At 33.1% G+C, this 130,061-nt stretch overlaps 9 protein-coding genes, 1 long non-coding RNA gene and 1 other non-coding gene across 15 annotated transcripts in view; 7 read left to right on the top strand and 4 right to left on the bottom strand.

The window, feature by feature from the left end:
- The window catches only part of LOC110731697 (CDPK-related kinase 3-like), a 9,074-nt gene extending 4,994 nt beyond the window's left edge, over positions 1–4,080 (top strand). Inside the window, exons 4-12 of the mRNA XM_021911579.1 lie at positions 171–212; positions 294–402; positions 492–570; positions 1,306–1,602; positions 1,739–1,848; positions 2,968–3,075; positions 3,183–3,245; positions 3,325–3,492; positions 3,580–4,080. Of these exons, the coding sequence (XP_021767271.1) occupies positions 171–212; positions 294–402; positions 492–570; positions 1,306–1,602; positions 1,739–1,848; positions 2,968–3,075; positions 3,183–3,245; positions 3,325–3,492; positions 3,580–3,720 (1,117 nt within the window). The 3' untranslated portion in view covers positions 3,721–4,080. The remainder of the gene's footprint in view (positions 1–170; positions 213–293; positions 403–491; positions 571–1,305; positions 1,603–1,738; positions 1,849–2,967; positions 3,076–3,182; positions 3,246–3,324; positions 3,493–3,579) is intronic.
- Positions 4,081–10,621: 6,541 nt separating this feature from the next.
- Positions 10,622–11,974, bottom strand: LOC110731698 (auxin-responsive protein SAUR32-like). Its single transcript, XM_021911580.1, has one exon. It carries the CDS (start codon positions 11,192–11,194, stop codon positions 10,853–10,855), a length of 342 nt encoding a protein of 113 aa, XP_021767272.1. The 5' UTR covers positions 11,195–11,974; the 3' UTR covers positions 10,622–10,852.
- A 10,827-nt stretch (positions 11,975–22,801) lies between these two features.
- Positions 22,802–24,911, top strand: LOC110731700. Of its 3 annotated transcripts, XR_002513344.1 has the most exons (3): positions 23,035–23,444; positions 24,011–24,243; positions 24,570–24,906. XR_002513344.1 is itself a non-coding variant. In XM_021911581.1 (2 exons), the coding sequence occupies exons 1-2, from the start codon at positions 23,198–23,200 to the stop codon at positions 24,051–24,053; spliced, it is 303 nt and encodes a 100-aa protein (XP_021767273.1). In that variant the 5' UTR covers positions 23,039–23,197; the 3' UTR covers positions 24,054–24,904. The 3 variants fall into 3 exon arrangements, 1 of the variants encoding a protein (XP_021767273.1); XR_002513343.1 differs by having other exon boundaries at positions 22,802–23,444; positions 24,011–24,911; XM_021911581.1 differs by having other exon boundaries at positions 23,039–23,457; positions 24,011–24,904.
- A 22,720-nt stretch (positions 24,912–47,631) lies between these two features.
- On the top strand, positions 47,632–49,286 carry LOC110731701 (homeobox-leucine zipper protein ATHB-12-like). The gene is made up of 2 exons (XM_021911582.1): positions 47,632–48,215; positions 48,451–49,286. Exons 1-2 carry the CDS (start codon positions 47,859–47,861, stop codon positions 48,850–48,852), a joined length of 759 nt encoding a protein of 252 aa, XP_021767274.1. The 5' UTR covers positions 47,632–47,858; the 3' UTR covers positions 48,853–49,286.
- A 2,205-nt stretch (positions 49,287–51,491) lies between these two features.
- On the top strand, positions 51,492–51,571 carry TRNAL-UAG. The gene has a single exon. It is a non-coding gene; the product is annotated as a tRNA-Leu (tRNA).
- A 1,329-nt stretch (positions 51,572–52,900) lies between these two features.
- On the top strand, positions 52,901–55,594 carry LOC110731702. Of its 3 annotated transcripts, none has more exons than XR_002513346.1 (4): positions 52,901–53,379; positions 53,520–53,673; positions 54,701–54,907; positions 54,999–55,594. It is a non-coding gene; the product is annotated as an uncharacterized LOC110731702 (long non-coding RNA). The 3 variants fall into 3 exon arrangements; XR_002513347.1 differs by having other exon boundaries at positions 53,524–53,673; XR_002513345.1 differs by having other exon boundaries at positions 52,901–53,673.
- An 8,102-nt stretch (positions 55,595–63,696) lies between these two features.
- Positions 63,697–66,054, top strand: LOC110731703 (cytochrome P450 78A9-like). The gene is made up of 2 exons (XM_021911584.1): positions 63,697–64,715; positions 65,239–66,054. The coding sequence occupies exons 1-2, from the start codon at positions 63,768–63,770 to the stop codon at positions 65,875–65,877; spliced, it is 1,587 nt and encodes a 528-aa protein (XP_021767276.1). The 5' UTR covers positions 63,697–63,767; the 3' UTR covers positions 65,878–66,054.
- A 20,268-nt stretch (positions 66,055–86,322) lies between these two features.
- LOC110731704 (cytochrome P450 78A3-like) lies at positions 86,323–89,283 on the top strand. Its single transcript, XM_021911585.1, has 2 exons — positions 86,323–87,381; positions 88,361–89,283. Exons 1-2 carry the CDS (start codon positions 86,404–86,406, stop codon positions 88,979–88,981), a joined length of 1,599 nt encoding a protein of 532 aa, XP_021767277.1. The 5' UTR covers positions 86,323–86,403; the 3' UTR covers positions 88,982–89,283.
- Positions 89,284–95,501: 6,218 nt separating this feature from the next.
- LOC110731705 (cytochrome b5-like) lies at positions 95,502–98,295 on the bottom strand. Its single transcript, XM_021911586.1, has 4 exons — positions 98,142–98,295; positions 97,938–98,035; positions 96,192–96,258; positions 95,502–96,042 (listed from the first exon to the last, which is right to left on the bottom strand). The coding sequence occupies exons 2-4, from the start codon at positions 98,022–98,024 to the stop codon at positions 95,780–95,782; spliced, it is 417 nt and encodes a 138-aa protein (XP_021767278.1). The 5' UTR covers positions 98,025–98,035; positions 98,142–98,295; the 3' UTR covers positions 95,502–95,779.
- A 7,061-nt stretch (positions 98,296–105,356) lies between these two features.
- Positions 105,357–108,956, bottom strand: LOC110731706 (vegetative cell wall protein gp1-like). Its single transcript, XM_021911587.1, has one exon. It carries the CDS (start codon positions 107,187–107,189, stop codon positions 105,660–105,662), a length of 1,530 nt encoding a protein of 509 aa, XP_021767279.1. The 5' UTR covers positions 107,190–108,956; the 3' UTR covers positions 105,357–105,659.
- Positions 108,957–109,067: 111 nt separating this feature from the next.
- LOC110731707 lies at positions 109,068–112,009 on the bottom strand. Its single transcript, XM_021911588.1, has 4 exons — positions 111,614–112,009; positions 111,251–111,520; positions 109,669–109,828; positions 109,068–109,505 (listed from the first exon to the last, which is right to left on the bottom strand). Exons 1-4 carry the CDS (start codon positions 111,992–111,994, stop codon positions 109,327–109,329), a joined length of 990 nt encoding a protein of 329 aa, XP_021767280.1. The 5' UTR covers positions 111,995–112,009; the 3' UTR covers positions 109,068–109,326.
- Positions 112,010–130,061: the final 18,052 nt, after the last annotated feature.

Consider the following 130,061-nt stretch of genomic DNA (forward strand, 5'->3'; position numbering starts at 1 on the left):
TTTGAAATTTCAATTTCTATATTTGTTATTGTGAAACTTTCTAACTGTATAAATGGGGCTGGATGCGTTGGGCTATAGTGAATTTAAGAACCACTGTCATTAAGCTACATCAACATTTTAATAGTGATATTACATTGGGTCTGAAGTGTTGGATTTTACTTTTATGTCAGATTATGTGAAGGTGGTGAATTACTGGACCGAATATTGTCCAGGTAACATTAACTCTTATCAATACTTGATTCTATCGAGGAGATCTGAGATTTCTTGGGAGTAAAGGGATATTCTTTTTGCAGAGGTGGAAGGTACCCTGAGGTAGATGCGAAGGTCATTATCAAACAGATTCTGAATGTTGTATCATTCTGTCATCTTCAGGGTGTTGTGCACCGTGATCTGAAGCCTGAGGTTGCCTTTGTGAGCTTGCCTATTTGTTTGATACTTGATGCATTTTTTTGTCTATAACTTTTCAACTAATCAATTTGCTTCCTATACAGAATTTCCTATTTACATCTAAAAGTGAAGATGCTGACATGAAGCTAATTGATTTTGGCCTCTCTGATTTTATTAGGCCAGGTAACAATTATGAATTTCTTTTAGGGTTGAAGATCTCCGCGTTTTTCATGGGTTCTATTTCTGTTGACAAAACAAGTCTTGCTTTTTTTAAATATTAAAACCAGCTATCTATATGTACTAGAATAATTAGACTAATATGGTAGTAGTCCTCGAAGATATTTACCATCACTGTTCTGATATATGCAAAATTGGCATCATGATTATTTATGCTATGAGGGGATTAAGGATTCTTATAAATTAGCTGCCAATGAAAAATGGGTTACCAAGGATTACTGAATCTCTCAGTGGATTATCTACTTGTGGTGATTGCTTTATTTTGATTTTCATTAATCATTTTAGTTACTGATTTTGGCTATAAGATAACTGTGCTCTTTGCCAAAGATACTAACGATGTTTACTGGAGCTTTTTGACTGGGGTTACTCCGTTACTTATTAGGCTAGGAGAATTTTCGGTCTGTTTTATTTTATTTTTCTTTTCTAGATGCTATATCCAGCTTTGTATGGTTTAGAGTTAGTGTTGTATTTATAGGACAACACACTCAGTCACACATATATGCATGTGTTTGTGATTTATGATGTTTATGGAATTAAAGAGTGGGTATGCTACTCATAAGTCAAATTAGAACTCTTAGAGTTTTTCTTGTTCTCCTTTTTCATGCACTTGAAGAGCTCTCAGGGCCTTTGAGATTACTTTCTTTCCTTTTTCCACTCAGAGCATGTTTGTTATAAATGCAGATGAAAGACTAAATGATATTGTGGGAAGTGCTTACTATGTTGCACCTGAAGTCCTTCATAGATCGTATAGCCTAGAAGGAGATATGTGGAGCATTGGTGTTATCACATATATATTATTATGTGGAAGCAGGCCTTTCTGGGCACGCACAGAATCAGGAATCTTCCGTGCGGTGCTTAGAGCGGAGCCCAATTTTGATGATTTGCCTTGGCCTTCTGTGTCTCCTGAAGCTAAGGATTTTGTAAAAAGAGTGCTTAACAAGGACTACAGGAAGAGGATGACTGCTGCACAAGCTTTGAGTAAGTCTTTTACTATGTCAATCTGCTTTATAAGGACTTCTATCTTGGTAAACTTATGGTCTGAATATAATAATGAAGCTTATCCTAAAGGCTTTGTGAAACATTTTTTCTGAAGGAATGCTTTTGTGTTCTGCAGCTCATCCCTGGTTGCGTGACGAAAACCAGCCTATTCCTTTAGATATATTGATCTATAAATTGGTCAAGTCATATCTCCATGCAACTCCTTTTAAACGGGCTGCATTGAAGGTATTGTTTTGTTCATAAGATTGCTCTGTCACTTATGCTTCTTTGAATTTAGGTCTGATTGTGGACTGTGGCTTGTGGTCTTTCCAATGTCTCGTATGATTACTGAATGAATTGGATTGCCTAATATATATTCTGAATTTTTACTGTAGATATGTTTCCATACTTATTTTAAAAAAATATTCTTCTCTAATTTGCACCTCAAACATTTCTATTATTGTTGATCAAGTGTTTCCCAACCATAATACTACTTGCTGATTGTTTTGCTCGCCAGCTAAAAATTGCTTAGCTTACTTGTAAAGGAAGTTCGCTCACTTCATTGGCTTGATGGTTTGTCTGACTTAGTTTCACAGCTTTGTGTCTGCATTTATGTCTTTTGTTTTATAGTTCCATTGAGGGTTGGGGCCTGGGGGGGTTTTGTTGGGAGTGAAGAGCTCTTATTTCATGTCTTCAAGTGCTCATTATCCAAGGTTTTATGGCTTGTGTTGATATAGAAACTCTTCAACGTTACGGACCAAATTAATTTTTTTTGTTTGTCCTTTAGTGTGTCAATGTACTTTTTAAACATAAAACTGTTGATGCGAACTACCTAGGTATTTTTTTGCAACCATTCTACTTGTTGCATTGTTTTTTGTGTGACTTTTGCAAACATGTAGCAATTTGATGATCCTTTTTTGAGTTCTGTTATATGTCGGGCCTGTAAAACCTTGTTCTTTAGGAGTATCTTTTTATCCCCTAGACTAGCCTAGGTATGGTCATCCCATACGGCAGCTGTCCATCAGAATAGGATAACCATCTCTCATGCATGAATATCTAGATGCTCTATTTGGTTAAATTTGACAGCATGCATGAACTTGTACATGCTCTGTCAATTTGACCTGGTGATGTTTGACTTGATTTTCTCATCGTACTCTTGTTGATTTGTTACTATAGCATCAAATTGTCCTGGAATATTGTTAGTCAAACTCATGAATAATAGATGTCTAACTAGGGCTTAAGTAAGCCTGAAAATTCTTTGATACTAGTAATTCTGTGGATCTCTTCAAAATTTTAAGCCTCTTTATAACTGATTTCATCTGATGAATAACTAGTTTTCTCTTTTCTATCTCCTTGGAACTGCAGGCTCTCTCCAAAGCTCTTACTGAGGATGAGTTGTATTACTTAAGAGCAGAGTTTGAGCTTTTAGAGCCTACCGGAGATGGCCGTGTTACATTTGAGAACTTCAGAATGGTTATTTTTTGTTGCTTTGCTTTTGTCTTTTTATTACTTTCATTTGTTCATGCCACAAACATCCTGTTCTTACTACAATATCCATTTTTTTTTTCTAATCATTCCAGGCACTTTTGAATAATGCTACTGAGGCAATGAAGGAATCTAGAGTCCCTGATATCCTAAATACGGTACTTTATCCTCTTTGGAGCTACATAAACTTGAGACTGCATATGAGAATGTCTAATGTTCTGATTTGATTTGGCACAGATGACAACTCTTTCGTACAGAAAAATGGATTTTGACGAGTTCTGTGCTGCTGCGATCAGCACACATCAATTGGAAGGTCGGGAAGGTTGGGATCAGATTGCATCTATTGCTTTCGAGCATTTTGAGCAGGAAGGCAATCGGATTATTACTGTTGAGGAGCTTGCCAGGGTACGTATTGCTTTCCCAACATCTTTCATGTCAAGTTTCCATACTTGTGTGATTCTCAGCTTCTGTGTTAATATCTGATAAATGCAGGAATTGAATCTTGGACCTACTGCTTATTCAATTTTAAGAGATTGGATTCGGAGCTCCGATGGGAAGTTAAGTTTTCTTGGATATACAAAATTTTTGCATGGAGTGACTATTCGTAGCTCAAATACAAGACATCATCAATAGGATAATCATTTACATAAAAAGGCCGTCGTCATAAATGATTAAATTAGATTTATGCCTAATTACAGGTTATTCAGGAAAGTTTTATTTTTTCCCTATTTGGGAAGCATAGGAAGATGTGTATAAATGAATAACATTAGTCAAATTTAGCTCTGAGGTTGAGGCAAAATTGTACTATAAGTGGGTTTCTGTAGCTCATTCCCAACGTTTGATTTTGGTAAAAGAATATAAATGGGGGTTTGAGCACAAATTTTCTTCTTTGCTCTCCTTTCTCAACACCTCTGTGCTACCCCGTTTGCCCCTCTCCCGCTTTCACTATACTTCTGGGTTTTGTACACGGTTTAAAAAAAAAAAAAAAAAAAAGCATCGGCTTTAAGTCTTAATGCATGATTATAGATCGACGCCTTTCCAATTAAGGAGTAATGAAGTATGAAATCACTAATTACACCAACTGAAATCCTGCCCACCTTTTTGAGTGGATGTGCAAGATACCGAAATACTGAATTGATTATTATTATTATTATTGCAATAGGTTGGTTATACAGTACTTCCTCTACTAGGGATGGGGAGTATAAGTTGAAGTGAAATTTTCAAGATTTTTGTGGAATGAATAGTATTTAGTCTTTTTTTACTTGAATTGAAAGTAATCTCCAAGCTTTGCTTGTGTTCCGTAATTCGTAAGGACTCACATGTTTATGGTATCGAACTATCGATATCAGACCAGCTCGAGTCAATGAGAGAAAACTAAACAAAAATCACTTAAGTTTGCTTGATTTGATACATTTCTTGTATTATGTAATTATATTGTGGAGTATCGAGTATGATTTAAATGATTTTTGATTGATTTTGAGTGTAGCCCAAAATGGATTAAATTCATACCCAGAACTCAGCTAAAGCTTTATTTACATGTTGGCTTTAGGGATTGCTTACGACACCGCAAGATGATAGCAGTCATGCATATTAAAGTGTCATGCCATTTCCATTATTTTTATTTTTATTTATTTTTTTAAGGGTTTTTCAATTTCGTTGGGGGAAAAATATTTAAATAAGTGAAGTCAAGTATTCCTAACTGATGCGGCATGGACGACTTATATGGGTTTTCTAAGGTAATCGGTAGACGGCACCTTCCTTGAATGCCCTAGACTACCCTTTGGAGGTTGTATCTTACTTCTAAAAGACCTTAACAAAGATTGGCAAAATGGTGACAAATTTGAGGTGTATCTGGCTCATTTATGGCCTAAGGATTCATATTGATACTAGAGAGAGAGATTCTAGCTTCTACCAAAGGACGACCAAGGTTATAATTTAATCAATTCAGTTGGGCAAAACCTACGAAATAGGTAATATAACCAAACAAAATACATGAAACATAGTCTATTTTCTCACTACATAAAGTTAATCTTGTATTTGTAGAATAGTGAGAGATCTCTTTGGGTCTTATGGTACACTAAAATAGCCAATAAAAACTCTTCCTAAGTGGCTAAGTCCCTCAAAGAGACCAAGAGGCTGAGTAGAGCTATAAATTCGTGATGTATTAAATTCTTTAACCTAAGATAACTTTAATAGTGACATTAATTAAGTGATGACATGATTCTAGCCTTCAAATAAAAAAATAAAAATAAAAATATTGGAATCAAATAAAGTCATAATTAAATTGGAATATAACCTTCTTAGTTTACAAGCAAACTTTTCAAGTTAAATACTTAAATCTATAGAGAATTTTGACTTTTTAGACCATACAAGATACTAAAGTATAATTACCCCTAAGAAGCCTTCTCCAAAGGTCTTAGTCGGATTTATGAGTCCCCTTATTGGGTCACAAGCTAGAAAATTTTAGAATTTATATTGATTGCTTAAAGTAGTATGTATATGAAATCAAATCTAAAAAAAAAGTTTCATAATAAATCGTTTTCAAAAATTATTAGAGACTTTTGGTTATAATTTCTCGAGTAATATAGTTATTTAGACTCGATTTACAAATAAAACTCTTTGTTACATTACTAGTTTAAGGGTTACTTGAATATATGGATGATGATTGATGAATGATGTGTGATGTCATTGCAGTTTATATATGGATAGAGAGAAACTTTATAAGAGAAACTTTAGATGATGTTATGCAATTTCATTGCATAATTAGATGGCATGGGAATGCCTAAAAGGAGATTAAACCATGTTATACACGGGAGGCGAGTACACAATTAGGACATACAAGGACATCCTTTACGCATAATTTGGAAAGAAAAGATTTGATTAAAAGCAAATCTTTAATTTGTTCTTTTTACTATTTGGACTATATTAGGCCCTACCATAAAGAAATCTCATTTCATTATCAATCAAATTTACCTCCAATAAAATTAATGAAACGTAAAAAATCAAAATAGAATCGTAATCTTCAATGAAAAAGAGATCTTCAATGGGGCCTTTAAGCAAAGTGGAATAAGACTGCTATGTTAATATTCCAAATTCTTTAGCCTATTGTTTATGAAGCAATTTTTTTTTTTTTTACTTTTTTTGGGCAAAGGTGGTAGTTGTGCTTCTAGCAACATTATAGTATCAAATGTATAGTATATTAATATTAGTCTTGTTTTTGCTCATCTTACTTTCTTATATTTCCAATTAAAAAAAAAAAAAAAAAAAGTAAAGTTCGGATAAAACATGCGTAATATATACAAATACTAAAAAAATGAGTTCAAATAAGGGCTATTCAAATTAAATATAAAGTAGCAATAAGTTCAAATAAATGATTTCAACTTTCAAGTATACAAAAAGCACCCATTACATTTCTTTTTCAAATTTCAAGTCAATATATGAAATTGCACAAGGAATAATAATGTTGTACGAGTAGATAAGATTAAGTCTTTTTACTCGATATCTAATAAAGAGTACTCTGAAGTAAGCTAATACCAATACTCGAAAGACAAAACTAAATGCTCCGTATTAGTAATTTTTTATCACAGGAAAGTAGAGGAGTCAAGTTCAATATTTCAGCGCCATCATCTTTGATATACTTGTATGATATTGTCCATACGGAGTATAAAAGAATTAAATCATCGAATAAACTTGGACTTGACAATCTCCATTATCCACAACTTGGTATTCACTTCACAAAATGTTGTCGAATTTCTGGTAAACGGAAATTTGGGACAATAAGACTGTAATCCTCATATATGCAGCTATTTCACATGCTTAGGGACCATGTTTTCGTTGACCTTAAGAGTTTTAAACTTTTAAGATTGTGGACTTGGTTTATTAAGAGTAGGGCACTAGATAGCTTATGAGTAGTGAACGTGGAGGACATTCACACCTGACTTTTGTAATTTAGACCCCAGAAACTCTTGGCTCCATGCACTTTATTTTCCTATTGTCTTACACTCACCAACTCACTATATTTATTATGCCATTTAATTTCCAAAGTCTCTTAATTCTAAACTGATTTTAGACTTTCTACAAATATTTCTATTGGGTGCATGGCATATTTACAAGTGTCTGGATGTCCCTATTTTACATTTGAAACTACAAATACATTTTTTATAAAAAAAAGAATGTTAATACTAATTCGACACCTCGATCTCATATGTTAATTCAATACTCGTATAATTTTGCAGGCCAGACTCATTAATAATAAAAGGGTAGTTTAAGAGTGAATGCTCGTCCTTAACGAACCCCTCAAAGATTTAAAGATAATAGATTAATAGTATATGTCAGATGAATGCATAATGTACTACTGTAGTATACATCAGATGATTCCTTAATTAGAAAATCAGCTTTGTTGGTTAATTAGTCAAAAACTAGCAAAATAATACACTTGTATACGTATTGTTGCCATGTCGGTCAACTTTTTCTTGTATACATATATTTGTATCTAACAATTATGATGAAATAATCGGTTCAGTGGTTCAACAATTGTATCTATTTCAGCCAATAAATTATGTTCGGCAAAAGCAAACAAGCAAACGGCAGTTATATTGAAGTCTTCTTGAAGCTATATAGCATGTAGGCCATGTAATACGTATATACACATTTATTTATGCTTAAAAGAATATCTTAAATTGCTACTTGTACTTCTCTCATGCCAATTTACAATCATTAATAATTTAATATACATTATTTTTTTTTTATTATTATTATTATTATTATTATTATTATTATTATTATTATTATTATTATTATTATTTATAAAAAAAAACCTACAAAGTCAAATGATTTACAAGAAATTAGTGGGAAGCCGAGATACAATCTGGGCCCCCACCCCTCTAGCTATGGCGAACCCAATCCTGTTGAAAATGTGAGCAGCCGCACGAGCACCAATATCCTGAGTCCTAGCAAACGCCTGAACCCTCTTCAGCAATGCAACAACATCCTTCTCTAGTTCCCCCAATGAAGAAAAGGAGAAAGGAAGAAAACCATAGCCAATAGCCCTGCAACGCGCCCCATACTTGTCTCGCTTCCGCTGAGCCACATCCGACACAACACGACCAGGAACAAAGTCAGACAACCCAGATTGTGTCAATGGAGAAGACCCCGTCAAGTCAACACATACATCTAGGCCTCTATCCCAGGAGTAAAGCAACACATCTGCTGGTTGAAGAGCCCCGTCGTTCCCTCCACTTAACCCAACGTTAACCTCCTTCCTTGCAGAAATCCCAGAGCGGAAACAAATATCAACAAGGGTATCACGAACAACATTGTGCCGATGTTTAATACCCACCATCCCAGCACAAGACACTGCATGATCCCCAAAAATATCCCCGTCAAAAACCCTTGAGCAAGCAGAGCAAGGTGTCAAAACGGAGAACAAGGGAACACCCAACCGGTAGCAAAGAACACATCGATAAGTCCTACCATTCATAGTCTGACCCAAACCTGATATCGGGACCGCTCGCAACCAGGCCGAATTGTGATCCCCCTGCTGGGACTTCCATAGGGCAACTTGATGCGGAGATTAGGAGAAAGTGGATTCAACAGATGCAGTGACCTTCGTGAAATATATATCTGCCAATTTCTTCATGAGTTTAGGGGCAGCGATCTCACTCGAGTTACGCAAAAGGTCAATCTCCACAATCCTATTAAAAAGACTAAGAGCGCCATCGAAGGCCGGTCCTGGACCAACAATACCAAAACTGCGAAGAAGCGTAGTCTGAAGGCCAGAAGACTGCAAAAGCGACGCAAGGAAAGCATAGTGCCGAACATCACCTGCTGAATAGACACCCAGTCCACATAAGCAAAAGGTAAGGTGGCAAGTCGCCATTGCCAATCACCAAAACCCGGCCCCGAAGCAGTTACAATACGCTAAAAAAAGCCCAATTATATTATTATTATTATTATTATTATTATTATTATTATTATTATTATTATTATTATTATTATTATTATTATTATTATTATTATTACTTGGGATTTTGATAATAGTGTTATAGAATAAGCATTGATAAACGTGAAAACTCCTGTGTTAGTATTTTTTTTTATTTCAATTCTTCTTAATCCCTGTGTTAGTAATTAAAAAAGAATGATTTCTCAAAAAAAAAAAAAAAAAAAAAAAAGATGAAAAAAGTATTTGTAGTAAAAATCATGAGGTTTACATTAAGGTTGATCGAACAAAAATTTATATAATTACATTTGTAATTTATGTACCAGTGAATTGAAAGTTATGATCAAATCGAGTATATGCCTAGCATAAGAATCAAAGAATGCCTAACAAAATCTCATCTTGATTGATGTTATTAATGTTAATTTATGCTTAATACATATCTTTTATTTCCTTATATTTTCCAATGTTATGTCACCACTAAAGAAGTAGCTAGTAGGTTTATTAAAATAAGGTTGACAAAATACGATAAATAAAGAATAAATCAGAGTTGAAGTTAGTGACAAGTAAGAAGAATAATTATTTAAGTATCCACTACTACAGTCATTGATGATCATCTATGTTAAACAAGAATGACAGTATTAGAAATTGTTCACGAATCAATCCTTTAAGTGGGATTTTTTTTATTTTTTTTATTTTTTTTTTATTTTTTTTTTGTTTTTGGAAAGTATCCTTTAAGTGGTATAATATGACAGAAATCTTATCATTTATATAACTGGATCTTTCAAGGAATTATACCAAGTAAGCTTCTCAATAATTAACAGTTACCAATAAATACTCATAAAAGTCATAATCAAATCTTAAAAATCAACAAATTGCCAAAAATCTAGGAGAATAAACAACCATGGCCAAGAATTAAACATAGTAACGTGTGGCTCACACACGCTTCCTTTTACTCAAAGTTAATGCTCGGTTAATTCGTTTTTTTCAGGGTGAGGTATAGCTCAACTGATTAGAGCTTTCTTCTCGATTCTAGGAAATCCTGGGTTTGATTTTTATCAACCGACACCTGTCTTTGTGACTCTCTAAACATCAAAAATTATGCTTTCACTCTTTATTTGTTCACTCTATTTTATTTTATTTTTTTTAATTTTTTTTTCTAACCACCTTTATATTTTTGCAAATTTCCAAAGTGAATAATAATAATACTAATAATAAAAACCAATGAATTGAATAGCACAATAGTGTAACAATACGAAAATACCCTCCTAAAAGTGGGGCGTCCAAAAGAAACCCTAGAAAAAGACTCGTAAAACAACCATGACATAAATAAACTCATTATGATTTACACAAATTGAATAGTGTTATTTAGCAAAATTAGTCAAAAAAATTCTAGTAGTTGCGCGCTTTTTCCTCCTTTTTTTTTGTTTTCTCTCTCCTTCGCACCCACTAGATGATGATTCTAATTTTATCACATAATTTGTTACAACTAACGACTATTTGTTCGCATGTCACATAATTCTTTCGTCATCATCTCGTCATCCTTTAATTTATACCACAATATTATTATTAAAATTAAAATTAACAATAAAATAAAAATAAAAGAAAAAGAAATCCTTTATTAAAAAATTGTCGTCATCATATTTGATAGATATCACAATAATGTCGCAACATAATCATGATTTCAAGAACAAACCTAAAACAAAAGAAGTAATTAACTCCTAATAACCCTCCAAAATTAAACGACTAATCCATCGATCCAGGTTGACGGAATTTACAAGAAAAGATTACAACCGTTGGATCAAATCAAACTAAAACTAAAACTAAAAATCAAGCCCTAAAACAACCAACAATAGGATTATGATGATGGTGATGATGATCATGATGATGATGATGGTGTTGATGAAGATGAAGGGATTTCTCTTGATCAATCAATGCTTGAACGTAACGAAACTCCTCCACGTGGCAAGGAATAGTGATAGTACCTTTGTGATGAAAACCGTACTCATCTTCAGCTTCTTTAAGAAGCTTCATAAAAAGAGGGTGATTGAAATGTGATATTGGTACCACGAATCTTTGCTGTTCTTCTTCTGTGAGCCCCACTTTTATCGCCAAACAACCCTTCGGAATATGGTGTTGCTGCTTCTTGTGGGGTAGATGCAGGTGAACCATTTTTATTTTCTTTCTTTAATTGGGAAATTAAAATTGAGAAAAAAATTATTATTGAGGGTGAAAAAAGGGGGAAATTAGATGTTGTATTAGAGGAACACGAAACAAATTGGGGGGGTTGTTTTGGAGAAAAGATGGAGGGTTTGAGAGATTGCCATGTTTACGAGTTTAACCTAGAAATTATTGTGAAGGAATTGAATTACCAAGAGAGAGAAATTTATAGAAAGAGGGTTTTTGGTTGGAATGAATTTGGGTTTAAATCGAAGAGTTGAGTTTAATTACATAACAACCCATTAATTGTGGGGCCCAATTCTATGTTTTGTGCGATGACGGCTTTAGCCGTTGGGAGTTTTCTAAGGGTAGGGTTGTTTTTGTTTTGTTTTGTTTTTTTTATCTTGTTTTTTGGTTCATGTTTTTGATCATGCGTATTGTAATTTGTAAGTGGCTAGAAGGATTCGTAATGAGAGTGATGAATGACACGAGGGTTAGTGACTTTGGGTGAGGCATTAAAGGGGTTGCGGAGGACTAGTAGGATAACTGTTGGTCTGTATGCGGATGATATTGTTTTTTAAAAGATAAAAATAAATATTGTTCTATTTTGATTGGAAAACTTAGATGATTAAAATTTCAAAATTATAAAATTTGATGTACATACATTTTTTATTTTTTTTTGAACGGACGTACTTACATAATATCAAGAGTTAATGTAAAAACAATTAAAATAGTGAAAGATTATTTTTAATTTTTTTGACAAGGGTAAAGGAAATAATATAAAACCGATATGTTTAATATAAAAGTACAATAAAGTACGTGCATGGTGGATGTGAGACCTGTAAGTTAATTAATTACAAATAGGTAGAGATATAAATACTCCTCAATCTATTAATATTACGTTTAACCTTCCTAATATTTGCCAAAATACCATGATTTTTACTTTCAAATGCCTAAAAGTGGGGCTTTACGTACAATCATATATTTTTAAGAGTATAAAGGGTGTCCAGTTTAGAATTAAATTCAATATTACTCCGTGAAAATAAATAAATAAATAAATTAATGATATACTTTTTTCGAATACAAATACGTTATATAACAATTAGAAAAGACTATTTATGTGCCTGTGGAATACATAAAAAAAAAAATCAAAAATACTAGTAAAATGTACAGAGTATTTTTTTTCTCAATCAATATACCTGGATGTGCATTTCATCTTTTATCTTTTAATAATCTTAAACAGTTCTTTATTTTAATGTTAGTATATTTTCACTTTAAGAGTATAATCATAAACAAGCTGCCAATTGATAAAATAATGCCGAAAGTCAAAAAGAAAATGAGTACAAGTGGTCCTTTGGATAGAAAGGTACATTAGAAGAACAATATTTGTACTCCCAAACTTTGTGGGCACCCGCAATTTCTGGATATTTTCTAATACAGCATAATAATTAATGTTCCTTCTTTTCTTGTTCAACCAATATTTTTAGGATCCACTTATTCCTAATCCGCAATTGATGGTTAATTGCTTGGATAAATTTTAATCAGGCGTTCAAAGTGCAACATCAAATAAAAACTTATTGTCAAACTATTATATTTCATATACATTCTCAAATATCAAGAATACGAAACAGTTTTTTTATTTGTATAAACAAAAATAAATTAGTTTTTGACCACAAACATAAAATTTTACTCCGTAATTTAAATTAAAAAACAAGATTGCACTGATCATAATTTTTTTAAAATAGTTTCTAAAGTTCAGTTTAATGATCATGCAACATAGACTAAGAGTACAATGTCATCAAACCTTGATATTTTTAAAAATTACATTAACAAATAAGATTACAATGTTTTTTACTTTTTAATAGTTTAGTTAAATGAATAATGATTAATTCAACGTAAAGCTTTCAAAGAACCTATCATCAAAACTTAATTGAAATAATTGTACCTTAATAAAAGTGTTTATTTATCAGTAATTAAATCAAAGTTAGTGTGTTATATTAGATATCAATTAATAAAATTGATTATGTACTCTGTATCATTAATCAGATAAAAATTACATTGTAGTTTTCAAAACCCGGTTCTCAATATAACAAAAAAGGTACTCTCTACCTGTCTCCATGGAAACAACTCTAATACTAATGATAATAGTTTCCAGTGCTGGTATAATAAAATGAAGTTATTTCAAAAACAAAATAAATAAAATAAAATGACGTGAGTATTCTTCGCATAATCACACTGGATTCATAAAAGTAAATATTCTTTAGTCTTTACAAATTACAATGAGTTATGACTCGGTGGAGTGTGTAATTCATGTTTTTGTTGTGGGCCGGGCTGCGTTGCAAAGAGAAAATTAATACGGGCCAATCTCGTTGGATAATATGAGTGGGTTAGATAAGTGAGAAAACTGGGCCCATGAATCTGAACATGGTGGCTCATCTTTGCAGCAAGTTTGGGTTCAAAAGGCTTCGTTTGCTGGACATCCACTGAGTGGCTGCAAAAATAAAGCAACGTGGGCTAGCGCAAAGGTTGTGTCCACTGGACTATAAACTAAAATTATAATTTAGAATAGTTGGTTAGTAAATTATTAGACAGCATTGTTGTCTTAATTAAGTTGTACAACCTATTTGGCTAGGATTACAAGTTGTGGTGAGCGATTAATTATTATGTAATTTATGTAAAAAACATTAATGAGAGTTTTCATCAACGACGCAAGTGCTTGAACACTAGGCCATAGTCGATTTAAATAAAAATCCCTGTTGGATTTATTGGTTCTTGATTGTCTTTAATTTCATTGGAAAACAATGCACTTATTTTGTGATAGTGAGATCCTTATCTTTAATCAAGTTTGTCCTCCTTGAAAGCTCAAAACACCACTAATGTTGATTGCCTGTGTGCGAGGGAACAGTTGATCGCAATCAATATCGTCATTTCTCTTGTTACCTTTCCTCATTAATTAACTTGTATTCCCACCGCGGGCTCTTTCATGAAACATTTTAATGCATTACTTGTATCTTTGCCGTTCACGGGTCATCACTGTATTATACAACAAGTATAATTATTTGTATGGCTTATGCATATTATTTGATACGTCGTAATAGATAGTAATCATTACAATTAGTTTAATTTGTACTTATATCTTTTCAACACGGGTCACCACTGTATTATACAGCAAGTAAAATTACTTTTATGGCTTATGCATATTATTTGATACGTCGAAATAGATTGTAATCATTACAGTTAGTTTAATTTGTACTTATATCTTTTCAACAATAAGTACAATTTATAGCGTCAATTATAATGCAATGTCATCTCCATCATGAATTTTCAAATGTTATCTCTGTGTACAAAAATTTTCTGCACTTTTTTTATTCTTTGGATTATCGAGAAGTTTAGAAAACACAGCCAGTGATTAAGTGATTGTGTCATACTAAATTACTAAAACTACTACTCTACTCTTATCATATAACTATATATAAGTCCTAATCTTTTATGATCTACTGCATTATTAGTCCTTTATGGTATTGATGTGTATGGACAAAAGCAAAAAGATGATTATAAACATTATTTTGTACGGCTTCTTTCAGATATAAAACAGCCATAAACATAATTTTTTGTAATACTTTGAATTTCCCTCAACTAAAAGTTTTGATAAGATATAATCTTTTGACTTCGTTATGAAAGTGATGTTAGTAATAGTTAAAAGTTTGTAATTCAATAATTAATCACGTCGTCTTACATCATATTTGGATAACATAATTGCTCTTTTTCTTTCTTCTTTTTTCTGTGTTGTGTTACGTACCAACTCCAACTACTTCTCAAGTTGTAAAACAACGTTGACTAAATGTACTAATCTGCTTTGAAAATCTTTGAACTAACAACTTCACAAAATTCATTTCACATGAACAATAACTGAAGTTTGTTTCCAGAACTTGTTAAATATATTTTGTTCAATTGTTCAATCGATGCTAGGTTTGTTATGATAGTAATGATAATATTTAGGTTGAATAGTGAATCGTAGTACAGTGATGCAATTAAGATAACAAACTATTAATCACTTCATGTACTTCGCTATCTAAAACTAATCTTCAGACATATTAAGAATCAACTTTGATTCAACTTAATTTGCATAGGTATTGCATCAAACATTATTATAAATTTATATTAATTTGGTTTTAAAATGAAATGGTATACTTTCGTGACTATAATATAATTAGTCTGTAATGAATGCCATTTTCTGTTATATTAGCATAGTTAAAAATTTATTACTCCTATGTTTAGAGGTGATTGGGTATATTAACGAATTATCCAAAAAGATTGTCAAAAAGAAAATGATTTCTTGGTTGAAGAGCATTTACATAGATCACATGCATATGGAAAGTAGAATGAAAGAATTTGACTAATAATATTCACTCAATTTGGACATTAATACAAAATCAACGACACAGAAAATAGCTGGAGTAAGTAAGACCGTCACTAATCATGTTTTGCTTTATAAACTATATTAGCCATCAATCTAATCAAAGTTGAAACACTGCGTAAAAGACAAACCTATTATCCACCCTTGAACACAACACTTGGCCCTCTCTAAGGTATCCAACGTCATTAGTGTAGTATCAAGAGACTTATTTTGTGATCACTCATCATTTGTTCAACAGCATATATAATTAATACTTCAAATTTTGTTTTGTAATCCAAACAACAGTAACATTCCAAACAAAGATTGTGGCATTGCACCAACATATTACATGTACGTACACACCATCAAACTAGTGATTGATCACTAATTAAACTGTTGCTGTTTCGCTACTCATATATACTCGATCCCTGGCCTTCTAAATAAGTCCCTTGACACAATTAAACCAATAATGAAGCAAATCATATGAACTTAACATTTTAAGGATGAAATCCTGCCTTAGTGTAATTGTATGTAATGCCCAGCATTCTGCAACACAAAACAAGAGACTATACTATACCAACTACCAAGTGCATAAAAACCTCCGCTCCTATCTTTTCATATCAACTGTTTACCTTTTTTTTTTTTCTGTCTGTGTTTTCTCATCACAACATATCACACGTTGTTGATATCTTATTTAGCCCCTCCATAATAAAAAGGTAAAAAAAAAATGCGACAGAGTAATGTTGTAAAGAGTTAGTTGTAGGCTTTTAGCAAAAAGATAGAGCATGGTAATCTGTACCCACACCATTTTTAACCCCCTTTGTAACAATTTTTACCCATGTTTCTGTAGTACTACTACATTCTTCAATAGAAAGCTGCTTCACCTACCCATCTTTCTCTTTACTAGGGGTTCTTTTAATTGACTTGTTTTCTCATCCTTTTTAGCTGGCAATTATAAGTGTGAGGGTTTCACCGCTTTAATAGTACTACTAGTATAGTTAGGCAACTAATAGAGGACAATTATAATGTGCTTAATTGATAACAATATTAGCTTTAATAACTTAATAGTACCATCACAGTTAGGCAATTAACAAAGGACGATTATAATGTGCTTATAATATTAGCTTTAATAATAAACATAAGTTTTGGTTAGCTGTTCGGCAATTAGCTAGACTACAGGTATAAGATATAGGAGTAAGGCTAATGAATTGATTATTAATAATTCAATAAGTAATGACTCATGAGGCAGTTAAAACCCAGAGAACGTCAGTAAAGATTATAGAGTTCCAATAAACAAAGCCTCATTAAATTGGGTGCACTGAATCTCTAGAATCCTGCATTCAATCAAAACCAACATTAAAATCAATAAGCTATCTTATCACAACTAAACAAGTACTCCCTATTATACTTTGTATATTGGACAAATGTGCAATATTATTTCAAGCTCTGGATAGTTGAGATCTTATGGGATAACAGGTCTAATCTTAGCTTAATAGAAGGAGAGACAATCAACGAAGATTGTAAGTATGAGTAGGACCAGGTGTGATTCGATTGCGATTCTCTCTAGTAACTAGACGGTTTTTGCTGGTATGAATGTAAACACATGGAAAATGGAAAATGGAAAATGAGAAATTTTATAATAGATCTGAAGAGCTGAGAGAGAAAAGTAGAAAAAACCCTAGGAGAGAGAAAATAAAAGGAAGAAAGATGGAAGAAGTGAAAAGGTGAAAAGGAAAGTAGATCTGAGAGAATCTCTTTCTCTCTCACAAACACACACATGGGTGGTAGACAAATCCCCATGAAACCATGGTATTATAATGATGAGGAAATGATGAGGAATTTGAAGAATGAAAAATGACTGACAAATAATAATAATCATAAAAAAAATCAAGGAAAGTAATGATGAAAAAAACTTTATATTCTGAGCACACTTACAGAATCTAGTTAGAGTTAGGGTCAAAAATTATCATCATTACACCAATCAGCCAACCTAAACCTCTGCAACACGTACAATCTCTATTGAAAAATAAAAAAAAAAAATACCTGAAAATTTGGGAAGGAGGAAAAAGAGGTGTAAGGGAAGCAGATAAAATTAGGGGGAATGAAGCCTGGTCCGACGACGGTGAAAAGGCGAGTCCTTGTCCTGGTTCTCGTGTTCGTCGTCCTCGAGCCAGACAACATTCCCCTCAACTCAATTGCTTCCAACCCATGCCAATTGGTTTAATGAAATTGGATTTATAGGGTGATGAGTGATCTGATGAGTACCCCCAAGAAAAACGGCTTACTTGAAGGGGGGAGGAGAGAGAAGAAGAATGAAAGAAAGAAAGAGATGAGAATGAGAATGAGGAAGGAAGCGGATTGTGAGGGGGGTGGTTATAATAACACCGGCCTCATGAGAGAGAAACTTCTCCCCTTTACTTTTATTTTATTATTATTTATTAAAATAAAAGCAAAAGAATATTGAAATTGTTTTGAAAAAAAAAAAATAACTAAGGGTTGAAGAAAAAGACAAAAGAGACGAGGACAGTTGAAGCTGGGCAGATAGTATGAGGTGAGGATTATGGGTCCCCCCAACACCACCACTCTGGCTATCACCACCTCCTTCAATTTCACAGGGAACTCATGCTTTCTCTTTCGTCTCATCTTATGCACCACGTATTTCATTCATTCATCTACAAATTACTTCTTCCCATCATATATAATAAGTATTCTTTCCATTTAACTATGTGCATTTGTCACTGTTTACTTTGACTAAAATATCTATAGTTGTCTGTTAGTAAAAATATAACGGAATAAAAGTAATTCGTCGCATTTTTTTAGAAATAGAATTAAAACTTCTCAATATAATATATGTTCATGGTTTATATTTAAAGTATGAAAATTAATTGGGTGAAAGGTTTGTTTTCCAAGTGACTGATAGGTTTCTAAAGAGTGCATTTTAAGTCAACTTATGCTGTAAAAGTATTATTTCACTTGCAAGTTGAGCCTGTTTGATAGAATATCTACAGATTCTACTCCGTAATATACAAGGTTGGTGGACAATTCAATCTATCACCCATTGTTTTAGGTTAAAACCTTACTACTAGAAATATATGTGGTTAATTAAACTCTTTAAAAACTCGTTAACTTACCTATGGTTGAAAAAGGCTAACCCATTCAAAATCTTTGGCTAGGAGGGTTTCAATACTTGTACAACTAGACAACTAATCCTGATACACTTATTCGTCAAGTAAAATTTTGTAATTGAATCGACTAATCTACTTATAACGACTCCATGTTATAGAATAAGATAACCATACAAAGTATTTCCTTAAGTTTTGGAGGGGTTTATAGTTTGTGTGTTGTGTATATAATACATGATTGGTGTCATTAAAATAAAAATCCTAACAGGAGTAATTTGCATAATAGACTAAAAGATAAATACAGTACGTATACATATAAAAAAAATTAAAAACAAAGAAAGACCTAGAGAATTGAAATAGCTACAGGGGAGGTAGTAGAATGGCGTAACTTGTGATTCAGTGTCACTTTCTTTTTATCTCATTCATTCATGCCGTAAGCTGTATTCAAGTCCACGTGATTGACCCCCTAATTAATGATTCCAACAAATTTTTAAAAGCCTACTTCTAAGTTCTTCGTACTTACCACTGTAAATTTTCATTTACTTGCTCAAGGACTAAGGAGTTTATACTTCGCTTTTACTGCCATGGTCAATGGACCTATACTACTGTTATTACCAGTTGAATTTTCTCTTAGACTTGGACATCTAATTATTCCACCTTTTATGAAATTCCTACATCACTTTTGTCTAATTGACCTTATACTTCTATAATTTACAAGTGCTTGTTCACTCTTTGACTTGGGTTTATTAAACTACATATATATCAGATTAGGATCGGAATACCAACATTTCGAAAACAATTCAAGGAATTTTAACTTAAGTGTACTAATTAATTCTATATTGAAATAGTTATCCAACATTGAAGATAGAGAGAGACGGTGACTAGTCCTTATTATAGTAGTTCATTTTGTTTACGTCACGGGTTGTTTTGTTAAATTTTTACTACATATTCACCTCAATTTTTTTTAGTTGACACGTATCCTTGTTTAAAAGTCTTTTTTTAGTTGACACATTTCCTTTTTAGGTAAGTTTTTACTTTGCACAAATTCTTATATGTGGCTAACCACAGGGTGTGGCCGGTCATTATAGGGGTTACTTCGTTAGTGTAATAGGAGTTATTTGGTCAGTGTTAATGGGGTTACTTCGTTAGTGTTAATGGGGCTACTTGGTCAGTTTTACAGGGGTTACTTGGTCAATTTTATAGAGATTACTTTGTTCTTTTATAAGAGGTCATACGATGTGGCCAACCACACATAAGACATGTTATTTTACTTTGCATTTACAAGGTACCCCACTTGCTTTATCATTCTCTCTTACTCTCTCTGCTCTTCTTAATATATGTGCCTAAATTGCACGCGTCAACTAAATAAAAACGGAGGAAGTATATGGTAAGACTTAGTTAAAGAGATGTGTAAATCATATACTATCAAGTATAATTTTCCTGTGCAATCTTTTAATTTGACCGTTAGTAACACCACAAACCACCAATCATGACGCAAACTCTTTGAAATTTACCACATACAGAAAACTTGAAGTTGTTAGGAGAGGAGATAAAATAAAAAAAAAATAAAAAAATAAAAAAAAAGGCAGATTGTTTTAACCTAGAAATTAAAAAATGGCATAGTACAAGTATACAGAGCAGAGAGAGTGTTGTAGTAAATGAAAGGTGGAAGACATTAATATCAAAGACCATAAAAGAATGGGGAATTGTACAGTGATAAAATATAATGTCACCCTAATTTATTTATATTTTATTTAAAAAGATAAAATAAAATAAAATAAAAAAAAATAAAATAAAAATAAACAGCAAGGAATCAAAGTAAAGAAGGAGCTGCAAAAGAGTCAGAGGAGTGGTTGGGTTATTTATCTGCCCGATAATAGTAACACGCATTTAATAAACATTGGAATGTTTAGTCTGATTATTGAATCCTAAATTAGGATGATCGCAATCATTAATTAATTAATTAAAATCTTAGGATTACACTTTTAGGTGCCGCGTACTCCTTTTAACGCCGGCGAAGTTTTCGAGAGACACACCCATCACCGACATACAAGCGTCTCCGGGTCCACATTCCATCCCCCTCTTGCTTGTTTCTTTCTTCCCTTACAACTAGGTATGGCTTCATTGCCTTCTAGGTGTCCTCCAATCTCTAACCCGTCACGATGACATGAGTGATTTCAATTTGGTGTGTGATCAGTGAACCCTAGCAAAACCTTTTAAGTTTTATGTTTATCAAACAAAAATTATTGGAACTTGTTTAACATACATTTGATACGGAGTAATTGTTAGCTTGACATCAAACTTAAAAAATGTACTGGTCTATACTATCTACTGATATGTCTTCTAATTTCTAAACACTAGTCAATGACAAGGATAATAGATTTAATTATTAGCACAATTTTGGCTGGCCATTATTATTTATCTGTTCATCAATCAAAAATTGGTGATGTTGATGATTTTTTTTTTCAATAATACGAAGTAAGTTATAAATTTGACTATAATAGCGTTGTGAGAGTTTACCCTTTCAAAAATTTGTATTTTATTTTTTCAATCTTCATTTGTGTGAGTTAGGGTCAGTTCCTTGCCACGTGCCAAATGTACGAGTAACACATGTTAGAATCATTGGAAAGTTTCACCTGAAATTGCTTAAAAATTGGGGTACAATATTATTCCTTTAAATAAATATTTATAAACCTAACAAACATGCACGGATTGAAGAAGGTCCATAAAAAAATAAAAAGCATAAGAAATGTGAGTAGAAGGCATGATGTAGTTCGTATGTATGAATATAGATGGTAGGGCAAAGTAGTAGTCATATTCTTATTTTACCTGAAAACTGTGCATGTGGCATAAATTAGGCTTATACTAGTAGAGTATTACATTAGGGACCACGAAAAAATCAATGCCACTGCCCTAACGATGTATACAGGACTTGTTATGTAAATGGCATAAATCAACTGATAATGATATTGCATTCTTTTTTGGCATTTTATTTAATGCTTGCTCACCAATTTTGATTTTCATTTTTGATTTTGAAGAAATGAGTACCAATTTTAGGTTTTCACACTATATATATTCAACTACCTATATGGACTATATTTGTATGTACGTTGATAAAAATGCTTAAGATGATTTTAGCAACTTAACCCCTTAATTTTTTTCATATTAGAAAGATAAATACATTACCAGATGTATGTATGTACTGCTACATACCTAATATGTAAAGTAAGTTAAACTAAATTGAAGATAAGCGTTTAAAAATTTGTTGATCATATAGAACATTATACACTCTTGGCTTTAAAAACAAAATGAAATTAATTATTTTGTAATTGCGGATTATTATTGTTGTTGTTACTACTAGTCTACTATTATTACTACGAGTCTACTAGTACGGTATTACAGCATACATTTTGTATTTATTTATAAATTAAATGGCTACATGAGTAACATAATACAGTAACTTTGAGAATGGAGCTGTAAAATGGCTAGAGTTATAAAAGTCAAGATGAAAAGAGGAGCTTTAAGGTGCAAGTAACTTTTAGAGTCAATTTTATTCTTCCAATGGCCTTTTATACCACATGTTTTTGTGGATACGTCCATTTATATTACTGTTGGAGTATTTATTATTGGAATTTGCTCATCATCACTTTTTATCCTTAAAACTTTGCTTTCAATCGACGTATAACATCACATTAGCTTCAGCAATGTGTGTGAATTGTGAAATTCGTCCACCTTTAACTTTTGCCTTTACATTCTCTTGGTAGCCCCAATCCTCTTTAGCTTAAATTATTTTTCCTTGCTCAAAATTAAACTTTTATTTATTACTATATCTAATTTATTGACTTTGACGACCTTGAATATTTCCTTTACTACTCTACCATACAATTCAAGTAATTCAAGTCGTAATACAACGATACAAACCAACAAAAAATTACTTACAATAATGTATGGCGTGCTTTTTATACCATCTTTCTCATTGATCATAATATTTTACACAACATAATTACATCTATGTCATTTTATCCAGCAAGAAGAAGCTGAGATAAGGAGTAATAATAGTGCGTGCATGACTTTAAACAATGCGGCAATACCTATTAAAGAGTAGTTCAGAGAATGACCGATTGTATTATTGGAAAAAAACGAACGCAACTTCTTGTCACATTGTCGAGGTGAGTAGGTGTGCATGCATCCATTTGATTAATAAGAATGAGAAAATAAAAAGGACAAGAAAACAGAAATGGTAAAACCAAAACCAGGCTCCCATAAAAACTGCATGAGATATTGTAGATTAATTAATTAGATTCAATCAACATAGGACATCAACGTAATGTTAATAACTTAATTATGGTATTCACAGTGGCGGACTTGGGCTTAGACCTGGTGGGTCAAGTGACTCACCAGGCCCAAAAAAAAATTTTAAGTTAATTTTAAAAAAAAAAAAAAAAAAAAAAAAAAAAAATCAGTTTTCCCAAATTCACGAATTCAGTATTTCAGTTCATGGCCTTCAATCCTTCATGCCCTAGCCAATTCGCCTCTTCCCTAATTCCCTTCAAGGCTTCAATCCTTCGCCATCATCAATCACCTATTCACCTCCATAATCGCCTCCTCCAGTCCTCCTCTTCGCAGTTCGCAACTCGCAACTTCGCAAGTAAGCATCTTCCTCACTCCTCAGTTAGTCAGTTCCTCTTCGCAGACTCGCAGTTCGTGCCTTCGACCCTTCGTCTTCCTCTTCGCATAAATTCAGGTGAGGACGTGAGGTTAGTCTTCCTCTTCGTCTTCCTCAGTTAGTCTTCATCTAAATTTGTTTAATTGTTGATAACTTGATAACTTGATTGTCTTGATAATTGCTTGATTGCTTCGCTAATCGCTAGACGCCCAGTGGCCCTAGACGCTGCCTAGACGCCTACTGAGTACTGATTATTGTTAATTGTTAATTTTGTTATATATTGTTGTGATTTTGTGAATTGTTCAATGAAATTCTGAATGGTGAATTTGTGAAATGTTTGACACTTTAGTTCCTCTTCGTCTTCCTCAGTTCCTCTTCGCATAAATTAATTAATTAACTTAGTCTTCATCTAAATTTGTTTAATTGTTGATAATTGATATTACTTGTTAGTTATGAATTAGTAATACTAAATTTGATTCTTTGAACCCTAAATCCCTAATTGTTCAATAATCAACTCAATTGTTCAATAATCAACTCAATTTCAATAATCCCTAATTGTTGTGATTTTGTGAATTGTTCAATGAAATTCTGAATGGTGAATTTGTGAAATGTTTGACAATTGACACTTTACATACTTGTTCAAGCTGTGATGCTGTGATGCTGGCCTGCTGCCCTGTGAGCTTGTGATTTCAAGCTGTGAAATGGTGAATTTGTTAATTGTTCAAGCTGTGATACTGCCTGCTGGCCTGCTGCTCGCCTAGTCGGCAGTCGCCTGCTGCCCTGCTCCACTGCTCGAGAGTCGAGAGCGTGCTCTGCGCTCACCGCTCTTCGCTTCGTCGCTTCTTCTAAAGTCTAATCTCCTATTCTCATTTTGCTAGTAAGTTGATTTCTAATTTTTAGTTTAAAATTCTAATCTTCAATTTAATCAAGTCTAATTAGTTAATTCTATTAAACTTTGGTTGATTTGTTAGTTGTTCACTTCAAGTCTTCAATCACTTGTTTGTTTGGTAAACTTTGAACCTTTTGTTAATGAGTAATGACCTTAATGTAATAATGTTGTTGGGTTTTAGATGAAGTTTGAACCTTTTTGACCATGTGAATATGTGATTATGTGAATTGTGGTTTGTTTGGTAAAATGATCTTTGTAAATAATTTTTCTGGGGAATTTTGCTTGCTTTAGTTGATTATTTATTCAAATTTCAGAATGAAGAGAAAACGCACTCCAAATGAACTGCAAAACATTACTAGCTTCTTTGCTAAAAAGAATCCTACTTCAACTTCTCTTCCACATCCCACACAAAATGAACAAACTATATCTCCACCTCAACAGAGTGAACAAACTATATGTCCACCTCAAGAAAGTGAACAACATTCATCTCCATCTAATTATTCCACTCAAAATTCCCCTCAAAATGAACAAGGCCAATGTTCTCCTAATGCCCCAATCTTTGGTGAAAGATTAAGTGAACATGAATTTGCTAATCTTCCACAAGATCCAGGAAAGAGGATACTTGATTATCGATTGTGAACATGAATTTGCTAATCTTCCACATACATTTGGTTGTATTTTGTACTGTTTTGAATATTTGGATGTATTTTTTAGTACTATTATTTGGTTGTTCGGTAAATTTTTTTTTTTAGATACTTGATTATCGATTGTGACTCACCAGTCGGAAATTCCTGGGTCCGCCACTGGGTATTCATACTGCCATAATGTCCTCATTACGCAACGGCTAGTTACTCCGTACATCATACCTCAAAAACACAAAAAGAGACATACAAAAATGAAGGTATATATCTAAATGAGTGAATGTGGAGTGTACATCAAAGTGACAAACGGAGAGGACGAATCACGGCTCCACAATTCAACGCTCTTTTGGCTACGAGTACTCGTATAACATTACTCTATTATTTTTTTTATTTATTAATAAAAATAGAATTGGATGACCTCGAAAATGGTGTGTTGATTAGTGTAAATTGTAGGAAGAAAGTAGTAAAAAGAGGAAGAATGGCGGAAAGAAACAACACGTAAAATGTCAAATCCCCTGCATCTCCAGCATACCTTGTCTAAGCTACTGCTGCACTTTTATTTGCTCCACATAAAGTTACTTCATAAACTATACGTATGTACTCCAATTACTTTTTTTTTAATTATCCCTTAATTTGTCATCATTAGCTCTTAATTAATTCATCACTTTACTAACTACAGTTGATGATTTAGAGTGTTGTATGGTGCGCGCTCGCGCCCATATTAAGCGCGCCCGTTCAAGGTAGCGCGCCTAAACCGTGTACCTCTCTGGAAATCAGCATTTTGGATGAATGTGGGTGGCGCGCCCACGCTGCAGGCCGCGTCAAAACCGCGCCCCTCACTGACTTCAAGTTATGTCTCGCAGGTTTTTTGGGAGGCGCGCCTGCGCCGCTTGGTGTCGCGCCCGCGCTGCTTCCCAGTTCTGCGATTTTTGCTGACGGTTATTTCTCTTATTAAAGGGATTTTTTGGTGAGATCAAAAAATAGACAGAACTTTTAAGATTGGCTCTCCCAAAAAGGATTCTCCACATTTTCTCTCAAACTTCTTGCTAACGTTTGTGAGAAAAAACTCTTGAAATTTAGTCATCCTTGTGAATTATTCATTGTATTTCGATTTTAGTGCTAAGAACGAAATTTGCTGTCAATTGTATCTCAAAGAGGATTTCCGGTTTAACCCAAGCACCGTGTGGGGGAAATAAACCTCTTTAGGAAAGTATATACACGCCTTTGACAGTGTATCAAGGTTTGAGTCTTACGGGACACTATTATTCTCATGTTCATGCTTGTTGTTGTCGGATTGGAGGAAAGACAAGTTTGATTTATCACACTAGTGTAGTCTTTGTAAATTTTCAGTAATTTCTTTGACATTTCCTATACTTGATTGTAATACATTGTATTGTATTTGATTTTACAATTTATACTGTAATCATATAATTTAGGTTTTGTACCCACACATATTTTAAGTGTTTTCTTATTGAAAATCACTGTAAGCCTAACAATCTAAATAGGTTTATTTAGAATTTAATCAAGTATGTCTAGTGTGAAGGAATTGACTACTAACTTTGTCAAACTTAAAAAGTTTGATGGTGTTGAATTTCGGAGATGGAAGAAGAAGATGTATTTTCTTCTTACATCTCTGAATGTTGCCTATGTGATAAATACTCCAAGGTCGGATGAACATGAGAATGAAACCTTGGAATTCGTTCGGGAGAGGTCGAGGTGGGACAACGACGATTTCATATGTCGTGGTCACATCTTGAATGGGATGGAGGATGATCTTTTTTACGTTTACCAAAATGTAGAATCGGCTAAGGAGCTTTGGGAGTCCTTGGAGAGTAAATACATGGCGGAAGACGCTTCAAGTAATTAAGAAATTTTTAGTTAGCAATTTCAATAACTTTAAATTTGTTGATGGTCGGTCCATAATGGACCAATTTCATGAATTGCAACGTATTTATGGTAGCTTGGAACAACATGGAATAGCCATGAATGAGTTATTTGTTGTTTCTAGTATTATATATAAGTTACCCCCTAGTTGGAAGAATGTTAAGCATGATTTTAAACATAAGAAGGAGGACATGACATTGTCCGGTTTGGCCACCCGTCTTCAAATTGAAGAAGGGATTCGTGCCATGGAAGGTGCTAAGGATGAAATTCCTAGCACATCTACTGCTAATATGGTAGATGAAGGAAGAGCTAGTGCATCTACTAGTGGAAAGAGAAAGAATGATAATTCTTTCAAGAAAAAGTCCAAAAAGAAAATGACAAGTAACAAGTTTACTTGTTGGGAATGCGGTAAAATTGGTCACCGCAAGAAGGATTGTTTTTCTTATAAGAAAAGAATGGAGAAAGCCAAGGAGGGTCGTGCTACCGAAAGCAAGGACCACCCACCAAAGGTAATCCATCTCATGAGGTTGAATTTAATTCTGGTTTGGATTTCAATGCAACCGATCCTAACATTTTTATGGTGCAGGATGATGACTCATGGTGGATTGATTCGGGGCATCAAGGCACGTGTGCAAGAGTAGACATTGGTTCAAAACTTTTCAAAGGGTTGTTGATGGAGAAGACCTCTACATGGGGAACAACTCTACCATCAAGGTCCTTGGAAGAGGACAAGTTGAGCTTGTGTTTAGTTCAGGGACTGCAATTATTCTTAGGAATGTTTTGTATGCTCCGGAAATTAGTAGGAATATTGTATCCGGGCCTACCCTGAATAGTCTTGGATATAAACTTGTATTTGAAGCTAATAGATGCATAATTACTAGGGGTGTAACATTTATAGGTCGTTGTTATTTGGATAGTGGTTTGTTTAAACTCTCTTTGAAATAGAGTGGTGTGTTGGATAATTTATGTTTGAATGTTGATGTCAATGATAATCATGTTGATTTGAATATTTTTGACTTAGTGCATTCTAGATTAGCACATGTGAATTATAATAAAATGTTTTTCATGTCAAAGCAAGAATTGATACCTTCTTGTGATATTTCTCCTAATAAATGTTCTACTTGCATGTTGAACAAGATCACTAGAACTCCTTTGAAGAGAGTTGAGAGAAGTTCTAATATTTTAGAACTGATCTATAGTGAATTGTGTGATTTTCATAGTACTCCTTCTTTAGGGAATAAAGGATACATGGTTACATTTATAGATGATTATTCTAGGTTTTGTTATGTGTATCTGTTACACTCCAAAGATAAAGCTTTAATAAAGTTTGATAGTTATAAAAGGGAAGTAGAACTGCAAGTAGAATCATTAATTAAGAGAATAAGAACTGATAAGGGAGGGGAATATTATAATCCAGCTTATTTCCAATCTTTGGGTATAATTCATGAGACTTCAGCAGGTTATGCACCACAATCAAATGGTGTGGCTGAAAGGAAAAACAGAACTCTTGAAGAAATGGTTAATTCCATGTTATTTTACTCTGGTTTGAGTGAAGGGTTTTGGGGTGAAGCAATGTTGATAGCTTGTCACATTCTTAATCGGGTTCCCACTAAGGGAAAACAATCTACTCCTTATAAACTATGGTACAAAAGAAAGCCAAACTTGAAGTATCTCAAGGTTTGGGGTTGTGGGCAATCGTTAGAGTGTCTGGCAACAAGAAAAGAAAGCTCGGTGAAAGGGACTTGGATTGCATATTTATAGGTTATGTTGAGCATAGCAAAACCTATAGGTTCTATGTAATAGAACAAAATGACTATATATCGATTCATTCGGTTATTGAGTCAAGAGATGCAATTTTTGATGAAAATCGATTTTCATCAATGAGTAGACCGAAAGATCTACAAATCAGTGCCAACAATAGAGAGATAGTAAACACTAGGCGAAAAACATAGGCACTGGTTCAAACCACCTAATGGGCACCGATTTTGAACCGTTGGGTATTTGAGGGATGCCAAATCTCTGAAGATTTGGCACCGGTTCAAAACCGGTGGCTATTTAAAGATTTGGCACCGGTTAACCGGTGCTAATTACCCATGGCACTTTTTTTTATTTTATTTCAGTACAATAGGCACCGATTTTGACTTAGAACCGGTGCCAAAAGTCCCCAAAAAAAATTAAAAAAAAAAACTTTTAGCACCGGTTCTTTCCTAAAATCAGTGCAAAAAATGCCCAAAAAAAAATAAAAAAGAAAAAAAAAATTGCATTTTATTCACTTAAATTGTATCAAATACTTATATATAATCATAATATACAAAAAACACATATATTTTCTTCAATAACTTGTAATATTACACTTTAAAAAACCGAAGAAAAGAAAAATACAGAATCAAGATCTGGAGAAGCAGAGCCCTTGATTTAACAGCCAGGTCAACTTTCCTTTTGTAAACTGCTGTTTTCTATTGGATGTGTTGCTTGCTTTGTGTCTGGTTGCTGGTTTCTGTTTGCAAGGTGTGTTTAGCTGTTGTTGGCTACTGCTTTCTGTTTCTGGCTGCTTAGGCTCTGGCTGGTGTGTGCTGGTTCAGGCTGCTGGTTCCGTTGCCTGCTCTTTCAGCTGCTGTTTGGTTGCTGGCCTGGTTTTGCAAAGCCCGTTGGCTATCTGCTGGCTGTTAGTTGTTGTCTGGTGGTGTTGTGCCTGCCTGGTGCTGGCTGTTGCTGATTTTTTACTTGTCAAAGCTGCTAAACACACACACACACACATAGACACACACACACATATTGTATATGGGGGTTATCAAACTAAGACATAACAACAATTCCTAATGCATAAGTTTGTATGCACACAGAAATTTGAGTGAAAAGTGTACACAGAAATTGCAAGAAAATCCTTCAAACCAACAGTCTGCCTTTTTTCCTTTAGATAAAGTATACATTAAATCAATGAGACTAGGTCATTAATGCAAAAAAAAGTAGATAACAGACTATGAGAGTTGAGAACTATTTGAAAAAAAATTGGGATCCTAAGAAGTTAAATCAACTTATTTAAATTTCAGTAGCTTTTCTGTCTCAAGGTTTTCTGTAGCTTTGCCCTCAGACAGAAAAATTTGATTCAATGGGAAATATATGGAAATTTAGCAAGGTTCCTTTATTATGAACTTGTGCAATGTTTCAGCATCATAATTGAAGGAGTATTAGTCACAAGAACTTTGAAAGATATTTAAATTACAATGTTGCATTTAAACTATGCAAAAAGCAACTAGGACAAACATAAATCAACGAAGAGAGTAAACAATTTTTTGTTTGGTATAAATGATGGTGGGTCGAAAAACAGAACTCCCAGAATACCTTAATGCAGACTATATACATTCTTCTTGTTGATTAACAATAAAGATATCATATTTTCATGTAGTTATGCAATCATGATACAACATGTAATTGGACAACAAAGGCTTCTAGTCAGTCATTTCGTGTAACTCATACAATGATGCAGAAATTTAAACAATGCCAGCCTAGATTAATATGTTTGAAACTATGATAACTTAACAAACACCCAAGCAACTCAAATTTAAGGCACAAAACAATATAAAAACATTATCATATTTAATTTTCACTTGAATTTCTCTTTTGAAGCCTGAATCATTAAAACCCATTGACCCTTATCCGACCTCATTGGCCCTTTTATGAATATCAAATTATAATCAACTGAAAAGCCCTTATTTCAACACAACATAAGGTCAAAGGCAAAATAAGAAATTAAGCAATATAAAAGAGAGCTCATGCTGCTACCATGAATATGACAACTATATGTTGTTTTAGGCCAAAAAATGTAACACGATCACACATGATTATGATCTGAGGATAGGAGGGAGAGAATTAGTACGCTGTTCCTTAATTTCTTAATTTTTGACTACTTTTACAAGAATAAGGAAATAAATTCATATTTCTGGAGTTATAAATATTTATATAGCTTAAGTTAAGTGTAATTTGGTGAGGAAATTGAGATGTAGAGGGATTCCTTAACCACTCTAAAGCACATCAGCTTTCAATCACTAGTTCAGTGTAACCTAGCTACTCCTTGCTCATTATAATAGGTTACTAAACAAAGAAGAATAAGAGATAATATATATATCTATATGATCCAAGTTTTTTGTCATTCTAAAAATAATTTGGCCTAAATATTTCCATACACAAAGTATAGGGGTTAATCACATTAAATTAAATCATATTTATCTCACAAATCAAGACCGCTAAAATTGGTGGTAGGGGGAGATGAATCTGATAGGGCTCCAAAACAGCAGAGCTAGACCAAAACTCACCCAGGCCAACCAAACAATAAAACGGAAGCAAAAGCATAATCAACCTGGTTGAATTCCACAATATCATAAACTAGTCAATTAAAGCATACAATTAGAAAAACCCTAAGTTTTAAATATGTAGCTTCAATTAATATAATCACAAATTCATGTCCCAAGTCCGACTCGGCTATTTTGTAAAAACAATCAGTGTCACCCATCCCCGAGTGTAACACCCCCAAATCTCCCTCTAAGATTTGGGGGTGTTACACCGAGTGTCAAAAACCCGACACGGATGCTGATTATGCAAGGCCTCACACAAGAGTCAGGGTATACTCTATACTCTATAGCTTACTTTATCAACCTCTTGATTTTCACAGCTGTTTCACACATGTTAGATTTAAAATTGATAAACAATATGTCTCAGATGTCCTTATGCATCATGAATAATAAACCCATAAATCAGTTCACAAATCTGCCCAAAAGTCTCAACAAATCAAACATAAAATGTATTAATTGGAATCTAATGGCAAATAGGTGATGATTATCATTTGGGTGTACTATCTCATATATTGGACTTTCATCATAGACATATGGATAGGAGAAAAATAAAAGGGAGGCCATTTAAGAGTCTCAGTTCCCCCATAACTATCACTAACAACCCACCTTTTTCCATGACTACCAATTCTGCCTAAAGTCTACAATCCCAGAACACAAATGGTTCATGGGAGGTCAATGGCAAATATTATTCATCACTTCACCAGAAGTTGGGCTCTCTCAAGCAAAGGTTTCATCATTGACAACAGGGACAAACATATCGATAGTCAATGGGGTAAAACAGGGACAGACATTGGGGTGAAACAAGGACAAACATTGGTTTGTTATATTGAGGTCAGTTAAAAAGGGACATAGTCAAGGAGTATATTCCAAGCAACATTAATCAAGGGACATAATCAAGGAACATATGCCAAGCAACATTAAACAATGGACATAATTAAGGGACATATTCCAAATAACATTAATCAAGGGACATTAAAAAGGGACATAATCCAAGAAAATTAGGCACATATCACAGACACACCAACATCAATAGCAACAACAACATATCACAATCATACATCCCATGGCCAGCAACAAATCACAGTTGCTGGCAACCATATATCAACAAGCAACACACAATCCTTCATCTCAGTCAACAATAAATCAGAACAACAACAATAATCCAGCCCGCCGGCAACATATCACAATCATAGAATAGGGAGTAAATCAACATGATCTCATCACAATATAATCCGGACAAAACATGATCTTTTTATAGTAATAAAACTCATGTAAAACTCAAAAAATCACGCAACAAGAGAACTCAAAAAATCAGAAGCAGAAATTAAATTAGGGTGAAGAAAATTATACGCTGCCCATTCACTCAAAAGGGTGATATTTTTTATTTATCATTGTATAACCAGCGACTTCTTACCTGAATACACAAGAAGAAGAGAAACAAAATGAATTGAATCCAATAACAAGTCGAAAACAAATTACATTAAATTGAAACTTACTGGATTCTGTTTTTCATAAATTACATAAACCCTAGAATTTTGTTTTTCATAAATTACATAAACCCTAGAATTCTGTTAAATTCATACAAAATTTTGGCATGAATTGCATATAAAATAAATTAAATTAACTTAATTAAACAATTCATCAATCAGTAAAGCAACTAATTCAACAATTCAACATAATCTAAGTAATCTAACAAGCACTAAAGCAACTAATTCAAATATTGAAATTGAAAAATAAAAACTAATTCACTAATTCAACAAATTAACAAACCAAAATTATTAAACAAATAAACAGAATAACATATAAATTATTAAATTAAAAGTAGGATTGTAGGAAGCTTGGAACATTAAAAATTTAAAATGTAAACTGAAAAATCGAAAAATTGAAAGCACTTACGTGAGTTTGTTGCCGCAATGAAGTCGCGACTGCCGGAGAAGTAGGCTGAGGCCGTTAGGCGCCGCTGAGCAGTCGGAGGTGACGGATTGAGAGAGGAATTCTAGATCTCAACCAGAGGAAGAAGATGAAAGGTTCAACAAAAACCCTAATTAATAAACTAACCAACCATAGATTTAGATTCAAAATCTTCTTAACATAACAAAATCGCAAACCCTAGACGATGAACAACAACAACAATAGCGAGGAACCAAAAATCTCATTGAATTTCGAATATCAACACAACAAATCAACTTGATTCAGAAGGAAGAGAAGAACGAGAGTATATTGTGAGAAGAACGAGAGATGAACGAGAGAAGAACGAAAAAATCAGAAGGAAGAGAAGATAGATCCAACGAACAGAGAATCAGAGATGAGAGAGAAGAGAAGAACGAACAGAGAAGAGAGGAGAGCATGAAAGAAAGAGGCGAATGAGAGAGAGGAAGGGTTTATTATACATATACCCCGATTTTTTATTATTTGGCACCGGTTTGAACCGGTGCTAGAACAACATTTTCCACCGGTTTGGTTTGAACCGGTGCCAAAAGCCTTTTTTCCAATCCCGCCCATTTCTTTTTCCACCGGTTTTCAAGAACCAATGCCAAAGGTGCGATGCCTAATTCATTTTTTCTACTAGTGAAAGTTGAATGATCAATTTGAAACTCATGAAAGTACATTCGATAATGAGAATGTTGAAACTCCTCAAGTTAGGAGAAGTACTAGGGAAAGAAAACCTAGGAACCCTCTTGATGACTTTATAATTTATTTAGTTGAAGGTTCTAGGGATGTCCTTAGTTATACTACTCCATATTGTTTTAATGTGGATAGTGATCCAAAGAGTTATAGCGAGGCCATATCTTCTCAAGATAGTGCATTTTGGAAGGAAGCTATAAATGATGAGATGGATTCCATCATGGGAAATAATATCTGGGTCTTAGAGGATTTACCTCCCGGTTGCAAACCTCTTGGTTGCAAGTGGATTTTCACTAGGAAAAAGAGACCGGATGGCTCCATAGGGAAATTTAAAGTCATATTGGTTATCCAAGGCTTTAGGCAAAATCATGTTGTTGATTATTTCGATACCTATGCACCGGTTGCGAGAATTACCTTTATAAGGTTATTGATTGCAATGGCTTCGGTATATAGTCTAGTGATTCATCAAATGGATGTCAAAACGACATTCCTTTATGGAGATCTAGAGGAAGAAGTGTATATGAATCAACCCGAAGGGTTTGTTTTGGAAGGACAAGAAGATAAGGTGTGCAAATTGGTTAAGTCATTGTATGGACTTAAACAAGCACCAAAACAGTGGCATCAGAAATTTTATGACACGATTTTGTCCTTTGGATTCAAAGTGAATCAAGCTGATAAGTGTATATATAGAAAATTTGATGACAAAGGTCATGGTGTCATCATTTGTCTATATGTTGATGATATACTTATCTTTGGTACAAGTCTACAACAAGTAGAAATGACCAAGGAATTCTTATCCTCATATTTCCAGATGAAGGATTTGGGGGAGGCGGATGTCATTTTGGGCATCAAGATTATTAGGGACAATGGAACACTTATCTTAAGTCAATCTCATTATATTGAGATTAAGTCAATCTCATTATATTGAGAAGATGATCAAACGGTTTAATATGTTTGATAAGTGTCTTGTCAATACCCCCATGGAACCTAATGTTAAATTGGTTAAAAATTCGGGGAAAATGGTTTCCCAATTAGAATATTCAAGGATAATTGGATCCTTGATGTATGCCATGACTAGTACAAGACCAGATATTGCGTTGGTTGTAGGAAAACTTAGTAGATATACTAGTAACCCGGATGTACAGCATTGGTTTGCAATTCGGAGGATCTTGAGGTATCTTAAGGGTACATTAGATTATGGCATGTCTTATAGTGGATTTCCTTCGGTTTTAGAAGGATATTCTAATGCAAGTTGGATCACTTACAAAGAGGATGACTCTTCTGTTAGTGGTTGGGTATTCATATTTAGGGGAGGTGCCATTTCATGGTCTTCCAAGAAACAAACTTGCATTGCGGATTCCACTATAGCAGTGGAGTTTACTGTTCTTGCTTCAGCTAGTAAGGACGAAGCTGAGTGGTTGAGAAATCTCATGACAGAATTGCCTTTATTGCTAAAGCCAATGCCACCGGTGGCAATCCATTGTGATTCTAATTCGGCGTTGATAAAGGCCTATAGTCAAGTGTATAATGGTAAGTCTCGGCATATTTCACTTAGGCATAGCCTAGTGAAAGAGCTTATCAATGATGGGGTCATAAGTCTTGACTATGTTCCAACAAAGTTAAATTTGGCGAATTGCTTTACAAAGGCAATGCCAAGGCATTCCATCATATTTGCTATGAATGGAATGGGTTTATGTCCAAAAACACAAATTTGTGAAACTCAATCTAACGCTTGAAGAAACATGAAGTCTTAGATTCAATATGGTTGAATTGCATTTTTGTTGTTTGTTAGCAATGTTTGTGACCAATATTGCTATGATACTTGTGATGTTAAAGGTAGTGTCTGTTTAAAGTTCTCAAAGATTTAGAGTTGAGACGCTCTAAATGAAGGTGTCTTATCACAAGGGCACTATTACGTATATGAGAACCTACCTGATTAGGGGATTTTGCTCCCACCAATCGGAATGCGCCACGTGGGCCAATCAGGTCCTGCCAAGTGTCCCCTAGTTGGACCTCTCAGGGCTTGCCTCGTGGTACACGCTTATTCGTCCACCCTGGACTTATTATGTCATGACACGTGGCATACTCCATGCCTAATGGAGAAGCCGGTCACCTAGGCCCAACTTCCGAGGGAAGCCCAATCAGCCCAAGGTTAACCTAAACCTAGATTGGCACGTTTCCCGAGGTTATAAATACCTCCCTTAATCCTCATTAAGGGAGATGACGCAGATTACACACATTAAACACTCTCACCTAGATAGACCCAATCACTTTAATTTACGCATTAATTACTCCTTAATCAAGTACTAACTTGACCGTCGGAGGCGGATCTCCAATCATCCGGAGCATCCGTTTGTTTTGCAGGTACAGGCGTCCGGTTCCAGTCTCGGAATTGTAACTCTCCCGCAGGACATCAGAAAACCCCGAAACACTACCTATATAAGTTCGAAGTTTAGCCGCTTCAAGAAGTCTAGATGGACATATAGACTTTGATGAACTTATGAAAGATAAGGACACATGGCTGTTTAAAAGTGTCAAGTAATGATTAATTCGATTTGTATTATGTGTACTTCACCTTCGAATGGTTGGATATATCCGTGTGATTCAATCCACATGGAAATCATGGGATATGATCATCGTTAAGTGTGTTGTACTAGATGTCAATTCAATCCGTAGGGACATTGGCATTGATGCATGAGATGTGGCTAAATTGATAGAAGTGGAGAATGTTTTTAAAGGAACACTCTAAATGGGGGAGGATTGTTGATGATTTAGAGTGTTGTATGGTGCGCGCTCGCGCAAGGTAGACGTGCCCGCGATGAGAGCGCGCCTAAACCGTGCACCTCTCTGGAAATCAGCATTTTGGATGAATGTGGGTGGCGCGCCCGCGCTGCAGGCCGCGTCAAAATCACGCCCCTCACTGACTTCAAGTTATGTCTCGTAGGTTTTTTGGGAGGCACGCCCGCGCTGCTTCCCAGTTCTGCAATTTTTGCTGATGGTTATTTCTCTTATTAAAGGGATTTTTTGGTGAGATTAAAAAATAGACAGAACTTTTAAGATTGGCTCTCCCAAAAAGGATTCTCCACATTTTCTCTCAAACTTCTTGCAAACTTTTGTGAGAAAAAACTCTTGAAATTTAGTCATCCTTGTGAATTAGTCATTGTATTTCGATTCTAGTGCTAAGAACGAAATTTGCTGTCAATTGTATCTCAAAGAGGATTTCCGGTTTAACCCAAGCACCGTGTGGGGGAAATAAACCTCTTTAGGAAAGTGTATACACGCCTTTGATAGTGTATCAAGGTTTGAGTCTTACGAGACACTATTATTCTCATGTTCATGCTTGTTGTTGTCGGCTTGGAGGATAGGCAAGTTTGATTTATCACACTAGTGTAGTCTTTGTAAATTTTCAGTAATTTCTTTGACATTTCCAATACTTGATTGTAATACATTGTATTGTATTTGATTTTACAATTTATACTGTAATCATATAATTTAGGTTTTGTACCCACACATATTTTAAGTGTTTTCTTATTGAAATCACTATAAGCCTAACAACTATGACGTTGTCAATACTATTCTTGTCTCTTTTGCGTTTTTCGTAATATAAAAAATGTTATTGAGATTAACAACTGGAGCATGTATCATTCACACTAAGGCCCTGTTCTTTTGAGCTTCTGGGCAGAGCAGAGCAGATTTCAGTAGAGTAGAGCAGAGCTTCCAACACACTACAGAGCAGATTTCAGTAGAGCACATCAGAGCAGAGCACAGCAGAGCAGGGCAAAGCAGAGCTGAGCAAGGTAGAGCAGTTAAAAAAAAAGAGGGCCTAACACTAGTTATTTGTAAAACTATGAAGTATCAAATTGATGAGAACAATAACAAAGAACAATAACAACCTTGATCATAGCAGCATTTAGATCTTGCTAGGATAACAAGTGTGAATTCAATTAAACTATCCTGATTTTCATTAATCGTAGAATCCGAAACAAGGTATATATGTACGAGTTTCAATCCCAAATATTTATGCACCAAAAAATAAAAAACATTAAATGTACGTGAGATCTAAACCCTTTATGTTATTCTTTTTAGAGCTTAACTTATTATTATCAACTTTACAAAAAAGAAAAAATTCAAAAGCTAATGCAAATTGTAAAATCAACTTTCACAAAATCTTAAAGATAGGTCAATGATGGGGTTCATGATCACATGCTTTGTTGTGATTTTCCCGTTAATTGTACATTTCCCAAAAAAAAAAAAAAAAAAAAAAAAAAAAAAAGAGAAAATAGTAAACAAGGCAAGGGGTCTACGTACTAGAGAAAATGAAGGGCAAAGTAGAAACAAAAACCCTGTTTTTTCAACTGACTAGCTTTTTGACACTAAACAGCAAAGTCAATTTAGGAGAAGATTTGTAAGTGGTAATAGTACGGAGTAGTAGTTTTACCAGTTTGTATAGTTTTAAGTTAATGTACTTATTTGATCGAGAAAAAAAATACCCTGAATTAGTCAAAGCCCATGTAAAAAGTCATCTTAAAGCTTACGTTGGATTTATGTTAATTTCTGGAAAATTCAAGTGTCAAACACTCAAATTACTTATAAATTGTCACCCCCTAATTTAAGCGGAATTATCACGTGATTGGATATTGATGAGAAAATCCCACTTTTTCGAAGCCCATAAAACGTGCAAAAAAAGCTTAGTAAAATGTGAAAGTAGTCAAACCATAAAAATAGCTAGGTTAGTTGGTTGAGGTTTTTCGATTCTGAGCTTTGTAAGTTTCTCTTTCCTTGCTTAGTGTAGCTGGAATCTGACATTTCTGATATGACTATTCATCTACTCCATACATGTTTCTGTCCATGCCCTAATTCTCACCATTCTTGTATCAAATTTTTTAAAGGTTTCTTTGCCTATTTTGTTAAACATATTTTAGGGGGTTATGATGTCTTAATTAAATACCCTAATACGAGTAGTAAATTGTTGTTACGGAGTATTTTTGAATTCAAACATTACCCTAAATTATAAAATCTAATGCAGAGTATTATGAAGCGCATTTTGAAAATAGATTAGTTTCACATCCGTATTAGAGTCATGGAGGGATATCATCCTAAGTAAGTCTGAACTTGAAGAATTATGAAAGTAGCCTCATAAGTCGTTCATAATAAACGTGCCTTTCTATAACTCAAGCAAATACGGAGTACCTTATTAAGAGACCACAACTATTTATTATAACAAATGGGGGAAAACACAAGGAAGAGAAGCCCAGAAGCCCACAACGAGGTTTCATCCTAAAACCAATTGGCAATAGGAGGAGAGTAGCCCGCTTGGGTTATAAACTGAAAGCCCTTTACTTTAAGACTTAACGCAGACGGTGCCCCTATCAGATAGCCAGTTTGTTATAACAGATGGGGGAGAACACAAGGAAGAGAAGCCCAAAAGCCCACAAACCAAAGCCCACAACATGGTTCTGTCCTAAAATCAATTGGTAATAGGAGGAGTAGCCCGCTTGGATTATAAACTGAAAGCCCTTTACTTTCTTTTTCAATGTGGGACAAACACTACTTACACTTGCACCTAACAAGCCTATTTCACTAACAACTGAACAAGTTGAGTAGTTATACATACGTAGTAGGTCGATTTAGTCGATGATTTGTACTATTCGCATGAAATTGGGCTGTATGTTAGCCATTTAACCACATTAAATTAATGGGCTCAACCCAATAACAATTAACCTTATTTTGCTGGTGGATTTTTTGGTAAATTAATAATGTGCCATAGTATCCATGTACGACTCAGCTTACGTCCAATTTCCAAATTTCTCTCTGTTTGGGCTTTTATTAAACTACAATTTGTGTTGGTAAAGCCCACTCCTCGTAGCACTATGGGCTCCTTATTTATAACTCTGATAGTCTGACTCATGTGATATGCAACGTGTTTCAGGTGATTCTAGAGGAATTAGAGGGGTAATATGAACCCTAAAATCAATGAAAATGTCAATGCAAACTGTTTGTTGTAGATCACAAATTCACAATGATATACTTCGTATATAATATATATCAAGAGAGCCCAGACATTTTAACATTCGTACATCAAATCATTTTCTGCCAAAACAATAATGTTTAGTGGTAAGGAGGTCATACAAATGTTACCACCCGTATCCCACCTTATTATGACTTACGAGGTGTGCTATGGTATTACATGTCCTCTTCACATAGAAAAGATTACAAAATATCAAAACATCTAAAATCAAATAAATTGGGGAAGAGGCTGTATGCACCCTGCACCCATAAGACCACACAACTAAAGAAATAAAGATAAGGCACCTCATTAGTTACTCCTTTCCACAATCCGCTCTCAATTTAAGCCGTAAAGTACAAACTAGCCTACGTAATGGATATATATGGCAAAAAATACCCTTTATTATTATAGTTGTATCAATTCTAATTCTTCCATAAAATAACATAGTAATAAATATTGATGGAGTATTATTTAATAATATATATATATATATATATATATATATATATATATATATATATATATATATATATATATATATATATATATATATATATATATATTAGTGCACTGTAGAGCTCCCCTCTCAGTTCCAGGTGATCCTAAAATTGATTCTCATCACTCGCCCTTGTGGCTCTCTAAACATCTCAAAAAAAAAAATATATACTAGTGCACTGTTATATACATGGTAAACATATTTTGAAAATCAAGTGATATTTTTTTTTCTAGCTCACACTTCACAGTATTTCTGGAATAATAATTGCAATCATCTTAATAACCAATGAGGATCCGAGGAGACAAGGCAGTCGAATTTACTAGAAAGAGTACAAATATTAATGCAAAACTCCGTACTTCACTATTTTTTTTTCTAGCTAGGTCTCCTTCAGCAGGCGCTTAAGAACTGTTGTATGGCACGAGTACGTACGTTGTAGTCCTAATACATGGTCCTGGATCCTGACTGTCCATTAGGGACATTGGGTGGCTTTAGAACAGTTAGATTTTGTAGGGACAATGTAATTTGATTCCACATCATTTTATTGTTGTCATGTTTTGCTGAATTGCTCGAAACCAAATATTATGATTTATCATCTGAATATGACCTTAATCAATTAATATAGGACAATAAAACATATATATAACATATTCATTTCCAGTCCTCTGCTTATTTAAGTGATCATTATGCGATCTCGCGAGTTCTTAACCTTCCCTGTATATATACATACACACGACAGCAAAGGGATAAATTATTATGTTTGAACAATTTTGTATGTCAGGTGACATTCTGTATATTACATCAGGTACATACTATATATATGATCTTAAGAAACTGCTAGCTCCTTTTTTATTTTATTTTTTTGAGAAAACAACTGCTAGCTCCTTAATAACAACTAAATATGACAACTACAACTCATAATTATCATGTTCCCTTGAAATTCACAAAAAAAAAAAAAAAAAAAAAAAAAAAAAAAAAAAAAAAAAATTATGTATACATTTGGCAATCAGATTAACATGACTACTGATAATATCCAAACATATACTCGTAGTATATTTGTTATCACTTCTCACTTATCTTCAAAAAACATCAATTTTATTTTCTGATGTACACAGCAGATTGGAGGGTCAACTTCATTATGTACAATAACAACAACAAGGCAACCATTATTTTTGTTTTTATTGTTATTTTTTTTAACCCAATAAATTCTGAAAATATTTGATATGATATAGTAAGATGTAATATGTCGTGAAAGAGTTTAACTTGACAAGTGTCCATTAAAGTTAATAAGTTACAATCATCAAATTCATATTTTTTTGTTACGTACCAACATGCTGATTTTTACTCTATATATATATATATATATATATATATATATATATATATATATATATATATATATATATATAAATAAGTTTATCTTATTTTTCATGCATACAATATGAAATCAGACATTATATACATTATTGGTCCTTTTTCTAACTCGTAATTGTTATGAGTAGTCACAATTGATATGTGTACATGTACTTCTGAGTTGAAATTGCTCTTCGATCTTTACTCCAATTATCCCTATATAAAATCTTGACAACTGCTCATTTTCCTTCATTATTGGAACTTGGAAGCGCGTAGCGATATAATATAATACTGTGCACTATACTTTTCATTTTTAAACATTCATTATTGTACTTTAGTTAAATATTTTATAATAGCATAAATACTACGGAGTATTAATTGGTGTAAAAAAATTTGTCGAAGTTGGAAATGATTATATGGTGTATATATACTTGTGTAGAGGTAAGTTAAATAGTCAAGAATGAGACTCGAATCTATCATACAATTAAGGGGACTAGAATTAAAAAATATTGTTATATGTACTCTGTAAGTAAATACGAATAATCAGTAGAGAGCGAGGTGTAAATGTAGTAACACACCGAATTGAAAACAGAAATAAGTATTGTAAGAAGAAGTATACTATAAGTGACATTGGGAGAATGATGAATCAGCAAAATTCAGTTGAGAAGAATCGGACCTAAATGAGCTAGACATGTAGAGGAAATAATAGAAGTCCTTATATGAATAATAATTTGAAACATTTGTCAAAAATAAGCAAATATTTGCCTGGTCTTTCCAAAATAAGCAAATTTATTGATTAACTCAAAATAAGTTAATTTTTATGGGGTATTATCTTTAAATAAGTCAGATGACCTATAACCTACGGTCACTTTTTTTTTCCTAATTCTAATTAAATTTTTTCTTATTTTATTTATAATTGATAATTAATTAAATTGTATTTTAAAAAAAAAAATCACCACATTCCAGCGCTCCACCCACACCGCCAACCACCTCCCCCTCCGGCCTCCCTTGGTCCCTGACCCCTTTCTTCCCCTCCTTGAGCTCCGGCGACCAACCTCTCTTAGCTTCCCCTCCCTAATGCCGGCCATGACCAATCTTAACCCACGCAAAAAGGCCGAAACCCACCTGAACCGTACCACCCCACCAGAGGCGGGGCTACAAATGCTAATACTGAAAGTGACCCGATACAATTTTGTTAAATTGGAACCTAAAATCAATTTTTTAAGGAAAAGTATGTTACTAAATTAAAAAAATCGGGGCCCTTTTATAGTAGTTTCACTTAAGAGTCGTAGATCACCTTACAAATGCTCAAAACCACCCTTGCACCCCACCACAAAACTCCATTTTACAGAAACCCTCCCGAAAACCACCACACAGCTCGATTTCCCACCCTAAACACCAGAATATTACCATATCCACCTTGAAACCGAACCATACCCACCTCGAAACCAAACACCCACCTCGTTGTTGTTGTTATGCGGATTTGCGACTTTGATTGTTGGGATGTGATGCGATTTTTGGTGGTGGGGAAGGCAAAGGGTGGTGGATTCGGTGGGGATTTTGAGGGTGGAGCTGGGAGGGGTGTTGATTTCGGTGGCGGGGATGGGAGGTGGAGGTGATTTACGATGCTCATGGAGGTATTGACGGTGGCTGATGGGGCAAATGCGGGGAGGGGGGCTGGCTATAGTGGGGGTATCTAAAAAATTAAGGTTTTTTATTTTTAATTTTGAAAAAAGAGTTTTTTTTTTTTAATTTTTTTTACAAAATATTAAAAATTAATTAAAATAATAAATTTTAATTAATTTTTAAAAAATGTCCAACCACATAATGACATGTGACATAAGTAACCCAAACAACTGATTACCCTTAAAACAAACAGGTCATGACTTATTTTGAGAAAATACCCTATAAAGGTCAACTTATTATGAGTTAATTGAAAGATTTTCTTATTTTGAAGACCGGACAAAGATTTGCTTATTCTTGACAAATTTTCCTAATAATTTCATCCTTACTAAAATAATAGACGAGCATTAAACTCTACATTATCAAATATAGCACACTATCTATCTATTTAAACACTATGCATCCAACGACCCGATTAATTACAACTTCTACATACACAATTTTCATGGTATTATTACTAAAGGAATAGGTTGGTAAAGCATCGCTGGTAATAAGAATGAAGATTCAATCGTAGAAAATTGTTGTCCTGTCTAAAAGGAAAGCATGTGTTGTAACTTTCAAGTTGAATTGCCTCAATTCCCTTACCTTATACTTCCTTCGTCTAATTTAACTCTAAATTGTTAGACGTTTACTATTCTCTTTATTTCATAACCATGTTAAGTGATTAATTGTAAAGAAAAATGTGAGATCTTGTTTGATATATCAACTTTTTATTATTTAGATTTAATCATAATTAAAGATAAATTTATTTATTCATCTATCTCACCATGAATCAAATACATATCCTGCTGTACATAATATACGTACTATATACATCTTGGTAGATCATACAAAAGTGATACATATCTAAATTATTATACCCTCTCTGTCAAAATAAATAAATAAATAATAAAAATAAAAATAAAAATTATATCCTCTGAAATTAAAATTAAATACTTATCCAGGACTTGGTGCTAGCTCAAATCATCTGAAATCAAACTTCAATATCAAATAATACCTAGCCATAGTAATTATTAGATTATCTTTCTAACTAATGACATGATTACCCATTTGAATCACACAGTTAATTGCGTGGCTTAAGATTAAACTAACAATATAATACTCCGTAATTTGGCTCTAATTGTCAAAATAAGGCGCCGTCAAATGATGAAATACTGTAAAGTTTTAATCATCAAATAGTCGTATATTGATTATGAAATATAACTTGAATTAATTAAAAATAATTGACCTTTTAATCTAAACCGTCCAACTGCCAATAATCGGTTATAATCGTACAATAACAAAAAGATAAATGGCTACGTGACGACGCCTTCCTAAGATGAAATTGACATGATTTATTATTATTTTTAATCCATCAAACATATACCTGACACATGCTCTTAAGATTCCTTAAACTTTTTACTGTATTAAAATTAAAACATAAAGTCTTGCTCCAAATCTCTCTTCTCTCATTGGCTAACATTAATTTAATCAATTTATAATACGAGATCTATTTGTTTAATTAGATCCAAATCTCCAATTTTTACTCTACTTATTATATTAAAATAAATATAAAAAATAAAAAATAAAAATAGTAGACTATTGACAAGATTACAACTTCACAGATCGAACACCACGTGGCACGCCGACATAAGATCTTAGGTTATTGACAATGAGACATGCGTACAATTCATGAAGGTGGTCCCCACATGACTGATTTTTATGTTTACTGTCTTTACTCACTTAACTGACACGTGTACTGTGGAGTCTATAAGCTCAATACTGTATAGTAATTGGATCCATGGATTTGGCGCCACGTCACGTTGTGGGACCCTTGTTCATAATTAAATAAAAATTAAAAAAAGGAAAACGACAACAGTAGGAGATACAATGCATTGAGTTGCACATGTGTCACAGAACTGTTGGGTGATGCCTGACAGCTTGACAGACACATGTCCCTAGGCCTCACTGCTATAGTAGATCTGGTTTTTCTCTCTTAATTGTCATTAATGTTTTTAATAACATCATAATAATTCATAATCATAAGTTACAGTAATAATCTTGATATGTGTTTTTTTTATGTAGAACAATTCAAAACATAAACCTTCTCTTATGTTTAGCGTAAACAAGAAAGATAAAGTTTCTAAAACACACCATAAATATATGATTAGAATACTCTTAGTCTAGTTGCCGCACCAAAGCACTAATAGGGGCTATGGCCAATGAAGGACAAATTTTGGGTGGATCGTGTAGTCTGATGATTTGTTGCTTTAATAAGAGATAGCTTAAATTAGTAATATTTAAGAAGACATGACAGAATCATACGTCGATCAATGTATTTTAATACTACTTAATTTATGTTACAATATCACTTTTAATGTTTAATGTAAACCTTTTTTTTTTTTCTTAAATACAAATGTTTCTAGAATTGAGAAATTTGGCATTCATTTTTTTGATGTGGAAAGTTCTTAAAATAACCTAGAAAAATTGAAGTTGTAGGTATGGTGTTAACTTAACAAAATAAGATTATGGTCGTAACGTTAGTTCTTACATATATGTAGCTTAATAATTTGACGAATCAATTGTCAAAACTGCAAGTTTTGACTAAAAATTTATTATAAGTTATCATGTTGAAATAGATGCATTATTTAATTATGGTGGTTAGTTGTTACTAAAAGTAGGGGAGAACTAGTATTACTACTCAATGTATAGACAGTCGTATGCGCAAGGTTTAGTGGTGTCAAAATGTTTTTAGCCTTGATTATGATAAGCTACTAAGACTTCCAACTAGCTCAAGTTACTATAGAGCGTTTTTAGAAGAAAAATAGCAAATTGTATAGTATTTTCTCCTACCATTCTATCAACTATATTTCATTTCTTCATTTTCAACACTGCTAATGTGAGAGTGTGAGTCTGTGAGACAAGCTACTATATATGTATCTAACAAGGTATTCGGTATTTGATGTACGTATGAATGAAATTTTAGGGATTGTGGATTGGTAATTAGAAATTCATAGAAGTATATAATCAATCCCTTAATTATTAGGTGTGTTGTGAATAAGTGGAGAATATATAATATGAAATGAATAACAGTTAACAATATTATCCTTTTATATACTTCACCAACTCCTTTTTTTTATTAAAAACACTATACTAGTATTACGTACTAATTAGCCTTGTTCCCGATTCTCATCTTGAATTAACTCTCTCCGAGTAATATACTCCGTAAATCAATGGAAGATGAAGTTGTCCTCATGAATTCCAATTATCTTGCACACCATAATTTGCATTCCTTTTTTTAATAAACATGGCCAACACCATAAATTGGGATAAATTTTTTTGCTTTTCATTGCATTTCCAACGAACCAAAACACCTCATAAGAGATATTCCTGCATGTGTTAAGCTAATAAGCTAAAGACATGCATCAATAAAGAATAGTTATGTAATTTAGTTCCATGTCATATGAAATTTAGATCTTAAAATTCAATCTACATAATGATTAATGAATTACTTAAAGATGAATCTCATATATTTAGGACAAAATAGGCCGTCCCCAACTTGCAAAGTTATCCAGCAAGTTAGTAAAAGCATGTAAAGTAACACATGGTCCAAGTGTATGAATACAAATTTAAGCATATACTCTATTTTATTTCTTTGCGTGGCTCACGTCTCCAACGCCCTTATCACCTGATCAAGACAGACCTTTGAAGAATTGAAACCCATGACGGTAGCCGCTAACTTGTTTATCTAATCATCTTTTTAAGGTATATAATATTCAAATATAAAACGTACCACCTATTTAAACCGGTGAATTTTAAAATACAGCGTCAGCCATTCACATTTCACTATTTTTAATGTACAAATTGATCTTTTAAAAGATAATGGTAACAAATAAAAATAAATTTTAAACGTTAATTGGTTGATATCAATTTGGTGTACCGCATCAACTTTACCCTGTACATTAATTGCATACAATTTTCTTTTGGTAACACATCAAATTTACTCAGTACAATAATTGATATCGATCTGATTGTATCACATCTCCTCTTAATTAAGTTCCTTAAGGTGTAAAAAAACTTTGCATGGAGTAACTTAGCTCATTCAAAAAAATAAAAAATAAAACTTTTTTTTTCTTGAAATTCTTCAAGCAAAGCCTTTTAAACGTGAGTAAGGTGAATAAGTAAATTAATTAAGAGAAAACCTAAAATAAAGTAAAATAAGAAAAATGAAAAAAAAAATAAAAAAAAAGAGGGAAGAAAAAAGAGTTAGAGATGGAAGAATATGGACAACTTTTGCAAGGCACTAGAAGAAAAGTACCACACGTTACCATACCTTATTGGCTTTTCTATATTTATAAAAATGATATTTCATGGACCTAAATATGAAGGACCTCCCTCAAACGAAGGTCGTGTAATAATAATATAAAAACTTTGTTTGTACCATCATAAACAAAACTAATAATACATACTAGCCTAGCTCTCAAATATATACCACTCGATCTATATATATATTTATATCTTCCCAATTCTATCATACAAGATCGATTATTTATATATATACTCCTATAATTTTTATTTATTTTGTAAAAATGATGTTTGATGATGGGGATTACTACTCACCCTCAGATGTATTTAGTTGCATAAATTCACTCCCTAATTCGAAGAAATCCAAGATGATGAACAAGAGAAGGTTTACTGATGAACAAGTCAAGTCACTCGAATCGATATTCGAAAATGAGACTAAACTAGAGCCTAAGAAGAAGGTCCAAGTGGCTCGAGAACTCGGGTTGCAACCTCGCCAAGTTGCTATTTGGTTCCAAAACAAACGAGCTCGATACAAGTCTAAGCAACTTGAGAAAGAATATAGCACCTTGAAGTCCAATTACAACTCTCTTGCTAAACGATTCGAGGACCTTAAGAAGGAGAAACAATCTCTTGTTCTTCAGGTATATTTTATTTTCCCACTATGAACGTGACAATTAATTTTAGGGTAATGGAGTAATACAAATTATAATTTTTTTTTTTTGAGATATGAATCGTTCACGATCTAGTTTGCACTAATGCACACTAGCAAATATTCAGTATTTTGTTACAGAATATAAGCAGAATATTTACACATTTTCTATGCAGTAGAAATTTATATTAGATTGAAATTAACGTTTTGTATTGCAAATTTTGTAGTTGCAGAAGTTGAAAGATGAAGCAGAGAAGAATCAAGTAGAGAGAAAGTGCTACGATACAAATGATGTGACAAACGGCATTATTAAAAGTCAACCGGAAGATGAAAAATCAGAGAGTGAAAATAACATTAATAATCATAATACAAAAAAGAGCAAAGAATGTGAAGCAAAACCAGCGTTATCGTTAGAAGGATCAGAATACGGAGCTTGCAGCATCTTATCAGATGAAGGATCGAGTGAAAACACGAATTATTTTAGGATGGAAGAAGAAACTGATATATTAACAATGGTACAACCAGTTGATGGTTCATTAACATCGGGCGAAGGCTGGGATGACCTTCGCCCTGATGGGTTGTTTGATCAAGCTGTTGATAGTTGTCAATGGTGGGATTTTTGGTCTTGAATGATTGATCAATAAGTACATCTATTTCTAGGGAAATAATCAATTTGCTCGGGATGAAGTTGTGTACATCTTAATCTCTTTATATCCTTCTAGCGGCAAGATTCATATTAGGTTGTGCTTGTGCTTGTTGTGAGTGTTATTGTACATTGTAAGCATTAGCTAGAAAAGGAGTAAAATTATGCAACCATGATAGCTTAGGCTGCGCGCTAGCTAGAATTAGGCTCACTCTAAGCACATACGCGTTATGTACATATTCATACAAGGTAGAGGTACGAGTCATGAATAAAACAATGGGGGAGTTGAGGAGGGTATAAGCATCGGAGGATGATAGAATAGTCATGTAACTTCACTTAAACGTAAACGTATTCAGACCACACATAACAACAAACTATTTTTTTACGGGAAACAGCAAATAAACTTGATCTTTGCTTGTTCATTTTAGTAACAAATAGCTAAGTCAAATCTTATAGTTTCATTGTTTTGAGTATTCCATTTTTTATTTGGTTTTAAAATTAGACGTGATTTTGGGTAAAAAATAAAATTAGACGTATTTTTTTATAATCGGAAAAGTATTTCGAGTTGAGTGTAAGAAATCATCAAACATGAAAAAAAAAAAGTCAATGTAGTGTGGGGGAAGAGGGAAAGTACACCTTTTAAGGCAAAACACTAGAGAGAAGATGAGCCCATAACAAGGACAACAGCCGTCCCTCAAATCACCACAAATCATCAACTGACCAATCCACCAACATACCGACCTTTAAAAACAAAGATGATGAACGAGAAGCACAACTCTTTTATCATGAAATAAAAGTCCCGAAAGGACAGTTTTATCTAAAAGATAAAGTAAGGATGAACAAGACCCATGCTTTCAATCTAGTTTATCTACATCAATCACATTGTTCACATACACAAAATCTCTACAACTTTCGTGGATTTTTTTATTCTTTAAAATTGGTTCAATTATCGTGTGCTTTGATCCTGAAAACTAGTAAGTATAAGAAAAAAGTGAATAAAGTAAAAGGCATGAAGTAAAAATAGATAAATACTATAGGATAAGGGGTAATAAGACGCTAAAAAAATAGATAGAAAATGGATACCTTGAATAAAACCACCTCAAAATAAAAATAGATTAAAAAATAAAAAATAAACAGAGGAAATATTACAATCTAGGTTGCAAATTACCAATGTTTTCTAATCTATGGTATTGAATTGAAAACCACATATAACATCACATATTTTTGACTAACTAACGCTCTTTGCCGTTCCCTAAGATGGGTCACATTTTAATTTGTTGTTGGATGAACATCATGTTATGTAAGCAAATCGAATTGTTGACCCTTCTTTCAATATTAATGTTACTTTGACAGTGCTATATACCATAATTTAATTGATCATTCTAGGAACATAAACCAGCTGGCTAAATCAATTTTGCTAATTCTCAATGCATGATGTATGCTATTTTTAAAATTAAGGTAATTTAAGACTTTTTTCTATTCATTTCAATACAAAGTAAAATAAATTTCTCATAGCGATCATATAATAAAATGGTTAGTTGAAAGAGTAAAAATCATTCTAATTGGGAAAACTTAGGTGAACATAAGAAAAAATTATATACATATATACTAATGATTAAAAAACTATTTTAGTTAATAAAATTTTATTTTAATCAATAATACAAATGGAGTATTAGATTTGATGAGTTGCAAAATAAACATTACTATTAATTTAGAAAGATTGTAACTTTATGATACCCCTTATGCTTTCAACAAAAATAGCCAAATCAACTCCATGATTCATAAATCCTCAAGGCATCCTCAATTTTTTTTTCTATAACTTAAATACCCTAATTAATGACGAATTTGTTTTATAAATTAAATAACTTAAATACCCTAATTAATGACGATCATGCCAACAACATTAGTTTTCTTTTCCCCTCTCTTTCACAATTGATGCTCAAATGGGACGTTTGGTAATCTATGAAGAACAAGAATAAGAGGGATAAGAAGGAACAATGATAGAACGAAAATGGTTGGGAAGAGATAAGAATAAAGTATATAGAGTGCTTGTGTAAGCGAAAGCGTTTATCCATATTAATTATACATGAATTGTGAATATGATTGGAATTAGTGACAAAATTATTAAAATATCTATACAAACTTTTTCATTCCTTTTTTTTTTTTTTTCCTTATGTAATTAAAGGTAAATCTGTCTTTATCAACTCATAATTTCTTATCCCTCCATCTAACACCATCCAATCAACTGGTATACAATTAGCGGAATAAAAAGGTGTTTTTATCGATGTTCGTACCCCTAAATTCTACATTCAAAACTAGATCTCATCCATTTCTACTCTCTTATCACTCACACATGCTCCTTATATTATCACCCTAAACAATAAACAAACACTCCTAAATGATTATTGTATTTCATAGGAAGGAGGGTAGGTTAGTAAGTAGATATAGGTGGTAGTACATGTACTAGAAACTAAGGAAGGACAAAAATGAATTGACATTGCCAAAGAAAATTAGGCCCACTACTATCCAAAACAATGGAAGTATCATGACATTCCTTATAAAATTTGTCGTAAATTATGATAATTATATGTTATATTTATAAACTTGATTACAAATTACACATTAGACAGTTTGGCCGAGTGGTCTAAGGCGCCAGATTTAGGCTCTGGTCCGAAAGGGCGTGGGTTAAAATCCCACAGCTGTCATTTTTTCGTTAAAAGATCAAATATCAATTGATTAATTATTTTTAGTACCAATAGTAGAAGTATAGTTTGATTGTTTTTATTTTTCAATGAATCAAATTCTGCATTACAAGTAGGTAAGTTAAGTTCGTATCAGATAAAAAGCCATGGTCATTCGCTCACTCCTTATTCGGTATGATTTTGCTAATGTTTATATTGCCATAACATATATGCTCCAACAAAGTGACACCGATGATTTCAGCATTTACAAATTATGTTCGCAAATCATATTTTTACCGTCCTACTAGTGATGCATTCTTTTATTTTCATGTGCTAATTAAAATCAGCTCATTTCTGCATTGTAGGGATTAACTTCACGTTTCTAATATCACCTCATTAATACAAAATGTAGTAGTGCACTAGTGCTCTTTCTTTAGGCTGAGTTGATAATCAAATCATGCTTTAATGACATTCAAGAAAGAAGAAATGACATATACTGTACAAAGCAATGATAATACTATCATTCATTAGATCCTATAAAAGTCCAAAGTATCCTCATTAACCTAAGATAAGTAATAGTACAATTGGTACCCCTACATTGACAATAACTTTGAAAATGTAGGTTCCACAATTTTCTTTTGTTGACAAGTGATTTTTTTTTTTTTTTTTTTTTTTTTTTTTTTTTTTACTTTTAAATCATACTACGGGTAGCTCACTAGTTTATTACTTGTAATAAATTGTGTCCCCTTTGTTATATTTCTTTTGGTTCCAAACAAGAGCTTCATTTGGCTTTTGCACAGGTTTTTAGGTAGGTTTATGTAAAAATAGTGGGATTTAGTTGGTTATCTTACAAGTGTAATTAGGTTGATTTAGAAGTGTATGAACAAGAAATATAATAGTGTTTGATTGATTAAAACTAGGTAAATAAAAGATTAAAGGTGAAATGAAACTTTTATTTAGGGGCAAGAATTTTGGTTGAAATAAGACTTTTATTTGAGGATGAAAGGAACATTATTTCACATAAAAGATTAGAGAGTACGTCTATTTTGAAGGAAATTACATAAAGTGGGTATGTTTATCTGGTTTAACATGATATTTTGAGACCCTTTTTGCATATTTTATCTTCAATCTCAATGTCATATAGCTACAATTTGTGATGGAGTTACTCCGTAGTAACTTTATTGATAAATAACATGAATTATGGTTTTATGGAGTCACATCTCCAATGATGAATTTATGACCCATACTTGTACTCCAAAATTCATATGCTTGGTGGGCCGATCTCGTCAACTGTTAGGCCAATCCACTAATGTAACAACCATTCGGGCCGACCCAATAAATAAGAAGAATGTAACGTCATAATCGGAGGGTCCGGATTCTGACAACACAACCCATTTAACCGCACTACTGAAAACCAGCAGCAGTTTTACAGAAAACACAGTACCCAGAAACAAAAACAGCACCCAAAAAAGCCAAAAACCAGGAAAATTTAAAGAGAGAAAAAAACTGTATAAGTGATGAATGTTATCTCCTGTTCTTCCTCTTCAGATGCAACTACTTCACATTATTACATTTCAATCCCAAGAACTTTTATTTTTATTCTAATCTTTCTGTTTGTAATTGGTTTTGGTGTTCCCCTTTTTATCCTTATAGAAGTTAAAAATGCTCTATTCTTCCTTGCTTCGCTTTCTCTTTCCGCCATTGTTGCCGCCATTATTATCTGGAATGCGGTTTCCTTCCGCCGTAACACCTCGCTTCTTCTATTCCTGCGCTCTTTTCCTGTCTCCGACCTCCGCCTCGCCCGAAATGGGCAACTTGTCAAGATTACTGGGGTAATTTCACTTACTTTGGTGTATTATTTTTTTGGGTTTGATTGTTTTAAATTTCTGGGGCTTGTAATTTTGAATTGGGTAAGTTACAATGTGGTAGAATCTGAATGTTTAATATAATAATAGTGTTGTGTTGATGTCAGCCAGTTTCGTGCGGTGAAGTATCGTTAGAATCATCTTTTGAAAATGTTGGTGGATGCGTTTATATCTACTCTTTTGTATGAATATCAAGGATTTGGATTCAAGGCTTTCAATCTTAAACAACCATGTTTTCTCTGGAGATTAGCTTTTTCTGAGGTATGTTACTGTTTTTATATTTTTCATTTCATTGAGCAGGGTTTTGATTCATATTGTTCTGTTATAATACTAGTATTACATTTGTTTGTCAATTGAGACTTTTAGAGTTACAGAAGTCTGATTATCTGACTGTGTTGTGTTACTTGGATTCGAGGATTCATGTATTTGTCAGTTTGTCACACACTCACACTTTGGCAAATGTATGATTTCTCATTCTTTTGGTCCACATTGTATTATGAGTTTATCTGGGTTATGAGGATTCAACAAGGTTACTTGAGGTAGACCATATTGGCTAATGGTTTTGTGTCCTGATTCACTAACCTCCTGCAAACTATTATGTGAGAAATGCGAAATGGTACACTCTTGGGCTTATTTGACAACACTAGGTAGCGAATTGTGTTTCCGTACCCATTCTCATACTGCAAAGCTAGGGCTTTGCGCCTTTGCCTTACACATTATCATGGAAACGTATAAATTGGGAGAAAGTATCCATAATATTTAAACTACCCCAACTTATTTCAGTAGTAAGTAAAATGTCATGATTTGATCATTTATTCTATCATTAAAGTTCATGAATCACTTGTCCTGCTGTTAGTTAAAAGAATGTTGCCTTTTAGGTCCATATACTACCTTCTCTCATAAAGATTTCACCTATTTCCTCTTCTGCCCGTTTATGAAGTTGTAACAACCTTACCTAGTTTGTAACAATCTATTAAAGCTTTCAGCCTATAGTATTTAGAATATGCCTGGCCTTCTTATGGTTGGAATAACTACTGCAGAGGCTGATTTAATACTCAGACTCTTCGTTTCACATCCAGCACCAATGTCAAATCCTCGACCCTGTGACATGGGTATAAAAACTTGACACTCTATTGTGGACTGAATTCATGGAAGTTTTCATAAAAGACACTCGAGTGCTTACAAATAACAAATGACATCTACATGTTTCTGATATCAAATTTCAAATGTTGTCTTTCTTGATGAACGTTTGAAATGGATACTTTTTTTTTTTTTTTTTTTTGCAAAGGCTCTCTACAGACTTCTACATATCTGACAAAAATTCAGGCATCCGAATTTTGGTAAAAGCTGGATGCGGATGTAGAATCGTTCCCCTAATCATTGAGAGCAGGCTTGTGAATACAAGGAAACACAGAATCCTATCCCCCAACTTGACAAAATGGCTGACAGACAGAAATCTTGCAACCAACTCTCGTGTGATACGCCTTGAAGAAGGGTAACTCCTCTCAGCTCTTACTCTTTCCCCTTTTGAGAACTGAGTATGATTTAACTCGGGTGCTTAAGGAACTCTACCTGCTTCTTATCAGCTATATAAAAGAAGGTGACTGTGCCACTATCATAGGCATGCTGCATAGAAGGGGTGATGATATTGCAATGGTTGTTCAGCCACCCGAGCTCATCTCCACAGGCTGTCTGTGGCAAAGACTACTATCTCCTGTTAATTTTGATGGTCTACTACTCGGCCTTCCCTAATGTCACCCACCTTGCTGATACAAGTTATATACCATATCCTGATGAAGTACTTAACCCAAATGTAGTAAAAATGCAGGGATTTTGACTTCATTCTGTAACCATAGTCCATAGCACTGCCATTGAAGAAGTCAACAGATGAACATTCTTGACTTTCATAAAACTTGCCAAAGTTTTAATAGTATCATGTAGCATAATCTACAGATAGAATTAATGGGAGTTACATCAAGATTTGCACCACCTTTTTTGGGATGTGATAATATATAAACAGAATAGCATGAATTTAAGCTGATGTTTACTGCATCTTTTACTGATAGACAGAGGGATTAAGATCGAGTTCTTTGGAGGAATACTTGATTATTTACAAATCTAAGTAAAGTTCTCTCCTGAAACTAATACCCCTTTGAATACTTCAGTTTTTTGTTTGTCCCAATTGCCTTTTTAAACATCTTTCAATGCACACAATTAAGATATCTAAGTTCATGTCATTCTTTCCTACATATTATGATGCCATAAGCCTTGAATACAAAAGCGAGAGCCAATTATACAGTACCTATGTATCTATTGAAATTACCTTAAAACAAGTATAATATTTGTATTTGCAAAGTACGTATATTATTTGATAATGGGTGATGCAAATTGTACATTAAGTGTAGTGCAAGGATGAATATTTTGGAAAGTATGAATGAGCTCATTGATGCCCTTCTCCACCCTCTCTTACTATCCATCTCCTATCCAATCTCTCCGTATTTGGTTCGTTCGTCCAAACTTTTTTGGTATAATAATAGTACGATTTGAATTATAACATGATAAATTGATCTGGACGAAGGGAATAGTTGGTAAGACATGATCTCCCAATGATTTTATTTGGTAAGAACTAATCTATTGAAAAGTAAAATGAGAGTTTAAAATCTTTTGGCTCTACTTTTTTGTCTTTTTTTATGTTATCGGAAGTTAATCTCAATAAGTGTTATTGGTCTATCATGACTTTATTAGTGCTAAATTGTTCAGTTGTTTGATCATGAAAAAGATGGTCTAGATTAGCTCACGATAAAGTGAGGAATAAAATCAACTGCATGATTTGCCTTCTGATACATGCATATACACAGTATTGGCTCTAGATAACGAAAATCTTGAATATCTTTGGATGGATAAATGATTGATATGTTATACCAGCAAGCTTGAAATAGCAGTTGAGAATTGCTAGGCAAAATGCAATTTAGAATTATATTTAATAAAAAGGCTTAATTTAGCCAAAATCTTATTAGTTAGCCGAGTTCATAATTTTATTTTGAGATTGAATCACGACTCATCCATTTTGTAGACTAGTTGGGTTGGGTCAAAATTAGACCTTTGGTGGTCTTGTGTGAGTTGTGTCTTATCCAACTTAAAAAAAAAAAAAAAAAAAAAAAAAAAAAAAAAAAAAAAAAAAAAAAAAACTAGAAAGGGCATTACATTTATAATTTCAAGAAATGAAGTGACGTCTTCCATTAATAAACTCTTTGTATAGAGATGAATATGAATCTGATACCTTAGTTACACATAAGCAACTTAATCATGTTTATTGCTCAGTACTATGTAAATTATAGCCAATTGTATCAAACTAAATATGATTTCATAAACTGAGAATCTAGGCTATTTTAGATGAAACTAATAGCATTGCGCCAACGTCTTTTTCAATCAATATAGAAGAACATAAAATAGAGCATTTTCAAGCAAAGATTCAACATGGACCTATAACACTTGTACGTTGTACTTTAAAAGAAGCCCACCAATAAAATTGGTAGTCCCATGCAAATGTGAAACCCACACCCATGACCATGACCTCCCAACTTTACAACTGAATATATTCCCATTCATATATTACTACCTATAAACTATAATATGAGTAGTATAAATCCTAACCTATCGACCTACTTCCTCCGTCCCTTTATAATTGCACTAGCTCTCATATTTATTTTACTAAGGTTTGGACAAAAAAATTATGCATGAGTTTATTTTTTTTTTTGTACATTAGGAGAAAAAGAGAGCAAGCGAGAAAACATATCAAAATAACGTATGTCAAACTTCAAAGCAACACGCCAAAATAATACAGAGTACATAGAGTAGTGTTAGTGTAAGGGGCAGAGGGAATACAAAGTGTGATGATCTATATACTTTAAAAGAAAAGAGAAAATAGCTGAAAATAAAGTGAGAGAGCTTTATATTCTCAAGTCTTACAGCGTACTGTAGAGCCTAAGAAGATATTGAATCTTGTTTATTGGAGAAGTTGTCTAAAAAAAACTTCCATTTGCAGGCATCCGAATCCTGTTATTAGAGCAAGTGGGTTTGGCTTCCAAATCTTTAGATTCGCAAGATTCATGGATCATTATTTACGAGTTCATTATTAAAGTTGAAAGTAACAAGTGGGTTAGACATTTTTCCAAAGAATCTAACCTCTTTTTTTTTTTTTTTTTTTTGTGTCATTTCAATCGTCTACCTACTATATATTCCGGTGCACTTTAATTTCCATTAACAAATAAAAAAATTGTACATGAGATCGCTAATTTGAAAGGCAAATGACTATAGGATCAAATTTATATGTACGTAAATTGATGCTTTAGAGTTTAGAATGACCATACTTTGAATTGGATGAGCAGATCAAAAGATAAATGAATAACCACAACAAAGTGCATATAGCTTAATCCACTAATATAGTAATATATATGTCGGGCTACCGATACATGCTCATACACACACTAGTACAATATTGTCCGCTTTGGGCCTAGCCCGCACAATTTTGTTTTTGGACTCCTTTCCAAAAAAACCTTGTACCACTATATTGAGCATCACTATATTAATAGTTCCTTCCTTGCTTTTTCTTCCATGTGGAACTTGAGATGAAATTCCCAACAATATAATTTTCATATTGAATTATGAGAAACTATAATAGAGTATATATAAACCAATTATAGGCATTAACCATCAGTTTAAACTTTTGGTTGAATTGAAATAATGTAGTATTCTACGTAACTACAATTTTATACTATATGTAATCGTTGTGTACTTTTGACGATCCTGCATCACTTGTAGTCTAAGGCTAAGCTGTTTGAGCAAGCTGGATGTACAAAATTGAACGTAATATCGAGAAGGATATATAGCGCAAATTTGATCAAATAAACGTGGAGCACACTAGATCGATCTTTTCACCAGTGTTATAATTGATAAGCATAATATTGGCCTATTGGGTAGTTTGACTCTATGAGTGGATCTGGTTGGCATGTTTGATTCTGTTTGAAATTGGAAAGAAATGAGGGAAAAAAGGTCAAATTTATTTTAGGCATACATTTTGATAAAATAAATAAGTAAATACCTGAGTTCTCAAGTCCATAGGCACTTCAGGTGGCTTACACCACACATATTTAGCTTTCTGACATTGGACAACAAGAAATAAATATCTTGAAAGATATGATACGAAGTATTTTGAAAATAAAAGTACGATAAGAGATTATTCAATTTATAAGCCTAAAAGAAGGTTAAATGGATGAAATAGATGTACTTCTTCTAGTTTATAATAAAGTGCTATTTTAAAAGATATGATATTTTGAAAATAAAAGTATGATAAGTTTTTTCCATTTATAACCCTAATGAACGTTACTCGTACTTATTAAATTTAATTGATGAAATAGATCAATGTAATTCTTCTGATTTATAAAGTGTTAATTCTCCTCTTCTGCTCTTTTTAGGTTGTATAGTGTATGTACGGCTGTTAATGAGTCGAGCCGAGCCGAGTCCGAATACTAATCGGCTTGGCTCGAGCTTGAGGCTCGTCGAGCCTTGAAAATTGAGCTCGAGTGCTCAAAAGTAGAGCTTGGCTCGAGCTCGTTATGGACTCGAGTTTGAAAATAGGCTTGTTATAAGTTCGAATTTGAAACTAGACTCATTTAATTAGGCCCATAAATACATAACCTATGTCACATAACTTACCCAAGTATAATAGTGGGTTGCTATTATTGTGCTTATTAACTTTATTTAAATATAAAAAAAATAATTCAAGTCGAGCTTAGCATGGCTCATGTATCGTCTCGTTTATTCTTGAGCCGAATCCGAAGTCGAGCTCGAACAGTTCACGAGCAGGCTCGGCTCATTAACAGCCCTAAGTGTATGTATGTACTCAACTTTACTCTTTTTTTTTTTTTTTTTTTTTTTTTTTTTTACCAATACTCAACTTTACTAATTCCATTTATACATTAAAAAAAAAGAGGGTGATTTCTCATATCTTTTCAAATTAGGACATGTTATAAAGTTATGTAATTCCTCCTTTTTTTTCTTTCTTTTTTTCTTAGTATTTTTCCATTCTATTAGAATCTAGACATCACTTACAAATTAAGATAGTCTTCTAATTTCTTTTTAATATATAAGAAAAAAAAAACATTTATGAAGTAATCAATTGAGGTCATATTTGATTCATTTTAACAAGCTTTTATACTAACATATAATAGATATTATTATATTAATGACAATGCCAACATGTCTTAAAGAAATGAGACGGAATTAAACCTTGATCTCAAAATTAAGAGCTAGCATAGTATGATTATATAAAAGTATGCAAGTAATTGCTTTAATTTAAATGTCCTCCACACCACTTAATAGAAGTTACAATTGACCAGAATATCCCATTATTTTTTTTTGGATGAAAATATATTATACTTATATCAATCAAATCTTGCATTATTTCTCTTGTACGTATAGAAGTGTTACATAATTGAGAAAGATGACTTTATTGATTATAAGAGGTTATGGAAAATTGGAAACTTAGAATTTAATAAAACAATATACATTATGCCTGGTTGACTATCTTTCATGAAACTTTAAATTTAACAAGTTAACTAAGAAGTTGAAGATAGAAGTAAAATTAAAAAGGAATGGAGTAGGAAAATTAATTTAAACTTCCACCTAATTGGAGAAAATTTTGTTGTCTTCATGCTATACATGATATGTAGATCAATTATTGGAATAATATAGTATAAACAATTTAAGATGAAACAGCTTTATATTAGTTAAATTGATGCAAGGAGGTGGCAGAATTGTGTGGAAAATTCTACAAACATGCTATTTAAATTGCCTCATAAATTTAGAATAGTTTTCATGACCATTTACCAATTCTAGATTTTTCACAATTCTCCATCAATTTCCTTTTTTTTTTTTTTTTTTTAAGAAAATTCTCCATCGATTTCTCAATATATGAAAACTTTTTAGAAATTTTTGAATACCTTAACACATAATTAATTAAGCTTATGAAATTTGGGCCAAACTAACTCAACAGGGACAATGTGGAAAATTAAGTTAGGTAAATTTTTTGACGATTCGAAACTTCAACATTTTATCGTCAGTTCCGTTCTTTCATTGTTGTTAATTAATCACAACACAATGTAAAACGACATGTCATTATCTATTCCACGAGAAAGATTAAATGGTAGCGGTTTATCTTGTTATTGATATGCCTTTAAGATACCGGTTATATGAGGGCGTTCAAAGGGATTAAGGGATTATTGTTATGCACAAATAATTGCATAATGAGGAGCAAAATGGTGTAATTACACGTAACTATATATTCTGAATTTTCATTGAGTGATCAATAGTATTATTAGATGATCAAATTGTACCATTGAATATTCAGTGGTATTATATATATATGCATTTAGTGCTACTAACTATGTAAATATATAGTATCACTAAATGACCAATGATCATATTATATAAGCTTTCAGTGATACAATTAAAAAGGTGATCCCACTTACCTATTTCTCTCATTTTTTTCCTCTGTTTCATATGATTTTCAACATTTTAGTATTTGTTATGCATTTGCAAATACATAATAATATTGCATTACTACTTCCTCCTGTTATATATAGGCTTCGGATTTTAATCGAAATTGTTTTTGGAATCAATTTTGGTTATCACGTTAAGCAGAGGCGGATGCACATACACTCAAGTGGGGTCCATTGACCCCATCTTGAACATGGATAAATGAAATATTTTTTCTAAAAAATTAATTTTTCAAGATCCGCCACTGACGTTAAGAGATACAAACCTCTTTTTGATATAGCCTTATATAATCTATAAATACTACTTGTATAATATATGTATTTCCTCAATTCAAGATCAATGAAACTTCATCTCGCAGTTTTGTCTGTTTGTGAATGTAGCATGGAGTACTCGTATTTAACGGTATAAATATGTAGAGGTGTCAATTCTGATAATCTGATCGGTTCAATTTTTAAAGATGAGTCATACTAAATTATTATATCCACGCGAGTTCAAATCTAAATCAAATATTTTTCGAGTCGGTTTCAAATTGGATCAGATCGAATAAGCTTTTGACACCTCTATAAATCCGTACTTCGTTATTTTTCGCTAATTTTTTTTTTATCCGTTACAACAAATCCATTTTGAAGACCGGGATGTGTTGGAAATTAGTTTGGAGCGGCTTTTACGTCAGATATTTACCAAAAATCTTGGGTTTTTGTTTCAATTGACGTCAGATAAATGATATTTAATGAATAGATAATGATAGATTGTCTGGTTTATGCAGGAAAGTAAATCTAAGAAAGAGAGGTTTATTTGGGTGATGCCGTGTCCACGTTTAACAGTAATCAATTAAAAACACTTAATCTTTGTCTTGGTTAATAAAATTCGTATTCAGCCGCATGATCATAATTTTGACTGAAATTATCAAATGAAAGAGTGTTAGACTCGCCATACTATTAGAATCATCAAATGAGGCATTCCATGATGTATTTAATTACATATACATGGTTGCTTACACTAATTTTTCTACTCAACATCAATTTTAACAAGTATTATTATTGCTTAATTTTTTTTATTAGTTAGTTAGTAACAAGAAAATTGTCTATCTAGTACTATTGACTTGGCCTTCCCTAGCAACCTAAAACTATGGGTCAATATTCAATTGACATTGATTTTCTTTCTTAATACTTTTTCTATTGAATAATTGTCATAAAGTTTCGAAACATTGTATAAGCTTCGTACAACTCTCTAACCATAATTTGAGAGCAATAATTGTATAGAGTTAATAAGTAACCCATATCTCTCTCTTCTTTTTTTTTTTGGGTTGAATTAGCTCTTTAAAATAATTTTATGACAAAGAATGTCACAATTTCAAATCTCATCACTCCTCTTTCCATGAGGAATATTTAACACCCTTCGTGAAGTTCATAATGTATTTACATTTTTAGCCTACAAATCGACTCTCATGTGAATCGTGACAGAGTATTTAAACCAATCATAGGTTTTAAGGGCTTCAAGTTCAACTTATAGCTCAAGCTTTTGATTGACTTGGTAGACTCTTAGCTTTCACGAATGTAGAAAAATACGTAGTAAATGCTTTTACAAGCTTTTTTTTCGTTTAATTTATTATTTTAATGAATAGTGATTTATTTTCTCACTCATGAACAATCCTTGGGATCTATCATTTTTATTATGATGATTAGGATGTTAAATGGATATAATTATTCTAGACTTTGTTCTCATATATATTTTAATTTGTTATTCTCTCTAAACAGTAATAGACACGATGTATGATAATGAACGGATAAGCTAATTCAACAAGATTAATGATTTTTTTTTTAATTAATTTTTTTTTTTTTTTATTTTATTTTAATAACAGGTTCATTTCAAATCATCATTTAATATATACCTTTGTAACTAATTTTAAATAATGACATTATCAATGCATAAACTATAAGTTTGTTGGTTGCAATTTAATAATAAAAAGAACATGTCATAATCAAATCACTTATCACTTCATAAACTACACAAATTTAGTTGTCTCATATTAATGTAATGTAAGCCACATAAAAACAAATTTTATTGCAGAATTGTTTGAGTCATCAATAGCTTTTAGGGCTGTAGTGTAATTTACATTGGAATTTCTTAACATTTTTTTATAGATAAAAAAATTGTGCTTCCATCTATCTATAACTTTTCACATGTTAACTCGGTCTAGGTTAACTGGCTAGACACTTTGAGAGTGGGGGAAAGGGCAAGGTGATCCTCACCCTTGCCTAAAGTGGCCATAGTAAAAATTAAACCCTAACTCTATGATTGAAAAGTCCTTTTCATACCATTAGGCCCAACACTTGGTTGAAATTTCTTAACATACCACGTGCCTTCTTTAACATATATTCCGTACTAATTTAACATACCATGTGCCTTCTTTAACATATACCTCGTACTAATTAAATTATGTCGTATTTTTTAGAGAAAAAAGTTTGGTAGAAGAGAGAGAAAAAAAAAAAGAAAAGATGTTTTTCTTGACTTTTCTTGGCGAACCCTAAGCTTGAATTTTCCGGTAAATCTCCTAATACTTACTTACCGATTAACATAGAATACTTGAGCAACATCCTCATATCTTATAAAGAAGTTGACTAAATATCTTTTTCTAAACCATCACTTTCATTTGATTCATATTCTATACAAAGTGATCAGCTCCCCTATTTAAGGACTTCCTCACTTCCTTCATTCCATCCCCCAACACAAACAAACTACCACCTTTTGTTTTATTTCCTCACATAAACTTCTACACACTTTTTCTCTCTAAAAATATGAGCTCACAAGTAGACTCCTTATGGCTCTTTGCCTTAGCCTCAAAATGCAACCATCTAACCATTGTTAACATTATTACCTCCATATTACTCTTAGCCTTAACATGGCTAGCCATGAGCCTGATTTATTGGGCTCATCAAGGTGGTCCTGCTTGGGGAAAATACTCTTGGACCCACTTCTCTCATTGGGCCAAAAAGCCCATCCCAGGTCCACGTGGTTGGCCCATCTTTGGAAGTGTTGGCCTTAAGATGGGCCTAGCCCATCACAAGATTGCCGCAATGGCAAAACATTACAATTCCAAGAGGCTCATGGCTTTTAGCCTTGGTGACACTCGTATGATTGTAACATGTAACGCCGATGTAGCCAAGGAGATCTTGAACAGTCCGGTCTTTGTGGACCGGCCTGATCAAGAATCTGCTTACGGCTTGATGTTTAATCGGTCAATTGGGTTTGCCCCATATGGATCCTACTGGCGGACTCTCCGCCGAATATCTGGGACCCATATGTTTAGCCCAAAACAAATTAAAGCCTATGAGGCCCAAAGAAGTGACATAGTTTCCCAATTGGTAAAAAATATAGGGAACAGAAATGGTTCATTTAAAGTTAGAGAAATGTTAAGGTGGGCTTCTTTGGGTAATATGATGGGCTCAGTATTTGGAGAAAAAAATATGAAAAATGAGGAATTAAAGGAGATGGTTGAGGATGGCTATGATTTACTAGGGGTTTTTAACTTGGGTGATCATCTTTCTTGGCTTTCTGAGTTTGACTTTCATAATATCCGGTTCAGGTGCTCACAACTTGTTCCTAAAGTTAACCGGTTTGTGGGCCGGATTATCGAAGAACATCGACGTGATCCGGCCCATGTGAACCGGGACTTTGTTGACGTTTTGTTGTCACTACAACACCCGGATATACTTTCCGATTCAGACATGATTGCTGTTCTTTGGGTAAGTATATTTGTCGGAATATTATTTCTCTTTCACTGTTTTATAAATAAATTATAAATAAATTTTGTACGTGTGTAATGTTTATTATGACTTTAGTGTTTTAAATATTTTGTAAAATTATAAAATAAGAGGTTGATATAACATAACAACATAATAAGAGAATAAGAGAATTTATAATACTTGTACGAAAATAGAGTGTCATTAGTTGTCAAGTACAGTGACAAATTTGGTATAAACCGTATGAAAATACAAAAAATAAGGAAAGATTCTAAACTTAATTGTCATACTAACAATATAGAATACCTCATCTAATAACATCACTAAATAATGCAACACGGAGCATGTTATAGAGCATATTTATAATCGATTTGAATATTTTTTATTAAATATAATAATTTATCAAATATTCTTTATATTGTACACTTTCCTAATGATGATTCACGTTAGCCGATTTCAAATCGGCTTAAAACTAAAGCATGTTGTTGCTTTATAATAATAATGTATGAAATTTATGTTTGTGTAGGAAATGATATTCAGAGGAACCGATTCCATAGCAGTATTGATAGAATGGATTCTTGCAAGATTAGTGATTCATCCTGATATTCAATCAAAAATCCATGATGAGCTGGACAATATCGTTGGGAGGTCACGTGCTGTTACTGAGTCTGATCTTTCATCATTGGTCTATTTAACGGCTGTGATCAAAGAGGTCCTTAGGCTCCACCCCCCGGGCCCACTTCTCTCGTGGTCTCGTCTTTCTATTGAGGATACTTTGGTTGATGGATGTCACGTGCCTGCGGGGACCACGGCTACTGTTAACATGTGGGCCATTGCAAGGGACTCTGATGTTTGGGCTAGCCCACTTGAGTTTGAGCCCAATAGGTTCTTAGAGTCTGGGCCCAATGCTGAGTTTATGGTTCTTGGGTCGGATCTCCGATTAGCACCTTTTGGGTCGGGCCGGAGGTCTTGCCCCGGGAAGATGTTAGGGTTAACCACGGTTAGCTTTTGGGTGGCATCATTGGTGCACGAGTTTGAGTGGGTGACGTCAATAGATGGTGAGGTCGATTTGTCCGAGGAACTAAAGCTATCATGCGAAATGGCAAATCCTCTTACGGTGGAAGCGAGGTCTCGAAGATCAACAAACAGAGTTACATTGATTTGATAATAAAAATAAAAAATTAAAAAAAAAATATCCATACTACTCCTAAGCTACGTGATTAGGCTTTCCTAAACATCGGTGTAAATCTATAGTTTCTAATTTTGATTTGTGTCATGTAACTTTGTGCTTTAAAAAATATAACACTCTTAATCAAATAACGTTCTTTTTTTGTTCAATTATTGATTTACATGTCAAGAAGATATTACAATGTTTTACACATAGACATATGTATAAGTATTTACTTAATTAGTTAATTGTATGTGTTGTTGTCTTACTATGTCTTATTCCTTCTCTTGGATTATGAGAGTGAAAATATTATATTATGTGAATCCTAAAACATTTAAAATGCCAACTAGAAGATTAAGATAGAAATGTAACACTACGGATCTAGGGACAGGCCTACCCATGCCAAGGCCCGCCCCATCAACAAATTTTTTTTAAATATAAATAACATATTGCTGCAATTAATACCATAAATTTGTGTTGGCTAAGTTGGTTTTTCTCTATTGCCCAAACACTCAAATGAAACTAGTAATGGTACCATGTTCCATTCTTGCTAGCAACAATTTTTATGTCTTTTCTTTTTATTTAAAACAAAAACTTATAGGTACGGCCCGTCCTATGAAATTATCCTAGATCTGTCTTTAAACGCTATAACCTAGATATATATATTCTCTTTCTTTGTATTAATAACAATAGTTTTACAAAAATATATACTTCCTCCGTGCTTTGGTCACCTCTTATTTTCATGCATATCAAATATATATGACTTTACCTATTAATATAGTTTAATCACATGTCAAGAATTATAAGTTCATAAGAAATTTATATCTTAAAAAGTACTCGTGTATGCTAATATGCTTCTAATTAACTAAATTTCACATGATTATATATATTTTTTGACTTATAATTCACGAAAGATGATCGAAACAATATGAATAGTTATATCACTAAAATGGGTGCAACTTAAACAAACGAATGATTATAAGAGATTAGGTAACTATGACATTCATGTGTTCATAGTTTCATACTTCATTTAATTTAATATGATCTGGGCAAGTCAGATTTCATAACGCAATAAGGCTTAATCTTCGTTGATTAATTTAATTGAGTAAGCGCCAGGCCAATTTTGTCAGGTGCAAGTCACTCTTGATTGCGCTCCTCTTATTTTATTTTATAATATCCTTTTCTGAAAAAAAATTAATAAATCAAGCTAAACCCGATGAGCTTTGTCTCTAAGTCCGAACTTGGGTAACTTGCTATGCTCAATTTGTATGATAAAAAATTGCCTCACTTATGAGTGACTGGATGATAATAAATTCATTTACATCACCATCCTTTGTCGGTCTTGTGACTTGCTATGAAAAAAATGTCAATTTAGAGAAGTTAGTTATTAAGTACGACTACTTTATAAATAAATAAAAAATGATGATTAATACATCTGTGCGGAATATTTTCAATTACAATACATTAAAATGAAGAAAATTAGAATTATTTCACATCAATTTCATACAATAGTAAGAGAGAAGATTGTATAAGGTATAATCCGACATCTAAACAAGAATAACTAATATAATTGCATCATTATTTGTTATTTAGTGTTATACAGATTACTTATATTGGGAAAGTACGTATATAGTATATACTTCAATACTTGTCATTGTCTACTATCTCGTGTGGTAATTGTTTCATAATATAAGGCGCACTTGCCATGTCGTGTCTCTTGCTTTAATAGGCTATGCCATGATGCATCCGTTACCAAAAATGTTGTTTTGCCTCACTAGCAAATAATTACAAATTCTACCGAATATAAATAAACGGATCAAATGTCAAGTCTAGCAACGACAATCCCACTTAGAAACTCAATAAATTCAGCCGAAACAATACAACACCGAAATTTTACGTGTAAAAATTATTGGCAGTTGGCAGTAGCAAATTCAATGAACACCCAAATTCGGTGACTCCTAATTAACCAGACCACATACACCGATTCATGTCTCCATGGCTCATCATATGCATTATGCAATTTGAATTCTTGCATTGGACCATTTGTATGGGTCCATGATATGCATGCAAAGCATCCTAGCATGTTGTATTTCGCATATGATTGGGTTGAATGAATACATTTAGACTTTAGAGTAGTGGAAAGATTGATTGAATTGGGATGTAGAGGTATGTAGCAACATGTCATTTAGTTCGCGATTACTGGATTAAGTTGTGTCAGCTTGAGCTGGAGTAGTTAATTTGGATTGACCAATTTTCAAAATTTATTGTCAATTAGATTAATCACTATGAAAGATTATATGTGTTATAATAATTCATATTTTTAATTATGGTCTGATTATTCAATAAATTTTAATAACAAATTGAATAGCTGAATATTTATCAAGTGAAAAGGTGTAGAACTTGTCATTTAAGAGAGACAAGGAGATTAATATTATGAATGAATCACTTAATGAATGACATTTTGAGTAAATCATCACTTTTGAAATTTATCATAACTTATATGTTTGTAAACATATGCTCCGAATTATGTTATGCACCACTGCTACAGTGCACCACCAACGGCACCAAGCATTAGTGCACGTAAACATCATATGTGTCCACACGTTATTAGCATAGCTACGTTACATGCACCAACCAAGACATACTAGTCACATAGATAGTGTTTCTAATTATTAGCTGATCACCTATAATGTTTACTTGATTACCAATTGGTTGTTCGTGCAGTAGTAATTGAGGCTGCACTTGGTAGGGAGAACCGTGTATTCGATCCCCCGCAATAATTGGGAGAGGAATAGAACCTAACCTCCTAAAACTGAGCTCAAAGAGTAAACCCGGTGGAATATTAAAAAAAAAAGGTTTACTTAATTAATTATCATATTAAATAAATTAATACACTTAAAAAAAATAAAAAATAAAAAAAAAAAAAAACCTAGATAGGGTAGACCAGTACTCTGGTGTCAACTACGAGTAGTTTCTACGACATAGTACCCACCAAGTTTGACATAACAATGTAATTTTTTTAATAAAATTGACTTCATTTGTCAACGGTGATCAACCTGATTAAAAAATTAGTAACCTGGAGGCTGAAGTAGTAGCGAACAATGAGTGCTGCCCACTACAATTAGGTGATATGCCGCCTATATCAAATCTTTCTTTTGTCTCTTTTTTAGGTCCTCTTATCTTTAGTCAATACTACTACTCTATTAAGCTTTTTTTGAACAATCCTCAAGTTGGTGGCATTTTCTCTTAATATAAATTCCTATCATCTTTTTTTAACCACTTTTCAAATTCGTGAAGATATTGTAGGATTATGCAAATCCTATCATTCATTTTTCAATTACAAATAAGCATAGTCAATTTTATTTATTTTTTTGGTAGAATTTGATCCTTTAAAAGTCAATTGAAATTTTTAAAAAAAAAAATTCTAAAAAAAATATTATGAGATAGAGAAAGTATTATTGTATCAAATACATAGCAATAATTGGATGGTGGAGGCATATGAACACTGTACATACGTTGAACATCAATCCTAATTTCAAAGAATTGAACATAAAGATTAATTTCAATGAACATAACATCATCTTACTTATAACTCTTATGTTCAATGGAGTATATGCTCATAAGTTCATTAGAGCAAGTTTCATATTCTTCAAACTTAGCTTAGGCAACTTATTTATTCAACATTTATATGATTATATTACTAGTCAACGAAAAAGATCAAGTAAGACTTATTGTAATTTGAGGTAACAAGATCAAGTCCTTCCAGTTATAGGTATTTCCGTATTTGGGGTGAAGATGCCTTATTTTTTCCCTCACTTCCAAATGCTCATCCCTCAACGCTTGACCTATCCTTTTCTTAATTGGTAACCATGATTGAGCTCCTTACAAAACCTCAAAATAATGCTTAACCATAGAAAAACCTGACATTAATTAAGCGAGACAAACACTATATAAGGGTACACGTACACGTAGCATGCTTTCATCATTGACTCCTAATTAAAAATTAAATTAGTATAATACTCCGTAGTATTGATATGCATTAAAACAAGGATACGATTTTATTACAACCCAATGGCATCTATCAATAAATAACACATCCCAATGATGATCTGTATGATAATCTAGGATGGTATCTTAAACAGATTCCCTAATTATCCGAATTCTAATTTTTAATTAAACAACTTAGGCGTCTAGGTGGGATATATGTTTGAAATATGCCCTTCTCACAACTAGTTTGTCCTTTGAACTGTTATTAAATTACTTTGAACCAAACTTGTTTTATGTTAATTAACTAAAAATAATCTAGCAGCGTGAGCGCAGCGAGCATTAGCCATTAGAAACTTCCTTTCACGAGAATAAGTTCGGTATTTAAAACCAGAAAAAATTTATTTACAGATTTTTGCCGATACAATATTTGTTACGGAGTAGATTAGAATCTTTACAAGTCTCTAACTCTCTAAAGTACTATTGTACTTGTACCACAATCATTATTGTACTTGTAATATATGAAGTGGTTCTCCTAGGTACCATCTAAATTGGCCTCTTCTCTCCTCCTCTCTTCTAGGATTTCTCCAAATTCTTGGCCGTTTAGGCCGGAAATTATACTATTTTCAACCCTTTTCCTTAATTTTCTTTAGTTTTACCATTTAGATTTCAATAAATCTACACGAGTAGTGTAGATATTCATCTATCTCCCTATGTTGGAGTGCAGTGTCTCCCTATAATGGAGTCGTTTGTTTTTGTTTGTTTATATTTAGGGGTTGTTTGTGTGTTAGGGTTTATCGAAAAGATACCATCTAAATTGTATACGCTATTCTATAAGTTACTTTTTTGTACATTCCTCCAATGCACTATCTACAAAGTGGAACTAAATTGTTTAATTATTACTCAAGATCTATTGGATGTCTTCTTTTTTTTTCCCCTTCTTCTATAAGCCTATAACCCAAGGACTTTAGGCCGGTTGTTTTGTTGGAATTAAACATGCAAGGATATGAGAGGCACACACGAACAACATCGGTATATTGTGAGTGGGAGTACGTAACAATTGTGACCTAAATCAAGAGGAAGAGAATAGACTAAACATTGTATTAATCGTAGACAAGTTTATTTTGAATCAATTGAGAGTGAGATGTGCCTTGTTATATAGGAAAATTAGCTGCCGTAAAAATAGAAAAGCAATTATCAATTGACCAAGGCATGATTATATTATTGGAGTAATTTTGGGGCAAAGTGTTAACGGACCAACTCAACCAAAAATTTAAGCTGATAGTTGAGGCCTAGGATTAAGTTTTATACTCTATCACGCCCCCTCACACGAGAGTCCGTTGGGCTTGAAGTGTGGATGCAACATGAGCCTTTTTCATACCCAGCGCTTAATATTCCACTTAAAGATCGAATCCGTGACCTCTATGTCACGTTGGCTCTGATACCATTTTAATTAACCATCTCAACCAAAAACTTAAGTTGATGGTTAAGGTCTAGGATTATGTTTTATACTCTATCAAAAAGTCAAAGTGCAATGTATGTGGACACTTTTTTCAAACTGTATGTGGACAAACGTATGTAGACGAATGTATGTGGGCGTATTTCTTTTAAGAAAAAACGTATTTAGACGTTTTTCAAAATTTTGAGGCATTTACGTACAACATGTTTCACAATAGAATAGACCAATAGTCAATAGGTGGCTAAGTTTTTGGTAATCAAATTGTTAATTCATTAATGTTGTTGATTAATTATTTAGTGTTAGCGTAATCCATTTAGCTTTAGTATTGGTATGATTGTTGGATCTTTTTAGTGTGTGCAAAGTACGAGTACACAAAGTGATCAGTGTAATCTTCAAGACAAAAAAAAAAACATGATGGATTAATGATAGTACTTGGCACTAGATCAAAGTAACTTAATTATGAAAAAGTATTCTCTAACGTGTGAGGTGCTTTAAGTTGTTAAAAGTTTAATGCGCTTTAATAAGGATTCCCTTAATTAATCTGTTGTTCTTTGATAAGACGTGTCAAAGCTATATCAAGGAATATCTTCAACCATAGACCATATATTCCAAATCGTTTTTAAAAGTCCTAGAATATAATTGTTCAATATCATGTTGTGCATATTGAAATAATCTACTTTGGAGAAAGGAAAATATTTTTTAATGAGCTTTAACACTAGTTTATTAGTTTGGGGAAGATATAGATTTTAGTTTTGTAAGTGGTTTAAACTCATTTCAATCTTCTTATTGAATTGAGTAGCACAAACCCATTCAAATTTTTTTAAAAATCAAACAAGCAAACATGGTATCAACATATGTACGTATGTGACACCTTTTAGATTTAGGCCTTTTGCCAAGTGATTGTAAAGAGCCTTAGTATTTGGCATTCATTCCCAACATGAGTTTTGTTGTGTATTGTATCTCTCGAGCGTGCTTAGTACTCTAAATTTGAAAGAGTTAGCATGTCAAGGGGAGTGTTGCACAAACAAGTCTAATTATGGGCTATGATTAATTTCTTAATTAGGGACGGATGCATTGATATATTCAATATGATTGAAGGTTTACTCATAATTAGTGGAATCATATTTGGTCGATATATTTCAAAATGTCAAACATTTTCTTATGTGTTTATCGTAAGCCGGCTATTGATGAGTTTTGGTTTATTATTAATGAAAAAATCTATATTGTCAGACACAATTACAAAAGTCAATTTGTGAAAAAAGTTTATGCTAAGAAAAGATATTTAAAAAAGAAGACTTGGTGGTTATCAATTAATGGGGCTTTCATGAAGATTCTTAAAACCGATTGCATATCTTCTCATCAGATTTAGTCTATGTACTTTCCCTAATTCTCGTAAATTTAGAAATAATTTGACTTATTTTTTCTGGAGCAATTTGACTTCTACTATTTCACCCAAATTCATCAAATCATATAAGGGTTGACATTCTTGACAATACGAATGTTAGGTGTCATAAGTTTAAGATCAAGTTTGGTTCGAGTTTAATGTAGCATATGTAATTATGTAGGTACTTCCTTAATTAATACGAAGTGATTTTTTCTTTGATTTGAAGTTTGTTGGGTTAATTTCCGGACAGAATACATAGTACTCCCTTTATATTTTTTTAAGTGATACGGTACGATTCTGCAAAGCATGTATGGTAATGCAAAACTTTGACCAATAATACATTTAATTATCAAAAAGAAAATTTATTAAAACCTCATTATTAATAATATATCCACAATTATCAAAAGTTCATTGAGACGATTTCAAGAAGTATCCACAAGACTATACATATTTTTTCTTATAAATCATTAATTTTAGTCAAAGAGGATTAGGTGAATGGTGCAAAAAGTCAAAACGTGATACGTAGAGAATATTCAAGTTTTATGTCAAGTCAACAATTAATGTTTGTCATTGTTCAGCAAAGATATAGCACACATTTCATCTAATTAAGTGATGCCAAACTAACATAAACACCAAGATTTCAAAGAGTTGCTAATTAAGTCATATATTGACGATTTCAACTAGAGTATACGTAATTGGTTTGAAAAAGTTCTACTCCGTGCATACAAGTTTATATCTTTTGACAAGCGAATGAATTTTGTCTATATCAATGTATATAATTATGACTCTTCACAATCAACACCAACGATATTAAAACTGCAGATGCGGAAAGAAGCAAGGTCACATCTTGCTTGATTTTGTTGGGATATGCATGAGAGAGTGAGGGGCATAATTTGTCTTTCATTATTTGACAAGGAAAGACATATAGTAATACGTAGGGGTGAGTTTGACTCAATTGACTTGGTATAGATTTTGATGTAAGAAAGAACTTGCAAGTCCCAAATGTGGTGTTCCCCTACAAGAGTCTATCTTTGGACAACCTACAATTATTAATAAGAAAAAAACAATTTAGTATAGGATCCCACGAAGGAGAGATTGTAACAACCAATAAAATCCAAATGAACTCGATCCTACCTTAACTAAGACGGAGATTGATTAAAGAAGTAATGAGGTAACTTAGCAAGGGAAAATCAAGAGTAAATATTGCATTGATAATATTATACTATTTTCGTTTCATATTTTTTGTAATTTTGAAATATTTTATATTTTACAAATAATACCTCTAAGTTGCAAAAAATATGAAATTGAGGTACTGCTTATTATTCAACCTATAGGTGTATCTATGTACAGAAAATACTAGATGTTATTGTACATATTGTGTTATATGTCATAATTTGATTAGCTAATTTTCTAAAGATTTTTTTAAAAAAAAAAAAATAATGGTAGACGATAGTACACTATTGACATATGGGATGATTTGAGAAAGGAAGCTTCGGATAATATTATCTTGTGCAATGAAAATTTCTTCTTATTAAGAATAAAGAGCAATGATAGTCCAAAATGAAGACACTTGTATAGACTACATTAAAATGGGGATGTATATTATAATAGATGTTTAAATAAAATTTAGGTCACAAACTAACAATCATGCAAAATATTTAGAAAGTGACCTTTTTTCAAAAAAAAAAAAAAAAAAAAAAAAAAAAAATACATACTTATTGGTTAATTTGTATTTGAACAATAACAACCTAGTCAATAATTAACGCTACACAACTAAATTATACTACATTGTAATATAATCGTATATTTTGATTGTTGAGAGATGTTTATCATACATATACTCCTTGTATAACAAGTGTATAACCGGCCTAATTATTCAATAGATATTCATATACGCTAGAATGAGTTTATGAAAGAAAGGTGGATTATTCTTGGGTAAAATTGCAAGTAGTAGTCAATTATTTGGAATAATTCCTAAGTCCTAATAACCCTTAATTATGCGCATTAACAGAGTAAAATACTTGATCAAGTAAATAGAGTGAATACTTTTTCAACCAATAGAATCAGATGACCTTTTTTCAATAAAAAGAATCGTTAGATCTTTTCATATCTCAAACAATGTCAAAACTTTGGTTGAAAAATAAGTACTTATTATCTTTTGAATTTTTTGAATTATTCCATCAGGAGTGTCCATTTAGGTTGCGATGACTATTATTTTTGTTCACTTCACTTTATTTTTGTTGAACTGAAATTATTTTTACTGAACTAAATCATTAATTTCAGACAATAAACCAACCAAATTATCAACACTTAAATATTATGTCCAAAACACCTTATATATCTTAAAAGTGGTTAAGAGAACTGAAGATTTTATTATTTATGAGCTAAGGTAATGAGATAGATTCAATTCAGGCCAGCTGACATCAAATTGCACACACCATAAAATTCCAAAGGGTACTATGTACTTTATATGGAGTAATTAGATTAAACTTGCAAAAGGCGTATTGTTTCCAATAAAATTATGTAGTGGGGAGTTATGGATTTATTTGAATTCACTATGTTTTAAATTAGTTGTCCCTTTCTTTTTATTTCAACAAACAAAATTTGTCCCTTTCCTTTTGAAATCAAACTTAATTGTTGCTTGCAAAGGTTTCCTATAATTTATTGAGAAATTTTATAGATATAGTATTAATAGGTCATATGAAAGTGTTGATTTTTATTTTTATTTTTTTAATAGTTGTTGTCAATTATTACAGTAAGATTAAAAAAAAATAAAAAATTATCTTTTAAATAAGGAGCAAAAAAAACTGTGGTCTGAGTCAATCTTCATTTTTTTTAAAAAAAATATTGGCAGCAAATTTTCCTATAAAAATAAATAATGCAATCTATGTTAGACTCTGTTTGAATTATTTGGTTTTGTATGAAATTATTTTGTTTTAATTTATCTCACCTTTTTAAAAAAATTATAATTCATTAATTTTTTAACTTATTTAATTTGTTAAAACATATTTTACTTTATTTTATCAGAAGTCATTTTATCTATTTTGTTTATTTTTCTTTGTCGAATAGTTTCTTAGGACAACTCATGTTAGCCGACCCCATCATTTTGAGACTAAGATTTTTTTGTACAGTAGTTGTATCCAAATTTATTTTGTTCGATTTTACTTCTGCAATTCTCTGATTTTTTAAAATAAGATAAATAAGGTGAAACAAGCCTACCATTATGATACATAAGTTAAATGCAAAGTTTTTTAACTATGGCTTTTCTCCAATGATGTTGTTCTATGAAGATATTAGGAGGATAATGAAAGATGCTTTTATTTCTTTTAGATGTAATCACATTCGGAGGACGGGTATAACACTTTAGCACATTTAGTGGAGAGATATAGTGCTAGTGAGTCTACAATCTGTATGGTTGGACAATTTCCCCCAAAGTTTCACAACTTTGACAGAGCTTGACTTATTATAATAAAATGCCCGTCTAACGTTTCCTTCAAAAAAAAAAAAAAAAAAAAATTATGTCATGTTTATAAGTCGAACTATATCTGAAGTCACTTGAGAACTTTTCACCACATATATTTTCCATAAATTTACTCCAATCCAGTTTATAAAAGTTTGAAACATTTTAACGGTCAAACAATTTATACAGTATCAGCGACCACATTTTCTCACTAATATTTAAAAATTACTTTGTATATGTTATTGTGTAATATCTTGTTGTATAATTTTAATGTATATTTTCAAATTTAATTTTCTATAAATTTTAATACGGAGTAATTAAATTGGTATATATATATTTATGATTAGAAATATGCCTTTTTAATAAACTTTTCACACTCACAAAGTCACAAGTCAAGTGAAAACAATGTCCTCTAGTATGTCTCTATTTTATGGTAGACAACATCTTCTAATGAATTGCCATCATGTTCTTTGTAAACCGATTGAGAAAAATTCAATCAATATTGAAATGTGTAGACAGATACATACAGATTTCTTGTTGCACGACCTTCAAAGTTCAAGAAATTTTCATATGATATGTGATGTAGCCATTGTTTTGTCCAGGCAAATAATACGGAGCACACCAACTACAAACACATAAATGCGGTGAGCCGCAACCGGCATTAAAGTGAATTTGATGATAGAAACGTGCATGCATGAGGGCAAAAGCTGCTATCCAATTCAACTTTAGGAAAAAAATAAATTTGTTAATTAATTTTTACCAAATTTCACATAAATAATGATTAAATTATTAGTATCGTATTACTTGCCTCATTATTCTTTTTGAATGTCCCAATTTACTTAACTTTTCCTATTTAAAAAAACAATTCACTTGATTTTTTGAGATTCTAGGCAAGCAGAGTAAAGTAGACCAGCCAGAGCTGATTTTAACAGAGTAAAATATAGTAGATTTCAGCAGAGTATAGCAGGTTTTAGTAGAGCAGAGCAAAGTAGATTGAGTTAGCAGAACAAATTTTAGCAAAACAGAGCAGAGCAACTCAAAAGAATAGGGCCTTATTTAGTTATTAATCCATTTACATAAAATTTTATACGAATGATGAGCTAGTAATTTAAATTAATTAGAATGTACTGAGTAGGAAGTACTTCCTCCGTTCTAGCTAGTATTATTGCAACAACTGAACTTTTACACTATTCATCACGCTTGTTTGACCACATATTATGATTTATACGTAAAGTAAAATATAGTCATGTGGGGTCTTGGTAGATTCATCTCGTAAAATATTTTCACAATATCAACCTTTTATAATTTTTAATCTTATATAATTATAGATATTTAGCATATAAAATATATTTTAGAATGCGTAATTTCATCATTATTGCAATATTTGTGGAACAAAGTAAGTTATAATAATGAAGGTGAACAGTGAAGTGAAGAGACAAGAGCAAAGAACAGGAACCCTAAACAATGCACTGAAATAATAAGGACAGAAGGTGATGAAGAAGATTAAATATTATTGTCGGCCCATTTGCAAAATCATAAACATAAATTAAAAGATCAAACGGACAGGGTTGTTTACTCCATGACACTTGACTTATTTAAGCCGTCAAAATGAATCTAGTACCACAACTTGTCTCCTTTTGATTTCGACGTCACCTTTGTAAACTTAACTACAAGATTCGCCTTCGTCCTTACGCAATCTTCATGTCTTACCACTATGTATTATGCTACTGTTTACATATACCCTCCTCTATTAACTTTTATTTGTCGTCTACTCGTCTTACATAGGTGAAAAAATTTAACGTGAGTAATTTAAATAAGGTAAGAAATTTTAATTGAAAAAATATTTATAAATAATGTAAAATTGACAACTAATAAAAAAAACTCGTGGATTGACTTGTCACATCAAGACATCAATAAAATAAGTATACAATACTTTAAATTAGTTAAAATTATTGGGTTGGGTTAGTATATTTGGTAAGTTACAAATAGATAAACAAGTACAAATACAAAGTTGTAAAAAACTAGACATCCATGTATGGTCAATCAGGGTGATGCAAATTTGATAATTTAGCTGTCGGTGTTTGCGTGAGTTTGGAAGTTAGTATATGTCAATGCATTGCTGGTACTAACTACTTGTAGGTGGTAGAGTTTCACATTCGAGGTTACTATTGGAGTATAGCTTAGCCTTATATACGGGGCCATGGCCCTCAATAGCAAATTATTACTCCGCATAAAGATATAATAGTCACGCCCGTGGCATAGCACATTACTATGTGTGTCGGTTTACGAATCAAGTTCGGATCACAAATCAAATTATAATATATATGGAATAAATAAAATTTGGCTTAGTATATGTAAGTTTATAGATTGTATATATAGTTATATAATATAATTATAAAGATTAACTGTGCAACAAAAATCGGATCAACACAATACAATACATACTAATATATAGTATTAAAAGTTGTCCAGCGGTGTGTCACGTGCTGACTGCTTTGCCCTAGTCACGCACCGTGCGCCACCCGCTTACAGTCCGTCGTAAGATGAGTCAGGCTTTCTCCTTGGCACTTACTCCTTGTGCCCACGTAACACAACTCCTTGTGCTGCTAGTATAAGTTTGCTAGCACGATCCCTTTGTGCTAACAAGCCCCCTTTGGTTGAACTAAGCACTTACCCTTAGTGCCTTAGTCCGAATTTACGACTAAGTGTCGTAGACAATTGAGCACCCAAGCTATCACCCTTGCTGGTATGCCCGATCACTCACTTGGCACCCTCGTGCTTTAGTTTTCCTCACACTCTAAGTGTTGGAAGGAAAGGATTGAGTTGCAAGAGAACACAAGTGCTTATGAAAGGCTTTTTGTATTGCTCTCAACTTGAATGTACAAATGATGTCTTGGAGCCTATTTATAGTGCTCCTCCCTACTTACAACCTATATCTAGAACGTTCCTAACCTCCTCAAATGGAGGGTTCTAGACTATATCAATCTGGAAAGTTCCCACCTCCTTAGGAACTACATACATGGAGGTTTCTACAAGCTTCCTACCTAGAATGCTAAGGACTAACCTGGAACATTCTAGAACTTTACATACAAAATGTACATACATAGAAGACCCTAGAGACTTCTAAGGTGCACTAGATGAACCTTGAATATTCTAGAGACATCCTCTCTAGAATACTCCTCCAAAAGAACTCCGTAGATAGCTCCGGAACCTTCTAGAAGCTTCCCGCGTTTCTTGGGCTACCTGCTGCACAAACTTGTATTTCGGGACCTTGTCTCGGAAAACTGACACCACCATCGTCTTCCTTGGCCCAAAATACGGTGGACCCCCAAATTTGGGCCTATTTGGACTTCATTTGGGTCTCCAAACGACCCATTATTGTGTTACTGTCAAGTGGGTGTTCACTAGGATTTTAAGCAAGGTGCAATATAAAGCTCTTTAGGGGGAAGTGTTTACCTGAGCACCAAGGCAAGCCCCCTAGCTCCGATTGTTGCCTTTCTGCCTAGTAACCCTCTTGTCGCCCGTCCTTGGTGTGGGAGATGACCCGTGACAGGTGGCTTAAAAAGAAGAAAGAGTAGCGAGAATATAATGGGGAAAGAAATGGAAAGATGATTGAGCAAAGGCTAGTATAAATCATACTCTGTAACGTAAATTAGGTAAAACGAGAGAGACAATAAAAAGGGTGGGTTTAGGCGAAGAGAGTAGTGTACTAAGTGAGTAGTGAGTCCGTAACAAAATTTGGAGGGAAGTGAAGGCCGACCATGCCGCGTGTGTGGATAGGAGTTTGGGAAGCGGGGCATGACTCATGATTCTGGTCAGGAGCTTCGAGTTGCGGGCAATAATACTACGGACTACATTGACTTGTCACGCATCGTAGCCCACTATTTCTGCTCCATTCGTACGTGTGCCTCTTCAATCTAAGGCGGGTTCACCTGATTTTCTGACTATACTTTATTTTTTCCTTAAAATGTAAATTACAGTACTCTTAATTTCACCGTACAAATTAACTGAAATATCTACTCGTATGATACATCATTATTTATTTTATTTTTTTTGAATGGTAAGATAAGGGGGCATCCCCCCCTTATCAGTGAGAGGGAGATCAGGAGTCAAACCTAGGTCACTCCCTAAGGAAGATGGAGGGATTAACCATCTCTCCACTCCTCGTTAAATTTAACATAATGTCAATATATGAGTTGAGTTTTGACCAATATATATATTTTAAATTTTTTAAAAAAATTATGCCAAATAAAAAAATAGAGACCAGAGATAATATTATCAAACCAAACATTAATATTATTTAAAAATACTTTACACGATACAAAGTACTTGTATTACTCAAAACAATACTTCCTACAAAGGGAGTATTATAGTATCGTCGTTTTATACTTCCTTTGTTTGAAATTAATCTCAACATTATTTAAGAATATCATTCAAAGTAAAGTAGAAGGCATCCTAACTTACACAATTACACATGAGACCCTGCTCTTTTGAGCTGCTTTGCTCTGTTGAAATCTACTTTTCTTTGCTCTGTTGAAATCTGCTCTGTTGTGCTCTGTTGAAAGCTCTGCTCTGCTGAAATCTGCTCTAATCTACTAACCCCTACTCTATTCAGCCCAGAATCTCAAAAAAACAGAGCCTTAATTTGATTAAACAGAGTGGGAGAAAGGATACTGAAATCCAAAGCGTACAAGTACATAATCCGAGCAAAAATGATTCCAATAAGATGAAAGCTTTTAACACTAAACCAGGTAATAGTACTCCGTACTATTTGGGGGCCTTGAAAGTCCCCAAACTACTAGGCTGTTTGCGATCCGCGAGGGAGTTAGCGAATGAAAAGGCAGATCATTCATGTGAACACTCCTCACTCTGCCCCGACACCATTAACATACCTCAATCCCCACATATTCCATCTAGGAGCGAGTCATAATATCTCTCTCTCTCTTTTTTTTTTTTACTGTGTTAAATATAAAATGATGTAATAAAAAAAAAAAAAAAAGGAGGTAGTATAAACTACACAGTATCATAATTCTATGCAATGATAATGATGCGGTGTTACATTATACTCCGTACATAAAATAAAAAAACTTAACACAATATTGATAAATTATACTGTACAACTAATACTTCCTCAGTTTTCTTTTTTTCAAAAATAATATTTACAACACTTTTCTTTTGACGATTATCAACGCATTAATTCAATCGTTAATATTTTTAATTATCAATACGTCAAAAAATATAAAAAATTTGATATTATAAAAATATAAATCAACACGAGTCTAACAAGATGTTACATGAATATATTTTACCTATAAGTCACCAAAAGTAATCAAAGTGAAATATGTGCATAGTGTAAAAATTAAAAGGTTACAAGTAAATAAAAAGGGAAAATTATAACGAAATGTAGATTAAACATATTTATACCTTTTTTTGCCGTACTCTTTACGATAATGATGATATTCTTTAGTTTAAAAGATTTCTAAACATCATGCAATTACTTATCACATCATAAGTTCAAAATTTTCTCGAATACAAAAAATAATGGAGAAAAACTTGAGATATTGTTCGGAAGACACACTAATTGATGAATTGTACTCCATAGATCAAATGATATTTAACCATTGTTTTTTTCATATACAATAAATATACTACTCCGTCTGAAAAAAATGGTCAAAATTGATTAAAAAGCTTAAAAAGTTAAATAGAGCAATTAATTTCATGATAGGAAGTACTCATAAAATATTTTAAGGATGTGGGCCGCATGCTTGTATGACAACAATAGGGTTTGTAGATTAATTAATTAGGTCTTGTTCACTTCACCTTATTTTTGCTGAACTCAAATTATTTTTGCTGAATTTAAATTAATTTACCGAAATAAAATTTATTTTACTGAACTGAAACTATTTTTACTGATTATCTATTATATTTCTTCTTTGAAATTATTAATTTTTATTGAAATGAACTTGTTTTTACTGAACGCAACATTTCTACTGCACTCCATATTTCTCTCGTTTTGCTTAAATAAAAAAACTTGTAAGAATATTGTAATTATATTAGTTTGCACTTGTATACGCATGTCACGGAGTATTTTACAAATTTGTCCATGATATTCGTAAATAGTCTTATCAATCCATGTAGGAATCTTTGAGGCACATACAACGCCATGAGTTTTCTTAAATTACTCTTCAAGCTGATTATTTTAGTTTAAAAAATTTTGCACTAAAGATTTAGAAGTATTTGAGATACAATAAACAATTAGAAAATCAAGGAGGAATCTTATTATCAACCGTATAATCAATATACACTCGTACTGTTGAAAATGATTAATATATAAATTTTAAAACATCTAATTATATTAATAATGATATAGATTCATGGATATCAAAGAAAATACTTTCCAATTATCACCATACTAATATTAGAAAGCCCGTCATGAATCTATATATTTGGAAAAGCTTAAAAAAGCAAATTGATGATGTTAACAATAAATACGAGTTGCCACAAACTAGGGACATGGCTCCTCACAATTAGAGGGAGGTAAAGGATTAAATATTTAATTACTCACTTATTATTTCAAATATATATAATTAAACTTTTGTCAACAAATTATATTGGAAACGTTTCATCATGCTGATCGTAGTTAATTAGAGGTGGTAAACACCACAATTAGTAAACGCAAATTAGTTTAGTTGCCAACATTTTAACGCAAATTATGCAAACAATATTCCGTATGATACTTGTAGGTTGTCATGCAGGCCTTCAAGATTTCCTCTAGATTTTGTAGATTAGTCATTAGTATACTATTTTTTGCAATTGTTTTTTACAGCATTACCTTACATTTTCCATCCATTTTCTTACTCTTATTTTGCTGGCTTGAATTGGAAAATAATACTCGTATAGTCGTATAGCAATATAGGCTGATTATGTAGCAATGTTTCCACCTATGGTAAACTATGTAGTATGCAATGATTATTCGTAATGAATATCACAAAAGACAAAAATATAGATATGAATTGAAGTATTTTGATTAGGTTTTTGAGTGTGTTAACCGTCTATTATATTATCCAATGATGTAGTGATAAAACAAGTAAATAAGTGTTGGGGAGTGTGATTTCTATTTAAAAAATTGAGGAAGACAATAAATGTAAAAACCATAGAGCAACAACTATTGTTGAAAAATAACATTTTCTATATTTTCCCCCATATTTCTTATTGAACGTAAATTTTCCACCTTATCTCAAAATATTATTGAAATTTCTATATATTAAAAAAAATGTTTTAATTTTCCTATATATAGATCGATCTTTGGATTTTTGTCTATTATATAATATAAAATCTCGAAACATCTTAATTAAACCAAATTGGAAGCAAAATAATTCAAAATTAGTCCATTCCGATGAAAGACTCTACCTTTTACTAAGGTACTCAATGAGGAGAATTTCTAGGACCCTTACTTGTAAGTTGTTGACCAAGAAGTAGGATCATGTATTAGTTTAGGTCACTTTTAGGATGTGATCCCTGATTAGTTCTTTCTTATAATTTTTAAAAGTACATAAATCTAATATTAACTCCTTCAACATCTATTAAAAGAAGTTTGAGCAACGACTTTGAAAACAAAATATTGGAAATATTATAAGTATTCAACAAGACAATATATTTACATAATTAAGTATTGTTATGTCACTATGTGTGATGCGTGATACACTCAGTTAATATTGTGACACCATCGAAAACCTCATCAAACTAATTATTGTGTCTCTTAGCTTGTTACACTTCGTATGATATATCCAAAAACCTAACAGATTATCAATCTAACGTTCTATTAATTTATTATTTCCTCCGTTCCAATAATATTGTAACAAGAATGAAATTACGCATTTTAAAACATATTTTATATGTTAAATATCTATAATTGTATAAGAGTACAAATTATAAAAAGTTAATATTGTGAAGTATTTTTTGAGATAAATCTAACAAGATCCCACATGACTATATTTTACTTAAAGTATAAATCATATTATATGGTCAAACAAGAGTGATGAATAGTGCAAAAGTCCCATTATTACAATATTATAGAACGAAGGAAGTATATTGCACCAAGGAGTTGGCGGGATAATTGGGATGGGGGGGAGGGAGAGGGGAGTGTTATGGTGATGAGGAAATCAGTGGGAAATAGTAGCGTATAGAAAAGATGGAGTCAAAAAAATGAATTAATTATGATAATCTACTGTTAAATGATTGTTCAACCAAAAGGTTAAACTGATGGTTATAACCCACGATCAATTTATATACTCTATCATGTCCCTTCACATGAAAGTCCTTCAGACTTGAAGTGTGGATGCAAAAAGAGCCAGCCTTTTACCCCCTTATACGTACCCAAGGCGAAATATTCCACTTGAAAGTAGAGTGTGAATGAGAATTAAGCTCGTGACCTTTGATCGTTGTGTCAAGTTGACTCTTGATATCATATTAAAAATCATTTAAACTAAAAGCTTAAATTAATGGTTGAAATCCATGATCGATTTATATACTCTATCACTACGGAGTTTCTCTTTTTTGAAGGATTGGTGATTTACTGCGGAGTATTTATAAAGTTTTTCATGTTACCATCAGATCAAAGAACTAAAGTTAGGGACGGTGCTTCTACTCTTCCCCACTCTTAAAGTACGTGCTTGGATTAACTGGAGTTATTGAGCATAGAGTAATTTGAATTGAATCCTATCTCGTTATCTAGTCTAGCTAGGTTATAAAAAAGAAACAACGATTTTAGATGGGTATATATAATAAACCATTCAATTAATTCATTACGTTTTATTACACAATATGTGATTAAGATGGTAATAATCTTGTCATTATGAAAAAGAGGGAGCACATAACATTATACATCCATAAAATCATGTACTGTGTTTTAGTTGGAATAGACTTGTTATCTTTTATTGGACTTACGAAATAATGTATTGTGCTATACGTAATCTTTAATAATAAATCCTCAATAAAATATCTCAAATATTGTATAGGTGATGTATTATATTTCGTTCAAATTAAATTTAGTTATGTCAAAAATAAACAAAATAAATAAAAGTGCATAGGTGGCTAGAATCTACGAGGATTGAGGAGGGAGAACTATTATATTCTAAAGTAAAGTCAAACTTATTTCGATACTTTTTTATTCTTACGTAGATAGAGTAAAAAATCCTTGATAAAAAACATAAATTCCTTGAAATGGAGTAAATTGGGGATGAATACATACGTATTCTAATTTAGTTTCGTGCGATGCACAATTTTAACAGTATTTTGTAACATTTTTGCTTCTTCGATCGTAATAAGTTATATTTATTTTAACTCCGGCCATCGAAATTGTGTAGCTAGTCCAGTTAGCCGTAAAAGCTTTTAGAAAATGTACAATTAGTCTACCACTCTACCCTTTTTAAGTCTTTTACTTGAAGAAAAATAAATAGATGATGTCAGCGATTATTACTTTAATTATAATTACAAGTAATTATACATTAATACCCCACCATATCCAACCCAACTTAGATTTAGTAAGGGGACTATTAGTTTATACCATTACATGAGGACATGAGGTGTTAGATGGAAAGCTGGTTAGACAATTAGATATACTATAATATATACATGGATGCAATCACTTTTTACTCATTGGCTACTAATAGGCTTAGAAAAGCTTATACTAAAGTCCTTTATATATCTTTAATTAGTAAAAAATTAATAAAAAAAATATATATATTACGAGCAATACAAGTAAGGGAAATTTCATGAAAATATCACAAACAGTTCTTGTAAGTTTACCCCGTTTTATTCAATACTTTTTAAAAGGTGGTTTGTGTAATTGTGTTAACAGAAGTTACGTTTCATTGATGAAAGAATCAAGAAATTAATTAGTAATAGTAATTAACGATAATTAAGTATTACTTACGTTACAAGTAGAGTACTATAATTGATTATATAAAATTAATACATGTAAATATAACTATATAAGTACAATACATAACGGTCTACCCAATTAGCATCCCATAAAAATTATTAAAATTACATTCTCTTCTGATTCCCTTTAATAGTTTATTAATTAATTGCGAGGGTTCTTTTGTCCTATTGCTACCCTATATAAAGGACCCCAACATCTCATTCTTTAGCACCAAAAACATAACTCAAACCTCTTTAGCTCAAAATAATCATCTTCAAAACTTCTCTTTTTTTCTCTCCAAAATCAAAGGAAAAATGAGCACAAATATTAATATTGACTCAATTTGGGTATTTGCCCTTTTTTCTAAATGCAACCATTTTTCAACCTTTTATGTTGTTTTCTCCTTGTTTGTCATTGCCATAGTTTGGCTAACTATGGCCTTAATCCACTGGTCTTACCCAGGAGGCCCAGCTTGGGGAAAATACAGGCTAGCCCGTTTGTTTCATTGGGCCAAAAACCCAATCCCTGGCCCAAGAGGCTGGCCCATTCTAGGCAGTATGGGCCTCATGACGGGTTTAGCTCACCGTAAGATATCCGCCATAGCTCAAACTTGTAACGCGAAACGCCTTATGGCTTTTAGCCTCGGTGAAACGCGTGTGATCGTTACGTGCCACCATGAGGTGGCTAAGGATATACTTCATTCATCCAACTTTGCTGACCGACCTATTAAAGAGTCTGCCTATAGTTTAATGTTTAACCGAGCCATCGGGTTCGCCCCGTATGGTGTGTACTGGCGGACCTTACGTAGGGTTGCATCAACCCATATGTTTAGTCCTAAACAAATTAAGGCCTCTGAGTCCCAAAGAAATGCCATTGCAGAAGCGATGACATCGTATTTTGGGACTCAAAGTGGCCCGTTCCAACCACGTGATGTGTTTAGACGGGCCTCGTTGAGTAACATGATGGGCTCAGTGTTTGGGTGGAAGTGTAGTATAATTGAAGGCCCATTAAACAAAGAGAGTGAGGAGTTGAAGGAGATGGTGGGAGAAGGGTATGATTTACTAGGAGTTTTAAATTGGGGCGACCATTTATCTTGGTTAGCTGATTTTGACTTTCAAAAAATCCGGTTTAGATGCTCCCGACTTGTCCCTAAAGTGAACCGGTTCGTTGGTCGTATTATTGCTGAACATCGAGCTAACCCGGTTCCAAACAACCGGGATTTTGTCGATGTTTTGTTATCCTTACCGAGCTCGGATAAACTTTCCGATTCGGACATGATCGCTGTGCTTTGGGTAAGTTTTTGTTTTAGAAATATAGTATAACCAACTTATTTCTACTATTAGTTTTAGAACTGCATGCATGATTATATATTACGTCAATTACGTACTAAAGTTTGAGGATGTTATCCAATTTTTAAAGGTCGGGACAAAAATGCCACACCAACATTTTTAGGATTGTGACTAATCTTTTGGTGGTAAAGAGTACCAAGGACAAATTTAAACCCATAATCGATAAGTCCTAATATATAAGGATTGTTGGTTAAGTAGATCTAGTGTTGGTGAAGTGACTATGGCTGATATCCTTAATTGAAATGACGTAATGGTCTAAATAATATTTAATTATAGTTTAAGACTTGAAAAAGTGAAGATATTTGGTTGGTTTTCGAGTTTCTTTTTCTCGTAATATGCATCGACTGTACTGTTTTTTATCTGTAGAATTTTTAATTATACCTCGTACAAAACAAAAATGACGTTAATATTCTTTTTGGTTAATGAAAGTGCAAGGTATGTACATGACAATTGACAAATTAGCTAGTTTAACTATGTGCATCAACATAATACTTCGTATTAGCTAAAAGTTTATACTAGTAGAATACGGGGTTTTTGTTATAGTTAAGAAATTTGATTAATGATGATTGATCTTTAAGAAATGTTATGGTGGTGAAATTTTAGCAAAATAAAAGCATAAGCTAAAAATAAAAATAAAAAGTTAGGAAAAGGATTAGCATTTTATACAAAGCAAATTTCTAGGTTCCACTTCCACATGTTCAAAAAAAGAGACTAAAGCTAAAAATGGTATCACTTTCAAGAGGGCCAGATAGGTACTTCCAAATAGTAAATTTATTTTGATTGACAATGTCGTATCAAATCATTTCCAGATTCTCTAAGATCTTTGATGTTTTCTACCTTTGCATAATAAATATTTCATCCATTAATATCTTAATTATTATATTAATAACATCTAATTAATTATGTTTAATTTATTTTTCAGGAAATGATATTTAGAGGCACCGATACTGTTGCGGTTTTAATCGAGTGGATTTTAGCTAGAGTAGTCCTTCATCCTGATGTTCAATCAAGGATTCATGATGAGCTGGACAATATCGTCGGAAGGTCACGTGCGGTTTCTGAGTCTGATATTACATCATTGGTTTATTTGACGGCTGTGATCAAAGAAGTTCTCCGTGTCCATCCTCCGGGCCCACTACTCTCGTGGGCCCGCTTGGCTATTGAAGACACTACAGTTGATGGACATCACGTGCCTGCCGGGACCACTGCCATGGTGGATATGTGGGCCATTACACGGGACCCGGGGGTGTGGCCTGAGCCCGAGAGGTTTAACCCGGACCGGTTCTTGGGTTCGACCCCCGAGAGTGAAATCTTGGTGCTCGGGTCTGATTTGAGGCTCGCCCCGTTTGGGTCGGGCCGACGGGCCTGCCCCGGGAAGGCGCTCGGGCTTGCCACCGTGACCTTTTGGGTTGCATCGCTGCTACACGAGTATGAGTGGGTGTCATCCGCGGTGGATGCCACGGTGGACTTGTCAGAAGTGTTAAATCTCTCATGTGAGATGGCTCAACCTCTTACGGTGGAGGTGCGACCTAGAAGGGCATAAGTGATGTGAAGTGAATTCCAAAACTTGATCTTGACCCTTTATTACTAGATGATCAATCATAAAGCCTTGCTTTTTTTTGGTTTTTTTTTTTTTTGGTTGATTTTAGTTTTGTTTATGTTTTATCTCTTTTACCCTTTCTTCCCATCTAGAGTGAGTAAGCGGTGAAAGATTTTACAAAATGACGGTAGAAAGCTCTATGTAAATTCGTCTTTCGCCTTTAATGCTGTTGAGTGTTTGTACATAAACTACAAATATGGAGTGTAAGGTACATATACAAATACAAGTATTTAAGAATGTTTCTATATTTTTGCAATCAAGTTATATTCATCCTACAAGTAAATGGGAATTACCGAATGGAAAGCTCTATTATTTAAAATTTTTATTGGAACATATATTTCAGTTTCACTTGATATTCACCTAAAATTCACATTTATATGAAATCCGTACAAGGTACAACAAGTCTTGAATAATAGGAGTTAATATACTATAGCATTTAGCACAAGTTTACATCAAAATAAAATCAATGGGGAAAAAAAACATTATAACATCAAGGAAAGAAATCTTTTTCTATTCCTAAAAATTCTGGTGTATGTAAATTAGGGACATTGTGAGCAAAGAAGACCCGACAACTCGACAAATTTGTATTGCATTTAATGAACAATTCACAATTCCCTTTTACAAAAACTGAAAAATGACTTTTCACCCAAATGAAATAATATGGATTACACAATCTTTTTCTTTGTAATAATAATACGCATCCATATAACTACAGAACCACAAAATATAACACGACTTTATATTCTTTTATATACATAAGACAACATATAGTTCATATCTAATAGCACAAAATAAAATGAGGAAATTTGATCAATTTAAATCTGAACTAGATATGTTTCTTCTCTAACCACAACCATCTAATAATCCACCATGATTATTCGAAGTAAGTTAAGTTAAATTATGGGAAGTAATTGCTTTATTAAATTACTAGGTTAAGTGGCTAACATACATCTCCATAAGATTCAGAATTCACACCCTTAGAAAGTTAGCACTGATGGTACGTTCATAGGTGCCACTTAAAGTAAAAATTGGGGCCCTGAAAACTTTGTTGTAAGCTTGTTATCACGTCAATAATTACTCGTAATAGAAAATTGACATGATAGCCGGCAACTATTGCCTATTAAAATTAAGAAAGCCCAAACACTTTGCAATCTTCAGGTTGTTGGGTTGTACGGACTCGTGTTACACAAAAGTACTTCGTAGCTTCTTCGTGTCTTCCATAACCATGCTGACATAAACCTGCTGCTTTTTCTTTAATTGGTTTAATTTTGAGGCCGGGTTATTGGGTTAGGTTATTTGCTTGGTACTCCCTCCGTTTTTAAATACTTGCTCCATTTCTTTATGTGTGGAGTTTTAGGAGAAATTGGAAAAAGTAATAAAATATGAAGGTAGTGAAATAGGTGGAAGAATAAAAAATTATAAAAAGCAAAAGTAATTGAGAGAATGGAGGAGAGAGAATATGAAATTAATAAAATATGATTTATATTGGGTCCATTAGTTGAGAGAAATGAATTAAATATTGTAAAAGCTTTCTAAATAAGGAAATGAAGCAAGTATTTAAAAGCGGCCGAAAATAGATTGTGGAACAAGTATTTAAAAACAGAGGGAGTATTTCGTAAGTCCGTATATATTGAAGATAGTCCTTCTAAGATTAAATTTTAGTCTACATCATTCAATCATTGTCTTATTTGACTTTGATTGATAGAAAAAAAAGTACATACATACACTAAACTAAATACTTTTAAATCCTTTTAGAGCATGTTTGATATATTTATTGCTTACCATTACCAAGTGTTTGGTTAGAAAGCTTGGGTAACAATTACCTATACCATTACCTAATGATTACACCCATTTATTACCTCTCTAAAAGCTAAGGTAATAAAGAGAGTAAGGTTTAAGTGATTTTTTTCCATGTTTAAACCAAACAAATGAAAAGATAACGGTTAAATGATTCATTTCCTTCTACTTATTTATTTCCTTTCCACTCCATTTCTAATAGTCATACCAAACACCCCCTAAAAGTTAATAAATTCTTTTATCAAAAGAGAGGAACTAAATCTAAGTTAATTCGGTTTTTGTGTATATAACTAGGATTGATCTCTTCTACCCATGCTTTGGTGCGAGAAACTTGGCTTCTCTAGTCAATTAGGATAGCCTATTTTGCCCAAGGGATTGTGTATACAAATCTCAAAAGCTATATATTTATTGCTTATAGCTATTATAGGCCTACTAAATCCGAAGTAAAATCACCCTTATATTGTAAAAAGCTAAAGATACAAGTAGCCATGTGGTTGAGAAATAAAGGATGAGATAGGCATAGAGAAAGAACCGGTCTATTAATTGATGTAAAAGTGAAGGAGAAGAGTATGTGTTAAAGATCGCATCATATTTGATACACTATAACACTTGTATATATTTGCGGTGCCAATACACAAGTTATTAGTGTTAGGTTTTACCGCAATTCAAGAAAATGAGAATTACTTAAAATTGTGGGTACAAAACCTAAACAATGTATAATTAAAATCAAATTATACAACAATCCAAATACAAACCAATGTATTACAACCAAACACCAAAATACCAATGTATTACAGAAAATACAAAGAAAAACACTAATGTGAAAGTTCTATACTTGCCTCAACTCCAAGCCAACACCAAGAACGTGAACATGAGAATTTCGGTGACCACTTGAGTCTCAATCCTTGATACACTGTCAAAGGCGTATGAATACTTTCCTAAAGAGATTAATTTCCCCCACACGGTGCTTGGGTTATTCCGGAAATTCTCTTTGGGATACAATTGACAGCCCTTTCGATCTTAGTACAAAGAATCGAAATGAAGATGAATAATTCACAAAGAAAGCTAAAATCAAGAGTATTTCTCACAATAGTTAGCAAGAAAATTGAGAAAAATTATGGAGAATTCTTGGGGTGAGTTAGAGAGAATAATATTCTGTCTATTTTCTGTTCGAAAAAACAGATCTTATAATCATAGACTCAATCGATGCAAAAACAGCTAAAACGGAAAGAACCGCGGGCGCGAGCGAGGAGGCGCGGGCGCGCCATCACAGCAGCGCAGGCGCTCCACCCTCTGGCGCGGGCGCTCCACCAAGGGGCGCGGGCGCGCCACCCCTGATCTTCCCAAACTTCTGATTTTCCAGAAACCTGGCGCGATTTTGTCGCGACTTAGACGCGGGCCGCGCCTAATAGTGGCGCGGGCGCGCTACCAGGAGGAGCGGGCGCTCCTCCAAAGTTTTGTCAGATTTCCAGAAACTAAACGCGGTTTTGGCGCGGTTACATCGCGGGTCGCGTCTAGCTAGCGCAAGCGCGATAAATCAGTAGAGCGGGCGCTCCACTCCGACACTCTAAATTATCAACAATTAGTGCCATTTTGAGATTGGACTACATAATGAATTACTTTCAATTTTCACTATGTTACAAAATTGTTACGCTATACATAAGATGATTCTATATATACCTATTAGGTGCTCTAAATTTCTTTCCAATTATCCTCCTTCAATTCTTGACATCTTAATTCAGTTAATTGTGCTACCAATCGTCTTTCAGGGTCAGATTACATAAAAGTTATTGTAGATATGAGAAACCTTTCTATATTTCAGATATTATTAATAGCTTAAACAATAAGAAAAGAACTTCAAATATTAAAAAGAAATTTAATGTATTGATCTATAAGTTACACAAAAACACTCCATTTGGATAGTAAAAATGAACATATGCATATTATGGATGAGACCAAAGTGATGATATTGCACTTAGTGGCCGCTTTCCAGCAAGCAAGTCTTTAATAAACTCCGTCGATTTGTGGTTTAAGTTGCCCTACTCTATGTTAAAGACATAAAGTTAGCAAGTGATTTTTTTTGTAATCGGTCATCATCAAAGGACAAAGCTTAGTAGAAAAACTAATTAGACCACTCCAACCAAATAATTACTACTCTTTACAAAATATTATTTATTATTAATTTGCAAAAAGAGGATGTACTTTATCAACATCAATTTGTTTCATATCATTAGAGGTAAATTATGGTGTCCAAATTTTACAATCATATCTCTTCTATATTACTCTTTATTATTTTTGCGACTCCCTATAAACAATAGAAGTACCACACATCTAGAGTCGGACAATTTTACGGTAGCTACACCTTTTTAAGCCTCATTGTAAGTTTTCTCAGTGGGCTTTTTGCTACATGCCAGAAAATAAGAAAATCAGAATAATAAAGATGTACATACAGAACCCACTTTGTCTCCTTTGCTAGCTTTGGCCTGAAGTATCCTTAACTGCTTTTAATTACCTAGTGTTTAGGGAGAAGTTGCATGCATAATGATACTTTAATTTGATCGAAAGGCCTTCTTCTTTCCAAGAACCAATAATTTACATTGATTTGGACTATATATATTGGATATTTGCATTTGTTGATTAGCTTTGGTGCCTGTCTTGTCTATGATTTCATGGTATGATGTTAACTATGTCCTTAGTTTGGTTTGCAAGAGTTTATAATACAGTGTTTGTGTTTGAGCCCCACATAAAGCATGAAAGGATTGAGTGATTAGGGGATGAAAAGTGATCAAAGAAATATAACGAACCAATCCTTACTATGGAAAATCATGTAAGATATCATAACTTTAACACACGTAAAAGCTATCACAAACTCAAACTTGAGCCGGTTTTGACTTATAATCTATTAGGATATTAAATCATATGTGAGTTAAGATGAGAAATAATCCTACATTGAAGAAATAAAAAGAGGATGACCAATATATAAGATTGGTGAATACTTTACGTCTTTAAATTAGCCATTACCATTACTTTTAAGATGAAACATTGTTGGACTTGTATGTTTATCACCATGGACTACTTAGGTTTAAGAGGGAGAATGAAAGATCCATAGATCTTGAAGAATGCTTCCAAGTTTCATAAACAAGTCTCAACATTTGCATAAATGTTGCTCGGATCATGTGCTACAATTTTTTTAATTTTTTTTTTCAACTGGACGTGTGCTACAAAAGTGTGGTACCATGCATGGACAAAATTCATAAAGGTAAAAGATGCAAGAAATAAAAGATTTATAAAAAAAAAAAATCCATAATTTGTTCACTGCAAAGTAGATATAAAGGATCGACATTACATATTATCAATAACATCAATGCTTTACTTAAAGATACATTGCATAGGAAGACAAAAGGTCCTTTAAAAATCTTGTAAATGGAAGATCCAACTTTTAGTCTCAAAATTTATGATCCACTATCTCTGTAACCGTGAGATAGGTGTATTCCAACTTTAAAAATAAAGTTAAAGCTCTCAACTTAATTGTAAGTATGTACGATAATGATAATCAACAAGTGTTTGGATCAGCTAATAAGTCATGATCATAGGTTCAAGACTTTAGAATGCTTATTGGGAGAGTTAAACCTCAATTACGACATGATCTGATTTGAATTCGAATTAATCTAAATCTAGTAGGCTTTGAAGTAGATATGATATTTTTGCATTAAAAAAAAAAAAAAGAATACGACATACATTTACTTTCAATCTTTGTCGATCAAATCAGCACATCTCCTAGTAAAACATTGTAACATTAAAAAACCCGTGAGCATATAGAATCTTTAACATCCCACACTATAATTGAGACCAAGAAAAGAAGAAGATGGGCTTAGGCAAAAATCAAATTTATGTAGAAGACATGATGGTCCATTATTATAATTATGCATGCATGCATCATATATTCTGATATTCATATATATCATATAGTCCAACAATATACGAGTACATGTAATATGGTCCAACACATTAACATATCACAAAACTATACAAGCATACAAGGGTCCATTAATTGCAGAACGAATCAGCCCATACACGATTTTAGAATCTTTTAACGTGGATGAAAGGTACTCTGTATGGGTTGTGTAATCTTCTTTTTGTTTCATTTTGACTTTTTTTTTTCTTTATATATTTTGAGAGTCACAAGGGTGACTGATGAAAATCGATCCTAGGATTACCTGCTATGGAGAGGGAAGCTCTAACCACTTGAGTGTATTGCATTTATGCTTAGTTCATTCATAATTTTATTTTGATGAGCTGCTAAATTTTGGATGAAATGTTGGGTAATGATTAACTCCATACGGAATTAATAGTCACATAATACAGTACTGAGAAGTAAATTTTAATGTTCTGGAAAAAAAATCATTTCCTAAAAACACATTGATTATAATTCGATCTCCTAATTCACATTTTGAAATTACATAATATTAAGATAATTTGAATAATTTGATTATTCACTTGTGTGATACTCGTATAATATTAAGATAATACTAACTACTAACAACTGAGTGAGTATATATTCCGTATTATATGTGAAGCAGGGGTAGAGAGATATGTAAAGATTCGATCCCACATGGTTGAGTCCTGAATAGCAAGATACTCAAATAAGGCATGCTGAAGTACGGTGTACTCGCATTAAACAAGGTATTATCTATCATTTAAAAAAGAAATAGAAAATAAAATAAAATGAGAGAGTTGCACTCTATCAGCAAGGCTGCAGAATGCAGATAGCATTCCTCATTTCTGATTCAAGTACATTACATGAATAGAATGGACCCTTAAATATTTAATCTAGGACAAGTTAAGCAACTTAAAATGCAACAGTATAAAATCACAATCAAATCAAAGAAGCCTATAAAATCGATCACATATAAGTTCACCAATTGCATCTTTGAGTTTAATAACCTAGCTGGTCGACTCTTTCTTGAAGTTCTTCAGGCCAAAAGCTAAACCTAGTATGACCAACGGCAGCAGGAACTGCAATAACTTGATCAGGAATCCAGAAGATTGGTTGGTTTGTGTGGTTTCCTGAGAAGGTTGAGACTTTGTAGGCTTGTGTTTCGATGGGATGGTAGAAACATCAACATCACCAACATAGTAGTTCTTCAACATGTCTCTTGCGTTATCACTGTGGCCTATATCTTCAAAATCTTCTGTTGCATCCTTCCCTATAATGATTCCATAATCGTATAAATAATGCTCACAATTTAAAAGGATATCAGCTTAGAATTCTTGAACTTGGCTAATAAAAACACAAACCCCCCACCACCCTCCCCACAACACACACACAAAAACTAAAGAAAGCTAAACCTCTTACCAGTCGCTGTGAGCAAGACATCATCACCACCAGGGTGGTCGTCCAGGAAGGGAGTAACATCATAGGCCTGCATAAGTTGTTTGAGATGACATTCAAGTCAATAGATGGTTTTGAACACAGCATAATTTGATTTGCAAGCATTACTATCAATCTATCATTGTCAAATCACAACAATGTTATAAAGTTAGTCGCAAGAAAGAGATGTCGGAGCATTTTTCACAATTCTGGGCTCAAAATGATGTAGTGTTACCTATGCTCATGGTGGAGATGAAATTTTGAATGGCCTTTTTCCTGGTTGATTGTCGCCTTTACTACAATGTAAGCTTTGTTCTAGTCAATTTCGACAAATCTTTTGGGGCAATTACAAGATTTTTATATGGCTTTGGAGATGGTTTATTAAGGTGAACTGGAGTTTTGAATGAGGCTCATGGGAAAAATCAGAACTTTGCACAGGCAACCATACTCCCTTGCTGCAAGTCTACCAGCAAGATCAGAACTGCACACAGGTGGCCATGCACGTCTGCACGGTTAACTACTGGATTATTATGATATAAGCTCGTCTATAATCATACTTAAATCAATCATAGCCATAGAATTAGTCATTTTCAGGGTCTAATTTCAAATAATATCTTAAGCTATTGACTTGAAAGTTATTGGCGTTGTGCACTAAAACATAAACTCTACAAGCCTGTAACAATTTGAATAGTAAACCAGCTTCCAAGTGAATCCATGCGCATCAATTTCAACCAATTCAATTTAAAACATTCGTCTAACATACAAAGGTCAGTTTCGCTTATAATGGATCAGAACAATATTTTTCCACAAAAGATTTGGCTTAGATTTAAGCTACAAAAGTTCAGCATTGCTCAGGTTTCATAACAGTAACTAGTAAGGATCATAGTAATTCTAGATACAACATCACATGACATATTGCAAAATGTTAACACGAGTTGTTTGCTGCATTATGCACAAGTAACCAAGAAGGTAAGACCCGCCGGTTCTGCATTGTCAGCTTTCGGCTTTTGCATGTTTAAATGGTGTAATTGTGACTAGAACTAATTACTTGGTAACCTGATAAATGTAAGAATCTAGTATCCAATATCCATTACATTGATTAAGAGTATGTGAGAGCGGCATGAGTCATTGATCTAACAACGTTTCGTACAAGCGAACATGTTTAGATCTTTCATCTCGTTCCCTCAGATGGTTAACCCAACATAGTGGAGGCCAATTCCACCCACAAGGTCATTTAATTTCAAAGTTAGGGCCAATTTCAGCCGAGATTTAGGTATTCTCCAACCAATTATAGGGTGCGTTAATGAAACAAATAAAAGTATAAACATTCCCAGCTAACTTGTGCTGTATTTCATAGCATTTCCAGCACTTTAGATCTGTTCTAATACTCCTAATAAAACACCTCTGCCTCAAATCTTCGCAATTCACATTCTATTTTATTCAACTAAACCACAAATCTAAAAAAAAAAAAAAATAAACTAAACAACAAATCTAGCCTAATAACTGACCAATTATTTAGTCAAAATTTCAAAAATGTAGGCCATCAACAGAATTTGGGCAATATTAAATTCTATCATAAAACCACAATTCCCAATTAAAATTTCCATCTTCAACCTCTATATTTAAATTTAAATTCATTCCCAATTAAAAAAATTCGAATAATCAAAAGCAAAAGTTCAAATTCATAGATATAAATCGAAACTGGTAGAAAAATTAAAGAAAAAGATTGACCTTGCCAGAAATAATCAACCAGCAATCATCTTTAGTGTTATGCTTTGCGACATCCTCAAATCCATGAAGTTTGGGATCTGAACTCATCTTTCCACAACCTAATCAAATCACACCCCAAAAAAATAGGAAAATAAAATCAAGAATCACTGAAAATTAACCCAAAAATCACCCGAAAATAAAAAAGACAGGAGATTTAGAACATACGAGAGAGAAGTGAAGAGATTGATTGGTCAAAGTTGAGTTGGTTTTTCAACTTAGTTGTTGTTAACTTGTTAATCGCTGACTTAAAATAAACGTCTCGTGTGATTAGCGCGTGGGACACGTGGGAGTTATTGGGCCTCGTACTTCTTCAAGTAGTACTCTGTATTATTATGACTTTCGGACCGGTTTCCAAATATTAGCCCATTTTTTATTTATTACACCACCTACCAACCCTTCCCCAACCCAAATATAGTGTTGGACTTTACGTATAGGAAATTATAAATATGTATTCTTAATGTCTTTCTCGTTGCATCACTTTTGTAATCACGGACTCCTAGGTAATTTTTTGAATAGAAAAACATAGAGAGAAAAAATCAAGAAAACTCATGTGATACTCCCTCCATTTTTAAATACTTGCTCCATTTCTCAATGTCCAGAGTTTCTGGAGAAATTGGAGAAAGTAATAAAATATGGAGGTGGTAGGGTAGGTGAACGAATAAAAAATTGTAAAAAACAAAAGTAGTTGAGGGAATTAGAGGAGGGAGAATATGAAATTAATAAAATATGCTTTATGTTGGGTCCACTGATTGAGAAAAATGAATTAAATATTATAAAAACTTTCCAAATAAAGAAATGGAGCAAGTATTTAAAAACGGTCGGAAATGAAAAGTGGAGAAGTATTTAAAAACGAAGGGAGTAGGAGAGAGATAGAGAGAATTTATTAACTAAAAGAGAAAGTGATACATCTAAATTGAAACTTTCATTTTTAAAAAGTGATGCATCTAATAAAAAATGGAGGAAGTGTGTTATTTTTGTAGACTAAATTAATATGTTAGTTTGTTAGGCTATTTGATGACATAGTGTGAAAAAGGTAGGTGTGAATCGTGTGATTAAATAGGTTCAAATGAATACTGTACTCTTTATAGAAAAAGAAAATGGACATGTGCTTAAAGATAATGGATGATCTCGTATATAAATGAGAAACAATGCCCTCATACATTATACTAGTACCCTGTAAGAGTTTTAAGTTGTTACTAAGTAACTTTGTTATGCAACAATGCAAGTGCCAATTAATTCGAAGGAATGTTGCCATTGACTGGTATGTTAGATACTATAGCTATAACAATATGATATACGCAAGTGTTAATTGATTTAAGTTTTTGAAAGTGATGTCTAAAATATGGGATAAATTACGTCTACGTCATTTGTCTTCTATTAGTCTTTGTACTTGACAAATTGATATATTTAGATAATACTCCGTAAAAGATTAACAAATTAGTATCTAAGAGACGATAAAGTGGTTCCACAATAAACGAATAGCTCCACATATATCATAATATGCAATTCAACCAATTATTGGTCATCACTTTTAGTATAATATATACTTTGTATATTATATGATGATACCATGAATTTTTTTGATTTACCTTTTGTATAGTCAACAAGAGCGCACAACCACTCAAAAAAAGAGCTTATCAAACTATCAGTTAACAATTATTATTGACCATGAGAAAAGCAAGGATGATGTACATAATAATATTTTAATTAATCTGTTATAAGAAGATGAGAATAATCCGCTTTTCCTATGATTTTTTGTAAAAAATAAATAAATTATACAAGTATTTGCTTTCGACTCTATTTATCTAAAACTTCGTAAAAGGGTAACCTACTCACCAAGTCACCACCAATGCGTAGTAAATGTCTGGCATTCAAGGACTCAATCAGTCACCAAATAATACTAGTGCAGTGTTGCAGAAAGCATAGCACGTACATATATGCCATGCAACTGATGCAAGAGATACAACATATAGAGTCATCAAGAAAATTAACTATGATGATAATGTAAATTCCGACGAATCCAGACATCGAGTTATTTCAATTAGCACACAATATTTTAATTAATCTATACACGTCTTTAAAATAACCTCTATTTACGGTGATACTTATATTGTCAAGCTAGTGTAAATCACAACAACAAATACTGCATATTCCATACTATCGTTATCTATCTATACTTAATTTAGATTTCTTTCACAATATTATTTTGCAGCTTATATCAACAATTTCAACATATTCCAAGAGATACTACGGAGCAATAACCAATAAATTATGTGAGCAACTAGCTAGAGAGAACAAAATAAATCCCAAAATAATATAAAGCATTGCATTTTTACATATATAATAAAATTAAATATATCAACCAAAAAAGAAGAATCAAGAAAAAGCAAAGTATCATGCATTAATGACAAATTAAATAATAACTTTAGTTAAATAGATAGAAAATAATCAAACAACACGTAAAAGATTCTTCAAAAAAAAAAAAAGAAAGATTATTGTGTTGAAAATAAAAGGAGGGGTAACAATTAACAAGAAACAAAGAATAAGCATCAAAGTTAAAAAGGCAAGTTCATTGGCATGAGTTAAGTAAATGCTGCCTATAAGATTGCCTTCTCTGTTCTCTCCTAGTTACTTGCTATGTAAACTACAATATTTAGTATAAACCAGTATTTTTGTTTTTTTGAGAAACAGTATTTTTGTTTTTTTAGTTAATATACCAATTAATAATTTGCTTTTAAACAATGACAGAAACTTATCATAGCAATCTAATTTCGTGAATGAGGTACCAATTTGCCATTTACTTTTATAACCGGTTATGTGATTATTCTTCTAGTCTTCCAATTTGCATCTATCTTTTATATTTTATTTTATTTTCAAGCTATCAAGTGTGTTATTTATCTTTTTTTTATTAATATTATAATTGATGTAATGTTGTTATTAGATTTTACCAAATTACTCCTGTCATTCTCTTCTTTGAAAAACTTCAATTCTATAGAAAGTGGTTTGATTGGTATAGAAGAGGTAAAAAATATGTTCAATTGCAACTTTTGATCAGAAAATTCGTTTGAATACTGGATTGTACTTGTGAAAAAACAAGACTAGTTTAAACTCTAAGTTCAGGATATTTTGGGGGATTGATTTTGGACTTGGTAAAGTGTCTAAACGAATCCATCCAATTTTAACCCGTACACCTTACATGATTCCAAATAAAATAAAATATGACATAACCTACCTTCGCCGCTGTGTACACATGCTAGATGTAATGGATACTCGTCATTCCATGCACCTCATATCACGTTATACTCCGCACCATGAAGCTTCAACTACACAAAAATGTAAAAGGCATACTGCAACATTGCACAGAAGCAAGTTAATCTTTTATTGAAGATTATAAACCTTAAAACTTTTGCTCACAAACATACCAATTTTAACCTCTACGTTTCTTCTCTCCCAATAATTTTGCAATTAATAAAGGATTAGTCAAGCCTTGATCAAGTCTCTTCCTAGGTGGGTATGTTATTCAACACAATTATAACAGAAGCAGAACTAACATAAAGCCAATCCTGGGCACCGTGCCGTGCCGGGCCGCCGCGGGCCGTGCCTGGCGGGCCGCGGGCTGGTTCGTGCCGTGCCGGTCGTGCCGGCGGGCCCAGGATTTCGTGTCGTGCCGTGCCGGCCATTTTCACAGGCCAGCCCACGGCACGGCACGGCCCTCGTGCCTGGCGGGCTCGTGCCGTGCCGGCCACGTGCCGGGCTGCGGGCTGGCCTGCGCGGGCTGGTGCAGTTTTTATTTATTTATTTTTTTTTAATGACAACATTATTAATTAATAAGTTTATAATGTATATAAGTTATAAAATTATAATTATAAGTTTTATAAGGTAACTTATAAGTTTATAACTTATAAGTTATAAGTTATTAAGTTATGAATTTTATAATTATAAGTTGAATATTTATGTTTTATAATTTGTATATTCAATATTTATATTTATATATTTACTTTATACTATTACTTTAAAATTTAATGTTTATGATTTATTAGTAATTGGTATAATTTTATTTTTTTTAAATATGAATTTACAAATTGTAACAAAACGGGGAAAAAAGGCAAATTGGACTTTGGATGTGAATAATGCGTACTTTATATTATTATTACTTGAGTTGAGAAAATTGTACAATGATAACAATGATAAAAATCATACAATGATGGTATTAAACAAAAATTGGAAAATGATAAAATTGATATTTTTAAAATCGTACAATATACAATAATTGTCTATTCTTCTTCTCCTTCTTCTTGCTCGTCTTCGTCTTCGTCTTCGCCTTCGCCTTCAAGGTCATCGGCTAGTTGCATAGATTGGGAACTAGCCGAACCCGAACCGGAAGCGGAGGTTCCTTCTTCGTTGTCGTTGTGGTCGTAAGAACGGTCTTGTGAGCGATTTTCCGCATCCAACCAATCTTTGAAACACACGCACATTTCTAGTGTTTCGGGTTTTAGACTTGTTCTTCTATCGTCTAAAACCCTTCCGGATGCGCTGAAAGCTCGTTCGGAGGCGACGGAGGAAACTTGGATAGCAAGAATGTCTCGTGCCATTGCCGCCAAAGTTGGATGCTTCGAGCTTTGTTGTTTCCACCATGCAAGGAGGTCGAGGCTGTTTATCTCATCGTCGTCCATGCCTTTGGTGAAGTCGTAACTCAGGTACATCTGCAACTCCGAGACGTCGCTTTGCGTTCTCCTGATTGATGAATCACCTGAAAACCTTGAAATCAAGTTAGTAGCTTGTGAAAATAAATGTTTGGCCTTCTTACTTACGTTTTTGGATGGTTGGGAAGGCCCTGAGCGATGAACGGTGCCATATTTGGCTTCATAGACTCTATATAAAGCAAAAAACTGATCCTTCACATTAGTCTTATAGTTTTCTACATCATCGTCAAGAAACATGCATTGAAAGTAAATGTCAACTAACATAAATGTGTTTTCATACTTTTGCCTAGGATCTAATATGGAAGCAAAAATATAAATCAAAGGAATCTCACTATAATATTTACGCCACTTTTTTTCCATTGCTGGAAGATACTGATCATAATCACTTTGATCGCGATGATCAGCGAAAAGTTGGGCGAGTAAGCATGCATTAGAAAGAAAGTTTTGAGCACAAGGATTGTAAACAGTAGAAAAACAATACGTCATGTTATATAATAACTGTAAAAATTGCATATATCTTTCACAGTTATTCCAATCATCATCATACAAAACATTTTGTGGAAATTTTTGGTTGTAAAATAATGTTAACGGGCCCTTGTACTCAATTGCCTTTGTTAACATGTCATAGGTGGAATTCCACCTAGTTGGGCAATCGGTTCTAATTTTTATTACCCTTATCTTTTGTTGTTTTAGAAAACTCTTCCATTCTTGGTATCTCATGTTAGAGCTATTAATAGACATAATAGCATCTCTGATTTTGCTGTAGTATGGGCCAATTGCCCGAACTCTATCCTGTACACATAAGTTAAGTACATGGCAAACACATCTAGTATGAAGAGCTTCACCGTCTAATAGTACATCGGTTAAGTTTTGTTTGATAAGATTAGCTGTGTATGTCATAGAGGTTGCATTATCAATAGTCATAGACATCATTTTATCTCGAAGGTTGTATTCGTCTATTGCTTGCATTAAATGGTGAGCAATGTTAATGCCGGTGTGTGGGTATTCCAGAATTTTGAAATGTATTATTCTTTTTTGTAACATCCATTGATCATCTACCCAATGGCAAGTCACACATAAATAGTGATATTTATAACCACTATCCCAAGAATCGGCTGTTAAAGATACTCTACAGTTAAGGTTACTCAATTCGGCTTGTAACCGGACTTTGTACTCTAGGAAATTTTTCATTGCGGCGGAACGAACGGTTTTCCTAGAGATTCTTTTATGTTGGGGTTGTAGTGCTTTGTTAATGTAGGTGTTGAATGCGTCACTTTCCGAGAAAAGAAAAGGTTGTTCGGCGTGTACTATCATTTTTCCTAGTTCATCCCTATCCCTCTCATAGTTGTATGTAAAGCCGTATGGATGGAATTGGGAAATTTTGGGCTTGGTTGGATCACTAGCTGGTTTTGCACAAGCTTTCATGTGTCTAGATAAGTGTCCCGTCCCGTTTTTGGTAACTGCCGTGAATACACTATTACATGTTTTACATTTTGCCCATTGTTCACCATCTTTACTTAGGACAAAATAACGCCATACCTCACTCCTTCGGTTTTTCAAAAGTAGCATCTCAGTTTCGGTTAACCATTCATGATGTGTGTGATGGTTAGTAGGGGGACTAGTGGGAGTGGCAGTAGAAGGGGTAGAACCGGAGGGAATTCGGGTACTTTCTTGGCTACCTTGGCTAGAACAATAGTTTTGTTGATTACCGATATAATTAGGTGAAAATTGGTATGGTGGTAGTGGAAATTGGTTTAGTGGTGGTGCTGGAAATCCCGACGTATTATATGGCTCATAGCCCGGGGGGAAGTAAATGGGGTCATTGGTTTGACTCGTAATTTGGGGGCTCGTTGTATTTGGTGGTTCCCTAGAACTACTACTACGGATAAGTCGGCCTTTCCCCCTAGACCTAGATGATGGGTTGTTCGATGCCATAATTAACAATTAATTTTTTAATAAAAAGTGGTTAACTATAATAATAATAATTAATAACAACAATTTTAACAATAAAAATATCAATAATAATAATTAATAACAACAACTATAACAATAACAATAACAACAAAAATAAATAATAACAACAATTGTAACAATAATAATAATTAATAACAACAATTATAACAACAACAATAACAATTAACAACAATAATAATTAAACAAGATTATTCTAATAATAACAATAAAACAATAATAAATTTAAGATTAGTTTAGATCTTACAACCGTGCTTCAACGCTCCACTAATTACGATTACGAACTTTTTAATTTTTTCCGATATTAGGAAAATAATTAGAGAATTTAAGAGAATAATTAGAGAATTTAAGAAAATAAGGATTATTAGAGATTTAGAGAATATAAGAGATAAGAAGAAGAGATTGTGATTTTGTGATTTGGGAATGAAATGGAGGTGAGTATTTATAGAATTTTTGGCAAAAAACTAGCCGTTTATAGTCGTTTTATAGCCGTTGGCCCGCGGGCCGTGCCTGCGGGCCAGCACGGCGGGCCATGCCCGTGCTCGTGCCGGGCCGTGCCTGGGAATTCTCCACCGTGTCCGTGGCACGGCCCGTGGCACGGAAGTCGAACTTCGTGCCGTGCCGTGCTTGACTTCGGGCCGTGCCGGGCTGCTCCGAACGGCGGGCCGTGCCGGGCGGCACGCGGGCCAACCCGGCCCGTGCCCAGGTTTACATAAAGCATTAACTTATGTAATTTATTCCCAACGTGCTCTAAAAAACAGAACAAGGTACATATTAACTTATAACAATATAATTAGTACACCAATTAAAAGAAGAAAAAAAAAACTTAATATATTTGGGGGCGTCTTTAGCTCAGGAAATGGTTCAGACAGCCATATATTAGGTGATGTCCTGCCTCTCTAATTTTGTATGAAGTGGAGTAGATGGAATCAGAATTTAAATCTTCTTATGACCTGATTTAGACGACTAACTTCACCTTTATTCCCTAAAACATTACTAGTATATAATTCTACTCTGAGAACCATTGTCCTTTCTTCTTTTCTCCTGCATTGTCCTTGAGCTGGAACCCATGACTATGACCATTTAACGGCTTTCGGTTTACAGAGAGATGAACCCCAGGATCATTGTGAGTGCAGGTACTGTTGAAGACAATGGAACTGTTAATACCTTGCACATTGCTGTTCGTGTATGCATGCATCGGCACACCAGGTTTCGTCGTTGCATTATTATGACCCTTACCTTTCAGCTTAGACATGTCCTCTTTGCCACTGAAGTTACCTTCTGATATCACTCCATCATTTTTGGCCTTGTGAGGGTTATCCAAAGCAGAACCACGTCCAAGTTCCATAATAGCGCCTTTGTTTTCACCAGTAATAGTTATGATTCTCACGCCACTATCTTCATAATCTGAGGACTTCTTGTAAATGTCTCTTTCTTTTGGTTTGACACTCTTTCCAATCCGAGGCTTCTGAGAATCACCACCATATGAATCAAGAAACGGCTTGGGCTTCCCGACAGTATGCTGTACAACCATTGGTTTGTTTACAGCTTCAGGTGGAATTTTATTTCCACGTTCTCCCTCGGAATTGAGTTGTGAAGGGGGCAGAGTTGTTTGGTTTTCAGCTACAGGAGGCATTTTAAATCCTCGGTCTCTCTCGGAAAGGAGTTGTGAAGGGGGAAGGGTAAATGGAGGAGGAGTAACAGAGGGTTGAGTTTTTTGTGACTGAGGAGAAGGAGTTTCTTGAAGTGACATATAAGATTTTGGCATCGGACGAAAAGTAGTAGTGGCAGGTTTTGGAGAAGAAACATCTTGCGAAGAGAGCTTAGTTGGAGATGAAACATCTGGCGACATGGGAGGTGTTACTTGTTTCAAAGAGGGAACTGAAGGTTTGGGAGGTGAGGGTGGTTTTGGCGGAGAAACAGTTGGTGCCGTGGGAGGTGATACTTGTTTCAAAGAGGGAAATGAAGGTTTGGGAGGCGAGGTAGGAGAAGGTGGAATGGAGCGAGAGATAGCTTGGGAAGACGGCAAAGAAGGTGGAGAAGGTTGAGTTTTTGGTTTAGGAGGTGACGGCAATGAAGAAGTTCCAGGAGGTGAGGGCATTGAACTGGAAGGAGCAGGAGGAGGAGGCTGCTGTGTAGCAGCAGCAGGGGAGGCAGATGCAGGAGCTTTTGGTGCTGAACTGGTGGTGGGGGGGGTGGGGGCGGGGGCGGGGGCAGGGGCAGGGGCAGGAGAGGGAGAGGAAGCAGCAGCAGCAGCAGGACGAGCAGCAGAGGTGACGGATGATTGAGGAGGAGCAAAGGCAGAAGGGGTTGGAGCAGGAGCTCGAGGAGCAGCATTTTGAGCTGGAGGAGGCTGATTAGCAGAAGGCCTAAATGTTGGTCGCATTAGGGCAGGTCGAGGCATAGGAGAAGGTTGGGCTTGAGGCCGTGGTGCAGGTGCAGGTGCTGGTGCTGGTGCTGGTGCAGGAGCAGGAGCCTGCTGCTGAGAGGGCCGGAGAGTGGCTAAACGGAACCATGGGCGAGACTGCTGGTTTGACATGTTGGAAGTCAAATGTTTAAATTATCGAAACCCAAAATAGACTTCTAAGGAACAATCGTCCGATTGAGGGTGGAGAAAAAGGATTGGTACGAGTTCATATATATATAGTCTTAGGAGTAGTATAAAGCAAAACATAAAACACAATCAGAAAATTACAACCGTACAAGATATCATCAGAGAAAAGGGAAAGGCATCGGATTCAACTCCCACCAGCAGCTAACAAAAGCTCACTAACCACGATTGGGATCAAATTGAGTCATTCAAAAGTGCCTTCCTTTATCCTTTATTATATTACAAGGTTCTTAAGTCAAGCTTAACATGAAACATAGGAAAGAAACTAAAACAAGCTAAAATTCTTAAATATATTATTCTCCACAATCTACAGTCTCTTAACCTCAACGGCCTAAAATTCTCTTTTTTTTTTCTTTTTTTTTTTTTTGACTATTATTGCGGCTGCGACCCTTCCTGAAAATTAACGGAAGAGCACGTCAACTGTCCACAAATTGGACAGCATTATAAACCATTTGACATGTGATTATGCAGGGCATCTTCAAAACCTCCATAATAATAAGCTTAGCAAAACCTTACAGCTTCTTGAAGAATCTAAAAACTCGGATATAAGGAGCTCTGCTGCCTCTGCTGTCAAAATCTTAGACCACTTTACAGATGTTATGCATCTCCTTGCACTACACTTCTTGACTTTACTCCGTCAAGGTTACTAAAGCCAGATACATTATTTATTCCTGAAGCATGCAATAACGATTGTAGGGCTCAATGAAAACTGTAAAACGTAAAGGCGGTCCTCAGGTAATTCTGATACCCTATGTAAAGACAATCTTGAAAGACAATTTCTTCAATGTGCTCAAAACATGAATCACAACACCCCATAGGCCCATGTTATTTTCACCGCGAAGAAGCAAGGTAACTCATACAGGGAACAGAATGTGATTCCAAATGGAAGGGGGGAAGGGATTAATAGCAGCGAAACAGAAAAGAATAAAGTAGAAGATGACTGATGTCATACTTAAATTACTGTGGTAGAAGAAGCAAGAGATTACACCGGAGAATTTGGTTTACAGCTGGATGCAAAAACGCGAATAAAAGAAAAGTTCAGGAAAAAATTTGTTTACAAGTTCCATAAGGTCGTACTATATTATGCTTCCATACTCTGCTTATGCTAGAATTCCACTGAATTGTGGTCACTGGTATTTAGCTAGTGTCTCAATCTAATTTCTGATGAAAAGTATGCATTTTTTATAAAAAAATTTCAATTAGGTTATCTTAGCAGACAATTTAGGCTATATTGTACGAGGCCAGGGTCCATCAACTATAGTCTGTAGAAGACGAAATTTGTAATCCCATATTACAATGTTTTGAATATTGAAGGGAAGGTATGGTACTAAGAAAGGGGAGTAGAATTCTACCCAAAAAAAAAAAAAAAAAAAAAACAAAAACGGGAGTAGTTAGCACTACATTTCCAAATCTTTCAACATTTGTAGTACTTGATTTAAGTGGAAAAAAAATATGATCATTCTACTTCCCTCCCCTTCGCTTCCCCATTCTGTTTTCAAATAACAGAAAATGGATCCCTATTCACCCTCCAATCCTTTCCTTCTAAAGTAAAATTTTCATAAGTCTCTCATCCAAGCATTATATTCTCATTCGAACACCCTATTAATCTATTATAGACAGTAGTAAGAATAGTAGCTCATAATGTATGAAATGAATTATATAACATCACCATTGCCAATATAGAATAAATAGCTCACAGGACAAGGTTATTGAGGCTCGTTGGACAAACAAATAAACCTTGTTGTCTATCATCATCCCTCTGATTCCATAGTCCATTGTAAATAGTCATTTTCTCTTTCAAGTATCTTGTTACGTGTCCAAGGCCATATTTGGATAAATTATTCAAAAGAATGTAACAGTACAGCTCCATTGATACAAGAATCTCATAATTCATTACAATTTTTACCACTAGACAATATATATTTGCAACTTGTAAGTATAAAGCTATTCACAATACAGGGACAAGCAAATGGGAACAGGGGGGGAAAAACGACTTAGTTGTTTTACGGGTAAACAAATTAGCACAGGGAATGTGCAAGGAATGCCAGACCTGAATTGATGCGTTTCAAGGCCAGTTAGTGAATTGAAAAACTTTGAAGACTATATCAATTCCAGTGGGGATCTGCCATATGAACAAAATAACATTTAAAGCATTCAGAGCAATGTGAAGACTTCTAGCGGTTTCATTCCCTTTCTGCATTGCAGGTACAAGTGCTGCAGCTGCTGCCCACAGCACTGTAATTGCTGTTTTGCAAGCAAAAATAAACAATATTAGAAGCAATCCAGCAAGGATACAATTTCCATAAAAGCTTCTCCAACACCCATAGAACATTGCAATCACAACACATGGGATAGTTTTTTTTTTTTTTTATATATATATATATATATATTTTTTTTTTGTCTATACCTGCTCCAGCAAATAAATGAGGCCCAGGAAATAGCTTTCCTGCTCTAATATATGTGTTTAATCCTCCACCAACTGCCTCAAAAACACCAAATCCTAGCAAAATTGAGCCAGCGTTAAAATGCCGGTCCCTAAAATTCCCTTTTAACAATTCTTTCCTCTCCTGATGCATACAAAGAGAGAAGGTTTCAGGGATAAATCACCGAAAAGGCATCAATATGAGTACACAAAAGTTAAGAGTAACCTTAAGATCAAGTAATATTCGTAATATAAGATCAAGATTGTTGTTTAATTCTTCATGGAAGTTGGTACTAAACAATCCAAGATTCCAAGGTTAGATCTTGCCACACACACTGGGTATGACATAGAAAATCAATTTTCTTAGCGAATAATCATTAACCAATACTCAAATGATTTGATCTCGCTTGAAACCACATCACAGCCTTAATAGATTGATCGAGATAGAAAATCAAAACCACTAATAACTTTCATTTTCCTCATGGAAGCATAAAAATCGATGCAACTATCCTGGTGATTTAAGACTAGAAAGGTTCTTCCTGTTGTCCTGTACCGTTCATAGGCTCAACAATGTAGTGAATGATAATGCTAAGATATAATGGATGAGTCAATTGAACTAAAGGGGTTCACGTCAAAGATGCAAGGACTAGTGCAAGGTGGAAGTATATAGTAACCAACTTGAAGCAACTTTAACAAACCAATCAAACAAAGAAAAAAAAACAGCAAAGGGTAATTAAAGAACACGTATATCTGTTTAAGCTTGATATTCAAAGTCTAATGACTTCTAAATGCTCTTGTTGTGGGGAGCCAACAAAAAAGTTCTTTCACCTAAAACTTCTGTTTCAACAGCCAATGCTAGAATTGCTTTCTAATTTCCTTCCTTCAGCAACATTGGATAGTATAGTTAAGATATTGATTATAGCTAGAAATCCTAGATATGTGATGAAGACCAGATTTTTCAGTGTTTCTCAAAGAGGATTACCATTGAAGTCCTACAGAGATTTCTAAGTAACAATGATATAATATCAACCACTTCGCAAACATTAGAATAACCACAAAGGATAAACTCCTATGAACTCATATATAATTATCTCAATATCAAAGATCCAGCACAATCTCACTAAATGTCTAGACCATCCTTGTTAAAAATTGTCATTCCCATCCTCTCTCCATTACTCGTTACTGAGTATTGGTATCGTGACAATATATTACATATAGAAAACTCGAGAAAAGATTTCTACTTTCTCTAACGATAATAAAGAATGTACTACAATTTCAAAATAATACAAGCATGTACCTAATTAACTTAGTACCAACGTTGTTACCACCATGGTTCAGGACATAATTATATTAAGAAATCCAATCATGATCAACTAATATAAGTCTATAACACCAGAAAATGTAACTCCCTAGTCTCTCCAATCCGAATTATCAGACCACTCAACTAACTTTTATCATTAAAATCAATGCAGCAATAATCAATCAAATATACACCTAACATGATATCAAGTAAATAAATAAATTTAAATGGAAAAGACAGTACAATTAAAGAAAGATTAAAAATAACCTCAGTAAGCTGCTGGATTTTGGATTCAATAGGAGAAGGAGGAGCAGGATTATCAGAAGCAGGAGAACCATCAGGAGTAACAGCAACAGGCTTAACCTGCTTCTTAAGTTCACTAATCTCATTTTGGATAGTCCTAATTCTACGCCATTGCCAGCCCAAATAACCGGCCCACAATGTATACACAAATAGCCCACTCATCACTGCTGGGTGTATCAATGCTGCTGTTCTTCCCTCCAATATCCCAAATTGACCCTCAACCGCCAATGCATCCTATTCATTTTTATTAAAATTGACAACAATTAAATTCATAAAAAGATGAAATTTTTCACCAGAAATTGAAAATAAAATAAAATAAAAATTTACCTGGGCATTTAGAAGGAAGGGCAATGCGAGAGTGGAAAGAGGAAGAGCACAGGATTTTAAAGGGTGAAAAAATTGATCTTGATCTTGTTTGATTAGGGTTAATTTATGTTGGGTGTTTTGATTAGGGATTAATTTTGATGGGGTTTGAGTGGAAAAAGGAGTGTGGAGTTTTGATTGAATTTGGAAAGGTAGTGAGGGGAGTTTCAAAGCAGAGAGTGTGGCAGACATGCTTCTTAGGTTTGTTCCTCCCCTGTATTTTTTGCACACTACTGTAACAATTTGTGGCAGTTTGGCAGGAAGGATGAGAGAGACGAGGAGATAAGGAAATGAGAGGGCAATCCTTTTTTGACATTTGGCGATATTTCTTGGCCCCTTAAACATTCGTTACTCTAGTCTCTAGATACTCCTTCACGTTTTGAGACACTATCACACGAGTAAAGATAGCATTTGACTATTTGACTCATTAGTCATTGACCCTGTGAGGGCTGTGACACGACATAGTTCAATAAGAAAAAAGCACGGTACATCACGAATTCACGATACATTGTTGTGCATGAGATGATATTGTTTTTTATTTAGAGTAACATAATTTGACATGGCACGACTTGACTTGACATAACAAAGTATACTGAATTATCTTGGTGAAACCATAAATTTAAAGTTTTGGTGTCGAACATGGTGTTCTCCGGTTAGCCAATGCTATAATACAACAAATATGTACAACTCTGTTAAAAAAAAAAAAAAAAAAAATTAGTACAATGTTGTATATGTATATATATAGATATTATTTTTACAAGATCAAATTATACTTCGTATTTAATACAAGTATTTTTTTTCAAAGGTACCGGTTGCAAAAAAGAAAAGGGTCGCGGAGGCCAAATCTCCACTGATCCGGGTAACTTCGCCCCTGTAAAATGTTATTGTAATTGTCATAATGGTATTACCAGTAATGTTATTGTAATTGTCAGAAGGAAGGGCAAGCTTGTTAGATGTGGATTCGTCTCAATTTATACTTCATTTTATACCAAAATTTTATTATTAATGATCGGAGTATTTGATTATCCACGAAGTTGTGCATTAATAAATATGCAGCTCAAACCGGTAAGTCGGTAACATTGAAATGAAGGAATACAAATTTTTCCCTAGACTCTAGTCTAGGCTGCTTCCCCTACGCCCCCTAACTAACTACGTCGTTTTATCCCCCTTCCCCCACCAGTGTTTTTTTTTCTTTTTTTTTTTGTTTTCTTCTTTATTTTTCATTCAAGCAAGTATATAATGTTCTTGAAGTGCAATATTCTTTCCTTTTCTCTCTCCTCATTTTACCAATTTTAATTTCTCTCTCCTCTTATAAGTGATTTCACTTTCTCTCTCTTACATTTTTTGATTTTTTTTCAAATTTTGTCTCTTCTTCCAGGGAGATTTTTTATCTCAATTGCATTTGATTATGATTGTGACTCTATTTTCCTCCTTGGTGTGCTCGACTCATTTAACAATCAATGTGAATAATTTGTCATTCAATCAATGTGAGAAATTTTGATTATAATGCTTTGATTTCATAGTTTTTGTTGTATTGATTTTAATTTTGATAATGCTCTAGTTTTAGTATTGTTATTGTTGTTATTAGTTGATTCATATATAGTTTTGGTTGTATTATTCTTCTAATTTGATTCTTATTTGTGTTATTGTTTTTATTTTGTAATTTTGATTGTTGTCTTTCTAGTTTAGTGTGTCTTATATGAACAACTATAGTTATTGTAATAATATTACTAACCAATTATTTTTATTAGCTTGTTGTGTCATATAAAAATAATCTTAGTTAAAAAAATGATCACTTGTGCAATAGTAAATGTTCATTTATGTTTAATGTATTTTTTTAGTAAACTATATATTTATTTTAGTTGTATTTAAATATATATATGTTGTCCATGTGAATTTCAATAATTTTCATTCTTTTAAAGATACTCATATCTATTTTAACTAGTGATGAACGTATTTTCATATATTTGTTCCCTAAAAAAAATCTTAACATTTGTTATTTTGTCTTGTTGTAATAATGTTCAATTATGCAATCATAAATGTTCATTTATATATATATATACTTGTGTTTATGGAATTATAAGTTGTACATGTCACTTTTAATGATTATATATCAATATTTGTAGTTTCATATATAAATGATGTTGAGTTATGTAGCTATATAGATGATCATTTATATTTTTACGTATAGTAATTTAATTGTAAGTGATCAAATGCATTATTGTAATTGACCATTACTGCTACTATATATGTTCATTTGTTACATGTTTATTTATTGCAATGGGAAAAAGAGGATATTATTTTTGAAGAAGCAAATCAGTTTGATTTTTGGGGGAAATAATTTCCTTCCGAAGATGATGCTTATGAAATGCTTAACGAGTATGCTTTTATGAAAGGTTTTGGAATTAGAGTTTGGAGGAGTAAGAGGCGAAGGGGTGACTCATTTTCTATGAAAGGATTTATTTGTTCTAATGGGGGTTATAAAGATAAAAAGTGTAGCTTAGAAATATTAGGTCCTAAGAGAGACTTGATTCAAGAATTGAGTGTTTAGCTTTAATTTTGTACAGTTTTCTATTGATCATTCAGGTGTTTTATGAACATATAGTGTCAAATATTCTAATATATATATATATATATAGTTATAGTTAGTGAATGATTGTTCAAAGTCGAAAATTGTAAATGTTCAACCACAAATTCAAGTTGTTATGAATATTTAGTTTTTTGCTTATGAACATATTTTTTTTTTCCTAATATGAACATTATATATAAGGATGTGAATCTGTAATAATATATATTTTTGAAAAAAAAGAGTTTATTTCCTTCTTATTAAATTCAAATAGAAATTGTATACCACCAAAAATTAAAATATTGAATATTAAAATATACATCACATCAATTCCACACATATTATTATACACAATGAATTCTCGATCCAAAATTGAAAAATTCAAGCTCGTGTTATTGGTTCGTGTTGCGCGAATTCATGCCTTCTTGATTTCTTTATTTTAGCTTCCCTTTTTTTTCCTTGCTATTGTGTGGTGCAACTCACTATATCCACAATTCTTTGTTTAACTAATATACAAAAACAAATGAATTATTAGTTAGATTTGGGCAAGAAGAAGTGTTGAATGAATTGAACCAATTTTCATATGAATAACAGTATAACATATATTAATATAAAGTGAGCATATATTAGTGTAGAAATGATCATCTATTAATATGGAAATGAACAACTATTAATACATAAATGGACATATTTACATAATTGAATATGAAAATGAACATGCATTAGTATTAAAATGTCTATGGAAGATATCAATCAATGAACATGAAATATATACATAAATAACTTTTGAAGCTATTAATACGTGATTTATCATATATCCATATTAAAAAAGACATATATTGAAACTCAAAACTGATCCGAGCATGAAATATTTTAAGAAGATCACCAAAATATTAACATTTATCAAAATTCTAATGATCGTATATTAATATTTGAAAACCATATACATTTATGTGATTGAACATCTACCAAAATACAAATGAACATTCATCAAAATAATATTCCACTATAAACTAGGAAAAAGAATGAACATATATTATGACTATGTAGTAATATATAATTGAACATTTATATTAATGATTTTTTTTGTGAATGACTGTTTACTAATATATAAATGAACATTCATTAAAAAAAATTAAAAACCCATTACGAACTAATTTAATTAATGCTTACTTTTCTCCAAATTCTTTGATGTTCTTCTCTGAAACTATTTCCTTCGTACCGCAAAAAAAAAAAAAAAAAAAAAAAAAAAAAAATCTTCATATACTCAAAAATCAAAATGCACTTGTTCAGATCACTAGTTTTTAAACGAAAATTATTAAAAATTACTTAAATGCAATAGTTCATACTTTTTTCCATGTTATATGCTTTGATGATATTCCTGTAACACAATTGCAGCAAAAAAATATTAAAACTAGAGTTTATATACTCTTTTTCGAACTAAATATGTATACAATCACTTACTTCTTTGAATTTCGACCTTGATTGGTTGAATTCTATAGTAATTGAACAATTCTTTTGATAATTTGTCACAATTTTGTAGAAATTTTCGTATTTTTAAATGCAAAAAATTGGTTTAGAGAGATAAAATACAGAAAATGGGTTAGGAGAGAGAAAAAAGATATGAGAAAGGTGGTTTGATTTTTTTTTTTTTTTTTAATTTATATAGGGGGGGGGGGGGAGGGTTAAAATTAATACAATTACTAATTTTACGGAAGGGGTGTTAAATGAAACTCTGCGTTTAGGGAGGGGTGTAGGGGAATATGCCTAGACTAGTGTCTAGCCATACATAATTAATGAAGGAATCAACATTAAATCCAATAAAAATTGGGCTAAGGAATGACATGTTGGATATGACTTATTTGTTGGCCCAGTTATAACTGTTAACCCCAATGGGTCAGGCTTAATATTTAGTGGGCCGGATAGATTCGGGTTTCATTCTGATTTAGCGTGTGTACAGCGTGTTTGGCAATTGACGTCTTGAATACATAAAAAAAAGCAGTTGGCCCTAGTAGTTTGTTTGATGTTAAGCTCCACCTTTCATGAAAAAGAGATATGAGAGAGTGGAGAGTGGAGAGTGGATAGTTCATGTTGATGCAAATGCAATGATGCATACTTGCATAGTTGGCAATTTGCATTTGACATTGATATATGCATAGATGATTGGATGTTACCCTGATACTCACATAGATTCCAAAATCAAAAGGGAAAAAAATCATTACAATATATGGAGTATAAATTATTTGAAAGATTATACATACGAAAAAATAAAGGTTGAAAATAAATTGGCATGTTCACAAACTTTTTATTAAACCATCCATAGAGTAATAAGACTTTATCTTGTAAATCTTTAGATCATGAAATTAACAAACATAAAATAAATCAAGTTCTACTCACAAATTCTCACCTGAGTTATAGTGTATGCACATAAATTAATAGTGACCAATTAACAACAATGATAACATAACTACAAAGTAAAAAGAAAAAAAGTATAAACTTATAAGCTTATTCACATCCATGAGAAACAAGTTCCCCCCATCCACATAATATCCATATTTGAAATTTTAGTTAAGTAACTTTATTCGATATTTCTATATATTATAAAAAGGTTGAATACATTTGATCCTGTTAACCTTTTCGACTTTTTGTAATTTAAAACTTTTATTCTCCACTCCGCCATCAAATTAAACTGATGTACAGTATTATTTGTTGGGAATGCAGGGCCAGGGTCTTTTGGTTGAGATTAAAAGCAAGAGCAGAGTATTTGATTGATTAAAAAGTTTGCAACCCCATTATAATATAGTTATGGGCTAAAACTAACACACGCATACATAAATTAAAATTGTATAATTGCCGACAAAAAGCCGTCAAGATATGGTTTATCCTCCGCCTCTCATGATCATTAATTTGCCCCCCCAAGATGGAAACAGTTGGATCAATTAATCAAATTACACTTTCATTACATTATAATATATCCTTAATATACCATTATACTACGTAATATAAAGTTGGCTTGGGTCAGGACCATTTTATCTTGCCGTAGTGTTAGGCGCATTGGTCAGCCACACTCACTATTATTTGTTGGTGTTGGTTCAATTTGGAAATAGCCAACTTATAGCAGATCATATTCTATGAACAGCTGCTTTGCTTTAAGGATTTGCATTGAAACTAGGCATAAAAGTGAATTGTGCTGACTAACTTTACAGGGATCGGACCTGACAGAGTCTTTTTTACTAGACACAATTGATATCGATGGTACACAGTAGAGTTCTGCAAAGACTAACATGAACATGTTTGGTGATTACGAATTGAGATAGACAAACACAAACTATTAATGAAAGGTCAGGAAAACACTTAAAAGTGCTAATGAGCTAACACGACATGACAATTGTGGCCCAAGCTTTTAAGAAGATGCGATTTAAAGGCTTGAATTTTTTTGAAAAAAAAAAAAAAAAAACAAATAAACTATTATGAGATGACATGAAATATTTTAAGGTTTAAACTCATTACCACCCTACACATAATTAACTTTTTTATTTTTTTTCTTGGCTTGAATTAAAAAATATAATTCGTATTAAAATTCTAGTTTAGTACTTGAATTTTGCTATTGGATGAATTGAAGGACATGCACATCAAGTCTCCAAGGGATTAGTACTTTAGTATGACTAGAATCCACACATTATCGGCTATCAATCACCATCATTACATGTGAAATACAGTATTAATCTTGCAAATAATTGTTACATAAGAACAAAATTGGCATGCGCATTAACGCACATATACCTAATGATTGTCTTCATCTATCTTCTGTGTGATTCACTGATTTCTAATTTTTATCATATAATACTACGTATGATGATTATTGTACTCCGTATAAATAATACAAGTAAGAGTATATGTTTGTTAAAAAAAAAAAAGAGTATATGTTTGTTTTAAAAAAGAAAAAAGAAAAAAAAAGGGGAATATATGATAATGTAGTTGGGCCAACCTCTGTTGTCTAAACGTACTTGATATCCCACTTATGGCTGCAATCAACCTATGATTGAGCTTTCTTTTTCAGTTTTGGCACAAATACAAGGATGCTATTTCCACGGCCAATATAATGGCATCAAGATATGTTATCCTTAAGACTTTTATAGTGTAAATCTATAACACTGTACCAGCGTCACTAGCTATCAGGTGACGTGGAACATAACACAATAACAATTTACAAGTACTATTGTACTACGAAGTGAGTATTACATTATTTACATCCGTCAATTATTTATGGAATATTGCCGTTAAAGTTGAGATTGTTGCTCCACCTTTATGAATACTGAATAACTTATAAATTAATTGTGAATACTATTTTACAAATTATAAATTATATTCGACTGAAAAGAAGTTAACCTTATTTGTGATCAGATTCTCGTTTGAATTTTGCAACAAAAGTATCATTTAAATAACTATAAGGAAACGATTTTATATGGCGTCAATCCAAGAAAATCCAGGTTGGTGTTACAAATAATAAAGGTGTAGGATTAGCGTGGACAAGTGCAAGCCACAAGTTGCATGATTAATTAAGTGACAGGAAGGCAAAGATAGATGGTAACGAGACAAAAGCATTTGACAACTAACGCAAGAATACCCGAACCGCCGGGTCACAGTGCACGAGTGGATTTCCCTGGTTGCACTCTTCTATTTCTATTTCTATTTCTATTCTACTTCACACATACACTGTGTTTTGCCGAATATGTACACGTGCTCTGCCTTAATCTATAATTACTACTCGTAATACTATACCACAACTGTAATAACTTCAACAGCTAATAATTAAGATGCTAATGTAGCCATAAACATATTATTGCACCTTGAGTTGATATGGAAATATTTTTTAGGAGTATTACTATTCTTTTCGGGTTTTAATACACCCAAAAACAAATATAAATTCGAAGGTATTTCATTTTATTTTATTTGATACTGATGAATGGATTTCTTAAATGATGTAGGGAGTACTATATGAAAAAAATAGTTGTTTATAAGTTATAACCTTGTCTTTACTGAATTATTTAAGACTTTTAACTATATCATTGACTACTTTATGAGTTATTTGAAATACAGTATATAAATTACAAAGTAACCCAGTATATAATTGAAGTTTGTCGATCACTTATGTATTAACTATTACTAGACAAAACGTTGTTGATGTCATTACTGTCCACATGTCACTCACATAATAAATTTTTTCCCGTCTAAATGCAAGGATGATGCCATCTTTTTTTTTATTTTTTTATTTTGGAGCTACCATAGTTAACAATTTTTAAATTTGAATATTAGAAGCTTCTATGGTTACAACTGCAACCTATCAATTCTTTAAAAAATAAAACAATTGTAAATAGCACACTAATAAATGGACTCCTACATTGAAACATGTATTAGGCGATGTTGAACAGCTATTATATCATAATTTTGATGAAAATCTAATAAAACTATAAAATTACAATATTTTTGTATAAGGAATATAATTCTTATTTTTATTTATCCATTTTTTTTAAATGTACAAATTATAAAAATAGATTTTATATAAATCGTGTATCACATAGGTTCTAACCTAGTATAGTTATTAAAAAACAGAAGAATTTGTATATAACGTTGTTCATCCTACTATCAAAACTTAAGATATTTCACTACATTCATGCATCTACTTAGACAAGCTACCCTGAGTGACAAGCCTGATCTAACCAAGTGAGTCTGTTTTAATGGTTAAGGTTGACATCTCATAATTAAGTGTAGGATTAAGCATAAAAGTGTAAGTTATAGCATAAATTGGCCTTTCACTATTCAAATAGTATCAATAAAACTCTCTTGAAAACAATTTCATTACCTACTAAGCAAAATAATAAAATCAAGAAATTAAACTTGAAGATCAAGTCAATATAAAATATTTATTTATTATATAAAAGATTTTTTTTTGTATTTTTATATTGTAAGATAACAACAAATGGGGTGGGAGTGGGGTAGGTGAGAAAAGAGAAAATGTGAAAAAATAATTTTATATTAGTAATCCTATTCCATATTTAATAACGTATCAAATATTGTGGAACGGAAGGAGTAAGTTTTTCCTTTTCTTCTTGGATTAGATTGGACCGTCCTCTGGGCCCTGATTTTTGTTATTTTTGACATTTTTGCTTTTGCAATTCCATCTCGCTGCTTTTGACATGTATTAGCTGCCTTTAATTGACCACATTTCCATTTCATCCAACGTACAAAGCATTGGACCTTTCCTATTTTAGTATGTTCACTTCCTTAATCTCTGTTTACCAAAAAGTCAAACTTTTGTTTTCTTTTCTTTTCTTTTTTAACTTTTATTTTGTGCTGTGCGTATGCGACAATGTGTGTGTTGGTTAAAACTTGATAGTTGAAAAAAAAATTTGTATAAGTTAAAACTTATACGTAGTACAAATATACAATGCAATCTCATTTCACACTATATATGTTGTAAGCTTGTAACTACAAATTTAGTCATATTCCTTTACCAAATCTTAGAGATGACAGTAAGCTCGAACGTCTCTCCTACTTTGCCCTCGTCGTCAAATATATGTATAATCACTTTTTTTTTTTTTTGGAAGAGAAGATCAATTCATTAATAAAAAAACCATACGGCATTTACAAAACAGATCAGAAAACGATTAATATAATGAAAATTGAATCAAATAACAATTCTAATTCTGTAGAACTACGATCGCGAGTGAGATTTGACATTGATGAATACCCTCGTCTCTTGAATCGCTATCCTCTGCAGCCTTCTTCTACAAGGGGGCCTTGCGATTTTTGATAGTTTTTGAATTGAACAAAACCTGATTCAATTAATTGTAGTCGTTGATCTAACAACTGATTCAACGCCGCACGAACCACCACCAAAAAATTAAAACTTTTGATGACAAAAGAGAAATCATCTACACCAATCAAGACCATTATAAGGATGGGATCTATTATTATAAGCGATTAAAAAAAAAATTGGGGCTTACCACTGATCAAGGAACCAGTGGTAGCCCCTACCAATAATCACAATGGAGATCAAGGAGAGAAGGATGAAGGAGGAAAAAGGGAGAATGGGAGAAGATTGAAGGAAAATCCTAAAAAAAACTGGAAAAATCCTAGCAAAAAACTAGGAAAAACACCCTCCCAAGGAGAAATCTAGAGGGAAAACCCTAGCAAAAAACTAGGATGATAGTCAAAATGTATGTATGTATAATCACTTAAGTAAGCATGTATTTGGCTAAAAAACACAGAAAATAAAATAGAACAACCAATAATAAATATGATACTCCCTCCGTTTAGAATCTTAGTCTCATTTAGAATCTTTTAAGTATAAAAAATTAGAGGGAGTCTTTTAAATTTCTCTCTATATATATAACAACAAATGTAGTAAAATGAGATCTAATTTTATTCATCTCAATGAATACATTATTAATATCTAATTTTTATAATATTTGGTAGTGTGAGATTAAAGATATTTGCAATCAAAGTTTTTCATCGATATACGTAAATGAGACTAACATTATGAAACGGAGGGAGTAATCGATAAATAATTCACTTTTACGTAGTATATTAAATTGTTTTTGGTCATCAATATTTATAAAAAATGTAAAAATAACTGGATACTATCTATATATAATAAAAGATGATATAACATTTGATTCATATGAATCTCCATATTATAAAGATCTCAACATGTAATTAAATTTGAAACACAATTAATATGTTGTTATTTTTTCTAACTAGCTTGATTTTTTTTTAATTACGAGTTTGATCCACGAAGTAGTATACTAAGCTATATTTGGGTTAGAGTTAGAGTGTCATTAACGTCTTACAACTCATAGTATATTATTCACCAGAATCACCACCTCTTTGGCTTTGAATAATCCAACCTATTTGTCAAAGGGTTTTCTATATTATTAATCATTATTTCACCATAAGTTCATCCTTTTCCACTTGCTATATAATTTTGAAGTTGATTTATATATAATTTGTTACTCTTATTCCATCTTAGTAGTAGCTAGTATGTAGTAGCATTCTGTTTACTTTTCCTAGAAACTTATCTTTCATGTGCTTGCAATTTCTATTTTAAAATTTTATATTTGGCAGCAAACAGCGAAAATGACGAGCCTTAATCTTCCAAACAAGAACGTCGTTTTTCCAATAATACGACCAGGTCTAAATAATACTCGTAAGTACTTAGGTTAACTAGAGAGGTCCCAAAAGTTAATAACTTTTATAAGTATATTATGATTAAATTCTTTACGGGTGCGTCACGCATCATTAATAATTTCATAAAATTTGGCTCATTTGTCTTGTGTCAGTAGCTACTAGTTAGAGCACGCAACGAGTTTTGATTATCTTAATTAAGGGAATAAGAGATCAGTAGATTAGTTTAAGGTGATGTAAATTTAATATCCCTTAAAAAAAAATGTAAATGTAATAGTTTAATACATACAAGTATGTGATTAACAATCCAAAGTGACTATACTGATTTCAAAATAAAGGAATATCAGAATCTTCACTAGAATAATTTGGAACATTCAATCCTTTATGATTCTATGACTTTTGTTGAGTCAATTATCTTAGGTAAAAATCTTGAAGGTGCGGTGATATGATCGATACTCAATTGGTAAGATAGATACTCAATTGATATGATCAATACTTAAGATTTTGAGATTAAATCATGTTTACATAATTTTTGTCATTTGGTGTCTTTATAATTTATAATAAATATGATATTAATTACTCCGTAAATACTTCGTATCAATTACCACATATATGATATATAAATGGATGAGCTAGTGCGGCACTTATGTCCTGGTCGATTTTTTGTTGAGCTTAATATATTTTTGGTAAAAAAAAAAATTAATAATAAAAATCTTAATTTCGGTGGAGCTTATAAAATTAAAGGAGAATGCTAAATGCATCCATCCCCAATAGAGTCACTAATGTAAAAAATGCATGATAAAATAAAAATTAATGTATTAAATTTTGATATGATGTGTAATTTTGTAATAAATATAAAACTTATACTCTCTTCGTCCCTAAAAATTTTACCCAGTTGGTGGAGTTAAGATTTGAAAGGTAAAGTAATGAAAATACATTGGAAAAGATAAAACCCCAATCATTTGTAAGAAAAGTAGAGTGAGAAAGTAAGAAAAAGTACATTGAATAAGATAAAAACCCCAATCATTATTGCAAAAATGAGGGTAAAGTAAGAAAAAGTATATTGGGAAAGATAAAGCCCCAATCATAATTTAAGTTCCAAAAAGTGGAATAAATGAAATGGGAAGAACATTTAGGACCGGGCACAAAAATGACAAATGGAAAAAATATTTAGAGGCGGAGTGAATATTATTATTATATATAATATATTTAATGATTGTACGTGGCATTAAGGGATGGTTAATTAAACCAAGGATGATAAAGCTTTGCTTATTTAGCAAATTGTAAATGGTAGGTTAGTTAGTTTTCTTTGAAACGTTTTTAGTCGAAAAAGACAAGAACATGCCTTTCCAACAAGATTATCTGATTATCCCTATCACATACTCGTATTTTATTCAGGATTACTTTGATGATAAAATCTGAAAGTTTTTGGCTACGGTTTTAACACGGAAATTATGAATTAAACTTGAAAGCTATATGTAATCAAATCAGAGTCATATATTTGCTAATCTTGGAATATATGTAATCAAATCAGAGCCATATATATGCTAATCTTGGTAAGTCACAATAATTCTATTGATTATTTCACCAAATACTCTGAGTACTTTGATAATTCACAATATACCCAACTTTTCAAATACACCATATACCCCCGAGTTTAACAACAATGTCACCAAATGCCCAAATGACTAATGGACGTCAACTCCGTTAGTCTTTAAGGCTTAAGTATGCCACGTGTCAATTTCTAATTGGTTTTCATTTAATATTCTCTTTTAATTATTAAAAAAATAATTTAAAAAAAAAAACAAGCCACCATCCCCACCTACCAGGTACCACTCCCGCCCAACCCCCACCCCCACTGGCGCCGAGATCCACCTCCCCTGTGCCGGTGGCTTCCGCCGCCCCTCCTCCTGCCATCGGTGATCCTCCCTTTCCGCCTAAACCACCACATAACCACCTGTAGGCATCATTCGAAGTGCGCCTGCGTAAGCATGTGGTGAATATGTTTGGCACTCATAGGAAGTGGGAATTGACATATGATTAGGGACAACGATTAAGGACAAATAAAATAGGGAGCCGCCAACAAATTTTTAAGGAACTTGTAAACCGTTCACGGATCATTTAACGTAACTACGATTAAGGGACAACTATAGACAATAACGATTGACCCGTGAAAGTTACACCCCATTCATAATCCATAAGATTACTAACTCCATATGGTTCAGAACCACAAAAGGAGGATTGAGGATGATGGTACGAAGTGAGTCATGGAGTCACATTCGCCCGTATTGGCCTCTACTCAATTCTTATTGTGAAAAGTAATTCATGCGATCTCAAAGGCATGTAAACGAAGATTCAATTTGCTCCAAATTATTATTAGGCTAAATTGGTTGAATGTTAATGCAACACATAATTCTAATTATTAGTGATCACTTCAATTAACAACAAGATTAAAAAGGAACCTAAACCGGTCGTCCAAATTATCTTATTAGTTGTTATATTCAATTACATATTCCCTTTAAACATGCAATATGGTGATCAATACAATAAACAATAGAATAACAATTACGTTGGAAGCAATTTAACCATAATTAATAACGATTAGTATATGACAAACACAACAAAAATCGTTAGAAATATAACAGGAATAAAAGGAACATGATTCCTTACTTTGATTGCGTTTGCTTGTAACTATAAAACAATAAAAGCGTTAGTATTTTCAATAAAAATAAATAATAATGGAAATTAAATTAAATAAAAGTAGAGTTGATTTGGGGTCAAATCCTCAAACACTTCTACCTTTTCACGCCTTGGTCTAAGTTTAGAACCTCGGGTAAAATACGGACTCCGGGGAGTGCTTAGGGGATGTATTGTGGAAGAATAGGAAAGGCTAGTGTTTAGGCTAGAGTATGAGAGGGAATCATTTAGTGCCCCAAAACCGGGAAATCAGCCTCGTATTTATAGAGGAAACGAGCAGGGTGATGCATGGAACCCTAGAATTGAAGGCGCTGTGAAACAAAACCCTAGAAAATTGCCGTGACACGGTGCAATTTGCCATGACACGGCAAGGATTGCCGTGGCGCGGCATTTCTTGCGTGACACGACAAATCCGTTTTCCAGAAATCCGTCCAAATTCATTTTAACATTTTTCTTAAGGATTAAGTATGTGATATTTAGGCGTCCGTTCAGCTGTTTTGGGCTTATTTGAGGTTTAGGGTTTTATTATTTTATTAATCGGGCTTAATGAATAAATAGCACGAAATGAATTAAAAAGGGTTTGGGCTGAAATATGAGTTGGACTGAGTTTGACTAAATGTTTTGGATTGATCTGTTGACTGATTATATAAGTTGTGTTTGACTGAATGTGGATTTTAAACACTCCCGAGATTAAATACTCGATCCGACTAATAATGGTGATGAAAGGTTGTTCACCATCGGGTTTGGTTTTGGGGAGACATTTTTAGGTGTCTACACCACCCGAAACCCACTCCCCTAAAAACCCGAAAGCCCTAAAAAACCCCACCACCACCCCTGGAAAACCCCGATCGACCCTCCCCCACCCTCGAAAACCTTAGCGGTGGTGGTGGGGGAGAGCCAATCAGGATTTTTCAGGGGTGGTGGTGGGGATTTTTAGGGCTTTCGGCTTTTTCGAGTTGATTTGAGGGTTAGAGAAAAGGAGGGTGTGTATCTAGGATTTCGGGGAAGGGAAACAACAGGGGTAGGAAGCTAGGAACGGCGACGGCGCCAAAAGCGAGGGAGGGGGTTTAGGTGGTCGGGGGATGTTCCGGCGCCGGAATCGAGGGAGGGGGCTGGGTTCTTGCGCAACAATGTGTGAGTTTGGGGGAAGGTGGGAGTCTTGGATGTGGGTGGGGCTGACAGGGTGGTGGACACCGGCAAAGGGGAGGCCTGGCGCTGTCGGGAAGAGGTGGTTCAAGCGCCAGCGAGGGGACGGGGACAGGCTGGGGTGGGGCAGTGGTGGCTGCCCTGGCTGGGGTGTAGGTTTTTCTTTTCTTTTTTTTTTTTTTAAGTTTTTTTAATAATTAATTAAGTAATTAAAAAGGAGCCAATAAAAAGATGTCACATGGCATACTTAACCCTTAATGACTAACGGAGTTAACGTCTGTTAGTCATTAAGAGCATATAGTGAATTATCGAAGTACTCAGGGGTATATGGTATATATAGAAAGTTTTATAGGTATATGGTGAATTATCAAAGTATTTAGGGATATTTGGTGAAATAAACCTAATTCTATACTCAAGAATCTGAATGGCTTTATACCAAAGACTTTAAAGTATTAAGTCACGTCTTATTAATTTTTATTATCATTATTAGTTTTTATAATATACTAAATACTGCGTAAATCTTGTTACTAAAAATGAACTTTTATATTCACTAAATGTCACTCATATATTAACTTATTTATAAGATAATCATGGATCGATTTAACTTTTCTTAAATTATTGTTCCGAAATTATTTATAATCCTGTAACAGTGATGAGGCAAAATGATCCGGATATTGAGAATTTCGAGAGTTTGTTAAATCTTTACAAGGAAACCTAAACTTGAACATTAACTCATTAGAAGCTACAAATTGGCGGTTCTTGGACGGTTCAAGCAAAGGAACTTGGTGTCTAGTACAAGCTCAAGTTCCGGATCACTCTACTTAGTGGTTTTTAATTAGTTTTTGCTTGCAAGTTTTTACCTTTTACTTGAACGGGTTTTTCTTGGTTTAAGCACTTAGGATTAATTTTATTTATTTTAGGAATTATAGACTAAGTAGAATTAGTTTCCTAATCTAAGTAGAATTGGAATTAGTTTCCTAATCTAAGTAGAATTAGTTTTCCTATTCTATTTGGATTACTTGGGGCTAAAGACTATGGACTTGTCCTAGTCCTATTAGACTTAGAATTAGTTAGTTTTTAGTTTATAAATAGTTGTAATTTCATGACTTTTAGATACAGAATTTTTCAGATTAATAAATCAAAGTATTTGTTTGTTTTGCAATCAAAACATTCGTTTCTTGAAGCTGGTGATTAGGTTCTTTAAGCTTTATTTAAGTTGACTAATTAAGGGGCGGTGTGACCTTTAACTTAATTAATCTACTTGTCTTCTTGTTTAATTCTTGGTGGACGAATCCTATAGAGAATTAGGCTGCATTATCCTTGTGTGTGTTTAAGTTTCTTGAACATACGCATCACAAAAACTTGAAAAGCTATGGGTGATTATCTTACATACAATTAAGGGGTGTATTGTACGTAGAAAAATGGTGGTGGCCATAGAGTGCAACTAGGCGCATAGCTGCTATTTGTTTATGATGTATATAGGAGGGTTAATTGGTAAATTCACTTAATTTTTGTGATTTTTTATTGCTACAATGGTATTTTTAAGGTACTATTATACTTACAGTGGTATATTTAATGTACTATTATACATGTATTTTCTACTACTAGAGTATAAGTTGTTTTAGTAGTACTATTTATAGCCATTATAGGCAACAGTGGTATAATATTTTTACCACTAGAAAAAAAAATAATTCACCACTCTTTTGTCTTATAGCTGCTATTTACTTGCCATGTAAATAACAACTATGTATCAATACTTAACTGTGGCATAAATATTGCATGGGGTTCCCTGCAAAATCCAGCTAGCCCTTCTTTAAGACGGAGAAGGAACCCTTCAATTCCTAGCTAGCTCAGACCCTTCTCTCTGATCCCCTCCCTATTTCTTTAATTAATGGGAACCCCCATTTCGAAGATGCATGTACACCATGCAATTTTAACTTGTAAGTACTGTAATAGGGTAAGCCGCCATAGGGTAGACGGCGCAAGAGCATCCACAATGGCTCAAAATAAGTCCTAGCTTGCAATTATCTAATAGTTATTGTAGCTATTAATTTGCTAATGTGGAGCTATATTAGGTATAGATTTAGTGAAATTACATATCCCTACAAAGCTATTTGTATGTAGTTACACATTTCCATACTTTCGCATATGAATTTATTTGTATTTACACTTAAATAAACTTGTACATTTTAATAAAAAATCATGATGTTGGCCTCTTAAAATCTATGCGTCAACAGCAGTGTCCAGAATGGTGCAACTTACTATATTTAGTAAAATGTCAATGGTGATTATTGGTAATGCGAAAGGGGCACTTAATTAGCTTCTAGTTAGTCTCAATAATTTAATTGATGATGGGATAGAGGCGCTGATTTGATTAAAGATTGAAAGGTGAAAATCATTAAGCTGACTTTATTGATACTCCATATTTATATTGTTTTTTCCATCATATAGCAAAGTTTATAATGTGGATACAAAATTCAAAATGAATGACATGAAGGACAATGATATAGAGTCCAATTTTTAAACCAAGCAGCAAGCACTTGTTCCTCGTTGCCATACAAGGCCAAAATATCTTATCATCACATTGGCCAACTTTGAATTATGATGATGTTAATGAATAATGAGACATCTTTAGTCTAATTTAAAATTTTGGAATGGACTTTAAAGGCTAATTATTCTAAATACAGAGTAATTCGTAGTATATATTACCCCAAAATAAGTAAATAAACGGTACAGTAAACTTGTCCAATATTTTAATTAATTTCTTATGGAGTACTATATTTGTAACAAACAAGGGCCATTAATGATACTTGTGTATATTGTGTGTTGTGTCACGTCCAAAAAATTGATATTGATTGACTTTTTTTTAGAGCGATGTTCTCATGCTTTGTGTACTTTGCTCTAATGACATTGAATTTCTTCAAAAACAATTTCGAACAATTAATATAGTACAGTAATAATTTCAGAAAGTATACATACAACATCTATTAAATCAATTAATAAAGCTAAGCTTTTGACATTGGACACTTTTAACGATTATATATTGAAATTTACTCTTAAAAAGAAATGTTATAGTAGTCAATATTATATAGTATTGAGCCTTTTTTTGTTGAGCATTTTATATAATTGATGTAAATCAATTTCTATCCGATCATATTGGCTTGTGGAAAACCGCTAGTGATACATACATATTGCAAATTGTTATAGAGTAATATCTGTTTAATATTGAGTTTATTTCTTTAATACGCAAATGAATATCTTCACTATAAGCTGTAAGTATCTCAAACAGAGGAGCTATATATATCTTGGATAGTTATTTTTTTTTTTTTTGACAGATCTTGGATAGTGACAATAGCCAAATTAATAATAAAAAATTACAAGTTCATATGGATTTAAGCTCACAAAGATTGTTTAGATTAACATAAAAGCCATTCTAATATATCCTGACACACGGTAATGTGTGTTAATGTAATGAATAATTAGCCAATTGATGAGATTCCTCGTAAATAATTACTACTCAAATCTGAAACGTGGGGAGAGTCTTCCATGCTTAACTTAACTAGCTGTAGAAGATTACACTAAAGGCTGTGTCTCACGTGAGATCGACCGTCTTTAAATTCCCACCAGATGTTAAATTCTATTTCTGCCAGTCTTCCACTATCTTTCATTTTTTAATCTCCTCAGCTGGTACTGTTAAAAATTCTTCTTTCATAAATATCTAACTATGTTAGGTACTTACTTAGAAGTGTTCATTATAAAAAAAGAAAATAATAACATTTTAATGTTTTTTATTGATTGTTAAAAACAGTGTGTTGG

The sequence above is a fragment of the Chenopodium quinoa genome, unplaced genomic scaffold, assembly GCF_001683475.1.
Source record: "Chenopodium quinoa cultivar QQ74 unplaced genomic scaffold, ASM168347v1, whole genome shotgun sequence".
Taxonomy (NCBI): Eukaryota; Viridiplantae; Streptophyta; class Magnoliopsida; order Caryophyllales; family Amaranthaceae; genus Chenopodium; species Chenopodium quinoa.

Bases quoted from the DNA above. Each gene is read 5' to 3' on its own strand.
- LOC110731698 (XM_021911580.1), bottom strand. From the start codon at position 11,194: ATGGTTCACCTGCATCTACCCCACAAGAAGCAGCAACACCATATTCCG.
- LOC110731700 (XM_021911581.1), top strand. From the start codon at position 23,198: ATGGCCTTCAATCCTTCATGCCCTAGCCAATTCGCCTCTTCCCTAATT. The intron at 23,458-24,010 runs GTTAGTCTTCCT...TACTTGTTCAAG, and splicing joins AATTCAGGTGAGGACGTGAG to CTGTGATGCTGTGATGCTGG.
- LOC110731701 (XM_021911582.1), top strand. From the start codon at position 47,859: ATGATGTTTGATGATGGGGATTACTACTCACCCTCAGATGTATTTAGT. The intron at 48,216-48,450 runs GTATATTTTATT...CAAATTTTGTAG, and splicing joins AACAATCTCTTGTTCTTCAG to TTGCAGAAGTTGAAAGATGA.
- LOC110731703 (XM_021911584.1), top strand. From the start codon at position 63,768: ATGAGCTCACAAGTAGACTCCTTATGGCTCTTTGCCTTAGCCTCAAAA. The intron at 64,716-65,238 runs GTAAGTATATTT...ATGTTTGTGTAG, and splicing joins ACATGATTGCTGTTCTTTGG to GAAATGATATTCAGAGGAAC.
- LOC110731704 (XM_021911585.1), top strand. From the start codon at position 86,404: ATGAGCACAAATATTAATATTGACTCAATTTGGGTATTTGCCCTTTTT. The intron at 87,382-88,360 runs GTAAGTTTTTGT...TTTATTTTTCAG, and splicing joins ACATGATCGCTGTGCTTTGG to GAAATGATATTTAGAGGCAC.
- LOC110731705 (XM_021911586.1), bottom strand. From the start codon at position 98,024: ATGAGTTCAGATCCCAAACTTCATGGATTTGAGGATGTCGCAAAGCAT. The intron at 96,259-97,937 runs GTCAATCTTTTT...CAACTTATGCAG, and splicing joins GGTTGATTATTTCTGGCAAG to GCCTATGATGTTACTCCCTT. The intron at 96,043-96,191 runs GTAAGAGGTTTA...GAATCATTATAG, and splicing joins TGTCTTGCTCACAGCGACTG to GGAAGGATGCAACAGAAGAT.
- LOC110731706 (XM_021911587.1), bottom strand. From the start codon at position 107,189: ATGTCAAACCAGCAGTCTCGCCCATGGTTCCGTTTAGCCACTCTCCGG.
- LOC110731707 (XM_021911588.1), bottom strand. From the start codon at position 111,994: ATGTTTAAGGGGCCAAGAAATATCGCCAAATGTCAAAAAAGGATTGCC. The intron at 111,521-111,613 runs GTAAATTTTTAT...AAAAATGAATAG, and splicing joins CCTTCCTTCTAAATGCCCAG to GATGCATTGGCGGTTGAGGG. The intron at 109,506-109,668 runs GTATAGACAAAA...CTTGCAAAACAG, and splicing joins TCATTTATTTGCTGGAGCAG to CAATTACAGTGCTGTGGGCA.